At 41.1% G+C, this 121,896-nt stretch overlaps 2 protein-coding genes across 3 annotated transcripts in view; both read right to left on the bottom strand.

Annotated features, from left to right (window-relative positions):
- Positions 1 to 22,156: 22,156 nt before the first annotated feature.
- Positions 22,157 to 90,857, bottom strand: LRRC1 (leucine rich repeat containing 1). 2 transcript variants are annotated; one of them, XM_084203569.1, is made up of 15 exons: positions 90,374 to 90,857; positions 75,019 to 75,136; positions 61,409 to 61,487; positions 58,194 to 58,283; positions 44,350 to 44,406; positions 42,742 to 42,805; positions 41,921 to 41,995; positions 40,114 to 40,258; positions 37,331 to 37,449; positions 36,259 to 36,342; positions 27,898 to 28,013; positions 26,811 to 26,983; positions 25,148 to 25,284; positions 23,212 to 23,331; positions 22,157 to 23,072 (listed from the first exon to the last, which is right to left on the bottom strand). In XM_084203569.1, exons 1-15 carry the CDS (start codon positions 90,530 to 90,532, stop codon positions 22,968 to 22,970), a joined length of 1,641 nt encoding a protein of 546 aa, XP_084059695.1. In that variant the 5' UTR covers positions 90,533 to 90,857; the 3' UTR covers positions 22,157 to 22,967. The 2 variants fall into 2 exon arrangements, with proteins under 2 accessions (XP_084059695.1, XP_084059696.1); XM_084203570.1 differs by having other exon boundaries at positions 22,157 to 23,331.
- A 26,513-nt stretch (positions 90,858 to 117,370) lies between these two features.
- The window catches only part of LOC311152513 (elongin-A-like), a gene marked incomplete at its 5' end in the record, with an annotated part of 17,000 nt that continues 12,474 nt past the window's right edge, over positions 117,371 to 121,896 (bottom strand). The window contains 7 exon segments of the mRNA XM_084203671.1: positions 117,371 to 117,467; positions 117,606 to 117,724; positions 119,401 to 119,462; positions 119,466 to 119,524; positions 119,831 to 120,011; positions 120,733 to 120,830; positions 121,374 to 121,547. Of these exon segments, the coding sequence (XP_084059797.1) occupies positions 117,406 to 117,467; positions 117,606 to 117,724; positions 119,401 to 119,462; positions 119,466 to 119,524; positions 119,831 to 120,011; positions 120,733 to 120,830; positions 121,374 to 121,547 (755 nt within the window). The 3' untranslated portion in view covers positions 117,371 to 117,405.

The raw sequence follows: 121,896 nt of genomic DNA, 5'->3' as shown, positions 1-121,896 counted from the left end.
TCTAAGGCATGTGGGAAGGTGTGAAACTTCCATCTTCTGTAGATAATTCTGCAAAAAAAATTGATGCCAGTGTAGGAGGACAAATTATCTAGATTTTCTATTATTCCATTGTTTTCTCCACTGGTGGTTACTCAGCAGTGTTTGAACTTGTTTAAAATTCTTCTGTTGAAATTGCAAAGTCCTCCTACTCACTTTCTATCATCATGCCTTAAATTTCATTATTTAAATAATATTGGAACTACTATTCAATCTCAAATTGTCAAAATACATAGAATACTTTTTCAGAAAAATGCATAATTAATTACTTGAAACAAGTTACTATTTTTTCATTTTCCCCCAAAATTACATTTTCAGTGCCTAAAAAGTAAATTTCAAAATGGACATGTCCTGTAGCAAAACCAGTGGGCTCTCTGTGGAAACTTCTTCTATTACCTTGTTTGTGTCACTTTTCTTAACATAACCACTAAGATTTTCTACATTTAAATTCAGTTTTGTTTGAATCACACATAACTAAAAATCAAATTATTTCAGACACTCTCATTTAATGGGATTAACAGCCTCCATTGAAACTCAGGGTCCTTCAGCTGGAGCACAGACAGGGGGCTGCCTGTGCACTCCTGGTCTCTGCAGGAAGAAGTAAAATAAAGCCACCTAAACAACTTGGGGCAATTCAGCTGCAGTGTTGGCTGCAAAAATTCTTTCATAGTGAAACAGGATAGGAACAATCCCACAACTAGCTATGATGCATGAAAGCAGTTTTTAAAATAAAATGTGACAAATGAGATGTCTTGCCAACAGGTTAACATCCAGTTATTTTTAACTTCCAGATGCTTTCCTTGCCTACTTCTAGTCAAAATGTCTGCCCAAAACGTTGCAGAACAGTCCACAAAAGACAGCTCATTATGTCTTTTTAATAATTTTTTTCAAAATTAAAACTGAACAGAACAAACCCCATCATCTTGGTTTTCTTTTATAAGCCCTTCCCTTCCCCTGGTCTCTGCCAGCCCACAGATCCATGCTCCAATATCAGCAGAGAGGGAAGTTCTCAAGGCAGCAGTCACAGCCACAAGCCAAGCTTCTCATCAAAGGCACAGCCAGCAGCGACAGGGCAAATCCCAGCTGGCAGCAAGGCCAGCTGCTGGGGACAGAGGCTACAAATCAGAAGGTGAAATGACACATGAAAGGCCAAAGTTTGATGGAATAAGGGCAGGAAGAAAGAATTTGGATTGACCTTTTTTAGCAAGAAAACCAGACATACTTTTAACTCTAGTTCCAACAGGTAAATCAAAAAGAAAATATTCCCCAGCTAGAAAATACCTGTAATAGGGATGCCTGCCTAGCTCTGCTCATACTGAAATTTGTATTTAAATAACATGTATTTTTAAAATTTGACTTTACAGCTGATCTGCAGTGACTCCAATGCTAAGGATGGCACTCTTAACTGGGGAAAACAGGGGAAAACAAAATGTGCAGGGGTTTATGTAAACCTCATGAACAATGCTATGATTTCTTACTTAGTCCTACCTGTTTTGTCATCGCTGGGGATGGAAGCAGGTTTTTAGACCTGAACAGGAAATTTAGACTTCTCACTAAACAATGAAAGGAGTCCTTTGCTAGATGCAAAAGATGACATTTGATAATGACTGTATTCACAGAAGAAACTGTCTAAATCTAATTTAGTAAAGTAGGGCATTTACTCATGCCTAAAAAATATTACACAGCTGGACTTTTAAATAAAAATTTTTAAAAGAGGATGCAAAAATGCATCCAACAGAACAGCAGAGAAAGGGCAGATCTGAGCAGCACAGCTCACAACAAACCAGCATCTGATGGTGCTCTTAACAGAAGTGATGTCAGTAGCAATAGAAAAAAGCAACCTTCTCCCCAAAAAGCAAGAAGGAAATACAAGTCAAAGAGAGAGAGAGATCCAATTACCTCCCTGGGATTCATCACTCACAAGCAACCCCAGCCTCAGGCGGGAGGGGCACAGCAGCCAGGGCACAGCTGGGGCAGGGCCAAGGGGACAGAACCCAGCTGATGCCCAGCTGTGGTAGGAGAACAGAGGAACCTGTAAACCCCATCTAGGCATTCAACACAGCTCCCCTTCAATGGCATATCAGGGATGTTTCAATAACAATGTGTTTCATGGTGCACCCTCAGCTCTCCTGCTTGTAGAAATCCCTGGCTGCATCCCTTTTCCCAGCACTTCACAATGCTATTTTACTGCTGTGTTTGACCTCTGGCCAAAGCCCAGAAATTGCAGTTGGATGAAGAGAGAGGTATAAACCTCTCCTACACTCTGGGGAAGATAAATCTTTGGTGAGGCATGGATGAAGCACCTCAATACATTTGGCAATAGAAGACCTCTGCACAAGGAAATGTGTGTGACCTGTGCTGCTGCACTCAGGGAGCAACTGGCTCATGACAACACCTTTTGTTGCTTGGGGCTGGGAGAGGGCAGCACATAACTCAGTTCATCCTTGCCCTTGGAGCAGCCACACCACTCTCAAGCACTGACAGAGGAGCTTTGGCACCATGCTCTTGGAAGTGCTGCCTCAGTTTTGTGTGCAGCAGCCTGGTGAGGGCCCTGAGCAGGGGCTACCCCACCAGCCCATCCCTCTTCCCTGCTGCTGTTCCCACACTGTGCACAGTGATTAATTCCAAAATCTAATTCAGCTCAGTATGATTTCCTGGAAGTCAATGAACCAGACAAGCAGTAAAACACTGGAACAGGTTGCTCAGAGAGATTCCCCATTCCTGGAAATATTCAAGGACAGGTTGGGCAGGGCTCTGAGCAACCTGCTCTAGTGGAAGATGTCCCTGGTCACTACAAGTGGGGTACAAGATGGCCTTTAAAGGTACATTCTGACCCAAGCCACTCTATGATTCTATGGAAATTTCCTCAGTGTGAATTTTTTTGTCTTGATATATTTTATAGCCCAGTTTTAAAACGGAGTATTTTCTCTACTTCTTGGAATAGCAAGAGAACATCTTGCATGTTTCATCTGTCTTCCAGCATGCAGTATATATAACATTTGGTCATGTCACATTTAGAGCAAAGCTTCCTTTCTGTTCTTGCTCTCTGCTAAGTGCCTCCCAAGGGCAATGCACAAGGCAAGAAAGATGGAACTCTGTCAAACTCAACACAAAAATGGAAGATCAATTCTCATCATGTCATATCTGCAATGCTGTCAAGCACAAAAGGCTTTTATATGATTCAAATTGTGTATGAAAAATTGTCCTCTGTCCATTTCTTTCATCTTCTAATGTACCACTGGATAGTGACTTCCCTGACACTGGAACCTGACTTCCAGATTTTCATGTAAGTGCTTTCATATAAGTGTGTAATCATTTATGGCCTGATGCTATGAAAACATCAAAGAAAATGCATTGCTCTGACCACATCAGGAGACTTAAAAGGCATTGCCCCCATAAGCAGTGCTACCCATGGTCCAAGTTGCCAACCCTTTGATTTTTTGAAGAACACTCATCACCCCTGTGGAAGGCAGTGGCTGTCTGGAAGCCTGCAGGAACTCAGGGCAGTCCCTCCCCTGCAGTACTCCCAGAGTCCATGAGGATGCCTTTCACCAGGGAGGACATTGTTTATTATTTGTGTGGTTCTTGAAATACTTATCCTCTTTTATTCTCAAGTAATATGCTATCCTACAGCACAGTTCAAGGTGTCTTGCTTGAGCCTGTCTTTTGCATGTTTTTGCTTATATTGTCTGCAGTGCTTATATTGTCTACCATATGATGGGCTCACTTGGTAGATTTTCTCTAACTTGGATGTATTTTAATATGGTAACTTGAAAAGATCAATTAATGTCCTGTCTTTTTAAAAGGTTTTTCCTATTTAGCATTGTTAATTACAAGCTTTGCAAAATTCAAGAACTTAAAGTTTGAAATGAGTCAGTTTTGACTGAGTGTGTGAGAAAACTACTTAAAAGGAAGAGAGGAAAAAGATACACTGTGCAAACAGAAGCATTTGTTGGGAGCAGGAACTTAATTTCAAATTCACTAAATAAGTTCCCTACCCACTACACTATGGAGGCAAACACAATGTCTACAGCACACACCTTTCATGTTCCATCTTTCATCACAACTCAGAAATACTCGGTTGCTTAGATAAAAGCAGAAGCAAACCAGGAGATGAAATGGAGGAGGCAACCCCATGGCACATGGGTGCTCACACTCCACTGGAGCTCCCAGGATGACTAAGGCTACCTCACCCAACAAGGCTGCTTTAGAAACATATGTAAACCTGCACTAGATGGAAGGCAGGACAGAGTTAGATTCCTGACTTCTTAAACAAACTTAGCTTGTCAGAATAGAAAAAAGAATAACATAAAAACACCAACACCCTTACCTGACAAGATTAAAAGAGTCATGAAAGTGTTTTGGAGAAGGGATAAAGCAGCTCCTCATAAGAAACTTGAAGTAGTAGATCTTATAGTGCTATAGGTCAGTCAAACACTGTATGTGATGTGAGCAAGGTCTTTCCTGTTTGAAACAAGCTTAAGAAGAAACCTGGCTTTGTTCATGATAAAGACATTCTGAATCTGACTTTAGTTGTCTCCTTTCATTCTGCTTCTCTGACTGAGTACTCCATGACTGTGCTTTTGAAATTCAACAAGGTAAGACAATGATTTAAGAAATAAAAGTCTTATTTTATGCTGTATGATTTCAATTTCCTGATATGTTTAGAACATGCTCAGATGAATTAAGAAAGGGCTTGATAATTAGATTTTTGAAGATTTTAAACTAACGTAAGTGGACCAAGGTTTTTTCTTGGAAAGTCTTTATCAGCTGGAAATGAAGAAGGTAGATCTGCTGGGATTCTCATCCATGTAAGATTTCTCACAACTTGCACATGAACAATATGAGACAAAGGCAGAAGACCTGCATCCTATGGGAGATGGTGTACCTGCTTATGCACCTTCTGCAGGCGCTAAAGGATTTCATTTTGGTACATGCTATAGGTTCTAATACACTTGTCTGTTTTCTCAGTGGATTTAGGAACATTTGGTATCTCTGTATTTTTAACAGAGTAGCCAAAAATTTTGGCTTTTTTAGCCTTCTAAAGAAGTTCTTCAGATTTTTTCAATACTGTAAGCTTCACCTTTTATTTATTTATCCACATAATCACTTTTAATTGGTAATTCTTACTTTAACCCTCCTTGAAAATCCCAGTACCAGTGACACTTGTACCCCTGGTGAACTAAATGAAAAAATATAATTGAGGAAATTCCCAGGGCAAAGGCATACAATTAAATCAAATAATATGCTAACAATTTAAGTTAAATACTAGACTGAAAGATCTTGAAGACTTGATATTAATTACAAACTACCTAATATCCTTATTATGTTAATAGCCCCAAAAATGAGTCAAAGAAGATGGCACGATGATGCATGTTATTAAATCATTAAAAATGCTGAAACCTGTGAACACTCTCCATTCATTCAGACAAAATCCTGTGGGAATTTCAGTCAGAAGTTGAATGAAAATATTTATGATGGAGAAAGATTGTGAAGAGTTGGCTCTATGTTTGAAAGGATAGATAGGAAACAATAACAAAACTGGAAATGAAGACTTCATAATCCAAGTTAAAGTTCCTTCTGTTAAAGTCAGCATGGGCATTTGTTTATATCCCTGATTTTTTTTGTTTAGGTTCAATTCAAATGTTTGTAATTTTTAATATATATTAAACAAAGTATATTTTCTTAATTTTGAGGTGCTCCACAACTGAGGCAAGTCTATAAAATACTGTATGAAAACACTGTCTACTTGTAATTAAAGTTCTGAGCCCTCTATCTACATGTCAGCAAAATACTCAATTATAATTAAAACCAAGGAAGATTCTCATTTTTCCTTTGCAAAACAATGACTCACTGTGAAAGAACATTTAGTTTGTCCAATTAATTACTGGTCACTCACACTGTCATGAAATCTTAAAGCTGACACAAAAGGTTTGAAATTGAGTTTGGCTGGATGAGTTAACAATTACATGAGCCTTTTAGAAGCAGTTAGAGCAACCAAGCCTGTGGAAAGCAGAGAGGAAACCTGAACCTGGCAGCAGCATTGCCTGCTGTAATGCCAGAGCAGCTGGCTCAGAGATGGGCTGGGCTATGGCAAGCAAGAATGAGACAAATATTATCACAGAGAGCATATGCAAAGAGGATGTTTATTAAAATTCAATAAAAATAAACAGATGAAGACAGTATCTGCTGGAAGGCAGGATGATGACATGGAAGAGAGGGAGAAGAAAGATGACACCATCTGGCACATACTCAGTCTTTGCAGAATAGTAAAAGGAGTCTCTGGTTTCTCAGCCATTATGCTTCAATCCTTCCCACCCTTGATGCAGACACAACCATCTTCTATTGAAACCTGATCAGAAACACAAAGGAAATGAACCTTCCTATACTCCTAGCACAGGAGAAGATTCTGAATTAAGGTCCTACCGCCACCTGCTTATCTGAACATGCAAAGCAAGTCCTCCATGAGAAGCCAGGCTCTAAACATTTCTCAGATAATAGGATTTCCTTCAGTTACTGAGAAATAAGAGGGACTTCAAAGTGAGAACAGATGAGAAATTGAACAGTCCCCAGTCAGCAGGATACTCCCCACAAGCCCATAATCCCTAAAATTGATGAATGCTGCTCCAGGTTACAGGCAACAACATGTATCATTTGCTACAGCACCAAGATTTTGATTTCAAAAAAGAAACAAAAGCAGAAATACAAATGTTTCTTCACAAAAGAACTTGCACCTTTGACACTCAGAACATATTCAGCCACCTGACTCCCTCTGAGTACTCTGCTCTAAGCATCTCAGTCTAATCTGCCTCCTCCCCCCACTACACCTCAAGAACTTTAAAGGGAGGCACACAACATAAAAATACAGTACTTTCTCCTTTTTGGATGAAAATACTAAAAGCCAGACACTACTGCAACAGGTCCAGGCCATGGCCAGTGTATGAATAAACCCTCCCAACAGTGGCTCCTCTAACAGGAAGCCTCATGCTTCATGCAACACTGATAAAGACAAAGAAACAGCTGCCAGGTAAAACTGGACAAAAAAACCCCAAATTGATGAGAGTGTTTTAAGCTGGAAAATAAAACTGGTTTAAATTATGATCTACAAGATGGTGTTGGAGGCCAGAGGCCTCAAAATAAGTTTCTTTAAGCAACTAATAGAAGGGAAAATCTTTCTTAGTCTTTCTTATGGACAAAATCTGTAGCTCAACATGTCAAATAGTGACTAACACAGGAAACCAGAGAAAAACAGTTGCACGAGCAAATCGACTAACAAATCACGTTCGTTATCGAAATGGTTAATAAAAACTGATATGGTCATTGATTACAGTTTTTATATAATATACATACTTTCATTTTTTGCCATTAGCAAAAGGTATTAATGGAGAAAGATTTAAACAAAGAAGAGGAATCAAAGCATTCCTCTGGCATTTGCTGTAAGAGAAACAGTTGTTGCTTCCTGGTACTTCAAACTCCATACAAGTAAGATGCTTTTTGACCTTAATTATTCAGATACCTTGATCTTATTGTATCTTCCTAGTGAAGCCATAGTTTCAGTGGTGCCCATAGATGACCAAGATGAGGGTAGGTCTTCAGAGAGTTGAACTTGCTAGAGAAGCTCAAAAATGCATTTCTAAAAGCCAGCCTGCAGGCTCAACTGCTGCCTTCTGTGACACGTGCAGTAAGCTTTCTCTCACCAGTCACCTAAAACACAGGCGTGCCTTAGCCTGTGACACAAGTTCCCCCTCCAGTCAGAAGATGAAAATGGTCACCTCAGGTAGCAGTTCACCCTCTCCCTCCTAAAAGAGGGACCCTGGAAATGCTGCTCCTTGCATTAGCTAGAGACAGAGTCCAGACAACAGAATGATGACTCAAACTGGGGGCAATGGACACCACCCTAAAGTCCCCAAACCAGAGTGCTCCAAAAGCCCTGCTCTGCTATGTGGGTGCTCTCCCAGGAGCTGAGCTCCTCCAGAAGCCATATCCCAGCTGCAGTGACAGCCACCTAAACACATGTTAGGTCTCTGATCTTTGACATTTGCTGAGTTCTGTGCCAGTCTTTATTACCATTAATATAAAGACAACACAAACATTAACACAACCCAATTTTTTTGGGGTAAGAGAGACTTGTTATTTACTGGGGGCATCCTACTTACTGTTATGACATGGTTGACTGTCGGGGAGGGGCTGCCCTTGGGGGAAGCTTCAGTAGGACCAGCATTAAGGGCAGCAGGTTCTGAAACAAAGGTTGCCTTTAAAAGAAAACACCAGAAACACATTTTTATTCTGAATGCTGTTTAAGAAGAGGAGTTCCCTCCCTCTCAAGTTAGTATACAACCACCTGGCCTTATTGCTGCATGTGGTTGTATAACAAAAGCAAATGAAATTGCAATTCCTGCTGTTTCCCATTTTTGGTGAATTTTATATTTGAACTGTTGAAATTACCAGTTCAAGAATAAGAAGTTGTAGCACATAGTGTCAAGAGAAAAATGCTTGTTATTTGTACACAGACTAGTCCTGTGGTAAAAACAGCAGTATTTCTATAGCACACCTCATTAATTCTTTCTCATCACACACACACAAAAAGCAGAGAGTTGTTTTCTATATTCTTTAAACAGATGAATGATTCTGCCATCTTGTGGGAGATGGAGAAATTTTAACTATTTGTACAATAACAGCAGGGCAGAACAGGATGGAACAGAAATTTCTTTTTTTTCCACTTATTTCACTATTGATTAAGGGAACAGACATTAACACCTAGTATATTCCAAATAGCCTCCAAAATAAATAATTAATTATAGCCTCAGGGAGGAACCTGAGCAATGGGGTTGATTTTTAAGATACTACATTGATCAGAAACTCTGCTCAGAAGGTAAAGGTACAGCAACTAAAAATCTTGTGGTTTTTTTCCCAATCATCTGATAATGTGAAATATGTAGAGAATTATTTACATTCTCTCCCATTTGTTATAATACCTTTCACAAAAGAAAAAACACAAAATTATACAGATATTTTCTACAAGTAACCTTTTAAGAACTGTCAAACTAACACAATATTTACATATTATGGAACACCAAACTCTATTAATAACTCCATAGCATAATTTTACAAAATTAGTAGATTAATTTATCATTAAAGTCTTTGGCTGATACAGATTGTATCATTACTCCTAACAATTTAACAGACATGTAGTATTTCTTGCTCTATCCCACCTTAATTCAACATGGACTATGCTGGAGTGAAAACTATTAAACTAACCAAGTATAAATGACAGTTTAAGAGAACAAGAACTGAAAGAAATATGGACCAGTTTCACCTTAAAGAAATTTTGTAGATGTTCTCTTCCTCCTCCACCGTTCTCAGCACGTAGAAATCAAACAGTACATCAAAAGTATGTAATATAAAATTATATGTGATCATTTTTTCCCTGTTGTTCTTGGGAAATTCTGAAGCTCAAGAATGTGGCTTCTGCTAGGAAAGATGAGGCTTGAGGTGGAGCAGCCCGAGGGGCACATTTATCCCTTGGCACTGTGAGCCTCCACCAGGAGAGTTATTTTGAGCTGTTCTCTTCCCACCAAAAATTACCCTGGGGAAACAAGCTCATCTAGTTTATATTTCTTTGTTGCAACTGTAATGAACCCATCTAGTAAATCCAATATCATGTCACAAGAAAGCTTCTTGGATCAAATACTTCTTTTATACTTACATAACCGCTTAAGACCATTATTTTCCTTTGTAAATTATTCATTTAAGTGAATAATATTTTGTTAAGCACTTTGAACATAAAGATCTGACAACTAGAACACAGTAAGAAAGAAGGAATACAACAATTTAATGTTATTATAATTTCCTCATAATGGCAAGCATCTAAAAAGCTAAGGCCAGCCTAGATCTGGACATCAAGTTCCCCAACTCCAAGTGGTTTGATTTAAAGACAACAACAAGAGAACACACTCCACAGTGACAAACAACCCATCTACCTCAGCCACTCTGTCTCCTGCTTGTACACCAGGCAAGTCTGGCGGGCCATCTTTTGGCAGCCGTGCAATCAGGATTCCCTGGTAACACAAAACACAGGTTTCAGAAGAGACAGTTTCCCCATTGTTCTCCCATGGATATAAAAAGCAAATGGGAAGTAATTAATTTTCAAGAGTTATTGTGTTGTTGCCTCCATAAAATTAAAAACTAGATGCCTTAGCACATTAGCAAGACAAAAAAAAAAAAAAAAAAAAAAAAGAAAAAGCCTCCATAGCTGACATATACAATAATGAACAAAAGTCAGTAATTGTTTACACTGTGCCATGGGGAACACACCAGAAAAGAAAGATTTATTTAAATATAAATCAGTGAGATAATGTGTGAAATATTTCTCTCAAATCAAGTTAGCTCCTGGGAATGAGCAAATGAGAGGGGAGAGGCATGCAGATTGCCAAGGGAGTGACCCCAAATTAAGGCAGAAAGTGAGAATTAGACAACAGTGTTTCAGCCACCAGGTTGTCTTTGCAAAATCATTGGTTTACATTTGTGTGTCTCTCTTAAATCATCCCTTCTGGAGCTGTCCATCAAAATCTAATACCAGATCCTACTCTGGGAAATAAGCTACCTATGTTTACCCTTGTTAGCTTTAGAAAGACGGAAATGTTATGTGAAGGACAATCTCAGAAAGCAAACAACAAAAGACAATAACTCAAGAAACTACTCATCAGTCTATTCCTAACAATCACAGACAAATTTTTCATAATGAAATGCACCTCATCATTTTCTTTAAATGAAGATGAGCCCTTTCCACCAGCAATGCTAATACCAAGGCTCCCCATTTGACTGCACACAGTAATGGTTACCTGGAAAAGAATTATAATGGATAAGTGATCTGATTAATCAAAAATATTGCCTATTAATTATGTGAGCACTGAAAATCTGCCTCCCACTCTGAACACCAGCAGACATGCCCCTGGAGAGCCCAGCCCTGCGAAAAACGGTGCTACACTTCAACACTGGCACGGGCGAGACTCAGCAGCGCTGCTCTGAAAGCATGGACTGAACAAAGACTCAGCTCAGTGCCCACCTGCATGCACCTTTGACTCGGCCTCAGAACACCAAAACTGGATATATAAAGTGAGATGCATGGCTGCAAGGAAAGTGGGCTTTGTTGGGGTTCCTTAACGGGAAATTCTTTTTCCATGCAAGCCATGGCGAGCAATGACAACCCTCAGCTTACTCCCTTTAAGGCAGGCTTCATGACATCTGCCATGCAATGTCCCCTCCTTCTTTGCATCTTTCATAAAGAGGAGCCCCCCCAGACACGGGGAGCCCCCCCAGACACGGGGAGCCCCCAGCAGCAGCCAGCCCAGCCCTGCAGCAGTCCCAAACCTTCAGCGGCGGCTGCGGCACATCCAGCACCCGCAGCTCCTCGGCGCCCCGGCCGCCCTGGCTGGGGAAGCTGCCTGCTGCTGACACGGGGGGCTGCACCCTGCTGTTGGATCCTGGAGGAGCCTTCCCTTTCATGGCCAGCTTGTGCTTTTCTTGAAGCGTTGCTCTGGTATTTCTTTGATCTCTCACGCTCTCCTTGCTATCAAAAAGGCTGCCGGAAAACTTGGAAATAGGTTCCTGAGGGTTAAAGATAAAAAAAGGTAAACACAGCAACAGCAAGGAGAATCTGAAACACACACCTAACCCATGCTAACATGGATTTGTTCCTCACCCTCACATTGCTGTATGATAGAATTTATTTCACTGAAGATGAAACTGGAACTTTACAGCAAACATACAAAGATTTCTTTTACCATTATTTCTCTGAGCATGTTTTGCCTTCAATGCTGTAGGAACAGGGGGAGGACTGGGATTTTGTATATCCTTTCACTAGATTCCCTGGCACACACAAGCACAGGTAACACACACATATCCATATGTGCATAAACCCTGTGAAAATAGCAGAGCATGACAACAAGACTATTTTGGGCAGCCTCTGGCAGCTCTGTAGCACTGAATCCACTGTCCTGGGGGAAGGAATCACACACATAAGGCAAAAGAAAGATATTTCCATACAGAAGATAAAATGTTTCTGATAGTTCCTCAAAACTCCCATTCTTGGGAGCACAGGTGTGAGAGGGAAGGCAAGCCCCTACCTTGTATCTATGCACCTATGACTTTGTTTCAGTCACTGGATTGACTTCAGTTGCAAATGGCAGTGAGTGGAGACCTGCAAACTTCAATGATTTAGGAGTCCTCTGGAAATGGAAATGGTACTCTGAAGCCTGGCCCTCGGGTTAACCTACTCTGAGAAGCAGTGAGGAGCTCACAATGTCACCCTATGCTTGGCTAAACCACAAGGGCTTGAAGAGAGAAATACCCAATTAAAATACAGCCACCAAATAATTAAAGCTTCAGACAAGTTTGACTGTAAAATGTAGCGATGTTTTCCAGCTATCAGTTATTCCTGGCAAAGGCTTAAATTAAATTCAGACACAATGCTCAAATTCTGTTCACATTTTAGGAATGCTTTACTTATATTTAGCTGATTTTTGCTCCTTAATTTGATGGGTTCATGTCAAATCAGATCTTCATATTGCCCAAACTTTCTATCTTCTGCTGGCAGTAAAATGATGCAGCAAATACAAATCAACACTTCTGAAAATAAACCCCATAAGTGCTTGTCTAAGCTTGGAAGTTTAATGCCAAAATAAAAAGCAGTGGTATTACCTTGAACAGCTGTGCAGAACCCCACTGGACAGTTTATTTTTCAATCTGTATTGGCACTTTCCCACAATCTCTTTTTGGTTAGGATGGAAAAACGCATTGCCAAGCCCAGGGAAAGCATACAAGGCATGATTACTTCCCATTTTCACTTAAAAGGGAATTTGCTTAGCTTTGACTCCCATGAAACATTCGTTACCTTTCTTCTCCTGAGAGAGATTTCTCTTTGCAGTGCCAGGCTGACTAACCTGGACACGCCTGCAGGGCTGTGGGTGCCAGGGAAGAATGCCATGAGCAAGAGCCAGGACTGTGGGCTGGAGGAGGGGGCACAGCAGCACTCACAGGGGCTAGGAAGGAAGCAGAGGTCCTGGAAGAGGAGCAGGAGCCCCAATTCCTGCCTCATCTCCCAGCTAACATCAGGAAGAATGGCGAGCAGTGCCCTGAAAGGGAAAGGCTGCAAGAGGGCAATCACCACCTCCTTTCCCAGCCAGGACCAAGAGGACAGCCAGGCTGCAGCACAGGGGGCAGACACCTGGCAGGCACGGGCTGGAGAAATTACAGCAGGCAGGGGCTCACAGATACCCTGGAAGAGCAGCACCCCAAACCAACAGGCAGGGGAGGAGCACTGCAACCTCACTTTTCTACCACCCAGGCCTAGGGAGATGCTGAGCCCCAGGTGCTGCCAGCAACCTACTAACCTGAAAGAGATGGAGGGAGCTTGGAGACTGGGGATGTAAGCAGGATAAAGTAAAAAACGTGTCTCACCACTGCTCAGGTGACTCAACCTGCAGATGGAACTGCACTCTGGAGGGTTGGATGGATTAATTGCAAGCAAAGTGAAGGAATAAGACATTGAGCATAGCTCTGCACCCTCTGCACCAGCAAGGACACGGGAGTATAAGCAGTGCAGGTCCCACAAACACAACGTGCTCTGCTGCACAGCAGTGTGAGCAGCTACAGCCTCCTCACAGATACACACTGTCTCTCCCAATTTCAAGACTACTTACATCATCAGGATCCTCCAGTTCCTCTGCTTCTTGCTCAGGACTGATCCTTCCTTCTCTCCATTTTCCATTAGCAGAGCTGAATTTGTACAGGCTACCACCAGGAAAACCTTCCTTCCCTTTCAAAGAGGCCCAGCGAGAGCCCTGGGAGCTCCAGTTATGGCCACTGTACAGTTTAGGAGACTTGGGAAGCCACTTAATAGAGTCCTGAGGGAAAGAGGACATTAAAAAAAATGGCAATGAATAGATTTTAAGAAAGCAGTTGAGGTATGCAAGTGCAGAAACTTCTGGCAAGTTCTGCAAGGTATTTTAGACTCTTGCAAATACTGCATTTCTCTTTTTTACCTTTAGAAGTACCTTCAGTCCCACAGAGACACTTTGCCAGTTAATGGGTGCTACTGGTGATACAAAGAGCAAGCAGAGGCTGCTGAAAACAGTGGAAGCCTTTAAGGACTTACAAGAGCATGGGACCGAGCCTACCTTCAGCATGGTAAAGAAGAATTAATGATGGACAACAGTCTTCAATAAAGTGTACTACTGAGAAAACAAACAAGAGTTCTCAGACATTCAGTGACCATCTCATGACCTGAGTTAAAAAAAACTATTAAGTCACTCCCCTCTTCACTATTCATTAAATAAAATATTTCATTTGTTGAATGGCACCAATGGAAAGCACAACACTTAATTGATCTTTTAAGGATTGGTGATGTACAAAGTGATTATAGTTCAGTTATCCCAAAATGTCCATTAATTATTTGCATCCAAAATACTCCACCTTTCCCACTCAGAAGTTTATACATGACAAGTTGTGTCAAGGTTGCTTACATACCTAAATTTCACTGAATTTTAGAAGTAATTTTTCAAAGTAACCTTTGTCTTTCTTTGAAGCTTTCTTTAGATCTCACTTCTGTATTTTCTTACAGTAATACAAATCCAATGGCAAAAAGCAGCCTGGTGCCAAACAAATAAGATACATCAATGGAGAAAAACTTTCAGCAAGCTTGTGGAGGGGCAATCAGAAGCACATGGGGACTTTCACATGTTTTAACAGGTATTTGATTCAGATTTAACAGTTCTTTAAGTTTCTGTTTTCCTTTTTAAATGCAGAATGGTTACGTTCACACAGACACACAGACATGCTGCTGCTACCAGCAACCCACATGTCACCATCTCTGTTAGATCTAAGGTGGAAAAAGACAAGGAAATTGGACAAGACTGTTCATGCTGGACACACTGATTCATCTTCAGCTCACAAATAAGGTTGTCCCCTTGGGATTCTTCATTTGCTTTCAGTTTTAGGATGGCTGAAAATGCTAGGAAATGGAAAGTATCCCAGCATCTCATTGGAAAACAGCCTAGCCTTTTCTGTGAGTCTTGAAGAGATGATAACCCCATCACAGGATTATTTGTATTGTACAAGGAAGGCATGATTGGCTTTTTCCTGCAGGAAATTTGCTGTTAAACCACATTTTGAACTGCACTGACACTCAGTGATACTGCTATTTGCTGGTAAATAGCCCATATTTCCAGTTATTCCAAACCACATTGCTCAGGACAGTGGAGCTGATTGTCAATTTAGTTGATCAATGGGAAAGCAGCACAAACAATCACAACACAGCAGTGGCTCCCTTTCCTCCTGACAATTCAAAATGCAAGGCAGGATATCTCCTGATATTTCTTCACACTTGTCTCGAATAAGAAAACACAGAAACCTTGCTTTCTGTGAATATTAACTAGGGGGACAGCAATTCTAATCAGACAGCTAAACAGTACACTCAGTGAAATTGATAGTGGCTTGGACAGTTGTATTTCAGACTAGCTAATGTGCCATCTCTCAATGTTTGGGGTATTTCAAGACACAGCTCAAATCCTTGTCAACTTTTAAGCTCATTAGAAGTCATAAAGCAATTTCACTCTAAAAATAAACATGGGTACAGTGAAGCATTTAACTTCTTCCAAGAAAACATCACATCCTTGTTTGACCCTGATCCCTAATCCTAAACAACAGCTTCTCAAACTCTGCCTGCCAAATTCTGTAAAACCAATAAAAGACTATTCTCTGAAAATAACAGACAGATTTCAAATTGTCAGCTTATGCTGGCAATCCCTTCCTCATTTCAGGCATACACTCAGCTGCAGTGGCAGCCTCCTGTGTGCAAAGGTGATGAACATCAGTAGATTTTACATCTCTGTGCCCCCTGCAGTTCAGCTGGGAACACAGAGCTACAGGGCACTCCTGCTCCCTGTCTGCCTGCTCCTGTGGCAGGAAGCTTTTCCTCATGCTGAAATACAGCTGTAAGGAAAATTCAGTACCTGTTTAACACCTGTAACCCAAGCAATTTTAGTCTTTAACGTTACTGATCTACAGTACAAGTAAAATAGAAACAACAGAACAATTCTGGCAAAGAATCCTCACCAGATCTGCACAGTACTGTGGACAGCATCATCTCTGTGAAAGCAGTTTCATGATTTGGTTGTATCAATAGCAAAAGATGCAATGGAACAATTAGAGATGCCCTTCAGTCTACATTTGCATGTACCTGTTACATGGAACACACATGAATTATAATTCCACAAAGTAAAATGGAGTAACCAAGCCAATGAATACTACTGCTGTGAGGGCAGGTTAATATTGTTTTACAAACAAATCTTAATCCCCAATTGTTTTTTACAACTTGATCCTTTTTGATGAAAGAAAAGGGAGAGGGCTGTAAGTAAGTTAGTGAATTCAACCTCTCAGTCTGATTTTTTTACTGGATTTTGTTCTTCCTGCCAAAAATAAAACCAATTCCTTACTCTGATGTATTAACGAAAACTGATTAAGACAGGCAACAAGCTTCCATTACCCCTCAATGTTGTTCAGGTGACAGCATATTTGTACTCCAAAAATGAAGCTCTCTTTAAAAACTTCCAGTAATTTACTAGCTCATTCTCATTATATTAAATACTACAGGACCATGCTCTGACACAGGAGGCTACAAATATCCTAATATGAAGAAAGAAAAATCAGCTCTCCTTACAGAATTTTACAGATAATAATTGGTTTTCTTACTGTACAGTTAGAGTTTGGAAGTTCTTTCTTCTGTTTGGTATGTGGGGAAGCTAAGATCAAAAAAAAATTTTTAAATGTGATTGGTTTCAGTCATTAGCAGCAAACACAAAGTGAGATGCACATAGATTTACATTTTCTTAACAGCAACTGGAATGAAACAAAGAAGGCAAATTCTGTATTTAGGATTTTAGGCTTCATGGGTATGTGGGTGGTGTAACACTGCTTGTTTTGTAAAACCAGAAGTGTTTGGAGGGAGAAAATATTTATCAGCCTAGCAGTTATTATGTTCCATGGAAACACATTTTTCTTCTCCTTTCACAGTTAATGAGTCTAAATGATTGGTAACAGACCATTTTGCTTCAGTATTTCACCAGCAAGTCAAGTGACGTTTTTACCTCCTTTCAACACGTTTTGCATCTTTTCAAAGGCAGTCTCTCCATAACATCACCACTGCTCTGTATCATACCCCTCTAGTTAAAAGAACAAATTGTTCTCATAAAGCACAAGGTGTCTATTCTGATAAGATCCCACTAAGAGATGCCCTAGAGAATAAATTTCCTCCAGAAAACAAAGGTGGGCAAGTGCTATGTATCACCCTAAAACATTCTGGTAAATGAAAGAGAATCCAAAACAGCCTAACAACAAAAGCCAAGATATGAAAGCCTCCCTTGTCTCTGAAATCACAGTGACAGTGAAACACCCTGCTTACAGCCACAGCCTGGTCTCCACTGGCAAGCAGAATCCAGTTACCTGGAACATTTCAATGGTCATACACCTGCTAGTACAATTCAACTCAAAACCCCAAACACATTCTCACCTATTTTTCTATTTAAAAGATGATTTGCTTAAATAGCACCATTACGGGAGAGAAAATGGTTTTAAGGATGCATTTCCTAGAACATAAACACTTCCCTGCTTCAAAGTACAACTATACATAACATATTCTACTAATCAAAAATTATTTCAGACTCATTCCCTTTTTAAAGTACAAAAGGCTGTTTCTAAGAAAGCTTTGTGTAACTCACATGAAACAAAGCTAAACAAAATGCTGCTGAAACAAAGGCATCCTTGAATATGCTTCCACTGGAGGAGAGGCAGTATAAAAACTGCCTGAAATTATTATGGAAGCAGGTCTAATACACTTAACTAGCAGTAAATACACAATTTCATTTCAAACTCAGATACTCAAGTATTACTTATCGAGATAAGATTTTTTAAGTTTTCTGAAAATACAATTTTAAAAATTGCTGTAGGTTATCCTAAAAACATCCACTATGCAATTGCTCTTCATACTTGGAAGTTTTCTCCCCTTATGAATTAAGAAAGTCTTCAATAATATTCAAACAAACCTTTTTGCTAGTTCATTTGGATTTGGTTTAAAGTTGCTTAGTGGAAGTCCATGTTGCCATTAAAAAACTATAAAGAAATTCACTCATGTTTATAATCATGTAGACATTATTAATGTCCCAGAAGCATGGGACAATCCTATCTCCTATGAGCAACTTCAGAATGATTTAAAGCAGCCCATTTATTTTGGAACTGAGTGAAACTGGCAAGTTACTGAGAGTGATCACAGCACCAGACTGTTTCCATCACAAGCACATCACCACAACTTGCCCGAGTCCACTTCAGGAGAAAAAGAAGACAGGACTTTGAAGCATTTAGTAAGTTTTGTGTCCAACTAAAACTTTCTCTGCATTATACTGGGGATGCTAACAAACTGAAATCCAAGCTGCTGATGCTTTAGTGGTATTTCCAAGCTCTGTGTGGATCTGTGGATCTTGAGGAAAGTTACCGCACTGGTCTTCCGCAGTGCGCGTTGCTAACATTTTGTGTTTGGCTGTTAGCACCAGCTGCACATCAGATTCCAGCCAAGACAACACTCCCAGCAACAGATGAGCACATCAGAGTGTCAGAGGTTACTGTACATCAGGTGTCCACTTCCTGGTTTTAATGCAAGGAAGGTTTGCTAAAACCTTTCTCTGAAACATCACTGAGAAGCCACACAGTTCCCTCCACGGACACTAGTGATACTGTATTTTCAGGAGAGGTTTTCTCCAGGGAAAAGATAAACTACTTGTTAAGATCTCATAGTTTAATGGACTAGTAACACCAGTGTTTAGAGGCAAACACCCTGAACAGGTTACAAATTCAAAACCAGACTGCCATGAACCCTTGATACCTGAAGTTAGCTCACAGTCCAGCTACACTCATTGAGCTCCTTCCTCCAAGCCCTCTGCTCTGGCAGAACCCATGACTGACCAGCCCACTGCCACAAGAACTGCACAACAGGGAAGGAAACAAACAGTGTCTCCAACACCCACCAGAAGAGGAGACAGGACGGCTCCTGCAAAGCAGCTCACAGAGGCAGCTCAAATCAAGCACGTGCTACCCACTTTGGAAAAAAAAAAAGAAAAAAAAATCACATTCTTCATTCAGCTGGTGGAACAATGATTATAGTCCTGACTTTACAATAAAAGACAGAGGCACTGTCCCACTGAAAATTTCACAACTGCTTCAGGAGAAAGGGAACACCCAAAACAATTACTGATACTCAAGACCATATTCCCGGACAGCAACCCAAGCACAGAAAGAGATTTGTGTGTTTGTCAGAAACTGAAGATGGGAAACACTCTTATGAAGTCAATTGAAAAGCTAAAGTAATTTTATTTTCTGGAGTCAAGGCAAAGAATGGTGGTCAATTGTCCATTAACAAAAGATCTAGACATTTCTGATAAACAGTGTACTTCTGTCTCAGTGGGAGGCAGACATTTACAGCAAACCTGGATAGTATCAACCAATATACTAAAAAATGCACTTTTAATAAAACTAAATTCCTGGCGTCACTACTCTCTCTTAAACACTGAAATTACGAGCTCCAAGTAGGGAAACCTGTTAAGCAGCTGATCAGCAAAAAGCTGCTCAGCCAGCACTGGTAAAGCATCAGTGCTAGACCAGAAGCAGGCCAAGCAGGACACAAACAAGTCACTTGCTGGAAAGAACAGTGTTATACAAGTTTCCAGTACACACTTTCCTACAATACACTGATTATCAAAAATATGGAACTTAAGCCAGAAAAATAATCTCAACACATAAATTTGTGGGAAGTTGTGGGAAAAGCCTGGAGCAACACACAGGGGATGGAAAAAGCCATTGCTACACTAACTACGGTAGCACCAGAGTGTTTTTTTGCTTCCTATTCTTTTAAGACCAGGAGTTGTGACTTTGAATAAAGAGAACTTGTATGCAGTAACTGGCAGGTTAATATTAAATCCACCCCACCACTGTGGTCAGTTGATTTACCCTGGTTACCTGTTTATAGCTAATAAAACAGCATGCAAATTTTGTAGCCTCTTTCCATTAAATCCACCTCTCAAAAGACAAAGTAAAGAAGGAAAAGTTTATAGAGAAAGAAGTTATAATCATATTCACTACTCAGGCTCCTCACAGCATCAGCAAGAGAAGAAAACAGACTGGGAAGAGAGGGCTCATGCTTCCAAGGACAGACATTGCCTCATCAGAACATGCGTCGTCGACTTTTTCTGGTTATAAAACAGAGTTAAAACTGCCTGGAATGTTATCAGTGCTGCTGGGTGGAGAAGGATACTTCAACCACTCTGTAAAATGGCACACACATGGATCACTCAAGAGATGAGAGGGACTCCTGAGGTCTAGCCTGATGGGGGTTTGATCAAATAGAATGACATGCAAGTCACTCTGAACCAGCATTAGGAAGAGAGAGAGGGTAGCCACTTTTCTCTGTTTGCACAGCAAGAGTCCAAGCACCTTGTCAGCCCTGAAAAACAACACTTCATTTGCTCTTAATCCATACCACCACTGGCTCACCTCCAGGTGTACCCTGGAAATTACACTTCCTGCCAGACTCAAACACTACACTGCCTTGTACACACTGCTGAACTACCTGCAGCAGAGCAGAATCTCAAACTGCCTCACCAAAAAACATTAATCAGATACACTGCTACACAGCATTACTGTAGAAGCCTGAAAAATACACCTCCTCCTTTATCTCTCCCCAGACACTGACTGAAAAAAACATAACAAAAATCCAGATTTCCACTACACAGGTTAACAAAGTGAAGAAGGATGGCAGTGAAAAGCAAGGAATGCCAACATTCCTCTGGAGATAGTAGCTGGCTGATGATGGACTTCAGCTCCTCTAATCTCTCATTAAGCAAACACCTTCAATATGCAATACACCCATCATACCACCCATCTTTGGCTGAGATGACCACAAGGACACAATACCAGCCACCCTTGGGTGCAGGAGTGTGAAACTGTTCCAAATGAAGGCAAGCAGCATGGATCACTCACTCATTTATCTGAAGCCAGAAAAACCACAACAAATATTCCTTCCACTATTTAAAAAAAAACAAAAAAAACCACTGAAGTAAAAACTACTGACTGCTGAGCAGTTACTTTGTGCCAAAGTGGATGCAGCAAGCAGTGCTTGCCTTGTGGTGAGTTTGTGGGCTGGAGCAGCCTCCATGAGCCTTGCTGGAATGTACCAAAAGCAAATGACAAAGCACATATCACAGAGCTGCAACATGATTTACATCTTGTTCTGATGGCAGTAGGTGCACAAGGGCAATTCCTGATTTTCATCTGGTGGCAGGTCAGGCAAAGCCCAAATCCAGGCTTGACACGTTCATCTTGCCAATGGAGCAGACGCTAAAAACAAAACGAGTCACAGCCTCCACACGAGAAACTGGCATCACAGTCTTGCTGCCTTTGGGTTTTTTTAGGAACTGTCTTTTTTAGGAACTTCCTTTCATCTCAAATGGGTTTGTTGCTGCTTTCTTGGGTACAGGGTTTACTACATTTTTAAACTTCTGTTGTGTCGATTCCAGTAAGTACTTTAAAAAGAAAATTCTTCCCAAAGCTGGAGTCAGCTGTACCAAAACCTGATTTTATTTTTGGTTTTATTTTAACAGCAGCTTACCAAGAATAACCAGGAGAATTCTCTCTTGAGAAGAAGAAAACTGCACTACCACTGAACTGACCTAACACCTACAAACCTCCAGGATCCTCCTGAAAAACCATGTCTTGAAGCTTAAATGAGAAATCTTGGGGAAGAGAAATGAACAGAACCCAGAGTCATCAACATTGTCTTTATCAGGCTTTTGCAAAATTGTTACTTACTGAATTAAACTCAGTTAACACTTACCTTTATAAACAAATCAGAACCCACAGATTTAGTAAGACCTTGAAATCAGCCTTGGACAATTGAAGTGCAACACAGTTACAATGACAGCATTAATGCAAAGATACTTTAATTGCTGTTTTAATGATACATCACATCTACTGAAGCTTTTAAAGATGTTTTTATTATGGTTTTATAAATTTTTATAAAACCACCAAAGCACTTTAAAGAATCATGCTTTCTTGTGTAATACATAAAACTAATTTCATACTGTGCTTCTGAAAGTCTATCGTGCTGTTTTTCAAGTTATTTTACAGATGGCACATTTAAAAAAAAATAATGGAAGCATGAATTTCTAGTGACTGCAATGCAACAAGGCATCCAAACCAAGATGTTTCATTACAACTAAGTTAAAGTGTGAGTGCATTATGTAATAAACAATAGCAGTTTGGTCATTTCATCTTAATTCTGTTTACAATAAAACTAACATTTGTGCTTCACAACCTAAGATCCCATAATATAAACATAGGCTCCCTGCTGTAAAATTCCCAACAAATTACTGTCCAGAAAGAAAAACGTATCTAAAGCAGGAGACCAAATCTACTCACTTTCCTCAAGAATTGCTATATTTAAGACTAATATGACATACCAAACACAATAAGGCACAATGGGTGGTACAAACAAATGAATACAGTTGTCCATGAAACTTGTTCTCTTCCACAAATACTAAAATATGTACCGCTCAAGATAAATTTTCTCTTAAAAATGAAATACATCATCTTGTTATGAAAGTCCTATACAAAAATTTAAAATTTACACCATCTGAGCTGCCAAAAAAAATAAAAAAAGTGTATCGATTTCCCACAAAACTATATTTTTCACCAGCACATCCAGCCACTGGGAAGAAGATATCCCAGCACTCTGGAAAAGAAAAGCATTATTTCCCCTGTGTTTAAGACAAAAATATTGTATTCTGCATACAGTAGTGTATTAAACTTAAAAAAGCCTAGGACTATTAAAATTACAATATTGATTTGGAAATTATTGGTTCACTGCCTGGATGAAATAAGGCACTTTCTTCCAGCGGGCTGCACTTTTCGTGGGTATGGAGACGATGAATCAGGTTCTGGTTAAAAACAAAAAGGGGCTCAGTGAGGTCCCAGGAGACAACAGGAACATTTCAACAGCAGGGGAAGACACAGGAGGTAAAACCTGGAGATGGAACTCTACACAGAAGTGGTCACTCTGTCAATGGCATTATTGACCTCGTTTTTGTTTGAATCCAGTCCTTTAGCAGCATTCATATCATTCCGTAAATTCTCCACTGTCTTTTTCATGTTCTTTAATTCTCCAGGGTGTGGAGTGGCTCGCCTTAGAAGTGTTCTCTAAAAATAAACAGTGCAATAAGTGGTTTTGCCTTTGTCTCTCTGCATAAACAACATACACTTGCAAGGCTTCAGCATTCACATACCAAATAGTAAGTATCAATTTTTTTCCTTTTTCCCCCCTTTTCCTTTTCAACCTACAATGCTCTGTGCTGAGCATTACTTTAAAAGCTACTTGTTTCTGAAGACAGGGAAAGAGGTTTTAAGAACTGTCTAAGAGCAAATTTTGTCCTCTCTTGGACTACAAATCTGAGAGCCACTCATGTGAAGTACAATTACAAGTTATGAGGTGAAGATTCTTTCATAACTATACTTGGGGATTTTTTCCTCCCCAAAACCATACGAGTGATTTAAGATCACACTTAAAACATTTCATCTGATTTTGAAAGAATCCCACAAGATCTCTTTATGGTTTTAAATAGCGTTTGTGTGGAGCTCCATTTGCCTTTCAGCCCCATCACACAGTCTGGTTCTTTAGCTAATTGAGAACAAGCACCTTGAGAGGGAGCATTTCTCTCCCACCTCAGACAGAAGAATGTATATCATTGTGCTGAAACCTTTACAAGGAAAACAAGGTCCACAACAACTCCAGTTAGTATCCAGGCTGGAGACAACAGAACACCACAAATACAATAGAAGTATAATACATGTATACATGCAATTACTTTTTAGTGGCATGCATGTAACCTGTGCAGAGAACAGCAGAACTGATGACCCACACGTGGGTGCTTTGGTCAAGACTGCTTCAGAAATCTGCCCTTCCTTCTCCTCAGTAAGATCATAAACTTTTTTCTCATAGGAAGGCTCTTGCTTCAAATCAGGCAAACCAAGCACTTATCTTCAGCACCTGAGCCCTCGCTACTCTATGGACATTCTCAGGTTAGCAGGGCTGTTAAGCAGCATCATTCTGAACTCCCTCTCAGTCAGGGAACCATACCTGTTCAGAGACACTTTGTTTCTGCTGCTTTGGAGCAAGCAACTACCTTACTTGCTCATTTCCAAATTAAAGTAAGAGCTTTTGTAGTCATTCTTTAAACTAAAACAATCCAGACAGTGCCCTGAAGTATCTCAAGCTGAGATCTAATGAGGACCACCAGCAACGTTTCAGAGCATCAGAGTACGTTGGAAACGTGACTGAAACAGTGTTAATCCTTACAAGGAGCTTTAATTGTTAATAAAGGCTAGTAAAACTACAGATCGTGTTGTGTTTTGATCTTCAGGATATGCAGAGCCCAACTTAATGGAGAGGTCTTATAAGTACAGTGACAGATGTTCCCACATCCTTTGTTTAAGTGGGAAACTAATGAGCAACATTCCTGCTGTTTATGGACACTATGGTTGGTTCAATGCAAATGGTGGAGTTAAAAAAAAAAAAAAAGAATGAGAGAGCACAAAAGAGATTGGAAATAGAAATCAGAGAGAGACAAACAACAGCAAACTTAATGGAGACACATGCCAGAGTGCTGGAATCCTAAATTAGACCCTATATACTTTCAGGCAGTAAAGCTTCACAGATGCAAAGATCCTATCTTCTTTCTGAAAAGAAAACATCCTGAGCAGACAGAGGAAAACAAAGCAAGACAGAAGACTGTCCCACATCAGAATATAAAAGTTATATTCAAAGCAGAAAAAACAAAGGCATTCAAAGTCAACATAAAAAGTTTCAGCAGCCAACATGAACAGTTTCTTCTCCAAATGTACACACAAAGCATGCAGCCCAAGCTGAAATATTTACAGCAAGAACGCTCAGAGAATTTTTATACTTCTGCATTAATGTCACAGTGTCTGGAGGTATCCAAAGGCCTGGAAAACATACCATTTCATTCTCCTCTTCATCTTTTTCATCTTCCAAGAAGCGAATTGCACTGACTCTGTTCACCGCCCGCTCATTCCATGTCTCATCTGACATTTCATTTACCAAACTCTCCAACGCACCACATCGTGGCAGGTTATCTGTGAGAACAGGAAAATGTAACTCAAGATTCACAGCAACATGCATGTGAAGTCACACAATCAACATGATTTATTGTTCATAATTGCAACATCTGAACAATCAGTCATCCAATACTTACAAGTGGCTATTCCTACTGTTTTTGGAAGAAAACACAACTTGCATTAGTTTTCTGTTATCAAGTACAGAGACTAAATGGTTTCTGTATAAATTAGGTATTTCTCTACTTGGACTGTTTCAGAGTTTTAGAGTAATGGTTATATAATTTAATATACTTGCCACTGTGCATGCTTTTCTTGTGGAACATGGCTGCCAGCTGACATCAGCCAGTTCCCTAAATGGCATTCCATAACATAGGATCATTGCTTTTACAAACCTCATCCTTTCAGTATTGCTAGGCATACACATCCAGCAATCTAAATTCCACACCTTCTACCCTTGAAACCACGAGATTCATCTGGAGAGGAGGAAATCTAATTTCTCATAGTGAGGCCTTTAGAGAAAGTAAAGTCAACCTCTGTTACTCTTCTTGAACTAGCTTAATCCTCTCTAATTCCAAAGGGGTTAATTCATATATTTATTTTAATTCTCAACTATTCTTAAAATCCAGGAGCTGAAAACAGAGACATTTCTACACTCCTACTGTTTTAATGGTTTCTATTTGCTCCAGTCATATATGATTGAAACATTGGAATTAAGTCTGGGTACCTACAATTCAGATACCCAGAGCTGAATTTTTCTCCTCAGGCCCCTTTGTACTCAGTGGAGAAGAATCCACATGATTTTCTTTTAAAAGTCCATTCTTGGATGGGATAAATCCCTCTCCAGTCATTACAGCAGAAATTTAAATATTAGCTCAGATGAATTCCCTTGAATGTTTCCCATACAGCTCTAAAGGCTTGAAGACAAAAAACATTCAGAAGTTACTGGAGCAGCAACACAGCCAACAAAAGAGTTTATGGTTCCACCTGGCCCAGGGGTAAGTTTCATCACAAAAGGTAAAAGCAACTTATACTGCAATTCTACACCTGTTAATGATATAATAAAGTTACTGTATAAGACCTCTGCTTGAAAGAAAGTTAGCTCGCTAAAAAGTAAAAAGTCAACTGCTTACTATTTGCTATGGAATTTATTTTGCTGGTAAAGAGATTGAAGATGGAAAGCCACCATTTTTACATACATACATACATATGTATGTGTGTATATAAAATGTATAATCCATGTACACAAATATGGACACCACTACTGGGCCCACTAGCAAGCCTCAAAATAGTCTTTTTCCTCCAGATCTGTATTTTACTCATTGTAGCTGTCATTGTATTTTCAATAACACCCAGTGCCAAGTTTTGAAGTCTTCTGAAGATGAACAGGATTAATAGAAAAAAAAGGTTTAATATTGAAAATTCAACTAGAACTTTGCTACTTTGCTCACTAGAGCTTAAGCACATTTTACAAACCTTTATGGGACAACTCAGTAAACAAAAAAGTAATAATTCTGTATAATGAAAAGCTGACTCTAGGCACTTACCTTGGCAACCAGACTCAGAAGGCATTTGAGGAAGTAATACACATGTTAAAATCTTTTCTCCCGTTTCAGGGTCTGTGTCAGTCTGAAATGTCAGCAGAGGTTGGGACTGGTTATCAGACAACCACAAAGCCTTCAGCCTTAAGGTAGTCAGTGAAATGGGAAGATACGTCAGCCTAGTTCGAAAAAGGAAAGTTAAAAAGTCAGGGCAATCTCTGGAAGTCTTAATAGATGGTCATGAAGTCAACTCAAGCATACATCACTGAGTTGGAACAAAGAGGATTGAAATTAATGCCTCTAATAGGAGGCACTGCAGTAGCCATCAATTCCAACTACTCCATCCTTTAAAAAAAAAAAAAAACCACAAAAAAAACAACCTTATAATCCTCTGAAGCTGAAAACCAGGTAAAACTATGCTGAGCTTTCTCTACTGCAGTGAAGTGCCCTGGAAGGCAGACAGCTGCTTCCCATCAGAGCTTTACATGTGAACACTAGGTAGAACAGAAATATATAAGGGCCTGTGAGACAATTATATTGCATAGATGAGATACCATGCACTTTTCTTCTGTTTTGGGGTGTTTTTTTAACTTAACTTCCTACTAAGAAGCTGAACTAATTTGCTGGTTTATGCTTTAATCCACTCATTTTTGTGTGTTGGTGTTTGAAGCACTAACATTTGTGAGAAGCTGCAAGGTCAAAGTGGCTTTCCTTGTTACTCACACTGTATCATGAAGATACAACACTCAATATTGGTGCCACTTGACATTACAGCTTGGTAGCTTCACCTGAAGCTCTAGCCATTGCCTAGATTCTCAGTTTTAATACAGAAATATATGAATCCAGAGGGTTTTTTTTTTAAAATCCATTTTTTTCCTCAGGGTCAAAGTAATCCAAAAATCACACTCATGACAACACAATTTATGCTACTTTTGACCCAGGGGGAAGACTACTTTGACAATTTCAACAGTAACACTAACATGAATGTCATAACTGGTTTTTTATTACTCTCTTCTTAGACATAGTATCTTTTGCTATCAGAAAGAATTAAGTAAACACAGCAAAAGCACATGAAAATACAAAAATCTCTTGCCTGTTTCCAGCAACATCCAGGACATGAAGTTCAGTGGCCTGTGAAATTTCAGAGGGAATTCGAGATAATCTGTTGTCACGTACAGAAAAGACGTTAAGACTGCAGCAGCCCCCAACCTACATTTGAGAAGAAGGGGGGAAAAAAAAGCAAGTGTGGTTTTGTTGCAGTACCACAGTGTAACAAAGGCATGCAGTGCAGGTCACCGAGTGTGTCACAGCACATTCAAGTGACAATGCCTGCCAGACACTTCCCCCAGAGCTACAGACTGCAAACAAGTGTCAGCTTCCAAGAAGTCTGACCTGAAGCAAGTCTGTAGGAGCACTGTCTTGAACATCTGCAAATAATGGATAACTTTACATACAGGTCACATTCTAGCTACCTTTCAGAGCCTTCCACACCCAGAGGAAACCATTAACCACACAGAAGCTACTCTATGCCAAACATTCACAAAAAACCCTTTCAACATTTAACATTTTCTAGCTCTACTTTTTACATATTAATTCATTCTTTCCTCATGGCAACTTTATATCCAAGCAAGTGCAATGGGCCTTGAAGCAAGGCAAAATGCTAAATGTACCAACCAACTCCCAAAACTTGTTGAGTCCACAAAGATTAATGAAGAGCTCACTAGAAGCAGAACGCCGAGTAAAATCTTTGATGCCCTGATTCATTAGAAATGCACCTCATTTCAACACAATTCCCACGTGAACTGGCCTTCTTTAATCTATTCAAATCTAATATCCTCTGTCTCTATCAATTTATCCAAATATAAGCATTTGCATTCTTTGGGTGCAAAGATGGGATTTTTCAGTTTTACCTTTAAAAATCTGCATCTTGCAGCAAAAGTAGCTGCTTTCAGAAGACAAATCCACCACATCTGATTTAAAAAAAAAACTCATTCCAACTTTATATTCCAGAGGGAACTTCTATAAACAGGAAGATTAGCTGTAGCAACTCAAAAGCTGCTTCAAGTAACTCTTTGTTCCTAACAAAGGAAACTTACCTTTGTTTGCTTATTGTACAGAGTTTCAAAAAGCACTGTTGCTTGTTTGCCAGTTCCAAAACACCATAAGAAGGGGAAAAAAGATTTTTCTTTTCTTACTCCAAGTAACAGAGGCAAAATATCCCAATGCCATTTGAAGCTTTCAAGTTAAGTGGACTTAGAATCTAATTATAGAGCTAGAGTCCAAACTAAACACAGTGGAAAATCTCAGTTCAAAAATTAGAGGACGTCTATAGTGACATGCATCTAAGAAGGTTCTCCTCTCACACTGTAACTACACCTTGGCCAGGAGTTCCCAAAACTAAGCTGAAATTATTGTGTTCTTGTTAACTGCCAGTTGTGTCTTTGCAAAACCCACAATTCAGTCCAAACCCAAGACTGAGATTATAGACAAACAGCACAAAATATTTTAACTAGTCAAAGGAAAAATAGTGTTGATTTAACATACACCATTTACTAAGGAAAAAGCCACTTTTAAAGGATGCAACTGTGACTCACAAAATAAAAAAAATGGAGCATTTACATTCCACTCACCTTCCTTTGTATCATAAATGCTTTTTAATAGAAGAAAACAGCAATCAGCTGCTCAAGGCTTCTGATTCACAAGCTATTTACAGCAGAAAGTTTAAGTGCTACATTCTTGACAAAACAAAATCTGTGCTATTTCCCTTAAATCACTGCACTCTTAAGATGCAGCTATTTCACAAGATTATCAGTTTTCCCAGCCCTGTGCGTACAACAGACCCACGAACTTTGCAAGCCATGTTAGCTTGTGAATCAGAGCCCTTAGAAACCAGCACTCAAATAGTAAGCAAACACTTCTTGGTTCAAGAATTCTGCTATTCACTTTAAAGCATCTATCAATTCTTAAATAATGTGCCTTCACACATCCACAGAACACAGTGTGATATTAAAAACAATATATACACACTAAGTGTCTAATTGGTGCTGCTAACATGAGGAGCCGTGAAAAGCAAGAAATACAATTAGGGAATGTTAATGAGCTGGCAAGTGATGCCCTCAGTGTACACAAAGTGTTCCCTTTTCATGAATGAAGTTTGTGTTACTCAGTCTTGGAGCATGGAGATCCAAACAGGTTAGCCAAACAAACAAAGTAAAGCCATGCAGCCCTGATGAGACCAAAATTTCTATACTTTTGACAATGGAAAAATGCAGCAGTGGAACTGGGACAGCCTGAGTCATCATGCATTTAAAGCAGCTTAATGAAAGGTAATAGGAGAACCATCGACTGAAAAATACTTACAGGGTTATCAATTTACCTGACCCATAATTTTCCAAGCGGCTAACAATTAAGAAAATACAAGACACGTTCAATTTATTTTTCTTTATCCATACTGGACAAGAGCATGCCAACAAATGGAGACAGAACATACATTCTTCTACTGCCAAAGAGGGCTGTAACTCCTAAATCATTTAAACTTCAGTTAATTTAACTTTGCTCTCTATCAGTCAACAGGCTGCTGTTCAAAGGTTTTGTTTCATTCAAAGGTAGTGAAGACCTTATATTTTAATAGGGTAGTAGGGTAGATAAAAAAGAGACACTGAATTTTTTTACTGAAACTGTTTTTAGAAAATGCAGACAGCATTTAACAAGCAACATTGAGTGAGATACCACAATGGAAAAAAAGACAAGCTGACAGTTAAAAATCAACTAAAATCTTTGTCATTTCAAACAAAGATGGCACCCACCCAGCAGTACAGAAAGACACCAGGTCCAGTGTTTGAAAACCTAAGCATGAAGCCGAACCACGGAGGCAAAGTGCACACACTGCATGGCATGCGGAAAGGAAAACACTGCTGGGGCCACCGTGAAGGCACACGGTATTGGAACATCACTGGTTTGGCTCAGAGTGGCCAAGTGAGGGAGAGCCATGCTCACCAAGGGTCACATGCTCACAACAAACCGTGCCAGACCACCACACCTGCACCAAGGACACGGCTGAGGCCACAAGCCCATTCACAGGTAAACACACACTGCGCTTCCAGCACAGACTTCACTTGATGGTGAAGAACTCATGTGCCTCATGAACTAAGTGTGTGCTTAGCTCTAGGCACATGAGTAACTGTTCCAAGGACTGGAGGCTTAAAGGAGTCCTCACACTCTTCTGTAGTGAGCAGGACATCAAGAAAAGATCTCACATGAATTGTGCATGCCTAAGTCGTACTCCTGTGACTTAGTTCATTTTAGCAACTTTAGTTTAAGGGTTATTGACTTGTCACATCACGCCAACTCCAAAGAACAGTGAGCCTAAATAGAGGAAAACCACAAAAACAAAGCCCACAGGTCAGTCAGGCAGTAAATGGTCATTACTATCAGTGCTAATTTTAAGATCATTGGTACTATGAAGATGGAACAAAACTACATATTTGCATTCAGGTGGGCTTGATTGAGAGGATGATTGTCACTAGGAGACATCTGGATTCCACACAAAACCTCAACCCTTTAAACCCTTTAAAGGATGATCTTCTTGCTCTTTTCTTCTATCTCAGTCTGAGGCTCATCTTTCTATTTCTAACAGCTTCCTCATTCTGGAGAAGGCTTGGACAAACATAGACAGGGAGGCAGCTCAGTTGCTAAAACTCCCCCCATGTTCTCATCATTGCCAGCATTTAGCACTTCACCTCCTGCTTTCTTGCCATTCGTACACCCACTACTAGTCTGTCTTAGACAGTCCTCCACAAACTGCAAGTCTTAACAGAATGCTTCTCTGCTGGTGTTTCTAATGACTCTAAAGTACATCTGTTTACTACTCAAAAGCTATGAATCAAAATTCTGCTGTCCTTTACCAGCTAGCATCTTTCACACAGCTATAAGCAATGCAAAAAAACCCACATTATGACAAATACTGTAATGATCAGTCTTCAGTTGTCATGTGAATAGCTAAAAGTCCAGTGACACATCTTTTATTCAACTACCAAAACAGCTGTCAGTACCAAAAACTCTCACAGACTTACACAAGTCTGATAAATATAGTGGTAATTTAAACACAGTTCCTCTTGTGTTGCAAAAATCTTTTCCAGCATGTTATATCCAAAATTTTGTTTGGGTTCAAAGTTAATAAAGTCAGAATTTTCCTTGGCTCCACATAAAGTATACTAATTCTTTAACTGCAAGCACAAAATACACTTAGGGGTTGAAAAAACTGCCCAAATCATCATTATTATTTTGATGTTATTATTAACTTTAAATTGGCAATTAAAATCTTCAGCAAACTCACTTCAACACCTCCTGCAGCACTGGTGAATAGTAGGAGAGAAGCTCACCAAGACAGCTTCTCAGTCCACTGACTCAAGACAAGTTTAAGTTTTCCTTAGTGCCCTTTTTTTTTTTTTTACCTCTTGAGACATACATACTTCTACACAAATGAAGAAAGAGACAGGACATCAAAAGTTAAAAATCAGAAAAAACAAAGTGGTCCCAACTCGTTTTAAAAACAATTAAAATTTAAAAAGCAGAGTTATTGCCAAAAAAAAAAAACCTGTAGTTTTACCTAATGGAGTAATAATTCTCACAATCTACCTCAGAGCCAGGAAGGACACGGTACCAGATCTCTGCTGGGTGTAAAGACTCATTAACAAAAGCATATAAACTGGAAAACATTCCAAGGAGGTTATTTATGCAAGTGCCAAAATCAACACGCCAGTTTCATCAGCGTTCCTGCGCCAGGGTGGGATTTCAATACCAAAGAGTCACCAGGCAGGTCTTTCAAGTTTAAGGGGAAAAACATTTCTAACTATGTACAGGTTTAGACATTCTCAGTTCTTGCTGAAGTCTGTTTTACCACTTCAGTCAGAGAGGCACTAAGCTGCAGAACGAGATGCTGCAGATGAAATCTGTCAGTGACTCAAGCCTTGGTCATACATTCAGTTCTTCCAGGTTTTACCTTTATCACAACACAATAGAGAAGAACCTTTGAACCAGGAAACTTTGAAGGTGTATTTGCACACAAACTCCTCCATAATCGCAAGTCAAGACCTTTTACACCAAAAGAAAAAGAATGGTTTTACAAATGTGCCTTGGAGTCATCTTGCAATGTAATGGTTTAACACACTGACTCAAAATCAAATTCTCTTAAATTGTTAACAAAACAAAACCAAATCAATATCCTTCTTCCCCCTTCCCCAAAAAAAACACACACCACCACAGAAAAACTCAAACTCAGAGATTATCTCACCAGGCACATAATTTTCACCATCCTACCTATAAAAGTGTCTTTGCTACAGGACTAATTCTGGCAACACCAAGCAGATGCAGTATTGGGTGCATGTACTCTTCTCTCCAGCTGAATTCTACTTTTTTCTACACACATTACAAGACTGTGTCTCTATCCCTCTCCAACAGAAACCAGTAACAGCCTCTCCCACATCCATTTTTTTATCGGGATGAAGACCAGATATGCACAGCTGCTCTAGCACTCTGTAAGGCAGAGAAGGAATGGAAGAGGTAAGAAAAACACGAAAAAAAAAAGATACTGAGGAAAAATATCTCCAGTATATACTCTACTTTTGCATCCAACTCTGCTTCTGTAAGTTGGTACTCACAAGTATTAATTTTGTACAATACAAGTACTAATTTTGATGTGCAGAGGTCTGAGACCACAGTCTTGGCCATACTGTCTCAGGAAACATCTTAAGCAACACAGAGCAGGCAGGGGTGTTTAAAATTACTTCTGTCAGAAGCTTGTGCTTGAGTTGTTTATTCTTTCTATTTGTAACATTACCAGCTTGGAATTCAAATGCACTGATCAAGAGTGAGATGACCCCGTAGTTAGAGAAGGGCTGACTTCCTTTAAAATTAAATAATAAAAAATTAAATATTGGCAGAGCAAAGCATAAAATCTTTACATGTAATTTCAAGGCATTTGTTCTAATGAGATAGACCCATTTGTGTGGACACCTTTAAAGGAAATATAAAAACTCTATTTCAAAATCGTTGATAGGGAGCCAAAGAGCTCTGCTTCCTCTGTTTCCCTGCCAAGCTCCCTTGGGAACCACCCTCTCTCATTTTTATTTCCTGGACTTCCACTACGCCCCAAAGCTCACCTCATTCCAGACACTACCTTCTGTTTTCTCATTATTTGCCTTCTCCAAACACAGGGCTCATCCCTATCTTCATTCCACTCCTGTGCAGGTGTCCCCCTCCCTCTCTCAGGTGCACTGATGTTCTCTAGACACAGTGTCATTCTTCACTTCACCCCTGGATATCCCCCAACTCCTTCAGCAACTGAGCAACACATTCCACCTCTGAAAAACACTGCTGGTTCCAAGCCTTCAGTATCTTGCTCAGTATTAATGCCTCTGTTGTTCAGCACTGAGCCCCTGACCCCACTACACCCCCGAACAGACCCACTCCATGTTCCATGTTCACCCTGCTTTACCTGCTTCTGTAGCTGAGCCTTCTCCCCTTGCCTGCTCCTGTCCCTGCTTCTTCCAAGCCATACATTGCCCTTATGCACCACCTCCAATACCATATACTCCATTGACTGAGAAAAGTGCTTACACACTACACAAGCTGTAAATGGCCAATCCGGAAATAAACTGTACCAGTAAAACTTTCCCTGCAAAACTCAGAACAATTCTGCTTAAAGGTGGAGTGGACATAAAATTGCACGTCTCCAGTACAGGTATTTTAGTAAAGGAAGTCTTCTGCTGAATGAACACAAGATTAGAAAGACATTAAGCTATTAGAGAGCATCCAAAAGAGGGCAACAAAGATGGTGAAGGGCCTTGAGGGGTAGCTGTATGAGCAGCTGAGGTGACCTGGTCTGTTCAGCCTGGAGGGGACTGAGGGGAGACCTCACTGCAGTTACAGCTCCTTGGGAGGGGAGCAGGAGGGGCAGACCCTGATCTCTGCTCTGTGGTGACAGTGACAGGACCTGAGGGAATGGCCTGAAGTTGTGCCAAGGGAGGTGTAAGCTGGGTGGTTGTGTACGGGAACAGCTCCCCAGGGCAGCGGTCACAGCACAGCCTGACAGAGTTCAAAGTGTTTGGACAGTGCTCTCGGGTACATGGGGTGACTCTTGGGGTGTCCTGTGCAGGGCCAGGAGGTGGACTCCTGATGGGTTCCTTCCAACTCAGCATATCTTATGATGGAAACTGCTATCACATTCCAATCCTAGTAGTCTTCCCAGGGTCCTGTCTCTTGCCAGCCATCATGGAACCTGTCTGGGTAAGCCCTGTCTCAATTATTTGCTCAGAACCAGAAGCACCACAGCAGGGAAGACACTGTTCTGCTAGAAAAGCTGCAGTACTCACATGTCTCACCCCTCACCTTCCCTCAGTCAGGTGACTGGCCTGTGGCAGCTCAGACCCAGGACATTGGAATTGTTGCTGCCAGTGCCACAGCAGCATCGTCTGCCTCTGCTTGATCCCTTTTCTTTAGACAATCAGCTCTCACCCATCTCCTTGCCATTTCATTTCCTTGAGCTTTCTTGAGCTGTCCAAGCTCCATAAGGAAGTGAGCCAGAGCTGATACTCCTCCTCTCAATTTCCATCCATTGGCTCTCACCTGAGTACAGAACTCTCCTTCTCCTTAAGTGACTGAAAGTGGAGAACAAAAGCTCAGAGCCACATGTTAGATAGGAAAATTAAGAGGGAGAATTACTTGGATAAAAATTACAGAGAAAAAATAGTACAAACAGAACCAACTCACAGCTCCATGCTCCAATCACAGGATGCTGCTTTCCCAACTTCTTTCCACAATTTACTGCTGAACTAAACTTGTAAAGCCTTCATTATATTTAGTTTCACAACACAAACTCTAGCCTCATTTCATTCCACATACTGTTACAACAGACAAGAAGCCCTAGTGCTCATAGCTGTAAAATTTGAGGTATCTTGGCCACATCAGGTCCCTATATTTAAGGGCAGAAGTAGTCCAGAGATCTCCAACACCAAAAAGACTGTCAAGACAGTCACTGAGCCACTTTTCAGAGTATGAAACCTTCCCTTTGATATTGGTCACAGGAGTGAGGTGAGGAAGAGTATGGCAGTAGTTTCATAATACATGTAGAAGAGACATATTGGTGTTGCATTCACCTTATCAGAACTCCAAGTCTTCAAATAGTGCAGGACCTGACACCAACACTGGGAATTGCCAGTTAAAAGCTAAATTAGACCCAAGTTAGTTACAAGTTAATTAGATCCAAGCCTTCCTGCTCAACTGCAAAGACATTTTTCACTTCCAAGCCACCAAATCACTACAGTTCAGATCTAGTGGACAAGTTTCTGCTTGTGATGAATTTGGAAAGAACTGGACCAAAGTTGCCTGGTACTTCTCACAGGCATTTGAAATTGAGAGTTTTCTGTCTCTACAATGTCATCTGCACAAAACTTACCTCTTTGGGCAAAGATGTTAATTTGTTTCTATCAGCATTCAAATTGTTCAGCTTCTTTAGTTTTCCGATGCTCTTCGGCAATGACTGTGCCAACAGAAACAAAATAATATACAAACAATTCATAAATATACAGTCAGGAAAAACCACTTAACTCACTTTTAAAATTAATTAACAGTCTGATCCACTTTCAAAATTGAAATGTAGTTAATCCTCATTACTGCCAGACTTTCCAAAGAAGATCCAAAGGTTTATACTGCAGAACAAGGGTCTAGGAATACCAGTTTCTAACACAAATTCACTCATTAATTATCTCTGCACTACAATAACAGACACACAACAGTTGTGTACAGAATGCATGTACATAGGATGCATTATCTACCTTTACACTCCCAAATTTGCTTCTCAATTAGCTATCTCCTAACTCAGGTGCTATGAACTGACTGTTGGAGAGGCATCTTAACAGTCTTAAGCTTCTAAGTCACCCAAGTACCAACTGAGCTTAAGAAATGCTCAAACCTAGTTAATTTAAAGACAGCTACTCTCCAAGCGTCAGTGTCACATGAAGTTTCAAAATAATGGAAGGAAACACCTAACAGAAGGAATTCTGACATTTTATTTTATTGGCCACATATGATATTTAACACCTGTCTAGAGCAGATCAGCAGAGCAAGGAGCAGTACAAGTTCTTCACTGCTCAGGGCTTCTATTCAGTTCCAGCAAGACTGATCCAGATAAGGCACAGCAAAAACTGGCAATAATGCAATACAGCACAAACCCCCACATCAAAACCACAACTAAGTAAGTGATACCTGCACTCCACATGCTCCAATTCTCTGACTGCTCATGAAAGACTCAAGAGTGAATATGTAATTGCTTAAGCATTTGAAGGGTGGATTGTTACTACACACAATGTGCTCTCCACATTCATTTAACAGGTAAGAAATAAGATGCATTTAAAGAAAATGCACTGCTTAGCAGTAGCAAGGGTGAGTAACCTAATGAGCCAAGTGATTCAGCACTTAACAGCAGCTCTTTTACCACCTGCCATTTGAGCAGCCATGAGCATGCCTACCTGCAGTTGGTTTTCTGTGAGAACTAGTTCAGTAAGGCTTTCACAGTCTCCAATGGAATCAGTTAGTTGGATCAGCTTGTTCTGATCAACCTTCAAAATGGACAGCCTCCGCAATTTTCCTGGACAGAAAAAACAACATGGATTTTCAGTCTAGTATCCTCCAATACCTTTAAATATGTACATTTTAACTGCTGCAAAACTTCCAGAAATCTTTGAAAACAATGAATTTTTTTTTAGGTAAAATAAAATAGCCCAAGCACTGTTTCACTTAGTGTTTGCACTATTTCTGCAAATTTTAATATCACTGAATTAATATTCAATATAAATATTCATAGCCAACATTTAAGCATAATAAATTGTAATAAAGTTACAATCTGAAGGATATCTCATGTAAATATCGAAGATCTATCTACCCAAATGCCTACAAACAAGTGAAAATTATCTGTTTGTTCCTCAATTATACCATGTTTATTAATAAAGGAATGTCCAGAAGATCACCTACACCTAACCAGCCACAGTGACCATCTTGCACTAAAGTGACAGCCCAAACCCAAACATGATCAAGGTCTCTGTCCTAACACAGAACCTAATTAGTCAGACAGGAAATCCAAGTTTATTGTTTAGATGAGAAATTAAACTTCTCTGAAGGTGATCCTGTGAGAACAAAGTACTGTTTCAGGGCAGAAAACTCAATTTGTTCTACTCCTTTGTATCAGAATGGTCTTTGGTGCAAAAGCTGACTCAGGCAGAGCCCATGACAGAGAATTCAGGAGACAATACCAGGTGCTGATACCTCACTGCCATCCCTCTGTGGTCCAAAACAGCTGCAATAGTCCAGAGTATCAAATTCACTGATGATACTAAAGCATGAAGAGATGTCTGACAGAGAAAGATAGCAACCTAAACAGAAACCCGAGGTTTAGCACAGAGAAGTGCAGAGCTCTGCAACCAGACAGAAAACCCTGTGCACCAGCACAGGCTGGGAAGTGAAATATACAGCTCTACAAGAGCACTGCTGAAAAGGACATGGATACTAAGGTGAGCACCAGGCTGAGCAGCAAACAGCAGTGAGCTCTCATCAGAAACAAACTCCAACTAGACCGCATTAGAATTATAGCCAACAGACCAATGGAAGTTGCTGTATCCTATCAACCTACAATTAGTGAAACCACACCTGTAAAATCATTCTCAGTTTCATGTGATGTCCTGTCTTCCCCTTTAACTCCCCTGTTCAAGTGACAGGGGTTTAGTAGGAAGCTATCAGGATGGCCAGAGCACACGTGAGCTGAGGCTGAAGGAGCTGGCTTTGCTGACTCCCACCAAGAGCAGCCAAGGAGGCATCTGGGAACTGCCCAGCCCCGCTGGCAGGGCAGTTACAGACACGACAGAGCCAAACTCTCCTCTGCAGGGGCAGGCGAGGCAGCAACGGCTGCAAATCACAGCGAGGTGATCCCACCTGGACATCAGGAGCAGCTTCCTCAGAGGGAGGGAGGTGGTGCAGCACTGGCACAGGCTGCCTGGGGGTGCTGGAGCTCCATCAGAGCTCTGGGGACTGAAGAGACACAACCACGGCTGACCTGAGCCAATGGTGCTGCTGAGAGCCCTGCCACAGCAGCTCCGCAGATCCACCAGTCCCACCCAGGATTCAGGGATCAGCTGGGCAATGCCCAGGAGCTTCCACAGAGAGCAGCAAGGTTCTCTTCTGCCAACAAGCTCTGTGCAGACAGGGGCATGGGCTGCTGACTTTCAGAGGCTGAAGCTCCATTTCTGATGTACAGCAATTCTACTGGCCAGCACACAAAGAGGGCTGCTACAACTCCCTGTCAAACACATTATTAGGCAGCTGTAGGACCCACAGTTGTCAGCCCACTTCCCCAAGTCTAACTTCTAGAGAAACTTTTCTTAGTCTTATATAGAATATACGGGAAGTCTTATATAGAATATATAGGAATATATAGTCTTATATAGAATATAGGGAAGGTCTGACCACTCTTTTCTGAATGTTAAATATAGTTAAACCATATTCACGAGTCCTCCTTCCCCTACACCTTTATTTTGGTTTTTTTTGTTGGTTTTTTTTTTTTTTTTTAAGTCCTCTCAAGGAGAAGGCATACTCCTACAACGTGGAACTTTCCAGAAAAACAGCTGATGAATAGAGGGGAAAAAAAATGCTTGTTTATCTACTTGTCACAACTACTGCATGGGTAAAAAACATACACCTTAAAAAAGGCACTGGTAATGCTTCAGGAACATTCTGCAGTTACTGAACCCAATCTAAGAGGTCAGACAAGGTTGTAGTTTGAATCCTCAAGGCAAGCATTATTGTGCTGCAAGGCAAAGAGTCTTCCACTAGGTTCAGTGGAGGATTAATCACATTGTCCAGTTGAAGATAAATACACATCACCATTCAAAATTCTGTATTTTTTGTAGTGATACTTTCAGCCAGTCTTATCACTTGGCCCACAGCATGTTACAAGCTAAAATTTTACAGTGTTAAAGAGTTCTGATGGTGAAATAGATACAATGGGAACTGAAGGGACATATTAACATTTATGTTGTTTGAGAAATATCAAGTGAAAACTGAAAGAGGATTATGAGGGAGTCATTATGCAGACAATTAAAATGCAGCATTAATAGAGCTATGCATTTGTTACTTAGCAAAAGGAATAAAAACCAACATGAGACAAGCTCATCTCTTGCACAAAAAGACTTGAAAAACCCAAATGACTTCCAGTTACAGTGGATTAAATGGTTCTGTGTGATAGCATTCACTTTGGACTCACCAATGCCATCAGGTAAGACCTGAAGTAAATTCTGAGAAACAAGCAAGTCTGTTAAAGAAGTCAGACCACTAATTTCTTCAGGAAGGCATTCCAATTTATTTTCAGAAACATCCAGACAAAGCAGGTTTTTCAGGTTTCCTACTTCCTGCGATACAAGGAAAAAAATTTAAGTCATGCCCAAACACGTAAGAAAGCACTTTGAAAAATGTACCATCACAATGAAATTCCACAAAGAAAAGCAATTATCTTTGCATGTCCCCTAAAAGCAGAAAAAAAGTAAATATTTACACTTTACATATGATAAACTAGCCAAGTGATTCAGTCACACTTTCTGAGTACTGGCTTCAGTAGTCAGGCAAGCTACACTGAGCACACCCAGGCAAGCACCAGCCAAACCTGGAGTCTTCCTCAAGTAAAGACTGCAGAGTTGGTTTTTTCAGAATGGCAGATTATCAACCACTACATAATTAAAGTCTACTCCTCCCAATCAACCCTAGGCAGATTAGAATTAGTCTTTCTTGGCTGCTACAGCAACATGCCACAACATCTAGGGATTTCGTATCTCCACATCTCCCAGCTACAACAAATGCAGAAATAAGAACTGGGGGTGTTGCTCTAGCAGGCACATTTGAACAGCCAAGTTATACTGCCATCACTTACTATTATTAATGACTGCTTAGGTTTTTATCATGGCAATCCAAGAGCAACCCCCATCCCCCATGCACACAGACATCCCCATGCACACTTGAACACAGATCTCATTTTAGTCATCCAAATCACCTTTCAGAGACCAGAACAGCTGATGAAGAAGTGCTTTTAACCTTTACATATATGAAATTTTCAAACAGCAATGGCTTTGATCCTAACTTACAAGATCAGTTCTTTCACTTTTGAACTGTCTGCCCCTCAAGAGGATCTTTCATTAAAAACTTAGCCTTTATCCAAAAAGTTCATCCTTTCAACTTTGGAAAAAATACACAATAATGGCCAGTTTCAATAAAAATGGCTGCTGAAATCACGCTTTACCTTTCATGAATGATCATATCTACTTACTAGGCCAAGCCAACAAAAACAAAGTCAACTAAACCTACTAAACTAACTGATTTAACAAGACACACAGTTGACAATGAGATCCATTCAGCAAGTAACAGCAAACTGCAGGAGGAATAGAAGAATAGGTTTCGACTTGGCTGTAAAGGAAAAAAGGGAAGAGGAACCATCTCACATGCTATAAAAGTTTTTAAGAAAGGGAATTTAGAGTGCTATAAGCTTTAAATGCTAAGTTCCCTCATCCTGTGACTGATGTCAGATGGGGGATTTGCCTGCATAAATCAAAATTTATATTTATGCTAATGGTTCCATTACTGTACTTCTTCTAAACACCATGTTTAAATGGATGAAGATGACTACAAAAAGTTTAAAAAAAATATTCATACTCAAAACTTTTAAAACTGCAATTCAGACAGATACACAAGGTGTGGGTTAGCTCAGACAACTTATGGCTCCCTGATCTTAGGGAAAGAACTATAAACAGAGGATGTGTCATCCTACAAATTGAACAATGTGCCTATTAGGAAACAATTCCTTTGTCAAAATGCTTAAAAGAAAATTTCTGACAACATACAGTATCATGGCCAATCCCTTGCAGAGGAATTTTTCAAGAGAAAACGCTTACACACCCAAAACCAAACCCAGGCAAAGTAGATTGAGAAAATATTCCATTTTAAAGCACTTCCCTGTAGGAATGAATGAACATGTTTTCTTTCAAAAACATCGTCAAAACAGTAGCAGCAGAGCTCATTTTTACCTGAGGTATTTCAGCTAATTGGTTTCCATCCAACCAAAGGTCTTTAAGATTGAAAAGTGCACCAATTGTTTCTGGCTATAACATAAAAAGCAGTAAAGTTAAGTAGCATAGTAGCTTCAAGTAAAAAAAGTTGCTACCCCACAATTACAGTCTAAGTAAACCAATTCTTACTGCACTATTTAGAGGTGCCTTGGTTAGAAGTAGCAAGGGTGACTAAGTATTTGGGAACTCCATCATACAAATTAATTGCTATAGATTAATAATATACCATTCTTTGCTGGCATGCACTAACAAATTGCCTGCACACCCTTGCCCTACTGAAAATCCATCCAACATTTACCTGAATCACTTTAAGGAGATGACAGATATATTTTTGGAAGATTGATCTGCAACAATGTAGGACCTCTTGACCCTCCACAGCTTTGCCTCTATCCCTTCCCAAAGATCCCCACTCTCACCCTGGAAATTTTACTTTCATCTGTGCTTAGCCCATCCAGCTCCTGACACAAGTCCATGTGGTCATTGCAACTGCAAGCACAGACAAGATTTTGTGTCCCTCCACTCCTTCTTATTTCCATAAAAAAAGCTGTGCTGCACTCTCATTTTCTACAGATCAGCTGCAGTTTTTGGAGTAAAGTGATACTGTACTGAACAAGACTAAACAGATATGAAAGCACCAGCTCACTGTCAAAATTCATCTGTCAAAATTCATCTCCCTCCATGAATTTTTCTTTCTTCAGTTTTGGACACCCTACAACCTATTTAATCTAAATATGCATAAGGCAAGACCAATGTGCAGTTTCAGTGGTATGTTCTCTTACCAAATGATAAAGTTCATTGTTTCCTAAATCAAGTTCTTCTAGTCGCTGCAGCTGGGCAAGTGATCTGAGATGAGATAAATCAAAACAAAACCACATTAGACTAAAGCAACAGAAACCCCATGTATTTGAATAAGCTCATTTTACTGAAACTTGCATTTCAAATGACAATGTACTGTAGGCAGACAGTTATTTTACCAGGCACAGACTGTTTGCAGTAGTATCTTACTGAAAAAATAATTTGGTTTGTCAGTGTAACTGTATGACCTTGAAACTTAAAACTTAGTACAGGCAATCAAATAATTACTTTTTTTTTTTTCAACAATACGTCCCTGGGGGTAGCAAATGCCACATACTTTAGTACAGTTAGTTAGATTTACTTTTAGGAAAAATTTACAGTTATGCAACTGGATAAAAATTACCCATAGTGATCACATAACTATGTGACTCAAGACTCAATATCCATCATTTGTCTTCTCAACATGATCCATCAATTTCTGAAATACTTCTGGTTTTGAGACTGCAAACAGAGGGAAGAAGCACAAAAGAGAGGGCCACCCTTCAAATCAGGCTCACAGAGCTCTTGCTTACTTTCCCCGAAGCTGCAGTAGCACAAAAACCAGAGAATTGTCAGCTACATTACTGACAGTCAGAATTTTCATGGAGCAATAAAACTGTCAACATTTTTGATAGCTTCATACTGACACTGCATGGCCCAACTTAGCTGGCAATTCCTATCTTCTGACCACTGACATAAAGTATCTTGTGGCTCAGTGCTATGAACAGCCACAACCAAGGCACTTGGGTAGATTGACAGGAAAAAATTACCCCAAAGCAACCGGGGAAGAAATTGTGATTTAAAAAAGTTAAATCTTTTAGTATCTATTAGATTACCTAAACAAGCAGAACAGGAGTCACCAAAACTCTTGCAAGAAGCAACCAGATAGTGAAGGAAGGAAGGAAATTCTTTCACGAGAGAAAGAAAAGGCTGCTCCCAGACAGACAAAAAGGATGCCCAAAGTATAGGATACCTTATTAGTCTACCACCAATTCCTCTGCCACAATACAGACAGTACAGAGACATCTGGATAACTTTTTTCTCCAAAAATCACAGTGGGTGAAGTCAGACTTCAGCTATCAGTAGGCCTAGTTTGCTACCAAGGGTTTCACCTCCCGGTTTTAGAAGCTTTTGTCTACTCAGCCCTGAATACAAACCCTTATTTAAATGCTATAAAGGTCTAGAGTGAAAATCTGGATGCTCTTACGGCTCTACTTTCACAGTGACAGAATTTCACCATGAGAACAACCCAAACCACCAGTCCCACTGCAGATGGGCTTGTCCAGTGCATGCAGGACATGTTTGGTGATGATGTAGGTCATACAGAATATTTTTTTTTAGAACAAAGACAATCCATGCAGGTTCCTGCTACTAACCAAGTACAACTAGAAGTAATGGCTGTAAGTAGATGTTGCTAAAAGAAGGCTGTATCTCGTGTTGTCAATTGGCTTTGAATATTTTTTTCTAGCTGTCATCCAGTTTCATATGTTGGCAGATTTTAAGAATAAGAACACTTTATGTCAATGTAATGAAACACGTGCAATGTGACTTACTCAGGTAAATATGTCAGCAAATTTTCTCTCAGTTCCAGTGAAGCCAGGTTATAAAGACTAAAAAAAAACCCAAAAAAACACATTTTAATACCATCTTACTTTTTATATTCCACGTTCTGTGAAGAAAAGTGTGCATTCACACAGTTTAAGACAAGTTGCTATAAACTGATTTTTTTGTTGTTTTAATTACACCAGATCATCTTGTGAAAGGCAGAATAGAAAGTTTTTGCTTGTTTCTCTGTGATATTTCAACAGATTAAAGCTAGAAAGTAAACAGACAAAACGCAAATTTCTATGTGTTAAAAGATTTGTAGTAGCTGCAAGCTACTAAATAGAGTGTATAATATCTGAACTGCTGTTACTTACAGGCTTTCAGAATCTGGCATGGGCTACCAAAGTTAGAGAGCACCAGGTAAACCCATCACTGCCCTAATGACAGCGTGCTCATTACTCTAAGTGACATGATGCTGCTAAGCGGCTCGCTTACTCCAGATCCCAGGCTTTTACCAGCATCACCATAGCAACATTCAGATTTCTCAGGGGTTTATTTATGACTAAATGGAACACAAGGAGTCAGACATTATCCCAACACTATAATCTGCTCTAATCCTCCGCCATCCCAGGGAAAAATGAAAATCAGATATGGTGACTGCAAATAAGTTTTTGACAACAGAATTATGTTTTGTCCTGGTGTGCAGGGAAGGGGGACAGTGTGCTAGGCCTTGAATAAAATCTAGATAAAAAACAAGAATTCCATTAAAATTTGAAATAGATGTTAATTCTAAATTGCACACTTTAGGGGAAAAAAAAACCAAATAAGTCCATGCAATCAGACTACATAAAACTGAAACATTTTCTCATCTCAAACAATACCAGCTTACCAAATTACAGAATAATTAGTTAGCTCCAGTAAAAAAACAGCTGATAATAAAACACAAACCTCAAAAAAAAAAAAAGAGAGAAATAGAGAAATCTTCACATTGCAACTTCAGTACAGTTATCTAAGCAGAGAAAAGCAACAGAATTGATGTAATGACTACTTAAAAGGGAAAGAAGATTTTTCATGGATTGACTTTTGATGGTGTCTGAAAAATAAATCCGTATCTCATGCACCTGTTTCATACTGCATTCAAAAAAACAGTGAATGAAATCTCATGGGAGCTTTGATTACAGTCTCAGCAGCCCTTTCCAGCTTTTAAAATAAGCACATTTTACTCATTTTACTCACTGGGTTCTGTATCCCTCCAGAAGTACAGTTTAAATATACCATACAAGCAAAGACACTTCAGTAGAAGTCTATTGCAAATTCAATTAAAAGATAAGTGAGAATAACTCTGCTACTGCCACTCAAAATCATTGACAGAAATATGCAAGCCATCACTCCAACAACACAAGAGAACACTCACACATAAAAATTTTAACATTATAAAACACAAGTCAAGATGGGACAGGGTATCCAACATCCTCAAGGAAGCCAAACAAGTGGGAGAGGGAAGGGGTGATGAGAACCACTTCTCTCCAGAAGGAATGTGGGTCTGGTCTTGCTGGCATTGCCACCCACAGACTGCCATTACATTCATGTTCACAGGTTTTCTAGAAACCTCTTTCCACCTTCCTTTGAATGTTCTACTTTTACTTCAAGCATGTATTAGGTGAGGTCCATGATTCATTTTTATCAAGAGAATACAAAAGAGATGTGCACACCTCCAAGCTGCCTGGTAATCTTGTGTTTACACATCACCCTGCATCTGCTTATCTCCCTCCCCATCACGCTGAAGTGTTGATGAGTAAAATGGTGCAATCTCTTAATTTCTTCTCTTACCTCAGACACCACTTTGGCTGTGGCTGAACAGAAATCTTTGTCAGAAAAGCATATTCAACAGCAAGAACTCGGGAACCACCATCTTAACCAGCTGCATCGTATCATTAATTGGGCAGGCCAGTGAATCAGCTCAAGAAACTGATCCTGCTCAAAAATAACCCCGCAAGGAGAGTGGCACAGATCCCCAATCCAGAACAGACTAAATCCCCTGAGACACCTGGGCCAGCACAGCTGCCAGGAAGGTGCCAGGAAGGCAGCTGTGCTGCAGCACTGGGAGCACTCACTGGCAGCTGTGCCCTTGTGAGCACCCTGAGCATCTCTCAGAGTGACTGTGGCCCACCACAGTCCCAGCCAAGGTTCTCTTCTTGTGGGAGTCAGCAACCTGCCAGATTATGGTTTCATCTCTAAGGACACAGCTTTCTGAGAAATGCTTGATTTATTCTACAGCCGTTCTCACCCAGAGCATGCTCACCACCCTAACTCACCCGGGAACAAAAGAAAAGATACTGCTCCACCCTCCTTTATCCTTTCTACTGCTTCCAAGGTCTTGAGTCCAAATCCAACATAAGCAGACCCCAATAAGCAAAATTAAGCTTCCCACCAATACAGAGACCTAAGTCTATGAAGTTTAAACCAGCAAAGCTGCATCATTAGAGTGAAATACTATGTTTAAGATGGATCCATTTCATAAAGAGGACAGAAAATGAAAGGAAATTTGCCACTTATTATTCTTAAATCTTGACTAGTTACAGAAACAGCTCCCAGCAAACCTATATGCTGCAACATAAAATGTGCCAGCTACCATATAAAACAGTACCCTATAGAAGACAGGCTGACATACTGAAGCACTAATCTCCAATACATTAAAAAGCACATGTATAGCTTGTCCTACATTTACCAATGGGCTCTTAACAAATTGTGTATGTACTAACACTTTTCTGATTTTATGTTCTGTTAAGAACCACAATTTTAAGTCTTTTGCAAGAAAAATTCTATGTGAATTCTTGAAAATTCTTGTTATTTTTCAAATATCTTTCCTGATTTAGTAACACTCTCTTCAGAAAGTACAATCCTTCCTCCTCTCAGCTACAAATAGCTATTTCTCACAATACACTAAATGAAATAATTTCTTTTTTCCCTACACCCTTAATTTTACAGGTGCACTGTCAGTCCAGTATTTCTAAAGTCCCTGAAATGAATGAAAGCAAGCCATACCTTACTGATTTCAGAATCCTCCCCTAATTCTAATATCCATCTTGTAGAGAAAAATCAGTCACGGGAAGTTACCATAAACACAAAGGCAATAGCAATCTAATTTACTCAGACTAAAGAAAGATCCATCAGCAGCTGTTCACCAACTGCATTTAGAAATGCAAACACACCACAGAGCATTGCAGGCTGCTTTCCAACAAACAGTCCTCACTCCCCAAAAAATAAAAAAATCCAACAGAAAATGCACAAGCAAATGCAATTTATATTCTAAAGGAGAAAAAAAAAACCCACAAAACAACAGCAAAAAGAGAAAAAAAAACCAACAAAAAACAAACATACAAAAAACCCAGTATCAGAAGATATTTCACCACGGTTGAAAAAAGCATTAATATTGAAATAAATCTCACTACAAAAGCTACCACACAGACCTCAAACACTGAGCATGTGTGTGAAATTACTGAGCACAAGGAAACAGGTAAACCAAGCGGAGGATGAAGGAAACTGAAATAATTACAAGCTTTCCATCTCAGCATTCCAGACGACTTCTGGTGTAAGGCTGGAACCAAGTTGAATTTAAAGGTACAACATGGATAAAAATGTCAGTTTCAGTATCAACCAGATAGAATTGTTCAGCAATCTACCTGCAGAAATGTAGATACTGGTATTCATTGTGTGAGCTAGAGGAATGAGGAGGATGTGAAATCAGGAACTGAGAACAAAACTAATAGCAACAAAGTAGACAAAAATGCTGGAAGTGTCTTTCCTGATCATTCCTGTCAGGTTTTGAAAGAGAAACGTGCAATTCAACACAATCTACAGAGAGGGAACACCACAAATATTCCTTCATCAACTGCAGCAGTCTACTCTAAAACAAAAAGTAGACTAGAATCATCCACTAAACCCAGAAACAATGCCTGTTGTTCTTTTTCTTCCAAAGCAAGTCCGTTTGGATTGATTACAACGAGATTATCAGCACCATCATGTTCCACAAAAAAACCTTTTCACAGACAGTTGACTCGCTAAACAGCACAGATTTACTGCAATAAGTTTAAAAACATCATTGAAGTTAAAAAAAAAAAAAACAGGAGAAAAAAAAGACAGCTGTTCTGCAGTTGCTCTGGATGAAATTCCATTTTCAGTGTACAGCAGACATTAAATGTCCCCTTTTTTTAAAAAAGTTATAAAACACAAAACTGCTCTGAGTTTATCCTAGAACTTTAACCTTGAGGGAGAGTTGCAGCATATTCCTCTATCTGTGGGGACAGAGTCAGCCTTAGGAGTAACAAAAAGACAGCACAATGCACATGCCCCATTTCTATCACAGTCCCTGCTAAAAGACTAGGAGCTCCAAGCCCTTGGCAGAGACCAGCAAAGGTTTCTGAAAGAGGCACCGGGAAGCATGATAAAACACATGCTATTTCCTTGTGGGAAGAAAAAAAAAGGCTAAAGTTATGGAAGTGGAAAGAGAAAATGTGGGAAAAGCTAGGAGAAAACAAAGATAAGATGATAAAAAATAATTGATATAAAAGCTGAAGATGTTCAGTCAATAAAACCTGAACAATGCCCTTCTCTTGATTAATAAAAGCTACATTTTTCACCTTATGTCAAAAGCAGCACACAGCTGAGCCAGCCCAACAAGAGTACAGGCCTTGGGAAATAAGGAAGCAAAGTTGGAAGAGATGAAGATCTAAAGCACCTGCAGAAATCCATGGCCCAATACACACCCCTTCCAGCAAGTTTCAGCTGGTTAAGGGAATATAAAATCCCAAATGTAATTTTCCCTCACATTTGTAAAACTGCAAAAAGAAGGGGAAGACAGGAGAATGGGCATAGCCCCCATATCTATACAGGATAAGATAAGGTCCTGCACAGTAAGGATAGGTAAGGTGAGAACACAGCATAGATTCTGAATATGGTCTGGTATTACCTTCTTTGTGCAGCAGCAATGACTACAGAACACAGCCCAAGGATGCAGCACACAGAAATGGGAGATTTAGTCCACATTTTGACCAGTGCACCAGTTCCAAATCCCTACAGTTCACTGGGCCAGCACCTGAAGATTGCTGGTACTTAGATACCCTGCCTGGGTATACAGCACATACACTGAAACATCCATCATGACAGTAAACTGGGAAGGAAAGGAGTCTAAACTAGGCTATTTACTTGTGCACAAAAGAAATCTGGTTTATCTGTCTATTTAAGGGTATTCCAAGACATAAGGTAATTGTGATACTCTGACAATGGCATAAAAGTGCATTAAACCAGCCATATTTAAATATATTCCAGCCCATAGCCACTGGCCAAATAAAACTACCAGTAACATGTATGACCCTGCCCCAGGACACACCAGTTAGATGACTACAGACCCATGTGACAGGATCCTAGTAAGCTACTCCCATCCCACAAGGCTTCCAGCTGCAGATCAACAATGCACCGAGAGCCTGGTGCTTAGCAGCTTTTATTCTCCAAGAAAATGACACAGTTAATCAATAACTAGCTAGCTCTCAAAATACCACTTACTCAGACTCTAAGTATTTGAAGGTACAGCATATACCTTTGGGATAGGCTCCTGTGCCAAGTCACTCCCAAAAAAACCCCTCTTTTTCTTCTCCTCTCTTGAGTGTTTCCTCAACTGCACACAGACCTTGAAAAGACCAAATGTCCAAACTCCCAAGGCTACATCAACCACATCATCCTGGTCTGCATAAAACCAGTGTGGCCAGCAGGTCGAGGGAACTGGTTCTATTCTGCACTGCTGAGAGCCCACCTGGAGCACTGCATCCAGCTCCAGGGGCCCCGGCACAGGAAAGGCACAGTCTTGCTGGAGCAGAGCCAAAGGAGGGCCACAAAAATGATGAGAGGACTGGAGCACCTATCCTATGAGGACAGGCTTGCAGAGGTAGCATTTTTCAGTCTGGAAAAGAAATTTTTTATGATGAGGGCAGTGAGACACTGTAACAGGACGCTCTGAGAAGCTGCAGATGCCTCCTTCCTAGAAGCCAAAGTCAGACAGAACAGGGCTTTGAGCAACCATATCTAATGAAAGGCCTTTCTGCCCACAACAGAAGGGCTGGATCAGATGATCTCTGGAGGTTTCTTCCAACCAACCCAAACCAAACCACTCTATCAAATTACGTGCTTAAAGTTGGATTCTTTCAAGAGCTCCTGTAGCGTGTACCCATTTTCAGAGTTAATTACCACTTCAGTTCTTCCCTGAGTCTGCCTTACTTCTCCCAGTTACTACACCTGCCAGCAACCTACCTTCCCCTGTGTCTGAACAACCAGCTCCATGTGCATTTTTGGAATCATGACATTTCCAATGCAACAGAAGCAGTATCGGCCACATAAGAATTCATATCCATTATACGGCAACCTACAAACAGTAGAATAGTCTTGCCTTGGTTATTTTTTGCTCATAGAAACTTGTTTTACAATGTGAATGATAAAAAAGAGCACTGATGAACTTTTCTAAAACTAATTTGACAGAACTGAAAAAGAGACCTTCTGCCCACACCATGCCATAGAGGAGAGTGATCAATGCAAATTCTTAGGTAGTGAATGCCAGAAATTCTTAGATGAGTTAGAAATTACAGGAAGTATTAATTTCCTAATTGAGGGCACTTCCTTATTTCAAAACCAACTGATCTTCACACATATGAAGTCCTGTGGTTCTACCTTGGAATACAAGAGAAACTGGAAAAGCAACCAGAAGCCAAAGTAACTAGATTTGATTTTAATTATATTTTTATTTTGTCTCACCAGTATGGTTAAAGACCACTCTTCCAGAAATATCTTTGAAAGCTTTCCTCCTCCTCCTCCTCCTTATTGGAGGCAAAGTAACTTCATGTAACTTATATCTAAATTAAACACTATTCTTTCCTCTCAAGTTGAAATGTATAATATTCAGGAGAAATACAGGGGAAAGGCATGAGCCTTTCTGTAGCAGTCCACTTTTAGAGCTTGATAAGTGGACCAGCAGTCTAGCAGTAATTCTTGTAACAATATCTGAAATTAGGGATTAATGTTCTTCACATTTGCAATTTCTACAGAGCAGGGAGAATATGACACAAATTAGGGTGGGGAAATACTCCTTCCAAAGACTGATTTTAAACAGGAACCAAAGAAGTGAAGTTGACGATTTTGCCATCCTGGATCTTAACAGAAAGGACTCTCTGACTGAAAGTCAGAGAAAAGTGCATTTGCATAGTCAGTGACTTGAATTGAATTGTCAATACCATTAATTGGCTCATAAAAAGCTACAGATCTTCCACAAGTAAAAACAGGATAAAAAGGCATTGTTATCAGCCACTAAGGGAGGGAAAGCCTCAATAGATGGCCAGTAGTACAAGTCACATTCAAATTTTAAATTAAGTTCTACATTTTATGGCCAAGGAATTCCCTAAATGTGTTACAGAGATAGTCTAAATTGGTCTTACTTGCTTAACAAGACTACTGAAATGGACTGAGAAGGCTAAGCCAGGCCACTATTACAAGAAAATTTTTGTTTTTAAAATATTGTCCACTCATGCAACATCAGTTTTCAATGACTTCAATAAAAATGGAATTATTTCACTTTTTAAAAATACTGCTAAATGTATGTTAAATCTTTTTCTTGTGTAACATAAAGGATGCAACATCTCTTGTTTGAAGGCCAGATGGCACTGCATTCACTATTACATTGCTACTGTTCCTGAAATAAACTTCCGAGTTCTTAACATTCAGTTTTGCCATTTACCAACCAGTTGTGATTAACAGTGAATGCTCTACCTACTCAAACTCTGTAAATATTTCTTGCCATGCTAAATTCAGTTAAGCCACAGCAGGAGTTTTTAATACTATTTATATCAGCCTAGCCAGACCACCTACATATAGCCCTCCCTGTACGTATTTGTGAGACAAGCTTCCCCATCACTTCTGTCCTGTCATGTAAGACTCCATGTGAATAAGACATTATTAAAAAAAACCTGAAAAGAGAATTAAATTGCCTTGTTCCACACAATTTTAAGAACATTTTCCATTCTGTGTGATGCTACCAGATGCATAATCTACACTTGGAGCATCCAGGCATACACTAAGCAAAACACAGGCACGGACTGGCCCGAGAATCCATTCTAAGGATTAGTATGCCATTCTGATCTGCTTCTGGACCGTCTGTGTTGAGCAGCTCACCCTTGCCTTTGAAGATCTTTTATTCTCCAGCTAATTCTTCCATGATCAACATTAGAGATTCCGTTTCAGAAGCTGCTGAAAACTTTGAAACCTCTAGAATTAAACATATATATGCAAAACCATCATCCTCAGTGACTAACACGAAATCTCTGGGTACTTGTGGTTCCTTGACTGTTGAAAAGCATGCCTCTAACAAATATTTCTGCAAAACAATGCTCCAAAAGCACAGTTACATTTGTTCTATTCTTTTCATTATGTTCACTTCCATAATGAAATGCCTATTTCAGCATTCTACCTGCTAGCTGCAAATGTTAAGAGGAAAATATCTCTGCTTACCTGGTAATTCCCTTTCAGTAGTAATGTTCCACAGATCCATTCAGCCTGCTTGCAGCTTGGGGGTAAACCAGACTCATCAGTCATCAACATCAGAATATCCTTCACATCTAAAGAAATTCACCCCTCCCCACATCAAAAGTTTCTGAAGCTAAAATAAAGCTATGCTACTTTCTTACATCACAGATTGTGCAACTGTCTTTAAAAAATGGGAGTGGAGGGGGAAACTGTGAATGATGGGGATACTACAAATTATTATATTTCTGTGATCTTTTGTTGAATCCTCAGGATTTTGAAATCATGTCCAAGTAGGAGACCATCTGTGTACTTTTAGGGGAAGAATAAAGATTGCATAGAGCAGAGGAAAGCTTTTTTCATCTGCCATGTAGGAACTTTCAAAATACCCTACCTGCCAGTCATGAATAATCTTTTACTTTAAAGCTTAACATCAAAAAAAAAAAAAAAAAAAAAAAAAAAAAGTAATCTGGTAATCTTTATCTTTCCCAGGCACAGACAAGACTGTTGAAAAAATGGTGAAAGCTAAAACCTGGATATGAGTTAGGTGTCTGGTGTGCCAATGGGCAGCAGGTCTTCAATCATAGTTTAAAATCCACTGGTGAAGCTCTGCCCTTTGCTTCAGCTGTTTAAGAATTTAGTTGATTTTGCCACCCTTAGAGACTGTGACAGATAACTGTCTTTTCCAGATATGCATTTCATGCCGAAATGACTGTTTTTCAGCTAAGGCAAATTCCTCATGAAGCACTGTTCTGACAGTCCAACGCTAGATTAAACATTACTGACACATAAAAGGCTTTCCAAAGAAGGTACCTGGATCTTATTCAAGCCTAAGAACCAAAAATAAATAACAAACACACAAAGCTGACACAATCTCTCTTCTCTTTCTAGACCAGAAGACCACTATGCAGATCCCTAAAATCATCAGTCTTTACTGGGAAATGCCAATATTATAGTGGCCTGAAGCCAACACTACAGAATGAACACATATGGACAAGAAAGGTGCTGGAATATTCATACTATTATTATAAGACATGCCCTAGGAAGCCTCACAGACGTCCCAACTTATTCAAATATCCTTATGCACAAATACTCTGATTTTCAATTTCAGGAAAAAGTCATGCCCTGTGTTTTGGCTGCTATGTGAATAAGGAAGTATTAAAGAAAAATAATCCTAGAAGCAAGGGGAAATTCCTAAATGTTACCCACGCTGGGAGGAACAGGTTATGCCTGCTTGTTGGGCAGCTCTAGACACAGACGGCCCTGCAGAAGAGGCAAGGAAACTAGACCTGCTCTCATTAGTCTGAGAAAGGCTGTAAAAGACACTCCTACTCACAGCTTAAATGGTGTAACTTGTTTCTCCAAATAGTACAACTAGCCAACAGGACAAGTCCTGCTCCAAACTGCACCCACCTAATTATCAGCTTAAGTATCTCCCATGCAATAGCATTCACTGCTTTACTCCAAATAGGAACCAAACCATGAGTTAAGAGAAAAAATCACAGAGAAACACAAAAAGCAACACTGGTAATATTAGGACATCTAGTCTGTTATCCAGTCCTGTGCTGATCATACATCTTTCTAGAAAGCCCTGAAACAATACATGAGCTTAAAAGAAGTAGGTTTGATCCAGCAAGAAAAAACAGCACATGAAACCAGGGAAGCAGACTGAGTGGTCACACAGAGTGAGAAAAGCTGGCATACTGGGAGCATGGCTATGCATGAGCAAGAGGAAAGACAAAAGGTTCAAGGAAAGCCTTGCCTATGTTCTTCAAACATCCAGTTGTAAGTACTTAAAAATACTCCTTTTGGCAATACAAAGGAAAATAAAAATATAGAAGATCTGTGCAGAAAAATGCTTAACAGCACAGTGAAAGTACTGATGGAACTCTACATATCAGCAGTTTGAACATGTTCAGACACTGGCCTGGGACAGTGAAGCTGAACTCTGGCACTCATACATCAGACCATGGGAAAACAGACTGGAGATCTGAATGCACAAGGAAGACACACTTCCAGGAAGGGTTTGCCACAAGGCAATTCAGGTCTATTATCTGCCATTAGTAAGAACTTACTAACGCTAAAGTACTGCTGGTTGTAAAAGATTTGCCATTGCTTTTGCTGTTTCCCCATTTAAGGGCAAATTTCCATCACCACAAGATTGTAAGTAGGTAGCTTAAAAAAAAAAAAAAACCAAAACAACAACAAAAAGGGAGAGACACTAAGTACATACTGATCTCTGTACTACACAAAGATGAGCTAGAGACTTCACTGGCTGTTCTAGGCAGTTTCCTAGACAGCACCACAAGACTCTAAGCAATTAGGATGCATTTCTCAAAGCTTCCCCACACCATAAGACTGTAAGCAATTAAGATGCATTTTTCAAAGCTTCCCCATACTCCAATGGCCAGAAGACCTGCAGCAAGCACAAGGACTTCAAATCTTTCCCCAAACAAGTCCAACTCTAGTAGAATAAATACCAGTATATATTTGTTTGCTCACTATTTGCCAGATCTCACATAGAACCCATTGGTCCAGCCTGTTCCATCAAATAACAACATGCATTATTATCCAAAGCATACTGAAACTCCAATAAGGCATTTGCAAACACATCCAAACACCTTTTACAGACTGACTTAGTCTGCTCAGCCAGAAAAACAAAATTAGCACTACCTTTCAACTCCCAGCATTGGGGGAATGGGGTCCAGCAGATGAAAACAGAACAAAGGAAGGAACAGCAAGTACAAGTTTGTGGGTTTTACCTTTGGAAAAGCCACAGAGCATTCCACTGCTTTCACCAAATACAAGGTGATTGGCAGCACCATCAAATTCACTTCCAGTAAATGATGAAAATTTTGGCAAATAAAATAGGACAGTTGCACGTGTTGGTAGCCAGACTGAAAAAAAATTCCTACTTATAGATCTAATGCTAAAAAGTCAATAAAATTCACTCTCAGAAGTGATCCATAACGACTTCAGGTTGCAGTTCCAGCTCACTACAAGATCTCCCAATAATTTCGAGCTGGAATCAGGTAGGATCTCTCTGTTGGACATTGCTCAATAGACTTCAGGAACAGTTACATTTTGGGTGGACACCCCATGAGTTTCCCTCATGCAACATTATCATTCTCCTGAGTTCAAAACCATGCATTTTCAGTCCAAGCTTCCTGTTGACTTCCCAACACACTCACACCTATTTTGAATACCTGATAAGGCAAAAACAACAGCCCCACACATCTGTTTCTGCTTCTTTAAAAATAAACCTGATAATAAAAGTTTCTACTAATGAGATTAAAGTGTTTTGGTAAAAATACAGTATTCATATTCTAAACAGCTAATGTGGGAACACTTCCCAGATCAAAGCAGGCCTGTCAGACTTGAATAAAGCCTAACCCTCCATAAGAATTCACCAAGACCACCAGGACAAGCTTGTGGCCCTTCCTGGCACAAGTGAGGATGCCATATTTTTAGTTTCAATGTCAAGGATCAGATACTGATTTTAAAAGTGGATGGGTTGCATTGCTCTGTTCTGTAAGAGCTGATGCTGAAACTGCTTAGGATCAGCATGAGGCAAATTTTTACCTTTCTTTCTTGCACAGCTCCACACATCAACATCACTACAAATTACGGTATCACCATTTTAACTGGACCTGTTTCCAGTCATTTGCTCCAAAACAGAGACTATCACCAGTCATACACCAAATGAGAGGCAGAACAATCAAGAAGCCAGAGCCACCACAGCCAGTGGGCTCTCTGGGAAGCCAACAACCTTCCTGTAGCTACTGTCTGCAAAGCAGCAGTCCACAGCATGCTTTTGGGAATTGTCATGTTTCTTCTATTTATTTTCAGAATCAGGCAGGATCCCAGATTTTGTGCCTTGATTTTCAGTAAATGCAAAGCCTGAACAGGCCTTTTCTTAGCTGCCAGTGCTGAAAAAGCTGCATGAAAAGTTATGTGAACTTTTACATGAAGGAAGAATACCACAATATATCACAGTATGAGTATCACAACATGGCCCATGCAATTTTTAGGTAAGACTCTGCCCCAGTCACTGGGCACACGCTATCTGTACCTGTTAGTGCTTGCGGGAGGTTTCAAAAGAGATTTTCCACTTCTGTTACAGCTGGTGTGCTGCCAGCTGAGAGCTTTCATACCCATGGAAAGTGGCTAAAGTAATGCCAGTCTGAACTTGACTGCATTGCAGGAGCTCTTATGATTAAGATCCTTTCTGCAGGACTCCTCTCTTCAGAAACATCTGGACTTTACTGAACTAACACCAAACCAGTAAAATGGGTCATAGCTGTGGGCAGCTATTCGCCAGGAGAGAATACTAAAGATGTCTACATATGCTCAAGGAGAAACTGGACAAGTACATAGAACAGATTCATTATGGGCTATCAATTAGACAAAACAAAATCCAAAGCTCAGGAAATCCTCTGAACCAGAAACAGTCAGGGGATGGAAAAAGGAGTTATCTCACATACACACACAGCACAGTCATTCTCACATGTTTAAGTGAGGAGACACGGAACTACGACTTCCCCCTCCAATTGGAAGAGACACCCTTCTTCTACTAAGGGCAAAGAGATTTCCCATCTGCCAGCGTGGATGTTCATGTCAGCCAAAAGGAGGCACATAAACATTGCTCACTTCACTTTCCACATGTACCCACTTTGAAAGTCTCTCCTTGCAATGCTGATCTACCTTCCAATGTGAACAAACATCTTTAAAACGTTTAAAATTTCATCTTAAAAGCTGTTCCATGCGTTTTCATCTCCACAGCTCCCACTGAAGTTTTTTTCAAAACTAGACTGCTCCCATAGCTAGTTAGGAAGCTTCTAAATTTCCATCCTGATCACAGCCAGCTTTTACCCATCTGTTCTTGTGCCAGCAATTGCCTGGTTTTGAGCTAAGCTGCAAGCCATCTGACATGCTCACAATAATGGATCAATGGTCTACTTAGGAAAGCAAAAGGTCAGATCAGCATGACAAAACACCGAATTAATTTTGCACCTAAAATTCCAAGTTATCTTAAATCCTAAAGAACAGAGTTGAACTGCATACATACACACTGCAAGTCCTGAATTAAGCTGCTAATGTCAAGTGAAAATGCCATTTTTTAGGGTTTTTTTAAACAGATCCCTCCAACTTGAAAGAATAGAAAAAATAAGGGTAGACCCGTAAATAATTTTACAGGTGTATTAAATACAATTATGTGAGTCATTTATACAAGAAGTGCAACAATAAAGAAAAAAAAATAAATTTAAGAAGTAATAAAGTGCAAAGAACTTACTTCCCAATGTTTTCAGGTAGTGCTTGCAGAGAGATGTCATTTACTGAAAGACACGTCAGATTCTGCAATTCAGGAAAGCTTTCAGGCAACCTATGGAGATATTAATTCAAATCAAGGACTTCCAGAAGTACTCTCTTTCATGTGAGTAAGACTTTATTTAGCAAATACACACAGATGGAGGAAAGCCCAGATTCTAGCATGACTCTCAGAAAATTCTAAAGATCATAAAAAATCGCCCGTGATTTAGGGACTTTAAAGTTTATTCTGTGTCAAAGAACAGGTGACATACCACTCTCTTCCCTGCATCCAATTTACAACTTCAAAATGCTATAGGGCTTGAGAACATTTTAAGCATTTTCACAAAATTGAAAAATAAAATCAAACACATAAAAAAAACCCTACAAACTTTTTTACTGTAATTTTCCCGTAAAAACAAGTGGTAAAATGATTAAATTTTATTCTTATTCTGGCTCCAGTAACACACACACTTACAGCATTGCCATTTTGTATTAGCTGCTAGGCTGCTCTTCAATTGCTGCTTTTTTGAAGAAACATGCTGTTCACTATGAAGACAATGTTCTGCTGTTACAGCATTTCACATTTACTGGCTCACAGCACAACAGCATGTTAACCCCCCTTCTATAAACTATAAAATGCAGTCACATGCAGAATACTTCCAAAGTTCCCAAAACCTTCAGGTCCATCACCCAGCTGGAATTCTGCAAGGCATGGCTCTCCATTCCCTCACACTGAGGGGCTCCTGTGCCACTTGCTGCTCACTGGCCATACCAAGCAGCTCAGTTTGCAGTTGCACAAGAGACAGGATGAACTCAGGGGGCCAATTAGGTAAAGAAGCAGAAGCCCCTGGCCCAGCCACTCAACTTCTGTTCAACCTCCAGAGCATGCAACCTAAGATCAAGCTGCAGCATTTGGTTTGGTTCCTGCTCTCCCCATCACCAGGCTCAAGGCACATGGTATGACCTGCAGGCAACTTGTCAAATGGACACACATTAACAGACAAATACAACTCTGCACAGGGGCATGGAGAGAAGGAAAAAGGCAAATTACAGTGTGGGGTGAAAGGGAGTTTTCATGTGATCACTTCTGTACTGCACTGCTTCTTATTCTGGACCTTATTACCAGAAGATGCTCAATATCATCACAATGGAGCTTCAAAAGCTCCACTGGGACCACTCATTACCATTTAGACTCTTAACAAGTTTAAGACTGGAGTTAAATAGTTTGATTGTCTTTTGCTCACCCTGATGTTAACAGGTAGTTGGACTCAATAACTACTGTAGGTCCCTTCCAACTAGAACTATTCTATTCTCTCTACAGCAGGCAGTGGACTTCTATATCTAAAATAAATCTATACATGTGCATAAATATAAATAAATGCATCTGCTTTTTACTGATATAAATAATATATATACCTGAAATAATCTGAAAACAGCTGGAAAAATGGTCTGCCATCTTTAATGCTCAGTTTCATCAGTGATTTAAGTTTGACAATGAGGCAGCATACTGTATTAGTGGTAGGACATTGATTGTAAAGACCTCCAACTGGCTTTTAAGCTTAGAGGAAATAAGGACAAAAATCAATGACTAAAAAAATGTTCCAGAATATTACACAAAAGTAACTACTTGACTTTCCCATTTTGCCTGGGCAAATCAGTGCAAAACCTTACAGGCTACTATATACGTAAAACTGAAATTCTGGATCTCATCACAGAAATACCTGACAACCATATGTAAACAGCTCCTGGAATCTGTGCTTTTTAACTTGGACTGCTTGGAGTGATGTTTACCAGGACAGGCACACACTTTGGAGCCACTTTATCAAGAATTTTTAAAATTCCCTTAAATTATCAACACAGAGTTATGAGATCTATTTCAACATCACTGAAAAACTCTTTTGTGAATTCCACAAAGCTGTAGCTGTGCATTACAGGCATTGTTTAAGGAAACACATTACTCAGGCCTTACTGAGCACACAGACTGAATGAAGAAGGGTAACTAGAACACTATTACTTTTGATTTCAATACCACGGGACACAGATCTGAGCTTTATACACTGCAACTGATGCCTGCAAAAAAGCTGCTCAGTGACCCTCACCACTTGTGTATCTACACATCAGTTCAGCCTCAGTTTGCTTTGCTGGATTTTTGTGGTATTATTATCCTCACTATATAAATAGGCTACAGAGCCATGGGGATTAAGATCACAAGTATCCCTTTAATGCTCAGCGATGTGACTTTCAGAGAACTTAGGAGGCACTATGGGCAATATTCAAAGCACACTTCTGAAGAATCTGAGCTGTACACGTGGGAGAAGCAGTCTTGCAAAACCACTGGAGCAGCTTAAGCTCTTACAGACTCCTGTTTGTTAGCACTGCAGCAGCCCAGCCAGGCAGCCAGCCCTGCAAGTATCTGGTACAAAGCAAAGCAGGTCAGTGAGCACCCACTGTGAACACTCTGGCTTATGTGACTTGCTCAGCATCACAAAGCAGCTCTGTGGAAACGGCTGGGTCAAGAAATAGTTCTCCAGGTAGTATTCAAAGGCTTTAACTGGCAAATCACCTCTCCTTTGCCAGTTCCATCCTCACTTTACTAGATAAACTCCAAATTCTTTAGCTAACTGAACAGAGCAATGTAAACAGAACTCCTCTTCCATACTAGAAGTGTGCATAACCTCCAAACCTCAGCTGCTCAGAACAGAGGCTGGCAGCAGACTCAGCAGCCACTGACAAACACAGCGCGTTTCTGCCTCGTGTTACTGCATGTCACTGTGTCCCAATTGATGGGAGGGTGATGAAATGCTAGTCCAAGCTTTAATCATTAGTAAAAGCTATTATCTGCAGCAGCTGATCTAAAGTCTATTCCAAATCGTCAGGCACCTGGGTTTGTGCCAATTCATTGGCTCTAACCATCGCTGTATCTTTCCCACAGATGAACATGGTTTTCCTATGCACTTAAGAAAAGGAATGAAAATCATTTTATAGACAATCAGATTTACCAAATCAGATTTTTCTGGCTGGTTAACAAATTTCATCCCCACCCACAGAAAGATGCACATCACTTTTTAAATCTGAACTTTTGCTACAGTCCCTGCCAGACTTCTGGGTCACAACTTCTAAGGGATTATGTAAAATCAAAATTGTAACAGAAAGACTACGATTCTGGTATGTCATATACTAAGAAGAAGGTGAAGTTACCTAGTCAGTGGATTGCCACTGAAATCTGCTACCTGTAGTGCTCTGCAGAATGAGATGCTTTCTGGTATTTCAGGAATATCTGCAGGAGAAAAAAAAGAGGAAAAAAATGTCAGCAACTGTACTGCATCTGCATTGAAATTATTGCTTAACGTCAGTAAGTAACTCACTGCTGCAAGGTGTTATCCTGGTATCATTCAAGACATTTCAACATGCAAGACTGCTCCCTGTCCAGGTACAGAACTACAGAAGCAGACTCATTTTGTGCTTTTTCACACCCCATTTTCCCCATGCTCCTGCTCCATGTTCATCTTCCTACTACTCAGACCTGTCCTTAGACTGATCTTTATCAGATTCTGTCCACCAAAAGAATCAGACAACCAATACTCTAAGGCTGCCCTAAAGAACCAATTATAATCTGAACCTCTGAATTGATCAATACACGCTCACATTCTGTAGTGGAAGAAGGAACACGGGAAAGGAAAACAGTGGAAGGAGGAGGAGAATATGCAATTCTCTCCACATGTAGCTTACACTCATGGAGCAGAAACATCCTCCTTTACACCTCAGCCAAGTAATTTGAAAATTACATTTACACCGACAAGTCGCAAGTAAGTGCTACCATAACTGCACCATTTCAGATTGCCAGGAAGTAAACAGAGATATTTGTACAAGAAAACAGGTGGATTTTTTTTCAAGGAACTTCAATACAGCACATATATCTACTCAAGTCAAGTACATCTTAGAAAAAAAATTGTCTTCTGGCACTCTCACAGCAAACTGAATATCCACAAACAGGCTGTGAGTCTTCTGATTAAGTATCTGTTTACTGTCACTGAGATCCAGCAAAAATTAAACAAATGTTTTTGCTTCCTTGAATGTCAAAATTCATCTTTATGATTGATTTTGAAATTAATTTTTAAAAACTAAAATTTTAAGTAAAGGTTGGACTCATGTTTCAAAGTTTTTGGCTATTTCCACTGGCGTCACCAGCCATGCATGATCTAAATGCATTGAAAAAAAAAAATGGAAATTAGTTCTTTTCCTACCTAGCTGACAAACTCAGAATTGACTACCTATGTATTTTGTTCAGATTTTCTCTCCAAAAGAGGTGTGATGGAGAAAGAAGTGTAGAAAAGAGGAAAGTACCTGCTCACCAGGTTCATCTCTTGCCAGGTAATCTCACCAAAAGCACCGAGTCTGAACTCTTCCCAAATTAGAACAAAATCACAGAGAGTTTTGAGGAGGAAAGCATCACCCAGTCCCACCCCCTGCCATGGGCAGGAACAGCTTCCACCAGACCCAGTTGCTCAAAGCCCATCCAACCTGGCCTTGAAGACTTCCAGTAACGGGACATCCACAGCTTCTTTGGGCAACCTGTTCCAGACCCTCATCACCCTCACAGCAGTTAATTTCTTCCTAAAATCTCATCTAAATCTAGTCAAATAGACACTGCAACTTTTATCTTGCATTACAGCAACAACAAATACACTTGGCTAACTTGGCTAACCAACAGCAAGTGAAAAATGTCATCACCTATCTAGTCTTCATGCTCTTCTTCCCTGGGAAGTAGCTGGAAATGTTCTGAAAGGGACATCTCTATTCAAAGCTTGTGAGGACTGAAAATTACTTATTTCTTTGCAACCAAGCCAGCATCCACAAACTTTAAAATGCACTTATGTACACACACAACCCTTCCACACAGAGATACAAGCTTTAGCATGACAATCATTCTCGCTGATTAAAAACAAATCAACAAGCAAAGGACTAAAAGTAAAGCTGGACTAAAAATAACTACCCTAATTTGTTTGGGGAAAAAATATATACACATAAAAAAGCATCATATAAAGTAGAAGACAAATCCTCAATGCAGAAGTTTCTAAAACTTATCATGCTACTGATTTCCTCCACCACAAGATAGTTTCACTGCCATACTGCAAAATAGTTTTTCTCTTGATGGACTACAAAACACAGAAAATATGCCTTCTTAGCAAACCTATTTTGACATGCTTTTTCTGTTATAACAGTCTTGGATACTATCTGTAAAAGCCAACAATCATCCAAGCTAAGGAAAAAATTACTCTAATATCTATAAGATACCATTTGCAATAACACAGTATAGGCACTGCTTATAGTTTGGATGCATTTGAAAATTACAGAATCTGTTCTGGAAATAGAATGTGCTTTCCCAGACTGTGAAGTCACTACATGAGCAAAATTCTTCAGTAAGAAATGCGAACAGACACAGCAAAAACAAGAGAAATTTCATTTTTCTGGGTTTTTCTCACATAATCTCTGACCCAGGAGCCGTGGGTAAAGCAATGCTGGAAGGAAGACTTTTCCATGGACAAGGGGCATTGGGTTAGAGAACACCTGGCAGACTTGACTTCCACAAGCCAAGGTCCTGCTGACCGCGCTCACGCGTGCCGAGGGAGCCGGTGGACTCCACGGCCAGGCCACTCATGGCCATCTCTGAAAGGTCATGGGGATGAAGAGAAGTGTCTGAGCATTGGACAAAAGCAAATGTCAGCCCAGTCTATAAAAAAAAGCGAGAAGGAGGACCCAAGCAACTGCTGGCCTGGCAGCTTCACCTCAATCCCTCCAAATGGATGACAAGAAGGTGACCAGGAATAGTCAGCATGGATTCACACCTGATGAAATTTATTGCCCTCCACAATGAAACAACTGTCTGGATGGATGAGGGGAGACCAATGGATTTTGTCTCTCTGGACTTTAGCAAGGCTTTTGACACCGTCTTCCACAATCAGTTTGCCGCCTTGTAGGCAAACTCAGTAGGTGCAGACTGAATGAATGGACAGAGGACAGAGACAGGTGGACAGAGATCTCACTGAGCTGTGAGCCCACCCCTGGAGAGCTGTGTCGCATTCTGGGCTCCCCAGTGTCAGACAGGGAGCTCCTGAAACAGCTACAACAGAGGGCAACAAAGATGATTAAGGGACAGGAGCGCCTCTCTTACAAAGAAAGGCTGAGGGACCTGGGCAGGTTCACCTCAAGAAGAGACAACTGAGAGGGGAACTCATCAATGTCTATCAGTATCTGAAGGGAGGGTGGCCAAAGGATGTTTCCAGGCTCTTCTTGGTGGTGTCCAGCAATAGGACAAAAGGCAACAGATGGAAACTGATGCACAGGCAGTTCCACCTGACTATAAGGAAGAACATTTTTACTGTGCAGGTGGCCAAGCACTGAAACAGGTTGCTCAGAGAGGTTGTGGAGTACTCTCCCTGGAGATATTCAAGAATGAACTGGACACAATCCTGTGCAATGTGGTCTAGGACAATCCTGCTTGAGCAGGGAGGTTGGATCAATGACCCACTGTGATCCTTTCCAATATTACCCATTCTCTGATTTTGTAAAGTGCATTTTCCTCCCCCTCACTTGATTCTTTTTCACTATTCGTTTCTCTCCTCTGCCCATCTGGACAAAAGGATGGACAAAAATTCAGTGCAGCTCTCTGAAATGAGGATCATTACGCATTTACTGAATTCAAAAAGGTTGAAATGTAACTCATTTCCATTGCCAAGCATCTTAAAAAGATGATTTCTCAAGCAAAACACAAGATACTTTATCACTATGTGTGAAGACTAGTGTAACACTGCACTGAATAAATGAATTCAGAAGAGAAAAGAGGAGGCACATTTTACTATATGACAAAAAAATTGAGTGATCATTTTAGCAAAGCCGATAAAAGTACATAACAAAACCACTGACATAATCAACTGGAATGCAGCAGAGGATATTAAAATATATAAAGAAGTCCTTGTGTCTCTTGATGGATTAAGAGCTTTCACCATTAGTGTGGAGTACTCGATTTTGTTACAGACATTAACATGTACGTACCTGCCAATAGCAGCAACAGTAAGGTTGAATACTTTTCTTGCCACTGCTGGATAACCAGCTCAAATCCTACTTAAATATCTAGGATTCTTCTAATGCTACACTCTGATGAATGCTTTGCATTTACACGATGCCCCAGATGTTCTGGCATGCAGATTGTGCAGCACTGCTAATAATAAAGCCATAAACCAAACATAAGCCCTGTGACGTGTGACAGTGCAGATACACTGACAGCAGAAATGAAGTTGTGGCAGCAGCAGTGGATCAAAATCAAGCTCAGCAGTCATGTATACAAGAGGGCATGTGTCCCATCCTCCATTCAAAACACCTGTTCAGATATTTATATGTTTATTGTTACAGTTTGCACAAGAATTTGCTAACAATTTAGCAAGGCCTGTACAAGTAACTTTAGAAGTAAGTTTGACACTAGGGAATTCTGTACTGCCTAGATAAGGAAATTACTTCTAAAAATCCTTCTGACTGCTGATAATCCTTTCCTCCTCCCCCCCCCCCTCTTTTTTTTTTTGGAAGATTTTTACAACAGTCACTCAATCCACATTCCTCCACTTTTCTTCCTCTAATGGCCAGGAGGGTTATTTTTAAACTGATAAAATTTTTGTATGGCACATTTTTCCAGCATTCTATATTAAATTTCAAGAACTGATAATATTCCATCTACACAAAGGCTACCGTAGAGACAGCATCCTTTATACATCCTGCAACACTGAACATAATTTCCAACTCCTAATCAATATCACAACAGCAATGGCCAGGAAAGTCCTAGGCTGTGACAGTGCTGCCAGACCAGAGCTATTCAAATAGTGACTCTCAAGTAAAAGACTAAAAGTAAAAAAAGTATTTTTGCAAGAACTTTGCTGAATTCTCAGATATGAGGGATGCACCACGTTCCTCAGGGAGAGTTTACCACGCTCAAGAGTCCTTCAGGGAGCAATTACTGGATGCAGTCATATTTTCCAGCTACGAAGGCAACACAGAGCACTGCGTGTTAGGAGAACTGGCATACTGCATACACCCCAGCCAGAATCAGCTGAACAGAGCTGATTTACCTGGTCATGGTGGAAAGTCCACCCAGAGGTATCTGCAGCACTTCTACGTAAGATAAAACACCTTTAAGTGCTTAGTAACTACTAGCGATTGATAAATGTGATTTAACAGCTGATTAGTTTACACCAAACTGATACCCAAGGAAGCACATTCTAGACTCCAAGACTGTGAATCCATGCAGCATTATCCCTCAGGAGAGAGAAGCAGCAGCAAACCAGGTCTCATCCACCCAACTCAATACACAGATTATTTTTCATCCCCCTCTTTTCACATATATCACATTCATTATCAACCATGGTATTTATGCATACACCCACACACACCAAAGGTCCATTGAAGCACTAAGTACCACACAAGGGCTTTAGGAGCCTGAAGGTTCTCTTGTCACTTCCAGGGGGGTTCCTCTGTGCCACCCACCTTCTCACTGGGATCCCTGAGAAGCCTGCTCTTGGAAAAGCTCCTTTTTCCAGCCCTGCTTTCCACCTCTCCTCCCTCTACTAAACATGGAAGGAAACTGCCCACTTTGTCAAATACCTTCAAGTGGGAATTTGTGCTGCAAGCATTTGTTTGTCTTTTTGAAGGGCTCTCCAGCTGGAAAGCCCAGCTGAGCAGGCTGCTGTGACACAAATGTCCCCACCACATCTCTCCACCCTCCCAAAAACAGCTCCCAAGCGTCTGATCCTGCAGGGGGAAGGGATGCAGGAAGGTTACTCATCCTCTCCTTCCACTTCCATACTGAGATCATGACATTCACATTGATCAGACAGGTTTCCCTTTTTGTCAAACCAGGAGGCTCTGCTACTAGCCCTGAAGGCAGAAGTAATCAACATCTTTCAATGAAGTGCTACAAGTTTTGGGGCACAATGTGACAGGAGTCAGGAGGTTCTTGCGAAATCTATTGAGATTAAGTGGTTCTTTAACAGGTTGTAACATTTTCCTCTTCAGGCTCTGAAGCTGAGAATATACAACACACAAGAGATAAAGCTCTTTCAAGACCTGTCTTTAAAGCTTTAACCAACGGGTTCAGGTTGCATTTTCTCAAGTAAATCCCTTACTGAATAATTAACAAGAAACTGAAGAGACATGTCTCATTTCTCCTCCTCACTGCTTCTGGAAATATCCCTTTTCAAAGCACCAGAAGCACCGGGGACAAGGTCCTCACAAAGCAGCATTTCACACATACATTTATGTTAGAGATGTTATTTGAAAGAAAACTGTGCAGGGACGTAAGAACAAGCTGGGTTTTTGAACAGATAGCAAGTTGTAACTCAACAGACTATCCTTCTCAGAGCATCAAGAACAGAGATCAGGAGCTGTAAATTTGAAACAGGAGGAAAAAAGAAGGGGGGGAGAGAGAGGGAAGAGCTGGAAGACCAGATCACAAGGAAACAATAGTTCCAGGTGAACTGAGTGGAAGAGCCCAAGTTTGACAACAAATTTATGTATTCTACCTTTTCACTTATGCATGCCAGTCAAGAGTTAAACAGAACAGTTATTGGAGATATTTTTATAAGAATTTCCACCTTGGACCTCAAGGATAATAGGAATTAAATACTTTTAGTCTGAGAAATAAGGGTAAAAAATGTGAAAACTTGTATTCTACCTACGAAGCTGTGGATGAGAGAAAGGATTTTAAGTGTTTTAACAGCAAAGCTCCAGACTAATTTATTCCAGTCTAATTCTTCATTAACTTCACTGTCATGTCATCTTACATTCTCAATAAAATAGAAACTGAAACCCAAGCAAATCTGTGAACACCAGAACTAACAACTTCTGTCTGCAGATTACCTTTTTATAATCTCTAATCTAGATTATCCAGAAAATTAAGCCTTTATTTTACATCACTCCTATATGTACTGTCTGATGTTTAACACTCCAGCTGACACTTGAGACAGGCCTAAGGTTTCTGCTCCAACTTGGCCTCCTCCTCTCCATAGCTTTCCTTTGACTTTGCATGAAAGCACTCTTGCTAGACGCACACATAAGTACATTAGCAAAGTCTCATCAGAAAGAACAGTTAAATCTGGCAGAACATGCCATGATGGAAAAATCCACTTTTCTGTAATCTATTTAAAAATAACATCTTCTAGACTTCTCTAATTAAATTATTCTATCAGGAGACTTCATTTATCTTCTCTTTCTCAATCATAACCATCACTTGCTGCTTCTTCCCTCTCCTTGATGAGAAGCCCTGTGCAAGGACATGGTCCAGTAATTTCTCTCCTCACCTTACTTCTCCTGCTGCATATAAAGCTCACCACTTCCTCCAACCTACTGACATCAAATTCATTTTAGTGACACAGATTCACAAATCAGATTCACTTTTACGTCACTTCTTCAAAGTAAGAATTCCTACACGTCTGAGGCACTCAGCAGAGCTCCAGAGTCCAAAAGTAATTTGCAGTAGGTGTTTCTTTCTTCCCTAATATGCTCCTTTCTGCATTGGTCCCAAACCCTCATGTGTAAGACGTTAAAGTGAAGATGTTTTTAAGCACAAATTTTAAACTAACCTCAAGAGAGAAACGGGAGACAATACAAAGAAAAGGTACATCACAAGAAATTAGATGTGTCAAAAAAACCCCAACAACAAAACTCAAACATGCAACTGTTAGCAAGCAACCATCTAAAAGAGCAAAAAATTCTCCTATCTCCAAGTCTGCTTAGCTTTCATTAGCACAAAAAAAAACCCCAAAATCCCCAGAAAACCAAAAGCCAGTTGCTATTCAGACTATATGCAGACTATATGCAGTTACTATTCAGTTACTATTTGCAGACTGATGCTTAAGTTACTCTACCACCATACAAAAGACAACATCTCTGGTGGGGTGTTCCATCACTTTCAGGTGCACACACCAGGGCTGCAGCAACTGCATTCACAGGATGCTTTCTTGTATCAGATAAGACATGTCCATGCAGGAGTAGGAGAGCAAATCTTGTTTGTCTGTAAGCACTCACTTGGACACAAATCAGTTCAGAAGGCAAACAAGCAACATCCAGGAGCTGCACATGTTAAAAAATAGATGCACATGTCAACTATACTGCCTTCCAGCACGGGTTGCTGGCTTGGGTTTTTTTTTCCTTGTCCACTGAGCAAGAAAGCATCAATTCTCATCTATTTCTTAGCATCCTCGGTTTTGCTATTCGCCACCAGACCTGTATTAGCACATTCATGTTAAGGCAGCTGGTGGCAGGCAAAGAAGAAGAGGATTTCATGGAGGAAGTCTCTGCTCAGATGCTGTGGAAATGCAGCAGAGATGGACAGCCAGACTCCAGGCAAGAGCACAAAGCAGCAGCAGCAGCTGCCAGGCAAGAGAGCAGAGTCCTTGTGAGGCTGCAGGACAAGATCAGAAGACTCAAAAGCGCTTCTCCCTACTTAGCTTTTCTATTCACTGTAAAATAGCTGGATCACCAGCCCAGGCTGAACCAAACAAGTGTTCAAGCCCTTCCTCCACCAGAATATCTAGTTTGAAAAAGTTTTGAAACTAGAACATCCTCATGTCACAAGACTTTTGTCCAGAACAAGCACACTATCAATACAGTCATAAGCTCAGTTTAACCAGAAACTACACAAATGGGTAGCAATTAATGTACCATGTAGCCAGAATTCATCCCTATGGGAGGTATAAAACATGAACTGTACACATTAAACAAACAGTATTATTCTTATTGGTTATCATAGTAAAGAACCATGTTGAGAGTTTGGTATCAAGCATCATGCAGAGCCAAAAATAGCTTAACAAGATGTGCCCACACACAGATTTCCTCAGTAGGTGCCACAGCAAAACTCATCACTTCTCAGTTCACAAAGTAATGGATCTCAGCTCTACCAAGAGCTGAATCAGCAAACAGAACAGGAATAATCTATCTACCAAAAAGGTAAAAAACAATTTCATTCTCCCACTGCACTCACACTTGCATCTTTTCCACAGTTTTGAGTCTTGGGGCTTGGACATAACACCAAACTGCAAGGTTACAGACCACTTCCACAGAAGACCACACCATCTGAGTCCCCTTACCTGCTGCCAGCTGGAAAGTCACTCCAGATAGTGCAAAACTGCCAGCACAGAGCAGCCACCAATGCTACAGGCCAGCATGACCAAGCCCTTGGTATACACTTTCAATGGAAGCAAGAGGAGCAGCAGAAAAGCCTGCCAGGCTTTGATCACAAATAGCAACTCACAGGTAGACAGAGCAGTGCAAGAAGCTCCTCTCCTAAAAAAGGCTGCATCAGAGAAAGGGGTGGACAGCAGGATGGTTCAAATGGCACTCCTGAAGCTGGGAAGGATAGGAAAGCCACTCCAGTGCCTAACTCCTACTGTCCTAGCTCACACTGATTGTCTTTTCATGCTAGAAGAGCTGAATGAAACAAGCTGCTGACAATCTGTCAATGGCTGTGAAAGGTGTATGACCTTAGGAACAAAAACCTGGCTTCCACAGCACACCTGTTAAGAGAAATCGTGTGCAGGATAGAAATTTCTTTCAAATAAGAATACAACAGTTAAATTAACACCTTCAGGGCATTTTAAGGAACATGCAATATCATGACAGAAAAACATCAGCGGAGCTTGAAGGATTTAGTGTTTGTCAAAGGCAAACAATACTCCTCTTCCTGGAGGAGTGGGATACTAAAAAGGATTGCACCACCTCTGCCAGAACACAGAATATATGCATAGTATACATCATCCTGAATATCAGCATGCATTAAATTAACTACAGAAACATTATGCATTGCCCCTCCTGTCTAGAAGAAGCTACAGAACAAGAAAAGCCATTAACATTTTAATGAACCTGGGATAGCAGGGCCCTAAGCTTTAAGAATTTGGCCTCCAGGGGTTGTGCAAGAAGAAAAGGGGGGGATGGAGTCACTGAAGGAAATCTCTGGGGGATGAGAAGCACGGGTAGCAACCTGCTACAGCTGACAGGGATCTGAAACACAGGGCATGCCTTTGGGAGAAAGGGAAGCTGAAAGAAGTGCCAGTCGAGGCACCAGGAAAGAACTGCAGACATTGGAGCACATCCTTCTGTCTTTGGAGACTGCACTTTATAAATCACAAGGTCTTTCAGGACTTACCTGAGAGAATGTCCAAGTGCTGTGGGGACAAAAATAGCACACAGGCACTTCTGACTGTGCTTAGAGCAGAATCTCCCCCTTCCTCATGCAGAGCAGAGAGCTGCACTGGAGCTCAACACAAAGCCCCTGAGCCCTTCCCAAACTTTAGGGTCATCAAGCAAGAATGCTTCAGTGACCCAGTGTCTTCACAGAATTCACCCGTGGTATGAGAATTCAGGAAAAGATTTCATCAACCCTGGTGAGTCTGGGGGAACCAGCAGCGGCTTCAGACACACAGCAGGTGAGTATCTGTCTCAGAAGATTCCTCAGGGAACTCTCCTGAGTTTCAGACACACTTTGCCAGCAAGTCAAAAGCTCAGGCATTACTTTTGAAATCACTACTGAGTCTGTTTTCTTTAGCCTTAGAATGAGTACATGAGCTTTTTGAACAAACAACTTGATACCAAGAAGCAGAGATAAACTGGACTGCCAAATAACCTTCAAAGCGTTCACCATCACTATGCTGTTTTCTTAGCACAGCTCCTCTGCCCTCTTATATTCCAGTCCTTGATTCATCCTTCCAACCTTAGCACAAATAACAGCCTCAGCCAGACTAGAAAAGCACAGTAGGGATGCTTCCTAGGAAAATCTGCCTGAACACAGGGGCCTTGCAGGGCATGAGAAAAAGCATCAACATGCAAATACTCCAGGAAAAGTTTAAGAATATATGGCTGCTAGCCTTTTCCTTCTGCACAGCTGAGGCTATCCTTACCTTCCCCAGACTTCTCTCACATACACAGGGAGCAGCAAATTTACATCTGCTCAAGACTTTTTAGTTTTATTTCTTTGAAGGATTTTTGTAGTTCTAGATTCACTCATTAACCAAGAAACTGCCTAAAGAATTTATTACTGTAGCCCATTTTCAACATATATACTAGCATGTTTGGGGCATTTTAGAACACCTGAGAATTTAAAAAAGACACATTTCAGAGTTTCCCTACGGACCCTTCCCAAAGGTCTATGAAGCAAGGCTACTTGCATGGCACATAATGCTGTATGACACAGGTATACAGAGGAACCTCCAGAGATCAGCAGAGACTGATCCCTCCTCTAGATTCAGCACCTCCAAGCACAGCTGGCCACCGCAGCTTGGAAGAGCACCCAAGTCCACCAAGACACACCCACCATCTCACAAGGCTTCAAAGGCCATATGTTGGCCAAAGGGTTATAAAGTAGGAGAAAGAAAGACATGTTACCATTTCAATATGGCAGAAATGGAAGTACCCAATTTATTCAAAACCCTTTCCTCGTTCTGAGAAGTTAAAATAGAAAAAATTATTCCCATGCAGAGAACAATAAATGATTTTATATCTCCATTTTTAAGCTCTTGAGGAAACAGAATGGCTAGAACTGAAGGCAATTAGTGCACCAAACCAGACAACTAGAACAACAAAAAACACAGAACAATGATCTCTTATTTCCCAAGCTCAGATGTCACCATCACACTTTCCTATTCATGCAGCATACTGCATTTTGAAAAGCAGGGCTGTTTTTCTCTGCCTGAAAGGAATATGAAGAATTCCTTTTTTTTTTTCCCTAAGTAATTTTGGAGAGTCAGAAAAACAAAACCTTCTGGAGTGCAAACAAAAATGAACAGGACAAACCTGTGGCAGGTTTAGAATGAGACATACTTGGAGGTGGATTCAAAATACAAAGCTAATAAATTAAAGTACTGTAAATCTCAAAAACCTTTTGTGAGAATTCCCCCTGCAGCATCCCAGATGGTGTGTTATGCCTTTTGATTTGGAGAACCATGAGACAATCATAAAAATGGCCAAACAGTGGAAAGCAAGACTAGTTATTTTCCAGCACGGCCCCCCTGCAGCACATTGCACGGTGCATTTTTAATTTGAAGAGTCAAGTCATGCAGTAACTATGACATAATTAAGCAGAGGGAAATGGTATCAGTCACCTTCTGCAATGAACCACAGAAAAAAGAAAGCAATGCAATAAAATGGGTAATTAACACTGAACCTTGGATATAGGAAAGGAACTGCTCCCTGCCACCTGCATTAGTTCAACCCATTACTGGAAAAAACACTTCCCTGTGCAGTAACTTCTAATGACACACGCATCTACCCAGCCATAAACATTCACACCATCTGCTCTTGTTACAGCTGAGTTCTCAAGCCAACTTCCAGGCCAGGCTGACAAGAGTTCACATGGCTCTGATCCACCAGCTCTTTTCCAACTAGTTATTCATTTGCAAAGAGAATTACTAAGCCAACAGAGGGTTTCTTTTTGTATGAGGTCTGTCACTGACAGCACCCAACTCAGCCAAACTCAGTAGCCAAATACCATATCAACTAATGTTCATGTATTTTTAAAATGTTTTAACTAATCTGTCTCTTCAGTCTCTGGGGTTTTTCCAGTTTTCTTCTCTTAAAAGGTTTTCCAAATGTGCATAAAATTATATGGTTCACAGAAATTTTTCAGCAATTGCCTGGAGACTCATCACGCTTCATCAATTATATTATCAGATAAAGACAGAATTTAAAGCACCAAACAAATAAAGGAAATATGGTATAGAAAGGTGAAGTACCAACAATATTCTTCAGTCACAAAGAGTTGATGTGAAGTTAAGCCATCAAGAAAAAAAAGACTCCCTCTTACACTCTTCATTTTCTTGAATATTCAAGAATTACAACCCTCATTTATTTACAAGGTTACACAACCTTGATCGCTCCCACCCCTTCCATCACAGCTGAGAGAGCATTTTGTGCACATCCACTGCATGTAAGGAAGCAAAAATAGCTGACAGTTGCTCTAATTTGCTAACACAGATTCACTGTTTTTAGATCACTGGGTCAAAAGACTGCTTAAAGGTGACCTACCAGCCCCTGAACTTCTTGTGGAGCCAGTAAGTTCACCAGGCCACAGAAAAAAAAGGATGCTTTCACTCCATCACAACGCAGGCCAATATACAGAGCAAGCATTGCAAGCAAACAATAAAGCCATGTTGTTTCCAGCAACACATTTTAGAAGGTAGTTTCTCCCAGCATTCTTTTCTGAATTTATCTTAGCAGTTTACAAACAGACTGATTTTTCTTCCAAAAGTACAACTAGAAATACCAGCACTCTGCCTCTTGCTAATCCCAGGTAAAGAGCAAAGCAGAGATAAAGAACTGGACTTCTAACCCACAGGCTTTTTTTAGGACAGAAAGCAGCTTTATTTTTTTCAACTTCTTTTTTTTTCTTTTTTTTTTCTGTTTTTTTCCATCTCCAAATGCCAGGCATTTCAGGGAGCTTGGGAAAAGAAGTCAACATTGTGACAAATACACATAGGAAACTACCACATGAAGCATTTTTTAAGTTGGAAAATAAAGCAGGCTCTCAGAAACACAGAACTACAGTCAAGCACTGTTTTATTACTGTATTTATACCACAATATTACTGTATTTATACCACAGAGCTCCCTTCTGCTCTTTCCTTCCTTCCCTCTAGAACAAGAGGTAAATCCATGAATTAGACAAGAAAGTGTTCTGAGATAACAATTTCTGAGACAGAAAAACCCTACTAACACACTTTTCTAGACCATGTCATAGGACAGCATAGAATCAAACAAATTAACCTTGGAGCTTACCATTTCGAGACAAATCAAGTTCCACCAGCTGCATGAAATTTGCTATTTCTGGAGGGAGCCGTTGAATTTCATTATCACTAAGTCCAAGTTTCCGTAACTTCACAAGCTGGAAGAAAGGCTGAAAGAAAGGAAAAATTACATTTCAGAAAATATTCACATAATTCACATATAGGCATGATAAATTATGAGGAATAACTGGAATCACTTTCAAAATGTGAGCTAATTAAAGCTATTGCATGGCATTAGTTATGCAGATCTCCTTCACACCTGTACCAGAACAAACATTTTGTTCTCATTTTCACACGCAGACAAACTATAACCTGTATTTTACCTAAAATGAAAATGTATGTAAAAAAAATATAATCCATAAAGCTTGCTGTTAAAGATTATTGCAGATAGACACTAGCAAAATCCAGAGTGCCAGCTTTAAGTCATTAATGGGGCAAGGCCTACCAAGCAGAGTAATTAAAAGCATCCTAATTACACACCAGGGCTCATTAGGAAGTTAATGCAGAGGGAAACTTCTAAAGAACAAGATCCAGAAAAGTGATGGAGAGGGGCTGACAAGGTCTTCCTCAGCACTGAACACCAAAACCAACTAGGTTACAGAAGCAGCCTCCCCCAGGCAGGCTTCCTTTCCAGCCTCAAACACCCTCTGCTCTGTGGCCCAGTTTCAGAAGGACTAATGAAAGTTGGGCAGCATTTCAGGTCTTTGCTTGAGGAAAAAGCCAGCCCAGCCCTGTCCACGTGAGAACACACGGTGCAGCATGCAAACATTCCCTGACCCCAGCTATGGGCTCAGGGGGTCTGGAGCCCCTAAGACAAAATAACAATCAGGCCAAGCTGAAAGTCAGGTCAGCCCCCGGCACTGGGAGCAGCTGGTGCCCGAAAAAGGATCATTTTAAACATATTGAGATGTAGGCATTGCTAAGAAAGTTGTGGAGCTCTTATTGCAACTTTCCTTCCTTCCAGGCAGGCCTTTCAAGGAGAGTGACTGCAAGGGGTGAGGATTAGTGAAGAATGAAATGACTACACACAAGTCATCTTGATCCAAACTGAACAGACCCCCCCAGTTTTGAGTGAGTTCTGTGCCCCTGGAGTGCACAGGGAGCGTGACCCAGCAGTCAAACATGTGCATCTCACCCACTCTCAGCAAGTGTGCATGCCTGCACCCCCATGGTGCACCTTAGCTACTTTTTATAATATAAATATATAAATAGCTGCTTTTTATAATATAAATATATAAATATATTTATAATATAAATAATATAAATAGCCACCTTAGGCTAACTGGAAGATACTGTAAATTTGGAATACCCACTTACATTAATCATCTGCAACCCCTTCTAGGAAATTAACACCTCTTCCTGAGTTTTTATTTTATTCAGGTGATGGAGTATGTGCTCTAGAAGTCACTCAGATATGACTCAGATTGACACAAAAAGGGGCAGTAAGGCATCTTACTAGGACACAAGGCAAAAGCAGTTTTATCAGTCTGTATTACAATACAGGTTTTCAATCTTATTTTGAGTGGTCAAGATCATAAATGAGGTTAAGCGAAAAGTTTTGCACTTCTGTATCAATCTTTCAGTATACACTGTGTCACAGAAAAATAAACCACATCTGAAACAAATGTGTTTTCCCTCAAAAACATGGGTTCCTTTTAGGGGATAATCAGGATGAAGCTTTAAAAAGTTTATAAACACTCGACAGTAAAAGATGCACCAGATTTGAATGTGGAATTTCAAAGGCATTTTTGAGTCAGAATGGCACTCCTCCACCTTCCCCCATATTAAAAAGCATTTTATAACACAGCTGAAGTTTTAAGAGGAAGGTAAAATTCTCTGCAATTCCATATTTCTAGCTCCCTAATAACTTATATTCCAATTAAAATAGCCACAAATGCTTTCTAATCCTTCACTGTCCTCAAAAGATCCGTAACTGCATTTTCATATCATTACCGTTCTTACCTTAAAACAAATGTAGCCTTTCCTCTAAATATTTATTAATATGACTAAACCAAGAATCCATCAGAAGCTTAGAAAAGCACTTAAAGACACTTTTGTGAAAACATAGCAGGAGTGCACTCTGAAGAAGAAATCCCAATCTGCCCAACGCTCCAAAGTAAATACTTGCCAAAATGTGTTCCTCAAAGCAGTGTGTAGCTGCTAAACTATATGAAAGTTATAAATATTGATGTTCTCCTACAAATCTTATATGAGCAACAGTTGTCCCTGACAGATATTCTATGGCAAGTGAGCAAATACAGCAGGAACATGGTTAAAAGACAGAGCAGGCATCCAAAGAGCTGGATATCCTCAGGAAGGCTTGAGGGTGCTCCCAGTACCACGTGTCAGTGCTGTTCATATTAATTAAATGTGCAGAGCACATGTGCAACCAGCAATATTACACAGTATTTAAAGACATTCCTGTTTCTTCAGCTGACTACTACTCCAAAGAAAATTAACTGGAAGGTTTATTTTCCATCTGCACAACAATTTTTAATGAATGACACCATTTCTGAGATAAAAATCAAACTGCAGTTACACAAATGGCATTTCTTTGAACTTCTGGTTTGTTTTCTTTTTTTTTTCCTTCAAACTACAGGACTCAATCACTCTTGCATGTTTAGTGCATCCTACTCCCATTTCATTAAGTGTTCTTCCTTTCTCTAAGACACATCATTAGTGCTCTGAAGCACTGCTGGAGAGGCAAACAGCTCCTTTTCCCCATATATGTTTTACCTTTCAAAAAGGCAACAAAGGGAACGAAGGGAAAACAGGGAACAAAGAGAACTAAAAGCTTACTCAATACAGTTCAACAAACATAAACATGTATATATATATATGTATAGATATATATGTGTGTAAATAGCTGAGATTTTTAAAACACATGCCAACAAGAAGCATGTTTCTAATTTGATGTTTCTAGCACAGTTCTGCCTCTATTTGATAAGCTCTAACAAGATCCAAAGTGCAATGGGGCTGCTGGCCAGAGCAGCATATCCACCCAGCACGCTCTAATAGCTGGTTTTGATTGCAGACCCAATGCCTCTATGAGTATCTTGGCAACACTTGTAATGCTGCTTAGTTTAGCCAGCCTAATTAATAGTGCCTCAGTGAGAAAAATAATGCCATGAGCATAAGCACTGAAGTAGCCTACAACTTGCTATTTAGTACCAGTTCCTGACCCTCAACTGAAGCTTTTCCTGCTATCAAAGAATTTATAGATGCTTCTGTTTTATGGATTTTCTAAGAACATACATCTTGAACAGATCCCTTCTCTCACTAACCAAGACTCTCTTACCCAGACACATATTTTAAAAAAACCTTCATTCTGACAAAATTGGGTCGATGTCAGCCAACAGAAGAAAAAAAAAGTAACAGATAAGTGCATGACTCACTGAAAAGTATAAACAGACAGTGTGATCCCACAGCCCTCATTTTTTATACCTTTTTTTTTTAAGAATACCACTACAACTGGCACTCAATTCTAGAAAAAAAAAAAAGTTAAGGGAATTAAGCCAAACTAGTAGGATATTTTCTCCCGTGCAAGTGGCCAAGACAACATATCTCTGGGTTTCTTTCAATGGTTCTCTCCTGAAACAAAAAATACTCATGCCTGAGAATTTTCCCTGAAAATGCAGCACCTTAATGGAAATACATGAAAACAATAAACAGTTGAAGTAAAACACATAGGAGGGAACAAAGACATATTTGCAGCTAATGCTGTTTAAGAGGAAGAGCAACATTTCAGCATCACCTGAGCTGCTAGAGCCTCTGCAGTGCTAGAGACATGTCACACTCCAAACCCATCTGGCACAGGTAGCATAACTAAAGTTTTACTCTGTTAAGCAAAACATTTCCATAAAAAGGCTACTACTACCTATTGCGACCCCAACTAGCAGCAAAGAGAATTAAAAATTCACTTTAGGCAGAATCCACTGCTTAATTCTCACAATGGGCTAGCATAAGCAGTAGAAATTAGAATGAGATGTAAAGGAGAAAGAAAATTAAAAATTAACTTGCTTCACGGTTAGACACACACACCAGAGAGGATGAGGGTCTGGTGGTTTTTTGCTTCAGGATTTTTTTTTGCAAGCACCTAATCTGTTCCTGACAAGATTAGGAATTTGTAAGCATTTGCTCTTATGTCAGATTTCCCTCAGATGACAGTATGGATTTTCCACATACACATGCTGCCTCAGCTTTTAAGGCTTCTTCAGGCAATTACATTATTATATTAAAATGAATTAAGTAAGATATAAGACAGAGTATGTTATTACATTCTGTTTCTTAAGTACATCTGTATTTATTTCACCCATTTTCCAAACTTACAAATGACCAACTAAAGGCTATCTGTGCTTTAGAATTAAGAAGTGGTACATAGTAATTTAAACACAGTTTAACTCCTAAATGCATTCTTGTTTTAAATCTTACTTCAGGCTCCATTTTCTTCTCCTACATTGTACACAAAAATCAGTGGGGACACCATTCCATATGTTTACTTTCAATCTCCAGCTATGTGTCCTCCTTTGGTCACTGGATAAGAGAAATTACAGCCAATCCTTCCCCACACTTTTTACACTGCTTCAGAAAGATCTTTTTCTGAGGTCTTTTTTCAGGCAAACACAAGCAGAAGAGGTATTTTTGGTAAGCAAAGCAGTGAACAAGAGATAAGGCATCAAATCCATGAAACAACCTTGCAACATAGCTGCTGCCCAACAAGGTCCCTCAGCCCCTTGCTTTTGGCCCCTAGGAGTTACCATTTTGTCTTACCCATAAGAATATCATGCTATTTAGTGCAATACAACAGAAGCCCAACCCACTTGAGGTGAACACACTGCTTGGTGGTCAGCACACCATGAGGAAAGCAAGGATCAAACCCCACAGTGAAGCAGCACCACTGAATCCAAGCACTCGGCTTCCTCGGAATGGGTTCAACAACCAGGCTCTGGCACAAGCACACACACACACTGCCCATCTGCCTGAAGGGGAAAGGCAAAGAGGCAAGGGGGAGCTTTTCCTCATTCCTCTCCACTCCACTTCTGTCCAAGGCATCAACAGAAAGGCCTCTGACAAACTGTTAGTAGGGTCACTCAGTGCTAAGGATTCCAAGGAGACAGGACACTCAGCGCCCTACACTCACCAGCTGGTGGGATTTCAAGCATCACTTCTACCCCAGTCACCCAGTGGACATCCCAGTCTGGAGCTCCCAGCAAGCTGTAATGCACCCTGCACTCCACTCCAGCCTCAAGACATCACCCTCAGTCAAAATCCACAGCTAACTTGTGAGCAAAGAACTCTTTCTAGGATGCATCCCTGTACATCATTGTCTTAAAATGCAACCCAGAGACTTCTGCCAGTAGCATGGGTGGGAGCGCTGAGGAAAACCAGCAAGAGCACAGAAAACAGACACCTTTCCTGTAGAAGCACATCAAAGCTAGCTGCACAATAAAATGCTGAGGAAGCTGAATCCTACTCTGGATTCATGAGGTGTGAAAAGAGATCTCAGCAGACTCCAGTAAAGCCTAGCATGGGCATTATCAGTTTGGCATCTCCCACAAACCCTGCCAGCAACATCAGGACTCCTCAAGTCACTCTGTCTCCTTTCAGAGCAAGGACAGCTGAAAAGGCAACAGGGTGTCACAAACACAGATCCCACGTGATTCTTTGGGCACAACACACTTTAGTTTTCAAATAAAATACTCCCTGAGATACTGAAACAATTTCTGAGGGCAGGGATGAAGTCGTGGTGCAGCACAGCAGGGTCATCATTCAATTGATGACTCCACATCAAAGAAGCAGCTGATGGACTTCCTCTGGAGCCAGGAAGAGATGCAGCAGCAGCTGGTGATGGACAGCAGCACACAGACTTCTGCCTGCCTGTTCTGTGGCAGGCTGGCAAATGGACAACCACTCCATGCAGCTGAGGTCTCCAATTCTGTCTTCACATGCACCACAAGCAAAGCCGGAACTGTTATATATACTTGGCATGAGGAAAGATTGTTTCACACACCCAACCCCGCATGCAGAATATATTCCAGCTACCCTGTGGTCTTGCAACATTCTACTACCAACTTGAATATTAATGAAAGACATCATGGAGGAGGACATTTAAGCAGGAGTCCATATAAAACAGTAATAAAATTACTAGATTTCACAACAAGAGAAAAATATTAATGAAACAGCACAGTTCATGGGCACATATCCTAAAGAGAACCAGATGCTGCAACTGCTGTCTCTCCCTCCAATGGGTGCTTGAAATGAAAGCCCAAGAGAAAGATCAGCCAGGCTGTGGGGGAAGGTCTACAGAAGACAGAGCAAAAATGATACCAATGCCCCACTGAAGCCGGTATTCAGCATCGATCTGCTACAATTCTGACACCCTATTTTCAAAGCATCTGCCATTTTCTGAACCACTGACAAGGATGGGCCAATTGCAGGTCCTACTCTCAGTTGTTCCCATTCCTTTTAAAAGACAAATAGGGGACTATCCACTCTCAAAAACCAATACACTGCAGCACTGAATCAAAATGCTGCCCTACCAAGCAGTGCATTGACCAGGTTGTCTCCCACTGCTCCTGGCAGGATTTACTTTCTCTTTTATGTCAATTAAGCAGAAGCAACAAAGGTTAAAAAGCACTCCATGCTAGAGTTGTTTGTTAGAGCACAGTGGTGAGAGGAACTACCTCTGCCTTTAAGAGAGGCCAGAAAACATCTACAACAATGAAATACAGATTCATTGCAGTTAAATGCATTTGACATTTGGAGGGAAAAAAAACAACCAAAGCTCACATTAATCTCTCTAATGAAGTTCTAGCATGTATTTTTCTAGTTTACAAGACTGTTGGCAGGAGGTAATGTCTTTATTTTTGACCAACTGATATAATTAGAAAAATAACGCTATGTATAATCATAAAATTTATTTTAGAGGTACAGATGTATAATCTCTGCCCACAAACCTTGTCTCACCTATGTACATCACTAAGAGAAGGGAATGCTACCAGTTTACTACAACAGTACACACCTTACCAAAAAAAAAAAAAAAAAGAAGTTAAATGTATTGAAATGTATTGAAAGTACTGAATTACCTTCAACTCAGGTCAAAAATCAGTAGAGCTGAGCTGTTATTACAAAAAACTACCATTAGAAAATATTTCAAAACTGCCATTAGAAAATATTTCAAAACTGCCATTAGAAAATATTTCAAACCAATCACACTTCCAAAATCTTCTGAACACTCGCAGGGACACTAACAGGGAAGACAATGACTTTGTTTAGGAAACAGCAGACTAAGTTCTTCCTCTGCTTCCATCAGACTGTGGTCTTTCATTTGATGTCAAAAGGTAAAGTATTTCTTCAAGTCCAAAGCAATACAACAGAAAAACCTGCAAACTAGGAGGATAAAACCTAGACATACTTAACTGGTAATAAACTTCTTTGTAATCTTCAACACAGAGCTCTATGTTTAGAGGTATGTTAATATAAGCATCCAATGTTGCTTCTCTACAAACTACTATGGATTTTAATAATTCAAGCATATGTTGCATGATAGTACTAATTGACTTTAATCACAACAGGTTACAAAAGGTAACATAGTCTCCAGATACCAGTGCTCTTAGCAAGTATTTTAAATAGCATTTGTCATACTGAAAAAAATCTCAAACTTTCAATAAAACTGCTTTTACTGTGTGTGTACAGTCTGCTTCAGCTTCACCAGTGGCACAGTTCTCTCTCTGATACGAACTGTAAATACATGCTCGTTCAAATCATACAGTAGTATTTCTCTAAGGATTTACAGCAAGATGTGCAAAACCACCACGACATTATCGATGCAGAAAGTAAAACAAGTAAATATTTGAGGGTGAATAAATCTTGAAAACCACAACAATTCTATCATTAAAAACACCCAAGTTAAAGACAGGCAGAACCTTTGATATGCCCTCTACAGAATCATAAAACAGGTGAGTTGGAAGGGGTTCTAGGAATCACCTAGTGCCCCCCCTGCTCAAAGCAAGGGTCACCTAGGGGAGGTCACCTAGGACCATGTGCAGTCAGGTTTACAGCATCTTCATGAACAGAGACTGCACAACCCCTCTGGAAGTCCATGCCAGTGTTTGACCATCCTCACAGCAAAAGAGTATTTTCATATTTCAGACACTTGCCTGTGTCTCAGCCTTTGCCCACTGCCTCTTGTAAGGTCACGGGGCACCCCAAGCAAGGTTTCAGCTGATCAACACATATTTATATACAACCATCAGCCTTTTTCTTCTCAAGGCTTAACTATTCTGGCTCCTTTAGCCCTGTCTCCTGAGAGATGCTCCAAGCCCTTAACAGCCTTTGTGGCCCCTACAGTGTATGTCCAGTATGTCCATGTCTCTTCTTTTGGGATACCCAGCACTAGACAAAGCACTCCAGGGCTGTTTCCCCAATGCCAGCCAGAGGACAAGGATCACCTGCTGACAATGCTTTGTGTTGCACAGCCCAGGACATTGTTGGCTCTCTCTGTCATGAAGGAGCATAGCTGCCTGACAGACAACTTGTCAACCAGGTCACCCATGGCCTTTACTGGAAAACTGTTTTCCAGATGGTTGGCCCTCATCCTGTACTGGAGAATTGGGTTATTTCTCTCCATGTGGAGGTTATTTCTTTTTACTGAACTTCATGAGATTCCTCTCTGTCTGTTTCTCCAGCCTCTCCCTGTCCTGCTGAATGGCAGCATAAACATCTTTTTTACCAACCTCTTCCAAGGAGAATCCTAAACATACCAGTCTGTTTTCTTAGGATGCTGTTTATTGTCCTGTTCCTTCCTCTCAGAATCCAGAACTCCACCACCTCACGGGCACTACAGCCAAGCTGACCAAGGTCAGTACAGCTACTGCAACCCTGATCTTCACATCTCAACCTGCTTTTTCTTGTTTTTAAGTATGAGGTCCAACAGATCACCTCTGTCCATTAAATCCTTGAGCAGCTGTGCTAGGAAGCCATCAAAGCACTTCAGAAAACTCCTGTATTGCTTATGTCCTGATGTGTTGTCCTTCCAGCTGTCATGTCATTTAATACCCATGTATGAACCCTTGCCTGAGCTTGTAAACATGAGACTTCTTCCAGTTACATGAAGAAGGCATCATCTACTACTTCATCCTCATCAAGCAGTCTACAGTAGACACCCAAAACAATGTCATCCACTACTGCCAACCTGCTCCCAGCTGGCCCATCATCCATGCCAAAGAAAAACTTCACAAATCCCTGCTACTCTCTCATCCAAAGGGCAACCCCCATCCTTGCCTTCCTGGCCTGTCCTTAAAGAGCCTCTGTTTATCCACTGCAGCACTCCAGCCACGTGAGACATCCCACCACATCTCCCCAAACCCAAGGAGATCTATGCATTCAATAAAAGCAAATGAAGTTCCTACATGTGTACAACTTAAGCAGCCATAAACACAAATTTAAAGAGAGGTATAGTACGATAATCATGTCTTTCCACAGATTACTGGCCACTGATCAAACAAGTGTCTTTCAGGCTTATGGTTGCGTAATGATAGAAACAATGACAGAACAGTGAAACTCAGTCCAGAAGAGGTTTTTTTCCTGAGACAAAGGCATGGTATGGGAAGAACAGTGGGACTATTTCTTAGGGAGTTTTCACATGATTTTGTTAAGATAACAGCACCCTGGCTTTCAACACCACACATAACAGAGATACCAACAGTGCTGAGTGCCAAGCAGCAGCAGACCAGCAGCATGTCTAACAACGAAACTGGGGCACAGGAAGAGGCCAGGGTTTAAACAGGTCTCCTGGGAAAAGGGTCTCACATCTATCTAGTGACTCTACAGAGAAGCTTTAGTATATAACACCAAGAAGAAAAATTACAGATGACAGATATAATTTGTAAGCTCAGAGATGCAAAATGATTCAGTGCTGCACTACATTAGGTTTACAAACGCTACATAAAAATCATTCCCCAAAGGAAAAAAACAAAAACTTCCTCAGACTCTAAGGCTAAACAAGTGCATAGAAAAAATCTTGAAATTTTTTCTGCCACTGGAGTTTTTCCATAAACAACATGTGCTAGAAGTATCATGGGAAAGCGGTCTTTATTCTTTGAGCTAAAGAACTGAGCAGCAGCAAGACAAAACAGCAGCAAAACAAGTGTTATAAGCTATTTCCACCAGCCACCAATGCAAAGAATGCTGTGATTTACTAAGATTATTTTTTTTTCTACCACTGGAGAAAGAAATATGCTGGGATTCAGTTTTGTACTGCAAATTTGAATCACAGAGAAATTAAGCTGACGGGAAGTATTTGCCCTTAAATTCTAATGTACGGGAGCAGAAAACACCATTTCATCAACTACAGACTGATCTATAGAATTGAAAGCATTTTACTTTTATCTGATGCTTTTCATTAGAAAAGCTATTGAAACGCATCATGCAGAATGTGTTATTTTCTTCTATCAAAGCAATTTGCCAGAAAGCCTACTCTTCAGTGAAGAATAGTTTTTGACATGCAGCAAATGATATACTGCACATTACAGCCTGAGTTGAAAAATTCCTCAAGTTTCCACTCCCAGGGAAAATAAAAATGCTATGGGTTTAGAAAAAAACCACAAAAACTACATTTTTAAGTCACTCTATGCACACTGGCAACCACTTTTTTTTTTCCCCAATAAAATCAGATACACAAAATAATCAACAGAAGGCACATGGGATCCAACATAGGAGAAGGAATTATTTAAGCAAGTTAAGAGCTACACTTTACCACCAGCTCAATACATAGCCCATCCTTTTCAGACCAAAGGGTGCAGCTCTAATTTGTCTTGTAAAACAGAAGTGGCAAGAAGCATGCTGACAGCCAGAAATTGCTGTTCTGTGGGAAAACAGCCACATCTGCTGAGAAAGGCTTCAGAGAGACTTCATTATTGTGGAAAACCACCAGCAGCTTAATAGTATACAGCTTGCTCCTCCAGCACATCCCACCAGGCTGGCTTATCCTGCAAGAAGGGCAAGAGCAGAGGAGGGAATCTGGGAGGCAGCAGAAAGGAAGGGGAAAGAGCAGAGTGAAAAGGAGAGAGATGTTTGCAAGGGCAGTCAAGAACCCAGCACAGAAGGGACGGGAGAGGAAGCAAAGCATCAGCAACAGACGGCAGACAGAGCTCTTTAGGTTGGAGGAAATAAGAAAGATCCTGGAACATGACGGATGGGGGAGGATGGGAAAGTATGAACATGCAGGGTGAGGAGTCTGAGACACCAGTGATAAAGACAGAAAAAGGTCGCTGTCAACATAAGAACAAGTTCTGCATCGTGTAACTGGGGAATGGAGTGAAGAAGGGGCCCAGGGATCCAGCAGAGCAGCTAAGGAAACCTTGGCAAAGATTCACTTACTGACATGGGAAACCAAATGTGCAGCAGCAAAATTATATAAAAAACCTTTAAGTTACTCTACAAACAGAAATTATTACCTTGTATTCTTAAAATGCTGACAGATACAACTTGGTGAAAAAAAGTATTTGTAGGGAAAAGGGGGTCAGAGAAACAGTTCTTTTTCTGGTCCACATGTTAATGCACAAGGAAGCAAACATGAGGAAGAGTAGAAATAACAGGGGCGCCTCTCTCTGCTTCTCAGACATTTCAGGTGTTTTGCAGATGAACCCTTCCTACCCTCTCCCCTTAGAAAAAGGTGAGGAATTCTACCATGCATTTTGGTCAGCTTACAGAACAGAAATAAAACTCTCAAAGTAATTCCCTCAACATGATTCAAGTACTCCTTGCTTCTCCTGAGGATATTTCACATGACTCTCATAACAATTCAGCAATAGTGCTGAGTCCTGCTCATCATTTTCCTTCAAGATGCTACAGCAATTCTCTAAGTTGTCTTCCTATTTTGATAGGATTTTTATGTGCGTTTCTTCTGTTGGGTTTTTTCATTAACACCCTAACACACGCCACGTTCTATTAGCTTATTCTAGAATAAGAGAGGTTTTAAGTATGCTGGGAAAGACTACAAATTAAACAAAGCCTAGGACTGCTTCTGTATCTCAAAATGGAGATTTTAGGATGTATTAAGAGTATATTCTTTTACTGGTGTATTGGATCAAACCAACCAAAGAACACCTCTTATTTCTACTTGATAGAAATGGGGGCAGAGAGAAGTGGGGGGGAGGGAAGAAGAGTGTGCATCCAACACAGATTGCCTCATCAGTTTGAGAGAAATGCAGCAGGTCCACATATTTCATCATGCTACTTGCTGATATTTATCTCCCTCAAAAAGCTTTACATTCAAAGGGATGACAAAAAAATACAAGTGGATGGAAAGTGGATGTCTAGAAATAAAGCCATCATCACTGTCTGTCTTGTATGGCAAAGTTGGTAAAAACACTCACGAGTATCTACTCAATTTCAGAGAAGCTTTACAAGACCCCCTGCCTGCTGTAAAAGACCTTTCAGACCACAGCTGCCCACACTGGGAAATGAGTCTGAACTACCTGTGTGCACAATGAAGAGCTGAGCAGCAGAGCTGGGGTTTCCTCCTCCATCCACAGCAACTTCTGCTGCAAGTGACAGAGTTTACAGGGCGATTCTTCTCCACTGTGCCAAGGTGAGGCTTTACAGCAGCAATTTCCTAAGGGGCATCACAACCATCTCAGCAACACAAACACCTTATCAGTGTTGAAGGATTATATTATGGCATCAGCACAGCCCACAGGTGATTCACCAGGAACTGGCACAGATCACTGTGAACTTCAGGACTTCATCAAGCACTGAAAAACACCTAACTAACCAGCCACTGAGAATTACATAATTCTCCTGACTTGTTTGAGCCTCAACTCAGCCCAAATCTAGCTTGATTTTGTATTACTGCCTTTATGTATGTAGAGAAGAAACTTAATGAAGGTAAGGTCAGACTAATATAATTAATTACACTAAATTAAGGATGTAACAACCACTTTTATCTATGCTGACCCAACAGTTTGTTAATTACACACTCTGATGATTTCCCCCATTTTTCCTCTACCAGAGGTATGGTCTACCCCAGCTTTTTGCACTGATTCCCAATTCTGAATCTGTACTTTGCACTGGCACTACCCTTCAAATGTAACAGGAACGAGCAATGTATGCTGTAGCTACCTTCCACTGAGAGATCCTCCATGATTCTCCTCAACCAGATTTCCCAGAGGAGAACTTTCAGAACTATCTGCTGGTAGAAAAGTTGAACAGGGCCCTTCCCATCAGTTTCACCTTCAATACATCAGTTTCACATTCATTTTTGTACCTCAAGATTCTGCAGAGTCAACACTTACATGAGGTGATGGCGCTATATTCCATTTATCAGAAATCATTAATAAAGAACTGACAAGGCAAGTTCAGAGGTTTGTGCAGGAAGCCCCAATAAAAATGCCTCCCTGCATTGCTGACAAGGCACAAAGTACTTAGGACAGATACAAGTATGTTTATGTGGTTCTATTTCTTCAGATTCCTCCCAGTCCAGCTAAAAACCCACAAACATATTCCTACAGTATATTTAGGCACTCCTGTAACATGATCCATGCACATTAAAAAAAAAAAAAAAGACAAAAAGAACTTTCTTTCTAACTTCAACTTCTGCTTGATTCCACCACAATGCCAAGGAGCCTAGGTTGATTTTGGAGATTTTTAACCCCCTTACAGCTATTTCTTACAGGTATGGGATGTAATGCATAGTCACATGCAACTAATGGGAAAAAAAGTGGCCTTTTTAAGCATCACAGGGCAAAAAAAGGCTGTTCCATATATTATGGTTCAAGGAATAGAAGAGAAACAGTAAATAGCTGCACTCTATTTACAGAAATTAATACCATATAACACCATGAACAGACATCATCCTTTACATTTGTACACAGCAACCAGTCAGTGGTGAATTTATTACTTTTTTTTTAAATCTGAGAGCTATTGGTGTCAATGGCATTTTAGTCACACGCACATTACATTCCCCTGGAACATGATGTGCACAAGCCTGAAAGCCAACACTAATAAGAAAGGTCTATTACAAAGGGACTCCTAAGTTTGGTCTGTGCACAAAGCCAGCAAAAACTGCTGGAAGTAAAAATAGCACCCACACACAGGCTATGCAAACCAGTTTTGCTCTACTTCAGAAGGATAAAGAGTTCAGTCACAACAAGATGCAAACTTGCACCTAGGTTTTTCAAAAGAAAAAGCCAAATTTAACACGTCAGTACAGCTGAATATTTTTACTACTGTCTGAAAGAAAACCTAGCCACTACGATTACTCTTTACACTATGTGGAGTTGAAAAAAGAGAGTGTACGTGAGTGCACTGAATTTCAAAAAGTAAAAAGTAAGGCTGTTTAAGTCTGGGTATGAACAGAGCAACTTTGATTCAGGTACAAACAAAGGTGCTTTTGAAAAATGTTCTGGCTAGTGAGTTCAGCTTCTTGGATTCCAAGTTAGTAGGAGTCCACATAGCTTTAAGACGTCGCTTCCAGGTAACACTTCCCGTGTCAAACTCTACCAACCACAACTCACAAAGGCTTCTGAGTTGTCCAAAGTTTAAAGAAAAGAAAGGGGGGAAAAAGTCCGTGGGTCCTCAAGTCAGAAGTCGAGCATGCCTCCCAGCCCCTCTGCATCTGCGGAGCCGCAGAGCCTCGCTGGAATCACTCCCATGGAGTCCCTCTGGCAAAATCTGCAAGTGCCACCTGGAGAGGCACACTGGTAGGTACCACTTCAAGGTCTCAAAACCACGTTGAATTTAAAGTGAATTCACCTTTCACAATAATACCAAAAATACAGTATGCATAAAACTCTGAGTAAATGCTTCAAGTGAGAAGCAAAACACTGACAACTGCGCGGGACTTAGACTGAGACAGGAAAGGCTTATTCGTCTCTCGTGTTTTGCACAACGAAGTTTCCAGGAGTAGAAAGCAGAAACGGGAACGCGGTTATCTGCTGGAGGGTTTTGGTTTTCCCATGTACGGAGCAGATAGTATCTACCGAAAGGGGAAAAAGGGGGAGGGCTGAATACCCTCCAAGGTCTCGTAATTCCGATGACGTGCATGTTAATCACAATATACACTCATGTCCTGCGACTCCGGCACCAACCCCCCTGCCCTACAACAGGACCTGTCCTGCCGCAAGACGCGGATCTCCAGGTTTTGCTCCTAAAAGCTCATTTCCCATCAAACTCCGGGGAAAAGCTAACCTGAAACTCCGGCTCTTCCTTTAACTCCAAGGGCTGCTACCACAGACCCACGGCCCCAGGAGCCCCTCCCGCCGCCTCGGTGCGGGTGCTGGACCGGGGAGTGCGGCCGGCACCTGCCGGGGCAGGTCGCCTGGCCCCCCGCTGCCATTCCCGCTCACCTTGGGCAGCTCGCGGAGCTGGTTGGCGTCCAGCAGGAGCTCCTCCAGGCTGCGGCTGTAGCGGTAGATCTCCTCGGGTACGGCGGCCAGCGAGCAGTGCCGCTTGTCGATGGACTCCACATGGCGGTTGCACCGCCACAGGGGGATGCAGTGGAACATCGCCCCGCCGCCGGGGGCCGCGGGGCGGGCGCCGCCGCTCACCGCCGCCCCCTCCTCGCCGCCGGCCGCGGGAGCTGCTGCCCGCTCCGCCGCCGCGCAGCGCGGGTCCCGGCGAGCCAGCGGCCGCAAGCCGCATCCAGCGCGCCGCCGCCACCGGCGGGAAGCAGCCCCGGGCGAGCGCGGTGGCCCCGGGAGAACAATGGGCGGGAGCCGGAGCGGGGCGGAACCGGGGGCGTCCCCCTAGTGCCTCTCGGCGGGCCGCTGCCCTCTCCGCAGGGGCATCGCGGGGCGCCGAGCGCAGCGCTGCCGGCCGCCGCCGCGCATTCCCGCGCCTGACCCGGAACACGGGCGGCCGCTCCCGCTCCCCCTCCTCTCCTCCCCCGTCCCGGCTGACATCAGCGGGGCCGGGCCCTACCACCCTGCCCCGCCCCGGGCCCGGGCCCGGACCCGGCCCGCCGCTCGCACTGCCCCCCGCTCCCGCCCCGGCGCCGCCTCGCCCCGGGCAGCCGGGGGCGGGCGGCCGCACAACTTTCTGCCAAGGGAAAAAAAAGCGGCGCCGGCAAGGAGCTTCCCCCGGCTGGAAGCGTAGCGTGCTGCCCGGGCAGCGGGGCTCGCACCGCACCCCTCCGCCCGGGGGACTGGCGGGGCGCGGCTCCCCCAGCACCGCCGGGCCCGCAGCCGCCCCGGGCGGGCTCGGCCAGCGCCCCGCGCGGCGGGCGGCAGCTGCTGTCGGAGCGGCGGCGTCCGCAATCAACGGGAGTGCCGGGGAGCGGTTTGGGACGCTCATTTTACCGGCTCTGGGACATGCCGATCCCTACCTGAAGCGCCCGGGAACACCGTGCGGGAGCGTGCGCAGACCATGCTCACAGTTTCTTTTCAATTGTTAGAACATTGTCTGGAAAGTAACACAATAAAATGTATGGAACGCACTCTAGGTACATGGCCGTGAGTAATATTTTCCCTAAAAAATTGCATTGATCTAACATTAAAAAAAAAAAAAATTAAAAAAAAAAAAGAGAGAAATATATGCTATCCTCAAGGCTTGTGAAATATGGAGGGTTTTAATCCACTTTGAAAAGGGCAATCGTTAGGTCACGAGGGTTAACAAAGACAGATACTCCGGCAGTCCTCTGCTCGTGTCCGCCGGCTCTGGGCTCCGGCATTCCCACTCCACACCCCTGTGAGCGCGGCGATGTTCTCCTGAGTTCTGATGGCAAAACAGCCTTAAAAGTTCTCGTCTTTCTGGTTGCATAATAGCAATTTTGTAATCTACACAGCAACAAAAATACTTTAGAAAACAGGTAGTTAACATCAGCATTGTTCTTGAAATATTGCTAATTTCTTGCATAATTATAATTGGGTGCAGATATAGGAATATGGGAGAGGGGGAGTGTATTCTATTTGTCTATGTTCTTCAGTCCCTGCATGGTACCAACAATACTTAATCTTACAAAGCTGCAATGTATTTATTGTTGGGTTCTTCTTAAATCAGCTGATAAATCTTACAAGCTGCACTTGTTAAATTTCTGTGGGAATTGGAGTGTTCTGCCTAGTTTTTTGTTTTAAAAACGACATTTTAGGTACTTGCATGCTGTTACTCTTTGCAGACCTACCAAACAAGAAACTTTAAAAATGTTAACTTTTTTCTTTTAAAGATATTTTTAAAATAGCTGTCAGTACCAATAGTGTCTTCCTTCCATCAATATATTCAGTAATTACAAAAGAGCATTCATAAATATGTTCACATGAGCTCAGAAACAGGGCAGGCACGCACCAGCAGTCCCGAGCCTTCCCAGCCCCGCAGCGGGAGATTAGATAACTTCGACAGGAGAAAATCAAACCAACCTGTTGTGCGCTGGCAGAGCTTGGCAAAGACAGGGATGCAGGAAGCTGCCCAGATTTCAGAGGTGGAGATGAGGAGAACCATCTCTGTCACAATTAGTGGGTCCCAGCCAGGGCCAGCCAGGCATTTCAGATGCACTTCTTGCTGCTGCTGGTGAGACTGGTGCTCCCTGCCAGGCACAGGAGCTAGGTTCAGAAAATCCATCTTCTCATAGCAGCTCCAACCCAAGATTTGACACTGAAGGTATTGAACCAGATGCAGGGAACGTAGATCAACTGAACAAATATTGAGGCAGATGTAAGGCTCAAAGCCTCTGTGACCAACAGCAGATTTGCTGCCAAGATTGCTTTGCCTAAATTCAGTGACTTCAGTGCCTCTGTTCCTAGGGAGCCCTCTGAATAAGTGAGACTACAGAGGAGCCATGCAGCAGGGCACATGAACAAGGGAGGGCTACTGCTGGCTACTCCCACTTTACCTAGGACATGCAGTACTACAAAGACTACATCCATGGGGATGGGATAAACCAAAGCATTTGAAACTGGAGAACAACGTGACTTGCTTAATTGCCAAACAGAAGGATGAACGCATTGCCTCCTGTACTCCAGCTCTAAAAAACAGACTGGTCAGTGGCACCTCAGGACCTTGTGTCCATCTTCTGCTTGTCTGGAAGCATCACATTGTTCCACAGCTGAACCTAACAACAGGCAAGAGCTCTAGCAGTGGCCTCAGTGGAAAGGTTCTCTCACCATCTTACGCTGCTCTCTGTCCCACCGTCCTCTGAGCCATTTGGGAGAAGTGCCCAGCATGCCCTCCAGACAAAGAGGACTTCAGATTCCAGCACTACACTGATTGTCTCAGATGCTTGTAAACAGCCTAAACCTTTCTTGCATGACATGGACACAAAATCTGACATGAGATGTCACTTCTGCAGATGCTGTCATGTGTCTCATGACTAGGCCTTGCTGTGACAAGTCTAGGCAGTAACAGGAGGGTGACTGACAATCGGGTGAGTCTGTGTACTTTAATGAAGAATGAGTCAAACTATTTGCACGCTTCTCATGAGTCTCAGGGAGTCCAGGGGACAGAGTGATGGCAAGAAAGCTTAATACTTATTTATGAGATCTGCCTTCACCAGCTGACACTCAATATAAGGATAAAGATCTTTCCCTTCTCTAATGTGGACAGCTACTGTCATAGGATTTTGATAAAATCCTTGGAAGCTTAGGACATTAAATCAGAGCTAGTGCCCCTGGCCCACTGCAGAGGTGAAGGTATAGCCTGAAGCTATGGTGTGGAAATAGGCACTGAGGAAGTCAAAAGGCAAACCAGTGCCATTCTTGAGAAAATAGTATTCTCACTGTTGCAGAAAGCAACCTCCCAAGCAAGCAAACTTGTTCAGTTTTGGTCAGTGTAATAAGTTACTGGTACCTGTGGTTCTTCTACACCAGGAAATAGCAGCAATAAAAACCTTCCCTAAATGAAGAAGACATCTCATATTGAGACAATATGAGGTCTTGAAAAAAGGGTGACAAAAGAGAATTGTGATACAATGCAGTAACTAGAAGCTATAGCTAGGCATGCAAGTTGTGAGAAAGGAGGACAGCAAGTTGCGAGGAGGATTCATACTAACACATACCTGGCAACCTTATTACTTGGGGCACTGTGCCCCCCGGGGCTCAGAGCAGCGCTGCCCTCTCTGATAGAAGCAGTCCTGCTGCACTGCACATTTCCCCAGCAAGCGAAGGTGTGGCTCACATGCAGAAGGAATTGAGGTGTGCTGGTCTCGCAGTCCTGCAGGAGGATTACCTGGTTCCAGCTGCCATTTGATAAGAGAGGTAGAGCCACTACCTCTTCTGCAGGAGGAGTAAATGAGTGTGGGGAGCAGCTCTGTGCTTCTTTCCCAGCCGACTGCTCTCTTCAGTCTCGTGCAGACAAGGACAGACTTCTGCCAGCTCTGATTCAGAGGGGCACAGATTCAGTCTGCTCGCACTGTGAGATCACAGGTCACGTATCTTCCTGCTATTCGCACTGGGATTGGGCAACCCACATCAGGGTTTGTGACAGTCCCTGCTGCCCCCGTTTAATGGTGCTAATGCTCATTAACAAAGGTTGCAGCCGGCATTTGCAGGACATACACAGTAGGAGGGGAGCAAACTCTCCTGCATGGCATTGCCAGCAGAGCTGTGTTGAGTGCAAGAGATCACCCTGCTGAACAGTTCAGTGCTTCCAGGGCTCTCTCTTGGGAATGACACCAGGGGTAGCAGTTACACACACAGTCACTTCATAGTTAAACCTGGGAACTGGTCAGGACCAAAAAAATTAATGTCCTAAGTCTATCAAACAAAGAGCCATCCTTCAGTCACTCCAGCCTGGTCTGGGCTTATAGCCAAGAGCTTCGGTGCTGAAAATCTCAATTTCTCTTACTAGATACCATCACCCTGTGTGATCCTGAACAATAAATTAGGTTTCTGTGACTTACAAAGAACTCAGACAATGAAATGTGAAATGCAGATAAGGCTGGACTGATCTCAGGAGTGTTCCTGGAAGTTACGGTTTGAAAGAAGCAAGACCAAGGTCATGCTGTAGCTCTCTCTCCTCAGCACAGCTCAGACAGAATTGCTTTCTGGCTTGTCAAAAGGCAATTCAAGCAAAGAACGCCAAGTTTCAAGTTCAGATTCTTATAAAAAGGCCTAGAGCAAGGATATCCATGGGCTTGAGTGAGTGCAAAGGAGGTTAGTGCTGCTACAAGGAAAGCAGTAATACTCAGAATAATCAGAATTTAATAGTAATGTACATAACAGGATATAGAGAAAACATAAAGAATGGATAGAAATAGATTTTGCATCAGCATAGTTTAGGTAATTAATAAAGTTCATAGCTCAAAATCCACTTAGCACTAGTAAAAGTACAATGAATAACTAAAAAAATGAAATAAAAAAATAAAACAAAAACCAAACAAAACTCCCACACAGATAAAATTGAAATAAAGAAGGCTAAGTTCCTGAAGTCTCTTTTTGCATTCAGGACTTCTTTCTTCCCCAGATTTCTAAGCCTTGCTATAAAGAGATACAGTTACATAGCACAGAGAATCCAGGGCAAAACAAGAAGAATATGAAGACAGAAAGACCCAACTACTATAGCTAACAGGACTAGTTTTGGGGAAAAATAATTTAGCTGGCACTGGATTTCTGCTGGAAGATTAGTTCCCCAGCATCTCTAAGCAAATTAAACAGGAATAGTACTGAACCCCACTGTATGACAGCCTGCAGAGCTGCTGAGAGGCAGCCCCAGCAGGGTGTTGGAGGTAATTAGCACTGACACACTTCTCTTTGCTCAGTTGTGCTGGCTGAGGACTCTGGTCTCATTTGTTCTTCGTTTCTGTGTAAATTGTTTAGATGAGGGCTGTAAAAACAGCAGGTAGATGTGACTGTAAAGTGTTCCCATACCGATTACACAGCTACAGTTACAAATTATGGTTCAATCATCACAGGTACCACCACATCTACAAGGTTTTTGTATGCCTAGAATAACTGATAGAGGATCACATAATGTATTACTAGTACAAAGGCACGGCTAAGAGCCACAATGAATTATTATACCCATAATACCAAGCTGAAGCAGCACGCGCTCGTGGCAGCGCATTTAACACATTCACTGTGGTTTTACAGTGTTATAAATGGCAATCACTGTGAGCAGAAGTTGTAGCATTTCCTATCCTCTCCACCCCCACCGCCAAACAAATCACTCATATTAACATCAGCTTTTATTTGAGCACAATGAGCTGTAATCACATGAGGTATTACTTTGATATAATCCTTCTTGCTTCAGTTTGGTTTTTAAGGAGTGGCCAGTCAAATGTGGTTGCATTGTATCCAGTAGTTTCATATTTCACACCAACTTTCAAGGGTTGACACCCTTCATCTTCTTTGGCCAGAAGAACAAATAATGTGTTCATGCAAATAAGGAAAAGACAGTCTGGCAGCCGGGATGGGCCTTTTCCTTCTTTTTTCCCCCTTCCCAGTTGCTGGGCTGGTTGTGGCAGCTGATGGGTAGTTTCTGGGTCCCAATCATTTTTTCAGGTTCTTGCTGTTTTCAGCTGGTCCAATACAACTTTGCACAGCAAATTTTGCTTCTCCAGCCACCATAAAGACAGCAAGTACAGACATGCATTCAGGTCTATGTTTATTTTTTCATATCAACACCATGATGTAACTAAATAATCCTTGACTGAATATAGTTTGGTGTTCGATTTCCTATGGCCAGCAGAACCAACCACCCTGCTGGATTTGGCATGAAGTAAAAAGGCAGATACAAGCACAAGGTCACCCTGCAGCCTATCAGCCCAGCCTGAGGATTTGGGTAGGCATTAAATCTCACTGTCATTTCATGATCTCTATTGATGAGAGACCCCCAGCTTCCCGTGGGCTTTCAGCATTGCGAGGGCCAGGGGGTCACATCGTCACATCTCTCTTGGGGAAGCTGAGCTGGTAGTTCCCACCAGTGCAAGGGTAGTGACAAGGAACACCACTTGGCATGTCAAGAACCCATATCAGGAGCACTCTTACAGCCTATCATTTTGTGGACTCATCGATGGACACGGAGCATGTTTTATGGAGAAGAGGAAGAAGCAGCTAGTACCAGAGCTAACTTTATAGCAATGAAGAGTATTTTGACTGGCTCGTAATTTTTTTTAACCTTGTGTTTTTTATATGTGGTTTCTTATTTTCTTCCTCTCAGCTGGAATGGAATTCAATGCCCTTACAGTAGTCAAATGGGGTATTATCAACAATTGCACACACACAATTCCACATTTAGCATTCAGACATGCAAGTTTAACATTAAGTCTACCCTTCCCTAATTTCCTATATTAGCTCATATAAATGCATGTTAATTGGAAAGCTGTACTTCAATGAATTTTACCACAGAAGATTTTTTTTTAAATTTAAACTATAAAATACCATGCTATAAAAGTGTTACTCATCTTCAGGAAAAAGAATGAAGAAATTTCTGACATTTCTCCTTAGAGAAAGAGGAACTGAACTGTGAATGTTGCTTACTTAAGGAATTAGACCAAGGACAAATAAAATATAACAGTAATTATTTGGAATACCAAAAGGAAAAATTATAGTAAGCCACTGCACCAGATAAAATATTTTTCTGCCTTTAATGATGTCACAATAACAACTGGCATTAAAAGCAGACATCCGAATCCAGTGAGTTACCTGGTATGATGTAGCTACTCCGTAAGAATCACAACTGTCTTCAGAATTGAATCCCTTTCTGGAGAGATGTTATGCTGAGGACTGAAAGGTGAACTAACAATTTAGGGCATATCTACAACAGCTCAATCTTACAGTTAAAAAAAAAATATATAGTTTAAGAAATCAGTAGCATTAAAAATAATTTTTTTTTTTTTAAAGAAACAAACCTGCTTGTACTGTTAATAAAATGTTAGAGCTTGTAAGTCCAGTTCACAGTGCTTATTAATCAGCTACCCAGTTCTGTAAAGCCTGTGCTAAGTTGTCACAAATGATGGTTTTCAAAAGAATTTAGGTCAAGTAAACACTTGGCAAACAGAGATACAGTGGTGAACTAGGAAGTCCATGCACGCACCTCCGAAGCTCTGCAGGCAAACAGAAGGAATAAATGGAAAGCAAAGTGGGCTGCAGTGTGACCCTTCAGCAAACTCCTAACTGCAAGGAACTTCCACCAGCCCAGAAGCTCAGCTAGATGATCACTGTAGGTCCCATCACACAGAACTACTCTACCTATCCTTGGTCATTTTGTGGGAGAAGAGATTTTCCAGGGTACCATGTGCTCAGTTAAGACTGTTTTGTGTTGGAAGAAAATATTGAAGTTAATTTGATTGTGAGAAGATCTGAGATGACTGCAAATGTGAAAACAGATGTCTTGAAAATATGTGGACCAGAAAAGGGCCTGGTGCTTCAAGAGATAGGCTTCTTCCAGCTGACACCAGAGGTGCAATATACATCTTGTCTTGCCCATCGTGGGAATCCTGGCATGGAAGAACCTCCACCCACTGTGGATACTGCTCACCTTTAATTGTGAAATGCCCACTAGTTTTCCAACCATCACAGAAACACAGCCCCCAAGCCTGGACATTTTATTCAAGTTTTTAATTCTGTATTTCTATTTCCCATTTTTAGCGCTTTGTCCAGGCACTGTGCAGAGGCGTAGGCTGACAGGAGGCCAGACAGGGGTGAGAGGGAAACCCAGTCTGCTCTGGCATGCTCCTTCCAGCCACACAGTTGGCAAGCAGCAGCTTGTAATTTTGGCTGTAATTTTGCAGCCTAGCTGTCCATACCACTTTGCTGTGCATGGCGCCAGGCTCTTTGCTTGTGGCAGGGACTTGACTTCTCATCTCCCACTCCCTGCCATGGGATTCCTTCGTTGAGGCTGTCCAGATACATCAGTGCTTTCAGGTTTAGGAGCTGTACAGATGGGGTGGTCTCCAGGTAGAAGTGCTGCTGGGATGTGGGCTACCCCAAAGAAACAGAGCCCACCCAGGGTCCCCTTTCCTGTAGGTCACTTTTCCTCCAACTTTCCCAACACAGCCATGGTCATCTTGTGGCTCACCCTGTGTCTCTTCCCAGCAGGAAGGACAAGCTGCCCCCAAGCAAAATCTGAGCAGGAATCTGATCCCAGGATGATGTTGGGCCTTATACAGATACAGCTGTGTGATGCAGTTTTGCCTTGATTCTTTTCAATCTCCCACTACAACCCTGCGTATCTCCTACAGGACCACCATGAGATCACATCATTTATTTTGGGGAAGGTGGGAAGCTTTATGCTGTATTTTTAATTGATCTCAGGGCTGCAAGCTGAAAAGAGGGAAGTTGATAGTACACAACAGCTATAAATAAAGCCAAAACCAAAAGCATCTTGCCCTTTCTAGCTCCTGGAGATACACTTAGCACCAAATGGGCAGCTTCTACCTCACACACAATGCCAAGCTGCTGCAGGTTTCCTATCCTGGCTTCCCTGCTAACCTTCCTCAGCCAAAATCCCCCTCACCAAAAACAAAGGCCCTTTCTTTAATCTGGAAACCTCCTGAGGAAGCAGAAGGGCACCTTTTGTCCTTCTGTCATCAGGAGCAATGCAAAGAGATTATAATCTCCATCTATAGCTAGCTCAGTGCTTCCTTCTGTAAGATCTAGTTTCTACTCACTTGCAACCTCCCCAAACTCCAGCTGTCAGGGCAATGTCTTCTGCCTTACATGTCTGGCTCAGATTCAGGTATTTTAAGAAAGTTTCAGCTGAAATGATCATCTGGTTCTAAGAATACACTTAGCAGACAATACACTATGTGTATCTTGAAATGATGCAGAGGCGTTTTGCTGCTGTGACCATTTGCTTTGGACAAAAAAGAGCCTTTTTACCAGAAAGCAGTAAGCTCAGCTTCCTGCCACCAATGGGGCTTTTGGTGCCACAGTCATGAAACTTGTCCAAGATTCCTTTGGGGGAAAAAAAAAATCAGTTCACAAAGGCCCAGCAGCATGTGCATGTAACAAGCCTAGTATTTAGCAGCTAAAAATCCCACAAATCCTCCATGGACTGTGTCGTGCTGCCCAGGCTGTCCAGGTGCTGCATTAAGCATCCAGCTGGAGCAAAACATTGGTTCATTAACCAGCTGAAGCAAAACCAAAATTCCTCACAGATCTGTTGTTAGCATAGCAGGAATTTCTATCTATGTAAGGGCTATAGATGTGTGACCCACAGCTTGGTGTGGTTGCACAGTCAGTGATCTGGGATACAGAGCACCAAACAGGGAGAGTCACAATGTTTGCTCAGCGTCATCCCACATTATAGCTGAAATAAAAAGGGTTTATTTGGAGTTCAGCCTTACTGGCTGCATCCATGCTGCTTATTTTGAGGCAGATTTGTAGCCCATGCAAACTACTTACTTTGGGGATTGCTGCCGTTTCTCAAGAGGTAAATCCTGGCTGCAGCCTCAGCTTTAAAGGGCTGTGCACTTCCCTAACAAGCTGTGTACCAGTTCAGCAGCTTCCATCTGTCTTGTCAGTCCTACTCTTGGCTTCCTGTAGAAAAAAATGTCCCTGGCTCATTTCTAGAAGGGACTAAGTGTTGCCCACTTGCTGAACAGATACATATGTAGGCAGCCTGAGTACAAGGTGCTTAAAAGGAAAATTTGCACCCAGGAATAAGGTTTCCTAGCCTGAATGAATGCAGATGTATCTCTAAATGGAAATAGATCAATTATTGATTTTGAGCTGCATCAGGGCTTTTGTACTGAGGAAGCAAAATCCTCTGTGTTTGCTATAAATCTAGGGTTTGCTGCTTGCAAAACCTTTAATCTCTTTTCATCGCTCCAAGTTAAATCTCCAGTTTTATAATCTCTAAAAGCAGCACCCGACATTTTCCAAAGAGTTCTTCAAAAGCCACAAGAGGAAAGAGTAGATAGATCCCTGCAAAATCCCAGCAGGCTTCAGCTCTCCAAGGATGACCATGAGCACCAGAGGGAAAGGTGGAAGTGTCCAACCTCAGTACACAGATGTTGGACTCCAATCCCATTTCTTCTTCACCTGTTTTTGCCACCACTGCTTGCGTGGCCCACAACGCCCTTCAGAATGGCAGAAAGGGATCAGTAAGTCTTCACCTAGAGGGAGAAGGCTGAGTAGTCTGCAGGCTGTCACCAGTTCCTAAGCAGTTTAGAAGCTGTGTTTTCTGGGAGACAATCATTTAGCCTACGGTGAGCAAATTTCAGAGCAGTATCACAGCTTCTAGGGCAGGGAAATGACTTCTGATTCACTCCCACAGCCAAGTTAGTCTCCAAGAGTGAAGAGAGCTCATTTCCAGTCAACCATTTCCTGGCTCCTCAGCTGCTGGCAGCTCTGGGATGGGAGAAGTCCTGCAACACCCATCTTCTTCAGAAGCTGCTCTTTGCTCCTCACTGTGTCTGCAGAGCCATCTGCTCCTGTCACCCTTGGCAATTCTCCCCATTATGGAAACATAAGCACATACTTGGGATTAAGGTAACAGAATTGTGACAAGAACTGTGTCATCCAGATCTGCCCATGGTGGTTTTTTCTGTGTCTTCCATCTTCTAAATCTTTCACATGAATTTTGAAAGAAATTAATGAACTCTTGTTCCAGAGTCCAGAAATCACCATGGTTACTTAGCTGAAGCAAATTCCAGGACAGACTCCCATCAGGAGCACCCCACATTTCTGCCCACCTGAGCAGCTCTGGGTGTGACTCCCTTCCCACAGTCTGCATGAAAGAATGCAAAGGGGGTGAGCAACTTTCCATGAGCATCTACCAGTCCTGCAGAACAGTATATGGAAACATAACATGTTCATCTCTTTTTCTGAAACACTCGCCCAGTGAGAAGAACTACTGAGTGAGGAGATAAATGCATACCTGGCATCAGTCATCTTAGGAGACTCCAGCAGCTACAGAGGCTGACTCCTGCTGGAGATGCACCTCAGGCACCAGCCTGGTAAGAACAAAACTGGTACATGAAGGGTAAGTATCTAGTGTAAGTGTATCCATTAATACCAGAAGGTGAGTTTCCCTAATGAAGGAAAGAACCCTAGCCTTAATTTTTTTTTCTGAGTTTGTCTTCCACTCATAGTAAAACCTGCTTTCACAATTTCAAACAAATGTTTAGAGAGCACAAGCTGCTGCCTCAGTAGAATGTGTTTTAGGAGCAGCTTGAATTAAAGAAATAGAAGACAGAAAGCTAAGAGAACTTGACCTTTTTTCCTTGAAATTTCAAACTGAAAAACATCAGCAACACAGATTTTCATGAATGCATTTTCCACATTTCATGAACAAACATGAAGCCCACATGCACTACAGACAGGCCACTGTCAATCTTTCTGCCAGCTCAGATTTTTATAAGTTGTTGGAGGGTGTCTGACATGCAATGTAAAATCATAATCAGAAGACAGGAATGTTTGGCAATGAGGATGATGCCATTAGAGCTGCAAGAATGAGGAGGCTGGAGGAGAGCTTTAGCTGCAGGGGAAGCTTGGGCTGAGCAATGCCTTCCATGATGGTGCAGGCAGGGGAGCCTGCAGCCAAGGAAAGGTGGGTGATGATGGCTCATGAGCTGCAGGAGAAAGCAGGCCAGGTTGGATGGGGCTCTGAGCAAGCTGGTGGAGTGAAAGGTGTCCCTGTCTATGGCAGGGGCATTGGAACTAGATGATCTTTGGGGCTGCTTCCAATCCAAACAATTTTATGATTCTGAGAGGAAGCAAAGTTAAGCTCTCTGGGCAGGTGTAGCTACATGCACAATGTGATTACCTAACCCTGGTAAAGTCTTTGTGGGATCAGACAATCAGGACTCCTGCAAGCAGAGGGATGTGCCCTAGAGAATTCACAAGAACTTTAAAAGACAAAGCTGCTGTCCAAAGTCACAGTAAAAACTGCAGTAAATTCCAGCAAAGGCAGCACTGGAAAAAGGAAGAAATGTAGTGTACTTCTCAGTTTTTAGGAATGCAAGTCCTGCAAAGCAAAGTGTTACATAAATTACTGTTAAGTCATTAAAAAAGCCCCCCCAAAACCAAGGAAAGAAAAGAAAGAGAGATTTGAGAATACATGTTCTGTATCCAGTAGTAGTTCAATTATCTTGGTAAGTGAAACTGATTCCATTGCTACATGGGTGGTAAGCTTGGAGTTTAGCAACACCCAATACACACAGAATATTTTTATGCAAGAATATTTTTATGCAATGCTCTGCAAACTGTCAACAACACGTGGCTTTCCAGCTGATCAACCTTTGCAGACCTTTGAAAATGAGGACATCCAGTGGCTGAATAGCATAACTGGGATTTTCATCAAGGATTTATGTCTGGGGCAGAACCTCACCAGTTATGCCAAATTTCTGCCCTTCACAGAGACCTGAAGTAGGTGTGTGTGGAGCAAAGGCTTTTACAGAAATCCTCGGTGCTGGAGTGAATTCTATTTAATTACAGGGCTCATGGTTGTAACAAACTGAGGCAAGCTCCAATAACTCAGCAATACCTAGAATAGATAGTTGCACCTTTCTTTCTCTGCTTCCCTGTGATCATAGTCTCATATTAATATTTATATTAAAAAAAAAAAAGTAAAACCAATTTAATAAAATGCAAGTTTCCAAATCCCATCATGTTTCTAGTTTGGTCTCTAGGTCTCTTATTTAGCAACAGAGAGTAAACATGGCTGTGAGTTTTAGAAACCCTCAGCACCTACTAGCCAGCCCCCTTGGAACCAATCTGTACAGCAAGAGTTGTACATCATGCTTTTAGTAATTTAGCCTTAGAAGTACCAATTTGAATATTTACACCTAGTTCCTGTATTGTAATAATATTTAAAGACCAGTTGCAGTAATTAATCTCAATTCTAAATACACAGTGCAGGAGAAGAACTAAAATAATAATAGATCAAACTCATGCTTTCCTGCCATGAAAGTGCAGTAACACATGACTCAAATTCTAGGATGATAATATTCTGCCTTGTATAGAACATACAAGAAGCAGAATGAAAATCGAAAAAAATAAAGTAGCATCTAAAGAAAATGGGCCACTAGAGCTTTTCCACATTTGCAGGCCATGAATTCCCCTGGGAAATGGCCTGTATAACATCACTGTCTGCTATAAGAAACATCTCACCCAACATTAGGCACAATTTGGTGTGGAACTGAATGTTGCAGCTCAGAATTGCAAAACTGTGCTGAGTTTCCAGGAAGAGCTGGGTAAGACCAGCAATAAGAAAAACGCTTACCTTACCTTCCTCAAAAGCTGATTTGAACAAATGTCACTCTGGACTGTATCTACATGCCCCAGAGTAATCACTTGAAGATTTTTCAGGCAATGCTTCATACAATTCATAAGCCAAGTGCTTAAAAACAGAGGAAAAGGCACCCCAGACCTCCTCCCATCCTCCATCAATCCATTTCAACATGGAGTGCATGGTGCAGTCTCCACCTTCTGCTCCCACTGCTTTTTTCTGGTCTAAGCTGATTGTAGTTTCACTGATTAAGTCTCCCCACCTGGACAGATGTAACCTGCTGCTCAGCTCAGTCCAGCACAAAATGTCATTGCAATTTAAGCCTATGATACTCCAGCCTTGTCCTCCTCTCCCCTGCTCTCTCCCCTGTGCCAGCCAGCACTAATGCTCATGCAGGCACATTATAGGCAGTCCATGCAAACTGATTCAACTGGAATGCAATCCAGCCATCATTAGTAGCTGAACCTGCTCTCTGAACTGCTTCAGTTCCCAATTCCAGGGACAAGTACCAATTCAATATACTTTTCATCAGTTGCACGTTTTTAGACTCTGAGGCCACACTTCCAGCCTAAGCTTAAACCACTTAGACAGTGAGTTGCATTAGGCTTATACCACTATGTCAGAAACTGAACCCAGTGCCCTTCTGATCAGCAGAAGAGAGGGCTTAGCCCTGAAACTCCCCAGCAAGACAACTCTCTCAACACTTTGCCAGTGCTCTTGCAGCTAAGCACAGCCTGGACCATTTCTCAGAGGGCTTCAGGTCAATTTTGACTATCTTGAACCACTCTTCAGCCTAAACCTCTCTAGTTAGGCTTCTACTAACAACAACAAAAAAGCTCTTCTCCTTTGCCTCCCCTTCCTCAAGCTCTCCTGTGAATTGGTCGCAGCTGTGGGGTAAGAGCAAGCTTGCTGATCCTTGTGGGAAACCAAACAGCTAAGAGAAATACAAAGAAACAGACCATTTTTTTTTTTATTTCATTGGCTTTGAACACTGAATCAACACAGCATATAGTACATGAGCATTAGATCTGATTGAAGAAAGGAGGGGAAATGTTTGGTCAGCTGTTTGGGAGTCTATTTTTACCAATTTGGCTTGCAGCTTAGTCAGAAAAATACTCAGCTTGGTGCAAAGAAGGTGCCAGGAACATTCAGCAAGAGGAGAAAGAGACTATATCAATGCCAGTTTTGATCAGTTCACATTGTTCTATCTTAGACTTGAAAATTTTACAGCTTTTTCATTTGGGAACTATATTTAGAGCTTATAAAAATAAAATGGTGAGCAAAAAATGTGCTGGGAAGTACCAGGAATTTACTTTCTTTGAAGGAGAGCTGTAGTGTTCACAGACTGACTCTTTGGAATTGTAACACATTTTTCTTCTCTGGCTTGGGGCTTATGAAGAGTAGAATGAGAATCCCACCATGGATTTCTGGACCCTGTTTTAAGAAGTTCCTGTATGGGAGGTGGTATTTGGGGTGGCCATGCCTGATGGCTAACAGCATATAAGCTTCTGCTGTCTTTCACACATTGCCATGTGAAAGCAAAGAGCATGAGTGAGAAATTCAGGTTATTTTTCTCCCCATTACTCTAAGTGTTCTATGTCTCTAGTATCTTATATATTTTCTGGACCATTAGTGTCATACTCAGCTACTTGATTTTACATTGTGTTGAGGAAACCAGTGCAGTAAGCAAAGTCAAGTCAAGGTTCCCAGTCAAACTGAATTGCTCTTTGTTCCTCCACAAAGGTTATTTTAATTACATAAACTTCACAGAGGAGCTCATGAGGCGCACCTAAATTACAGACAGCAGGCAGGGACAGGTGGGGAAAAAGTGGCTTGGAACTCTGAGAGGTGTTGCAACCTGTGCTGAAACTGGCAAAACAACTAAATACCAATACTGGAAGGTGCTTTTCTTCCTTCAACAGCACTGACACATGTTTTTTACATAGAGCCCTGCCAGCTCTCAAGAACTTCATCGTGAAATTAGAAAGATCTTTTCAATTAGCATAGTTTTATGGGTAGATTATCTGGGCTTTACACAAGGCATCTGCATTTCATTGAATTCATTATCAATGCAACCACAAAGCATGTACTTTTTTCTCCAGAGGCTGCTTTAGATTATATGTTGACAAATTATATATTGACAGATTACACAGTGACAAGCAACTCATCCTTGCATTCCTTTCACCAGCCCATCAGACAGAAACCTCACTGTACGCAGGCTGAAAATGACAAAACAACCACATTACTTCCCGCTCATGTGTCTAATTTCCTTTCAATGTGCCTGTTTTCATCTGAGAGGCAAAAATTTTTTCATCTTTTCTACTTCAGGAAGGAAAAGTGTAAGTTCGGTAAGTAAAAAAGCAACAGCAAATATGTATTTTGATTTTTCCAATAGTACAAAGTTTATAGAGCCATTTGCAATATAAGAATCAACCTTAGATGTCTGTGGAAGTGACTAAATACTCCTTCCCCCTTCCACTTTGTATGGTAAGAAAGCTATTCTTTTCAGCTAAAAACATTCAGAAAGTTACACAGCACCTATGGCTCATCCTCTGCAGAGTAAGAATATAAATAAATAAATCCCTATTCTCCTTTAATACCAACTGGATGCTACAACATCATCATTTTGTCTGTATCACTGATCCAGTGATCTGGATCTAACCCAATTGTCTGTAAAGGAACCCAGAAAATAGAAGAGAATTCCTGGCTATTTCCTGCTGAGGTTTGAAAATAGTGAGGCAACATATACCATGTTTTGAAGAGATTCATCCATACATTCAGTTTGAAAAGATTCATCCATTCACCAGATTAGCTTACAATTTTGAAGTCCTAATGGATACCAGTTATACTTAACATCTTGAAAAATAACAGATGTATACAGACCTTTGCTTTTCCACTTTAATGATAGTGGGTTTTTTAATTTGACTTAATGGACTGTGAATATTGCAATTCATCTGTTTGAGTGCATATTGCCCGTCCTGTGTTTCTCAAGTTCCAGCATCATTTTCTAGAATAAATCCCCAGTTCTGCATATTAGCACAGATTTAAATGGCTCAGCTTCACAGCTATCTCCTGCTGACCAGTTATGGAAACAGCCTTTGCACAGCTACTCATCTGCTGACACCCATTCCACTCCAACACAGGCACCACAGAGGCATTACTAAAGAGATAGGATCTCGCCCTGATGCTCAAAAAACAGATTCTGAAGGCATTATCCACGCAATGGAAAATTAGTTTTCCCAAGTTCAATCTGCATGCCCTCCCCCACCCATCCACCGCAGTGTTTGCAGTCAACATCTCCACTCAGATTTACACTCCAATCCAAGTCCAGAGGACTTCAGTGGATGACTCCTATTAACATTCCCCTAAGGTCAGCATTACCACCTCTCTGTCCTGGCAGCACTGGGTTTCTCTAACTTTCTGAAACACCCATTTTAATGAAAGCTTTATCTCATGCAAACAAGAGATTTTTAGATGACCTAACAACCTGCTCTATTTAGAGCAGGTAAAAAGAGGATGAGTATAAAGGGCCAATGAAGCTCCCCATGAAGAGAAACAGTGAGCTTCATAGTCTGTACACAGATATGTTATGGCATATCTTGAAACTAATGTCACTCTCCATCAACCTTTTGTGCTTAATTTTCTGTAGTGCAAAGTGGCAGGCCGTTAGCAGCACACTCAAGTGAATTGCTGGCTCCTCCTGAATGAAACCTGGAGGTTTGCTGCCTGCCACAGCCATGCAGCCAGTCCCCGGGCCGGACCGCAGGGGCTGGTGTGACAAGAGGATTGATTTTACATAGCCCAGAGGGAAAATGGTGGTGCTTTTGCAAGATATTTGAGGAAGTCTTCCCTCTAGCAAGTCTTCCTCTTATTTAACAGGGACAAGTAACACCTGATTAAATTGCAAAAAAAAATGCACGCGCAGACATCGCTCTCTGGTCTTTGTAGACTGCTAGGATGAGGCCACCAGAGCCATGGGTGGCCTTGTATGGAGACCAACATAGTTACTACAGCTTTGAAGTATCCTGTTGCAGACAAAATAGCACAATGTTCTTTCTCTGTGAAAACAAGGGAAAAAACAGCCTTTTTTTAAACCTGCCAAAAGGCGTGGGAGCCAGGGTTAGTTAGGTGAGCAGAGGACAGCATATTTATCTACTCACTTCAAATAGGCACAGCCCACTCATTGTCTGAGGCTGTAAGAAGAGCTGCAGACAAGCAATACCTGAGAGCAAGGCCCGTTTTGGGCAAAGAGAAAGCTCCCTTTTTTTGTAAAGTCCCATTTTTAAGCACAGGAAATTACTTTCTAAACCTGAATTTGAAGCACCTGCTTTCAGGAACACAAGCATCTATTTCACAGTTAACAACAAATCAGCAAGTCAAAGTGCAAAGAAAACAAATTTAGCAGACTGAAAAGCATGAACAAACACTTGAAGACAGCAAACACATCCTCATTTTTAGGATTATTTTGGGATACATTAGCAATGAACAGCTGCATCTCTGAAACCAGGAAGCTTTAATTTCCTGTTGGAGTGTTACAAAAAATAAAAAATGCTACTGGAAATACATTTATGGAATTATCTGTAATGAGGAACAGGGAATGGTTTTGATGTTGGAACTAACCTGTGGTGACACCCCTAAAAACAAGAAAAGAAAAGCATGCATGTGCAACACAGGAGAAGGCAGAGTACACCCTAGTGCTTCTCACAGAGACATTTCTTTGTGGAGCATTGCTATATGGCATCAGGAGCAGGAGGAGGAAGGGTTATGATAAAAATAGGAGGCACAAAGACAGCAGAATCTGGGTGAACACTGGGGGTTGGGGTGGGAGGGCAGGTAAGGAGGCAGGCTTTGGGTAAAAAAAGAGGTAGAACCAAAACTTGCCTTACTCAATGTTACTGGGAGAGCTGTCGAGGCATAGTGCTACACTAGCATTTTGGATGACAGACTGAAAAAACTTTATATTATTCTTGACCTCTCAGAGGCTTCTCAGATCTTTCAGATTTTCCATGCTTGTGGCTTGGCATCTGTCTTGAGGAAATAAACCCTCTAAGCTGCACATCAACATTCTGGGAAAGAGGCTGTTAAGGCGGAAATGACCCAAACAATAATTTCCATAATTGCCCAGAGGAGTTACAGAGTCCAACTGTGCCCAGTTTCAGGAGAAAAGAGGGACCTGGTTCTCAGAGCTTCTTTGCAGCACTTGAAACCCTCTGTAACGATTCTTCCTGGGCCTTGGAGCAGCCAGCACGAAGGATGGACAAGTAGGGACAGGAGCCATGCTCCAAGAAGGGCACAGGAGATGGGATGCACAGCATCCACCCAAATCCTTACTGCCCTCAGGACTGCAGTCTTGTGGTGACACTGTTAACCTGCTGTCAAAATTCTTACCATATTCTCTTACCTAATAACTACCTTAAAAAGACTGAATAACCTTTAAACTTAGGTTTAATAAGCATAATAAGGAAAAGGCAGCTCTTTGTTCTCTCCCCACAGGTAAGAGCCCTGACTTCCCCAGCATCAGGATACTGACAGAGAAAGCAGGAAATAATAGATGGGCATCCAGGAAGACAGCACCCAAGTAAAAGTGTTTTCTCTCCAAGGGAAACAGTAGTGCCACAGGAAATTGTCATTTTTTGACAATTACAGCAATTCAATCCTAGAAGAAAAGCATTCTCAAAATAATTCAGCAGGTTATTATAAACAAGGGATAAGAGATGAAGCTTACTGTTGCAGAGCAATGAGAAAAATACTGGTGAAAAATAATGACTGCCTTCTTACCGACCAGCTCAAAGATATCAGTGGGTTTTAACTGCCAAGAACTAAGAATGTAAACAGCTGCTGCTAGTCACAGCAGCACTGAAAACATGGTCTGTTACATCTTTGGTTTTCCCCTTAAATCTTCAGAAAAATTCTTTCTGAGCTGTAAGTGCCATAATTTTGAGAAAATTATACCATGTTTTCAATGCTTAACACTGACTTATATGCAAAATATAGCTCAGTCTTATTTAAACAATCTAGAAAAACACTTCATACATTATGCATGAGTTCTTCCACAAAGATCTTGATACAAATTATAGAGAAACAAGATGCACTGAGTGTTGAAAGTTTTGATAACACTGAATGATTAAATAACTTCATAGTAAATCAAACTCTAAGGTTTTCTTGAGGAAGCTCTTTCCTACGCTTCTCTCACTAGGCAAGCCAAAGAGACTCAAGCTCTCAGTAATGAAGAACATGTTGCTGTACCAACAGCAGAGCAAACACAGGTACAGCTTACTACAGCTCTCCAGGTCAGCAAACTTCTGGAAAAGGCATTCAATACAGACCACAGCCATTTCCCTTCTTAGGGACCCATACCTTGCTGAGAATAAGACCACTAAAACCTTTTATGATCCCAGTCAACCCTGAACATACATGGGATCTGCTGTTCCACGTGGATCCCTAGAAGTCTGTGGGACCTGACACAACTCATCCAAGGATATTTAAAGAGGTGGCGGACGTCATCACAAGATCTTTCTCAATGACTTTTGAATGGTCTTAGGAATCTGGAGAGGCCCCAGCCAGCTGGAATCTGGCAAATGTTGGCCCAATTTTCAAGAAGTGCAAGAAGGATGAACTTGGAAACCACAGGAAAAACAGGCTGTCAGTGTCTCTTCTATAACTGGTAAAGTTATGCAGACTATTGTTCTGAAAGTTATTGAAAGGATGACACAGTCATCACTCACAGCCAACACGGCTTCATAAAGGGAAAGTCCTACTGGTCAGACCTAATTTCCTTTTACAACAAAGTAGACACCTAGTTGATCAAGGGAAGCCAGTTGATGTAATGGATTTCAGCAAACCTTTTGATACTGTCTCTCACAGGATCCTTCTCCTGAATAAGCACATCATGTGATGGGTGAGCAACTGGCTCATGGGTCAGGCACAAAGGGTGACACCAGACTGGTCACCCGCCACTGGTGGGGTTCCACAGGGCTCCATCTTAGGCCCTGTGCTCTTCCACATCTTCATAAATGTCTTGGATGTGGGACAGGAAGGGATACTGAGCAAGTTTGCAGAAGACACTAAATTGAGAGCAGCTGTTGACTCCCTTGAGGGCAGAGAAACACAGACAAATTAGACAGCTGGGCAATCACCATCCATATTATGTTTAACAAGGAAAAGTGATGGAAATTGCACCTTACCAAAGAAAGGAATTTGAAATGATGCCAGCTAATTAATCAGCTGGTTATCAACATCCAGGTTACAACAAAACCTTGTGGCACAGAGACCTCCTTGTATAATGAGGTGCCCAGTATATCAATTTTGCCTTTTCAGAGCCACATGGGCTATTTTTCTCCTAACCTACAGAGGGATTGCTACCTCTCATCAGGGCCTATAATCTTCCATCCCTCAGCTGCAGAAGGAAACTCAAGTCTCAAGCTTTCTGGAAACCTGGAGAAGCTGCTTTGTGCATAAGCCTTTTGGACTTCTTTGAAACATTTCATTCTCTCCATGCTTTTCCAAAGCCTTTTGGACTTCTTTGAAACATTTCATTCTCTCCATGCTTTTCCAAAGCCTTTTGGACTTCTTTGAAACATTTCATTCTCTCCATGCTTTTCCAAATACCTAAGCCCAGAACTCAGCTGTCAGCACAGCTCGAGCATGATACTAATGCTCTGAAAAGTCACATTTTAATACACCACTTTAGTGGTTATCTAAAATTTGAGACAGACTAATTATCTAACTTTCAGACTGAAAGGTCTGAAAAATATTAAAAAGCACATCAACACAGGTAACTGTGGGAAAAAGAGTTTTGCAGAGAGCCGGCTACAGGACATCCGTGGGAGAGAAAAGCTGAGAACCCTGAGCATTGTGAAGAGCTGTAAGCAGCAAAAGTGCCTAGTCTGGTGAAAGAAACTCAGGTAATTCACAAAGCTAGATAGCATAAGGAAGAGTGCTTCAATGTTTGCCCCTCAGAGAGGTCAGCAACTTGAAAAGAGGGAATATTGCTTCCCAGTATGGTCTCAGCAGTTTTTTTCCCATCTTGCAGGTTAGACTCCTTCCTTCTTCCAGAGGCTAGGAGTCGTTTGCTCCTCTTTATCTCTTCCTGAGCAGCTGAGTTTTCTGCTTCTGAAGCAGCATCTCTTTCTGCAGCCTCAGCAATTCCATTAACACAAAGGGATAGGGCCTGGAGATGCAAAAGATTCATCTACTGCTGGGATATCTATTTACAGCTCTGTAGGAGGACAGCTACAGAAGATTTTCCAGAGTTGTTCAGCCCTGTCCCTCAGCAAGTGCCATTTTTAGGTCTGTCACCAGGGATAAAAAGAGGGAACTTCTCTGTAAACAGAGTTCACATAACATATGCTGCTGAAAGCTTCCTCTAGCACTTCCCAAAGCAAGCACACCATTTAGGGCTTAAGCTACAAAGATTACATTCATGACTTTGTAGTTTCACATTTAAAGAAGGAATTTTAAAGTTTTGCAATTTGAGGGGGGGGGGGGGGGGGGGGGAATAACAAAACTGCAACCTCCCAAGCTATTCTGACCTGAATTAGGTCTATCATCAGAAATTAGGAGAAACACTTGGATTCTGAAACTAGATTTCTATGCCTTTAAATAGTTGGCAATTTTCTGAGGTTTTGATGCTTCATTTCTGAAAAACTATGACAATCTCATAATATATTTTCTTCTAGAAAACCTAGCACATCCAAGCTCCATTTCTAGTATAATTTTTGTCTAGGGCACACTGGTGAGGAAGTTGGGTAGGGTAGGTACAGGACTCTTAGACCTCATATTCCAGGATGTTTCATCTCCAGGCCATCAGAAAGTTGGATTTGATATGTCCATCTGTGGAAACAATCTCCTCAAGTCTTCTGGGATTAGTACATTCCTTTAGACATCTGGGAATACTTGTTTTTCATCTGCTTTTTTGTTTGGTTTAGATCCAAACTGTCTACAAATTATATTTATCTTTTGAAAAGCCTGCAATTCTGCCTCTCTAATGTGCGTAGTCACAGAGCCCCTTTCTTGCTAACAATTAGGGTTGAAGTTATAAAAACAACCCAAGACATGTAATCAAAGGAATTTTGTACAAAGAATTCTGTACCACAGAATAAAACATAATTCAGCTCTGTGAAAAAAGTTGAGAGAGGGAGAAGAGGGGATAGCTGTGTAAGGATGCAACTCACATGTGCAAAACAGAAAACTGAATAAAGCACATTAAAAAATGTTTACCAGAATTTGTAAGAGAGGAGGCAGATACATTGCACATCAATTCCATTAAGCAGGAAGAACAACATGTTCCCATTTTCATGTCAAACAGCACAACTCAGAGTGATTCCATCACTTTCCTGAAAGATTTCACTGCTGAACAATGGTACCCAAAGCAGAGACCGCTGAAAACCCAAGGCAAATGATCACACCAAGAAATGCTGAACCCAGCCCCTACACTGGATCAAATATGATTGATCAGAAGAACCCAACACCATTGTTTTTCCCCTCCAACTGATTCAGCAGATCAGAAAGGAAATATTTTGAGGGCTAGAGCAAGAATTGCTCATATGGTAATTAGTGAGAAAGAAAAAAAAAGAAAATTAAAAAATCACAATACATTTTTCCAATAAATAAACAAACCCAAGATAATTTCTGCCACTGTGGTGATGCAGGAGAGACTTGTTCCTCCACTGGCAGTAACTAGTTACAACTGCAGAAAAACAATCTTAATAAATTTTACCTCTGTTCAATGGTAGGGGTGGCTGAAAAGGAGGACAGTAAGCTGTCTAACCAAGGCCTTCAATTACCCACTCAAAAACCTCTCCTGTCTTTACAGGTAAGGCAAGGAAAGGAAGTAAATAAAAGAACAAGGCAACTTTCACTGGGTGATTTGGGGTTTAGTCAAGTGGTGTTTTGTTTGGTTGGTTCTTTTCCCCAGCAGCAGTATATAGAGGATGGTCTTCTTATCCGTCAGTGCATCAACATTTTTCACCACACTAAACCTTGGCACAGACATTTTTCCAAGCTTTCAGATGGCAAGTCTGAGATCTGCATTGTGCGGAGGGATTTCTTTTCCCTCTGCTGAGGTCATCTCCTATGACTACCAGAAATCCTCAGACATCCCCAGGTACCACACAGCCAACAGCATCATCTCAGAGCTGTAACAACCTCCCTGCTCACAGGGATCCCAGCTGTGCCTTGCTTTAGTAGCAGCTCAGATACTGATCCCTGAACAGCAACAATTGACAGCAGCATGCATGGGGCACTACAGTGATGTCTACAAATTCTTCCAGAAGCATCATGCCAAACTCTACACCCCATTCTGGCCTTGGCCAGGATTTAATCTAACATTTAAACGCCTACAAGGTCCCCAAAAAGAGCTCAGCTCCTGGAATTCACATGCCTTCTGAGCAGGGTCTCACCAGATCGAACACTTCACCTCAAAACTGTTTGCCTTCTACCACAGGGACTGTTTAGATGGCAACATCACGCATCCTCCTTTTTTAAGTGGTACAGCAGTCGGGCCAAGCTTTCTTCGTGGGCCCAACCACTAAGAGGATGGAAAACGTTCCTGAACGCTATGAAACAAACACTGTCAGGAAGTGGAAAGTGGTTTCTGTGCTTGAAAGAAGAAAAAAGCTCAAGAAGAAAAGAAACATTACGCATTTGTGGTCCTTTCCACAACAGCGGGGCATTCCTTTTGTGCCCATATTTTTCTCCCACTACTTATTTAATTTTCCAGAAATTAATATAGAAATTGCTTATCACCTGGAAAAGCATTATGCTGCTGGGATAAAAGGCTCCAGAGATACTGCAGGAGCTGCAATGTGTTTTTAGGGAAGAGAACTCCATTGTGCACTTGTAACATTCAGTCTTTCTGTGAAAATAATCCCTTTTCCAAGAAGGTCTCCTCTGATGAGATGTGGCAGCCAGCCTGGGGAATATGCAACAAAACGAACCAAACATCTTTCACCCATCCACCAGAAGGAAAGTCATCTGCCTCAGGCGAATACACTCCAATACCATGTGTACTGTTAGGATGTCAGGTGCCAGGAGCACATACCCAGCAATAATTCCTCTATACTGGAGTAACTGTATATAGGGATGGAAGGCAGGAGAAGCATCTACATTAGCGTTCTGGTTCAGATTGAAAGTGTATACCTTTGAAGTCAGCTTTGAATTTGCCTCCATGATTGATTTGTATTGCATCATCAAGCAGTGTCAAACCACAAACACAAGATTCCTCACAAAGATGCATTTACAGAGCATCCCAGCATTCTGCAGCCACAGGTAGGCATTAGTCCACATGAACAGACCACAGCACAAGCAAAAGAAAAACCCTACCCTAGAGAGTGTGTAGCACCAACTGTATTTTCTAAATTAGAAATTGTCAGGATGACAATCTGATCCTACGGGCACCCTCTGCACATCTCTTACCAGAGCTATATCTAGAGCCTTTGAAGTGAGAGAAAGTGAGATGAGAAAGTTAAAGTCACCTAATCTTGAAGTAAAATTTGCCCTCCATGTAACGCTGCTACCATTGTCAAGGATAGAAAAGGTTATTGCCAACCAACAATGTAAGTCTCTTAGTTAAAACAACTATTTATCTTCAGACTCCAAAATGGATATTCCCATTATCTATATCTGTTCTGGATGGCTACAGCTGTGTTCTCAAATGCCAGAGCCAAAACAATGACTTTGTCTTTTCTACACAAAAGGATACCTACCACACTTGATAGAAACCTTCAGCTGAATTTAGCTTCTACCACCAACTGATTAGCAAGAAAGAGTGGTATATTCAGCCAGATTTAAGTTTTGTAAAGAATGCTTCTGGGATGAACTGTTCAGGTATGTATGACAGATGCTGCATTACCTCTCCTACTAGTTAATGCTTGTTTTGATTCCAGAAACAGCCAAAGCTTCCCCCAGCATTTCCAGTTCAGCATGCATGTTTTCAACTTCCATTCTTTTTGGTGCAACTGTAATGCATGGAGGAAAAAACCACAACACAACAGCATACCTGCTGACTTCAAGCCCCTGTATAAACAGGGCATTTGCACAAGCTGTTATGTATGGGTGACTAAGTTAAAGGCTGTAAAAGCCATTTTTAGAAGCAGTATTTTTGTAATCTACCTGTAGTACCTAACATATAGAATGAGGATATTCACACATAAGGTGTTTTGAGTGAGAGACATCAACTCAAAGGTTACATGACAACCTTATCCTGTGTTTCATGAGGAGTTCTAAAATGCCAAATTCTATGGAAACACAAAGGAAGAAATAAGAACTACTTGCAACTACTGAATGCAATTGATAGAGCTCCTCCATTCCTAAGGCATGCCTTCAAGGCAAAGTCAGGCTTATAATTGAGGCAAATGAACTGGTTTAGAAAAAGAAACTACAAAGACATATCTCATTTCTAAAACAAAACCCACTCATAGACCAACCCCAAATTGTAGCAGACCCTAACTTTTCAAAGGACAGCTATGCAAGACCAAATAGCTTCTTCACTTTAAGACAACAGGCCGTGAGGTTGTGAGCTAGGCCTCTTCATGACAGACTGAGAGCAGCAAATCAGAGTATAGTCCACGTTTTCTTTCATCTCCACACTAACATACAATCATAGAATCACAGAATTGTTTGGGTTGGAAAAGACCTTAAAGATCATCAATGACCAACCGTTAATCCAGCACTCTGATCTTCAAATGCCACATCTACACATGTTTTAAATATTTATAGGAATGACAACACAGCCACTTCCCTGGACAGCCTGTTCCAATGATGACAACCCTTTCAGTGAAATTTTTCCTAATATCCAATCTAAACCTTTACTGGTGCAACTTGAGGCCATTTTCTCTTGTCCTGTAACTTGGGAGGAGAGATCAACCCCTAGCCATGTACAACCTCCTTTCAGGTACCTGTAGGGAACAATAAGGTCTTCCCCTCAGCCTCCTTTTCTCCACACTAAATGACACCCCTTCCCTTAGCCATTCTTACAAAAACTTGTGTACCCCAGACCATTCACCACCTTAAACTCATAAACACATCACCTATAAAGGCTCATATAAACTGATTTGTCATTAGTGTGTACTGACCTTATTTCAATTCAAGTAAGAATGCAGCAGTATGAAGGACTCTGAGGTTTCAGTATTTATTGCTAATTATTCACCCATGCAATTTTCCAGAACTATTTTAACTAAAGCAAATTGAACAGTGCTTACATGGATATTTCTTTCATTCACTGTAGCATAATATACATACACTCACATCAAATAAGTCTCAAATACACAGCCTCATTTTATCGTTGTCCAACTCTACTCCTCAGTGCTTTCAATGTTTTCTTCATGATTGGTGCTATTTCTTCAATAACAACAAAACAAAGAGACCAGTTAGGATTACAGCTATGAGCAACTTAAAATGGTATTAGTATAATATTAAGCATATATTAGGCAGAAGGGTAAAACTATTAAATTGATCATCTTAGGAAATGACACTTACTTTTGGTAGGCTGCTTTCCACCTTGAATCATGACACCTGAGCTAGAAGTTCTACTGTTGCCAGCAAGTATCAGATTTGATAATGTGTTCTCTCGGTCTCTCATTTCTGGAATCCCTGTTCTTTTAAAACAATCAAGTAAGAAAAAAGTTAGCATTTAATACCAAGCTACTATTTGCTCTGGCTCGTTTTGAAAAAAAAAAAAATCAAACCAACAGCCTGATTGGATACATTTAAGAGACTTAACACATTTCAAAGTCATAGGATAATGCAGGTTAGAAGGGATTGCAGATGACCATCTTTTCCATTTTAATTGTGGAACAAATATTACATTTATAAGATTTCATGTCTCCTATTAGTCTTTAAAACTAAATCAGAGTTTGTGACAAATCAAAATGGCCAGCAATACCACTGTGATTCATCACGCCTGTGCTCTAGTTTGCACCTTGTGTTTATTTTCCTCTTTGAACACAGCTGAACTGCTAACTAATTCATTGACAGAAAATGAGGGCAAATGTTTAAAAACAAAACCTCTGTAACTGACCAGCAAAAGGCAAAATAACTAACTAAACATCATGTTGGAATCCTCAATCAGCAAGACAAGGACTGAGGCAGATACATATACAGAGCTGGTGCCTCCTGCTAAAGACCGTTAACCCAACACAGCGATAAAGTGTCAGCACAATGTCACCAAGCGTGACCAGCCCTGTACTCCCCAGAGCCAGTCACTGAGCATTCTGCCAGCACTCAGTACCATTGCACCCTGAATGAGAATAGCAGCCTGCTAAGGATCTGCACACAAATTCTTAGCAGGATTTTTTAGCTCCTGCAAGACCAGCTTCTCAAGGGAGAATTTCAGCCGTACAAATTCTGCAGCTTAAAAAACCAATAGGTCAAAGTAGTGAAGTTTAACTCATTGTGCCTAAACAAACCCTTTGGTTCTCAAGAAGGCAAACCAATGACTCTTACAGCTTCCTTCATGTCTGAGAAAAAAATCATGCAAGGCTTGGTCTACATCCTTCAGCTACTGGTCCAGAGATTACTGGAGCACAAAGGACATATGTACTTTTATGCTACTGTACTCAAAGCACCTAAACTGAAAAGGCAGGTCTGTCACAATACAGAATCATCCTCCCACAGAGCAGCTGAAACCAAAGTGCAACTCAAAGTGCCTTAAGCTACTGCCCTGGGGAAGGACTATCTTTGGAAATAGCAACAGTATGGAAAGAACCTTGCAAATCTCACCAGCTGAAAGCGCAGTTATGAAAATTTATCTGGTATAAAAGCTGAGTTTAAGAAAATTCTTACATCCAGGCTGCCCTTCCTAACCCATATTTACAACCACCTTGAGCAGCAAGTCTGTTTGACTCAGCTTCTGAAATTCACAGGGGAAAAAAAAGTATTAAAAGTTCCTGAGGTTCTTCTGGTCAGCTGTATCACACCAGGCAGCTGACTGGGATTTTATCAAAGCAGGAGAACATGTGAGGGTACTAGGCAGGGTAATAGACCCAAAACAACAATGGAATTGCCCTAGGATGCCAAGCAGCTTTAGTGCAATCTAGAGAAAAGAAACAGAGTCCACTTACACTCCAGCTGGGAGGGTGAATTCACTGGCACTTGTGAGAAATGTACAATGACAATGCACGCATGGCCGAGGAGTACACAAGACTTGAAAGGCAAGTTTGTTTCTAGCTACTAGACACTTAAAAAAGGAAAGGAAATAGAGTTATTTAGAACTTTAAAAGCCTGATTTTGAACTGAAAGACACAAACTCAAAAGCATAGTACATAGAACTTACTTGCACTTGGCTGTGGGATGAAGCTGGATGACAGGTCCTGCTGCCCCATGGATTTCTTGCTGTCAGCAAACGTTCCTGGGTGGTTTTGCTGCCCCAGTCACATAAGCCATTTTTACTTGCCTGCCTAATATAGAAGCAAGGAGCAGAGGATACATGACTTTTCATGTCCTGTATGTCCAAAACTTTTTGCATTACTGCTTAGAATCTTTAGTCTAACCAGTAAGGTCAGGATACACCACCGTATTGTATTAATGCACCTGTTTATTTTTAAGCAAATTTTAATTTAAGAGTAACAGTGTTTGTTCTTTATGATTTCTCCTGGAAGTACAGCATTAGTACTCACTGCAAAGAAATCACTAAACCAAACATATTGTCAAGAAGAGCAGAAGAGATTGGGTTTTGTAGTGGAAGATCTAATCCGAGATTTTACCTTTTGGTTTCTCAGACTGAGCTGAAAGAATATTTTTTGTAAGGATCTTCAGTTTTTCTTCTCTCTGATTAAACAGTCTCCAGTACATTTCACGCCAAGACTCATAATCCAGAAGGCTCTCATTTTTAAAGTCTCTTTGGCAGTGTCTCTTCCACAAGTGGTCAGTCTCTTTTATAAAGATCTAATTTAAAACACAGACATCTTAAATCAGAGATTTAAAAAATAACATTTTCAAGAGTACCTATTCTCTGAGCCTACAGACACAACCCAAACCTTTGGTGGAAGAAGGTGCAGAGCAAATCCCACCACAGGTGCTGACACAGGTACCCACGCTGTGGCAATACCATGCAGGGAGCCTAACTGCAGCCTGGAAATCACACAGCTTCAAGCAGCAGAGCTGGAGTCAGTGAGCCACAGTTACAGGCCAGACAGCTCTTAACCTGAAGCACACAGAGGAAAGGCCAACTTGCCCTACAAAGGACTGCACACTGAGAACATCAATGTCCAAGTGCATCATGGAGCTCAAGTCCTGAAAGTGCAGATAAGAAATCTACCACATACATGCAATCTCACAGCAGCTATTTCCTGACTGATATGTTTTGCAGGCTTAATATTTTGTAACTTGAATACAGTTGGTTCTGACTTTCCCAGATATTTCAGTGGTAAATACTGTGGTCATCTTTTTTTTCTTTCTTACTATCAGAAACAGAAATACTCTTGTAAACACACTGTCTTTCACTTAGTCATCAGTAGTAATTCTCCTGAATGTTTTAAACTTGAGATAGGGGCTCTTAATAATGACAGCTGAATTCAAAGAAATTAGTATGCAAGACAGAAAACCAGTGCAGCCCATGGAATTATAGAACTCTGTGGTTTCCCAAATTTAACAAGGCAGAATTTACCAGATTACATTTCTCTACTCGAAACAACTGCTCTGGTGTGCAACGTGTTAGCACAGGCTCAAGAATTGCAAAGGGCACACCTCCTGCTTCTTGTAGCACTACAAAAGAGGACAGTACTTTCAGTATATCACTTATTTTACTCAATGGGTAACACCACTCAGTTTAAAAATAAAAACACAAGTTAATTTTGGCAAGCACTAACACAACATCCTATGCCACGCCATGAAAATATTTATAAATCAGCAGTTCCATAGTGACTAGCAGTTATACTTGAGGATGGATAAAGCATCTTTGAATAGTAATTACCCCATCTTTACTGATATGCATAATTTCCTATTCTGCCTATGCAATGAAGAATGTCTTGATCACAACAAACCTGGGGGTGGAGGGGCAGAAATTTTAGTTTATCATTTATAGGACATTATTTTAAGTAAACTTGGACCTTTAAAAATTGCAAGCTTTCAAAACAAAGCTACATTTTAGCACAGTTATCAATCCATTTCTGCAAGTGCTTTTCAACCAGCTCCAAGTCACCATTTTTAGTGAGGGACAATATATTTTAATAGGCCAGTGGTTGGCATGGAGAAAAAAATCTCATACCCTTATAGTCACAAGTGCTACAAATCCCCTGAAGTACTCACACTCAATATTGTTGTGAAGCATGCGGACACACTGCTCATACAGTGTAAGCATCTTCCAAAGGCAGACTGCCTTGGAGCCAGAGTAAACCTGCATTTTGGAGTTCAGTCTCTGCCCTGTGAATTGAACTATCTCATTGACTTGCTGGGGTGCTTCTACAACAGGTACTGCGGACACTGCAAGCAAAACATCAGGCGGGTTTCACAAGGCTTTAAACATTCAGCTCTGAGATAAACATAAGTTACTTTTACTTACATATACAAAGCATTTTCTTAATACAAAGTCACTGAATTACAGCACGGGACCCTTGCATGTATTGCAAATTGCAGAAGTCCATTCACCACCATCTAACTCCAAGACATACACTGCAAGTGAGATGCACCAACTCAAACCAGTCTTGCATTATTTATCTCCAGTCTACATGAGCTGTATTCACATCTCAATTGCTCTGTTACCCATCCACAGAACTTTACTAATCCTCCTGAGTTATCTTAGAGAAGCCAGAAGCTGCAATAGCAGCAATGT

This window comes from Fringilla coelebs (assembly GCF_963513975.1).
Source record: "Fringilla coelebs genome assembly, chromosome: 3".
Classification (NCBI taxonomy): domain Eukaryota; kingdom Metazoa; phylum Chordata; class Aves; order Passeriformes; family Fringillidae; genus Fringilla; species Fringilla coelebs.
This window is presented reverse-complemented; position numbering and strand designations above follow the sequence as displayed.

What these genes read in the sequence shown, in the direction of transcription:
- LRRC1 (XM_084203569.1), bottom strand. Translation starts at nt 90,532, where the DNA reads ATGTTCCACTGCATCCCCCTGTGGCGGTGCAACCGCCATGTGGAGTCC. An exon ending in AGCTCCGCGAGCTGCCCAAG is followed by an intron (nt 75,137 to 90,373) that starts GTGAGCGGGAAT and finishes CCTTTCTTTCAG; the next exon opens with CCTTTCTTCCAGCTTGTGAA. An exon ending in ACTTGATTTGTCTCGAAATG is followed by an intron (nt 61,488 to 75,018) that starts GTAAGCTCCAAG and finishes TTTCTCCTGCAG; the next exon opens with ATATTCCTGAAATACCAGAA.